The 130,915-nt window shown below is 37.6% G+C and overlaps 1 protein-coding gene and 1 pseudogene across 1 annotated transcript; both read right to left on the reverse strand.

Annotated features, from left to right (window-relative positions):
- Positions 1 to 22,826: 22,826 nt before the first annotated feature.
- Positions 22,827 to 22,965, reverse strand: LOC149070214 (U1 spliceosomal RNA; annotated as a pseudogene).
- A 4,525-nt stretch (positions 22,966 to 27,490) lies between these two features.
- On the reverse strand, positions 27,491 to 106,264 carry LOC149070215 (uncharacterized). The gene is made up of 4 exons (XM_089249989.1): positions 105,309 to 106,264; positions 33,382 to 33,547; positions 29,998 to 31,451; positions 27,491 to 27,744 (listed from the first exon to the last, which is right to left on the reverse strand). Exons 1-3 carry the CDS (start codon positions 106,254 to 106,256, stop codon positions 30,922 to 30,924), a joined length of 1,644 nt encoding a protein of 547 aa, XP_089106115.1. The 5' UTR covers positions 106,257 to 106,264; the 3' UTR covers positions 27,491 to 27,744; positions 29,998 to 30,921.
- Between the last annotated feature and the right edge of the window lie 24,651 nt (positions 106,265 to 130,915).

A 130,915-nucleotide genomic window follows, 5' to 3' on the forward strand; every position in this document is an offset into this window, starting at 1 on the left:
GAGTGTGCCTACTGCTGGACTCGTGTTAAATGACAATTGGTGATGTCCCGTGTTTTACGGATTATTATTTACGATCCTAGTTAACCGAATGGTTATTTTTCGTTTTTAGTTTCCGAATTTTATTTTTCTCAATGAAATATGGTCATCCGATCAAAATCATTTGAATATTTTTATCGCGAAATACATTTTTTTATTGTGATTTGTAGCAGTCTTTTACTACCCCACCCTTCAGCAATTTCAGCAGTAATTAACAAGTTACTTTTTAAGGCAATAAATTGCGATTTTTGGCAAAATTTAGTGATATCCTGTATTTAGTACCGCAATTGCCTGCCTTCTCCTTGTTGATGCGTCGTAAACATAAATGTGAAGGTATAATTTCAATTTTTTAACCCATATGGATATCACTAAGATCATTTACAACGGGTGAATAATTTTATCAAGTATGCCTGCGGACCTCTGCAGGGTTTGTCTGTACAGCATGGGTTTCTGACTGGTGTTCCGCGACAGCTTTTTCGGGGTTTCTCATGATCAAACGCCACGGAACCCTTAAAAATCCCGGAACCCGGAGAACTTTCAGAGAAGAAAACTTTCTTGCTACTGATACTCGCAAAGCTGTTGTTTAGTTTGAATTTTAAACGAAGATAAAGTGCGGGGTTTTTAAAAAAAATCTGGACCACTCTCTTGTTTGATTAAAATAACTTAGGCAGGGATTACACTATAAAAGTTTGATAGAAGTTCATTCATAAAACTTGAGAAATGCAACCAATAAGCGTATTGGTTACATTCGAGCGAAATGTAACCATTACGCTTATAATTGTTGTTTTTTATTTACAGAACATAACTTTATGTTTTTATGATTTTCAATAAGGCTAATTTTAAGGCTTTTTTTTAAAATGATTTTCAGTAATTTTAAGGTATTTTTCACGATTTTCAGAATTTGAGGTATATTTTCATCTTTTAGAGCATTATTTTGCATATTTCAGCAGAACAATGAAGAGCGATTCCCCCCCCCCCCCCCAAGCTCATTCTTCACCAGCTTCATTTCACACATTTTGCAATTTTTCGACGACAATAGCAATAACTTACAATTTTACTTACCGTTGGCATCGTTTTTGGATTCGATTTCCCGTATTTTTCTCGAGGAAATATAGTCAGCCTATTTATAAAGGCATATTTTTAAGTTTTTTTTGGGCATAAATGCATTTTTTATAGCGCGTATTCGTTTTTAGATCATAAAAATCCTAGCCCTATATTAATGAGTTTATTTTTTTAGATTTTTCTGCAATTAATGATTTTCGTGTATAACGATCCAGAAATTTTCTTGAATTGATTGACGCAAAATTTTGAGCTCTTGAAATGAGTTATACTCTGCGATTATGTACTCGACCCTATGGTTTATGGCCAGTTACTTCAGTGGATCCTTTCGGGAATGTCTGAATTAATGATGGAGAGACACAGTTTGGAAAGATGTAGCCGACGATGTGTCTACCTGAGGGATTTTGGAGTTTCCCCTACATTTCTACATAAATGATATCGCTTGTTAAATGGAACCTTTTGGACCATTTCCACCTGTTATCAAATACGTTCAGTCAATGGAAATGAAAAATACCCTAAGAGCAATAGAAGTAGACGAGAGTCCTTAAAAGTTGTCTGAAGGAATGCTTGACCAATGAATGATCCAAAGATTTCATAATAAAAGTACATAACCGAGAGCAAGGTTGTGTGTGTGGCCAAAATCTTTCTGTTGAAGGGCTAAGATAACTGTCAGTGTCGCGCGCCGCATTACGGAAGTCATTCCGGTGTATGAGTCGCACCAGTAAAATGACTGGAAAATCGCACATTTGTATACGCCACAAGTAATACAGGGTGGTTCTAAATTCATGGGACAAACTTTAAGAGGTGATAAAAAACACATAAACAAGCATTTTTGGTCATAGAATGTGTGGTCAAATCGCGATAGCAAAGGCGGTAGGGGGTGCACAACAGAACTTCAAAAGAAAATATAGTATTTGCTGCTATTTGTGCTATCAACCACTCGAGGGTGCAGGAGATTGTAATGTGGTTGGTTTCCTCATGGTGCAACCCGGGAATCACAAAATCTATCACACCTCATTCTACCGCTTGTCACAGCAAGGATCCAGAGAGGGACGATTACTCCTCCCAATAGCTGAATAATATGGGAAAAGAACTGCTGTGTCCCGTATTTTACAGACCAATCAAAAGAGCCTGAGCGCAATAAATCGCCTCCCAACACATGTTTTTCTGGACACACATTCGCCTGGCTTGTCATTGTTTTGCGCAGCGTGAAATTGAGGGTCCACGCACGAATTAAAACCAAACTTTGGTTTAAAAAGAAGTTTGGTTTTTGTTGGTGCACCTTTGGAGTGAATTGGAGTTGGTTGTACCATGAGAAAGCCTGTCACATGACAAACCCCCCTGCATCCTCGAGTGGTTGATAGCACATATAGTCAGAAAATATGATATTTTCTTTTGGTTAAATGCTGTTGTGTACTTCCTAAAAGCACCCTCTACCGCCTTTGCTATTGCGATTCGACCGCACATTCCATGGCCAAAATTGTTTGTTTAGGTGTCTTGTATGACCTCTTAAAGTTTGTCCCATGAATTTAGAATCACCCTGTATAGTGAAACACGGGAAATTTTCAGTATCTAAACTTTTACCCTTCCCTTTCATCTTTACAAGCATATCCATTAAATATCTGGTTGTGTTCCTCAGCCAGATATAATACCTTAAAAATTTGGTTCTTCTGCAAATTATATTCCATCAAATCCATTCACAGTTTGAAATTTTAAAAATTGAACATTTTTTTCCCAATTTTCGCTGCAATTAATTTTCTGGTAAAATAAGCAATTTGCAAAACGAGGTTCCTGGAAAAATAGGAAAAAAAAAATTCCCACATGAGACAAGCTTTGTAAATAATTTATGCGTTTGAACAGGCAATTATGGTGAAAGAGAGAGACGGGCGGATCTAGAGCTCGCTGTTGGGAGAGGTGATTTCCTCCACATTGAAGATAGAGTGACCATACGCCCCGCGTTGTCCCGTCTTTTCCAAGACAGTCACGATTTTGTTTCTGTCACGAAAAATGTCCTGGCTTTTTTTCGTTTTTCAGACGAAGTTTTCTTGAATTTTTTTTAAAATCAAAAACATTGATACAAGTAATTTCCAACGTATTTATTTAATGCAATATTATCATATTCGCTTGGGAGGGCACCTCCATAAAACCGCGCCTGTGGAGCGAGAACAGAGTAAATTATTTCCTTCACCAATGATAATGAATGCAAGTAATTTTCTGCTGGGAACGAACACGTCAAATAATGATCGAAATTTTAATTTAACACCTTGTAAAATTATTAATTTTAATGTTATAATTTGTTTTTACCTATCGGGGGCTCAGCTGTTGGCCACCCCCCCCCCCCCGACTAAACCATACGTTCTCAACCCGTGGCCCGAGGGCGAAATGTTGCCCTCGGAAGGGTTGCCGTATTTCGCATCAAACATAAGACAATTTTACCATTAAAAACAATGCCACTTACCCACCTCCTGCTCAAGGCCTCCTACTCAGTGGTGGGATATACAGTAAGACCCGGATTATATCTATGCCACGATTAACCGACTTCACGGTTATTCAAGGTTCTTTTCACTTGATGAGTATATTAGTGCAAACCGCATCTTTTTATACAAATTGGTTCATTTGTTATTAATTTTGAAAATGTGCCCCGGACTTCTCGTCCACCCCGAATATGCGAAAGTTTGTTACTTCTCTCTCTTGATTTCGATGACTTTTTCTTGTATCGAGAGGTTTAGAAAAATCATGTTATTCTATGCAGTAGTCACGAACACGCCTCGCCAAAGCAACCGGCACGCCCACAACGCAATAAAAACATATTACTTCACTGTTGCAATCGGAAAAGTCACTAGATATTTTTAAATGTACGGTTTGCACTAAACGGATTCGTATTTCATTTGGAAATAAAATAAAATTAGTACAGAGTTTTTCTCACCCATAATATTCCACCTAGGTCATGGATTCTGAAACTTTATAATACGAATACAAGACCACAACAGGCAAAACGCCTAACAAGGTGGCTGAGAAAAAGATGTCCATAACAAATTATGTTGAGGGTGTCATGTACTTCAAAAATACAACAACCCTACTAAAAATGCAATTACAAAAACTAAAAACTGCATATACAAATACAAATAAAACGCCACAACAGGCAAATTGCCCAACGAGGTGGCTGAGTTAAGAACATCATGGATCCCCGAGCCCCTACCTACTACCACTACTACGCCACACATGCATCCCCCCCCGTGGAACCCCCTCCCCCAACGAATCGGTACATGCGGGAATGTGCGTGTACGTGTAGTGCAACCTGACGTAAAGTTTTGTTTTCTGTGTAATGCTTGTTATGTGTCGTGCTGTCATCTGTCCCCAGTTTTACTAACTATGAGTGAAGTGTTATGGTTGAATGATTTACCGTTGTAGGACTGTTGCTCTCTGTGGCGAGACTTTTTAACGGGGAGATCGGCTCGCATTTGCGCCTTGAAGTTGGGAACCACAGAAAACCAACTTCAGCCGACCACCACTGTGGGGTTCGAACCCGGATCCTCGCATCACGAGTCCGGCACTATAACCCCTCGACCACCACAGCGGCCCTGTTATATACGTGATAAAATATTATACAATGCCTATGAAAATATTTATGGTTGTATTATTCCTAGTACGGATAACTTCTCGATTTACCCCAACATGTTTATAGTATTTATATTTATAACGTGTCAATTGTGTTAAAATTCACGATCTCCGTGGGTATGCTATTCCATTTATTAACAACCCTATTAGAGAAAAATTCCCTGCGTCACCGTAACCTAGAATTGTTCCTTACCAATCGATACTGATGTCCCCTTGTCGAAGCAGTCGATTGACGGAGATATTAGTAATTCATGGTCCATCCTATTCATCGCGTTGAAAGTTTTGAAAACTTCGATCAGGCGAAGTTTCTTCTCGGACGTTTAACACCACGGAGGTACCAATCCAGAATACTTGTGGTCCATCTTTTGTCCTGTCTTCTTGCAATATGTCCAGCCCCATTTCCATTTTAAAAATTCAATTCTTTCCATGATATCATAATACACCTAATACAAAAATTATAATTTCAAATACATCGAAAACGAAAGTCAAATTCCATGATTGCTTTTTATCTTTCGCGATGGACTAAAAATTCGTTACGATTTCCGCTCTGACGATCACGATCGCAAGTTGCCGATCGCTTCTCCTCATCTCGCATATTAGGAGAAAAGGAGTGACCGGTATGCTTAGCCGTTCACTCAACCCACTTTGAAAAAAAGCCAAGAAATGTGAATCCAGCCATCTTCTAAGGGCAAGCCCAAAATTTCCACTCACTGTCAAGCTAACGAACTCGCTAGGCTGACACGAACCTAATTTGTAATAGGCCTTTCATGGAAGAAGGAGTCCTTCTCACTCAGGCATCGCATACAAAGAGTTTGCGCCACACCAGCCCTTTTTATAACCCATAACATTCATTGTTAAAGACTAATAAAGAGTGATCATTGTTGCTAATTTAGGAATGTCTATTTCAACAACTACCGGCTTATTGTTGAAATTATATTTCATGCTTATAACACTAAAGTTTTTTCAAATACAATTCGATTCCGTTGCATCGGAATATTTTGTTGTGGGGTAGGATTTCCAGACGTTCCCATCTCTGATATCGTCTTGTGTATCCTCATTCGTTTCTTTTAAAATTTCTCTTTTTTGCCCTTAATTTTTCGACGCATCATATACTTACAGAGGCAGATCTAAAGACTGCAGAGGCAGACTGCAGATATCTTTAGCTGCAAATGGAGGGGAAGCAGATATCTTCAATCTGTGAATGGAGCAGAGGCAAGTATCTTCAGTTGTGAATGATCCGAGGCACATATCTCCATCTGTGAAAGAAGCTGAGTCAGATTATACCTTCAACTGCAAATGGAGCAGAGGCAGATATTTTCAGCTGCGAATGGAAGGGAGGCAGATATCTTCCTTCTGCGGAAGATCCGCAAAAGGCAGATCCAGGGCGATGTGTCAGAAAAAACGAGTTATTGTGCAGGAGCATTGAATATCATCCCGTATTTTACAGGACAGGCAAATGTCTCTTATATTATTCGGCTCTTGGGAGGGTCAATCTCCCCCCCACCCCCGCTCATATATCCGTCTTGGTGGAGGCCCGAGATCATCACTTTGACGGGCGGGTGCGTAGGGTTGCTCCAGTACTCGTTGAAGTATTTAAAAGGAAGATGCATGAGAGACAAAATATATTAGAAGATTAATTTTCCAAATCCTTGTACTTCATGTAGCTTCGATACTGTAATTAATCGACTTGATAATTTAATTATAATAAATGAAAAATTATTTATTTTTTTCAACTGATAATATCCTTATGGATTTAAATAATAATATTTATAATAGTTATAATAAAATGGTAACAATATCTAATCCACGAAAAATGTAGGAAAATGTGGGAAACCCCTTGATATGGGGTATCGCTAACGGTAGCAAAAAAAGCAATTTACAATAAATTTTGCTAAGTTGACTCTGAAGGAGAAGGGGGAAGAAAGGGCAACATTGAGCAAAAATGAATTATGAAACATGAAATGAAACAAAAATGAAATGAAGACATTAATTGTATGACTGGACCATATTTCATCGAGAAGAAAAATATGAAAAATTGGGATCACAAATACAGCAAAATACAGCACACTGCCAATTGTGGTAAAAAAAAAAAAAAGTTGCCATAATTCGTTAAAATCACCGATTGCTGCTGAGAAATTACCAAATATATGACGAATGAAGTGCTACTGGAAATTGCAGTGAGTGGCAACTCCACAACAAAGTTTGAATGGCCAAAAAGAAATACAGGAATGTCAAGTAAAATTCGAGAAATTCTTGTGTTATGCAGTAGAACCTCTCGCTAACGGACACCCATAGGACGAAAAACCTTTTCCACTAACGGGGAGTGTACGCTAATGGGGAGGTATGATATACAGTGGAATCTTGTTTATACGACTTTCACATTTATACGACGTTTGGATTTGGTTGTAATTGGTTCCCATACATTTTAAGCACGTTAAACTGTTTCAGAGAGAGTGACATATATATAACGTTAAAATGTATATGCTATACTGTCTCCGAAAGTGATACACCGGTGGTTATGCATAATCACGAATCGTCTCGATGTGTGTGTGAAGAAAGTTCAATAAAATTTCACTAAATTTATCACTTTCACCGGTGATAATGCATAATTCCCAAATAAGGTTGGAAAGTCTGATAAATATGGAAAAACTTATAGCCTTTCTTCCCTTTAATGAGTTTTACCCGTGCGTGATACGTTCACTGCATGTGTTTTCAATGACAATTAAATTAAAGTAAGGGTAAAGTAAGGATAAAAACATTCATGACAACATTATCAGTCTTGTAATGTTGGCTTTCTCCATGCGTATCAACAAACAAAATCAACATTACCATTACAATTCGCCACCCTGGACCGTAGTTATGATCAGTTAATTAGTAATTAATTAAGGATTTAATTAACACGAACTTGGGGTTAAACATAATCTTAGTTATTAATTATTAATTCTCGGTTTATGGCCAAAAATTAATAAATTAGAGATCGAAAAAAAGAAATGTCTGATTTCACTGTCCGCTAACGGGGAGTGAAATACATTGAAGCCCTATTCCACGGGACTGCGTATCAAAACAGTGCCCGTTAACGGGGAATGTCCATCAGGGAAGGTTCTACTGTATAAGGAATACTGTAATATAGGAGGAGAGATATGTCAAAAGTGCTAAATTTTTTAGAAATAGTGTGGAAATTATTTTGTTACTGGTATTTCCTTACTGTGAGCAACATACTGGAAATTCTATATGCCTAAATAGAAAATATGTAGAAGGAATTTGTGCATATGCAGTGTTTTTTAATGCATATTTTTTCAGTTTTGGTACATATTTCGGAATTCGTAGCTTCTTCAGGCTTTTTAGGGCATATTTTGGGGTTTCAATGCATATTTCGGTATTTTCAAGTATTTGTATATGTATTTGCATATTTTTAGAGCATATTTCAGAGCATATTTTTAGAGCATATTTTTAGAGCATGTTTTTAGAGCATATTTCAGAGCATGTTTTTAGAGCATATTTCAGAGCATGTTTTTAGAGCATATTTCAGAGCATATTTTTAGAGCATATTTTTAGAGCATATTTTTAGAGCATGTTTTAGAGCATATTTCAGAGCATGTTTTTAGAGCATATTTAAGAGCATATTTCGCCATTTTTTTAGTGCATATAATCCGGGTTCTAGTCACAATACTCATATGAGTCAGTGGTCCTTGGAATTGTTTTAGATATTTCCTTGGGCTTAGAAACGCTGCGATAAAGAGGGGGAGGGGGCGGGGCTATCTTAACCCAGGCACAGTACAACAATAGGAGCCAATAGTACAATAGTAAACACTGTTGCGGAGTTGAAAGTATTAGAGAATTCACAGCGTTCCTTGAGTCCGAAAAAGTTTACGAAATTCTGTTCTAGAAAGAAGCTTTTGGAAGTGGTCTGATGCTAAAGTAACTGCATAAATATGTGAAATATTTCAGTGCACGATATAGGAATTTGAACACTTTTTTTTAATATTTTCGAAATTGGATACAATGTATAAGAGTGGATCAAATGAAAACAGAACAGTGTTTATAATTTGGTTTATTTTTGTATTTTTGTGTGGAGGTAGAGCAAAGGCAAGGAAGGCAACCCATACTGGGGATTGGACTTGCCCTTGGTATTCGTTCGAGAGCCCGTGATATGTGCTAGCGGTCGGCCGACATTATCGTCTAAGAGGGGCAATCGGTTGGTTTTTTTTTCATCTGTGTCTGCGGAATGTTTGCAAGTAACGAAGAGCAACGTGGTTTTATTCGTTTTTTAGTGACAGAAGGAGTTGGAGTTCGCAAAGTGCATCGGCAAACGATGGCAGCGTACGGTGAACATGCACTGTCATTGACTCACGTGAAGGACTGGCACAAGCGTTTCTGCTAGGGACGGCAATCTGGGAATGATGATACACGACCTGGTCAAGGTCATCTCATAATTACAGACACTTTGATGAAAGACGTTGACCAGATAATATTATCTGAAAAAGACGACGCACCATACGGGACATTAGCAAGAAGGTAGGAGTGGTTTTGGTTCCATTCGCACCATCATTGCATCCTGGGTAAAAGCACATGTAGGCCAATGGAGCAATGAATTGGCGGATGTTACGTCGAATGAAGCTAGCGAAGGTGGAATCATTAGAGGTGATCTTCTTCCCGCATTACACGCCAAAGCAATCCTTCGGAAAGATCTACTGAATAAAATGGCGGCAGAGGTGGAAGGACAACACAGAGCCCAGTCGATCAACCCATAGCTAGTGCCGTCTGAACGCATGGGCCCACCCGGGCACGGTCCGGGGCCTCAGGAGAAGAGGGGCGTCACAAAAATGAAAATTAGTTAAAATTTTGGAGAATTTGCCTGGTAGGGCCTCAGAAAAATCACGTCGCCCGGGGGACCACGATGCTCTTAAGACGGCCCTGCCCATAGCATGTAATACCTCGGAATCATAAGTGGTCACAATGTTCGTAACGGGCCGTAGTCCGTTTCCGACTAACCTTCTCATGGGCTTAAATCAATTCCCATTGATAACTGTGCATGTTCGACCATATTCACGCCTCTTCACTACGCAACTCTATGCTCCAAAACAACAGCCTTCCCCTTCATAGAGCCAGCTGAACATCTGAGAATACCTTGGCTTGATTGCATCCTGGAACGGAAGGATTGAAAAATTAAAATTTACGGAGCAGCACCCTAAGGATATGAAAGCTACAGCCCCCGGACCCAGAACCAGATCTACTGGAATAAGACGTCAAGTACACCCAGACAGTGACCTCATACATCTGTTTAGAGAGAAGGAGGAGGAAGAAGAGGAGGAGCCACAGTAGTTGAGAATAGATCTGATCCACGCGGGCTTACCGAAAAGTGATTACAGGTAACAGCAATTGTTGAGTCTGACGAATGTCTTTTGGACCGAATCAAACCACGAGGTGGATCAACCCAATTACACATTGAATCAATTACTATCATGCAATGAAAATCTCTGAAGAGAAGCAGATCAAATTTTATCAACAACTATTCTCGATTATGCGATTTATAACCTGTGATTTTCATTTACCTCTATCACCATTTTTTGATCATAAATTTTATTATTGTTTACTAGCAATGCGCATAATGGTACCTGTCCATGTATATGTATGTCTTGTTCAAGCTTAATAAGCTAAGAACTAACCAAGTTTCTTAATAAGAAATTTGGTTAGTTTCCCTGAGACAATGTGCTTATATCACCGAGTGTGACAGAGCCCTGGTGTCTCCCAGTTCTTATTACTGTCACTATATTATTCTAGAAGAAAACTCCACTAGAGGAAAGTGAGTGCAGAGTGGAAACGCTTGTGCAAGTCCTGCACAATTGACAACGCATGTTCTTCGCGCACTGCCTGCCTGCGTTTGCTGATGCACTTTCGCGAACTCCAGCTACTTCTGACGCTAAACAAAAGATCGACACCTTTCATTACCTTCGTTGAACAATAAATACACACCGTTGTGGGCCGCAAAATATCAGCCCAGCTTAACGTACAAGCACATTAACTCACTCTTTTCACAATGCAAATTAACGAGCATAAAAAAAAAGATAAACATTTCGTTTTTTTTCATATATTTATTTTATTCCAACATCGTATTACAGATCAACAACTTATTTATTCATTTTTATTCAATCAATTTCTCTTCGCTTATTTACACGGGTTGTTGTTGTTGTATTTTTTTTCTACAATTTGTTTATTTTTTTTTTGTTTCTGCCGAATATATATAAAAAAGTGATACAAATCATTTCATATATATATAATACATATGTTGTTTTTTTTTTGTTTTTTTTTCTGTACTATAGACCACTCCATAATGGACGTAAAATTCGTTACACTTTCTATCGCTACATTTTTTGGTTGTTCTTTTTTGTTTATTTTTTCGAAAGGAAATTTTGGTAGGCATTAGGTATAGGCATAATAAGGAACCATAATAATAATAATAATCGATAACAACAATAACCATTTTATAATCACGTAGAAAAAGCAAACGAAGCTAAAGCTAAAATTATTTATTGACTCTGAAGTTCATTGTATTATTTTTTTTCCGTCACTGAATTTAATAAGGTATGCTTTCGATATATGTGTATAAATTATTATTTTGTTATCGTTAATTTTTAATTATATTTCAATTATCAGACGATGTGATTCGATAATCGAGTGGTTCTGTGTGGAAATAAAGATCAATAAAACTCTAGAGCTCCACCATTCTTATTCGTGTCATGGCCTTTTTACAAGCATTGCCTTTCCTCGTCTTGAGATTTTTATGTAATACAATATAATAAATTGTGTTATTCGTATTTAGGGTCATTCTTGATGAAATGATTGAGCCCCTGGGAGAAATAATTCATTAAGGTCACTACCACACTGCCCCAATTTAAAATTAACATAGGTCTCGTAACTGATGTCAGAGATAGTTGGGTGAAAATTCTAAGCGAATATAACTACTGAAGAGGTTGTCACGTGATTATGAACCCCCTTCCCCTCCACATTTTAGAAAAAAATTACTGGCTGCGGCTGTGATTTGGAGTAGTATATATAAAAATTACATATAGAACCCTTCCCCTGCCTTTAAGTGTGTATTTAGAATTACGGTATTTGAAAATTGTTGAAAATACAAAATCGTTCCTTTTCGTTTGAAAAGAGAACCTATATATCAAGGGTGTCCGCCATATTTTCTGGGAAGGGAAAAAACTGGGCCTGACATTCGAAATATAAAAAGAAGTCGATGTGGAAACACTTTAATACGCTTTAAAAAGTTAAATTTATTAATTAAGTCAGAGAAAACGAGCTGGGATCTTCAGTTTAGGCGAAAGATTTCATATCTGGCCAAGAAATAGTACTCCAAAAATTAGTGAAGTTCATGATTTCTGAAAGGGGCCATTCAAGTAGCAGATTTTTAACCGTTTTTTATTCCTCTCCCTCATTAACAAAGTTTCGCCAGCTCTGCCCCTTTCCTCCTATAACGCGTCACATGATTACAGACTGAACATACTATATATTTAGTTTGTGTTTTAAGTTCATGAATAACTAGTCTAAGTCAAGTATTAATGAAAAGAGTGGTATAGATTGCCGTTGCTAGTTGGGGAAAAGTACCGAGCATTGGTCTCTCTCGTCTTCTTCATTGCGATTGCTCTAAATTCCAGAGATGTTGGTCACCATTTGAGTAATTCCTTTCTATTTAGCTGTCAATGCAATTTGATGGAATTATTCCTTTATGTACGGGAGTGCAGCAAATCAGCAAATCACTAAAGGACAACGCACACTCTGAGTGGGCACAAAACAGTTTAGCCGATCCCCTCCCCATATAAGTTAGACAGAACGGGTGGACTGCTGTAGAGGTCTGAGGTTTACTAGACTACTAGAGAAGAAGGTCTATAGAGAACTCATCAATATACGGGAAAGTATTCAGGTGCCCACAAACTAGGGAAAGATTTTCTTGTTTTTGTCATTCTCAGTAAAGACGCCATCAAGAATATTTCATATTTTCATAATGGGTGGTTGATGACGTAAGCATCCTTTAAGATCCCCCCCCCACCCACCCCACCGTCATCAAAAGTCTGCTAATCCGAACCCTCCGACTATTGATGCTGACGTAATACTTGAATGACTCCGAAAAGTTTTATTTGGATATAATTAACTTTATACTTCCAAATTTTCACTCACATATTTGCTTTGTTCAACCCTTTATATTGCGATGAAATGCATTTTAATTCATTTCAGGTATGCTCCGTGATTTATTAAAAATGGAAATGGAGTTTGGATCTTTTATGTTTCCCGCTAATATATTGGGAACATTTTAGTTTATGTTAGCGATTTTCAGCAGTTGTACGAAGAATGATTGGCGGTTATCTTGGCGACAATTGGCAATGCAATATTTTGTCCCGTTTTCGTCTCGATGGAAAATGTTCACCATAAAACTTTTTGTAATTAATTTTTTATGTTTTTTATTAAAACAAAAGATAATTAATTATATTGCGTACCTTATTAACTCAGCTTCCTTATATTTCCTCCTTCAAGTAGTATAAGATGCTAATATATGAATCTTTTAGTTTAAATTATCATTTTTGGTTTTTAATATAATCGGGCTTTCTACGAATTCACACTTCCTAAACACAATATACCTGACACTTAGCACATTTATATAACTCTGTTGTTAATTTAATTTCATTTTTTTATGTACATAAACCTCTACATATTTTTAGGTAAATTTATATTGATTTCTTTATTTTTGATTAACCTATGTACATGCACATGTGGTAATGATTCTGATAATGCATAAATGATTTTTTTTTGCCTTCTTTTTTTCTTCTCTCAATGTCATGCAACAATTCTAGAATTTTATTTTAGATTTATGTAATGACACATATATCCAACAATAATTTCATATAACAAATATATATATATATGTTCCATAAAATATTTCATATAACATATTTTTCTGTCGTCTTCATTTACATAACTTTGCAAATAAATAATCAAATATTTCTCTCTCCATATTTTTGAATTATAAAATGAAATTTTTCTTGTCTTTTATTTTAACATGAATTTGTTATTATTATTAGGCTGTACGAGAGGCATGTCGAGTGGAAATTTGAGGCGCAGGCTATCACACGTTTGACCTCATTTTTTCATGGGAACAAGTTCGAGAAAAAGCACGAATTATTCATGATTAACGTCAGGGTAATTAGCCCGAGGATTATGTAATTTATAGCCGATTCTCTACCGTTTTCTCCCTAAATACAATTTTTGTAATACTTTAGCGCCATCTAGCTTCGTCAAGAGAAATCAGCAATCTTATCAAGAGGGGATTCTGTTTGGTGGGGTTTGGGATATCATGCTTTAATACGAACTATGTGATAATATCGATTAATTTGGAAAAAATTAATCAGTATTAGTTATTGTATCCAGTTATTATATTTTAAAATTCAAAACAAAATTGATATTTAATTCCATTCTCCTCAGTTATTGGCAGTGTGTCCAGTTTGACTCAAGAATGAGAGATCTAATTAGAAATTATAACTAAAATAAATCACTTATGATGAACATATATCCTGATAAATTTCTGTACCGATTTCAAGAAAACTTACCATTTCATATTTATTTATCCCCTTAGCACTGATATTTAAATTGCAATTGAGCGTAAATGATAATTACTTCTATCATTATCAGAAATCGGATGTAATTCCTGGATAATCTTTTCCTGTAGATGTTCACTGATCACATTTCCAATAAAAATGGAAAAAAATAATAAAATTGAATTTCAATTAGTAAACGATTTCCTATCTCAATTAAATGTAGTAATAATTCGATTACTCTTGTTTTGATAGTGTTATAGTTTTTAATAGTTCCTAATAATCAACCTGAGTAATAAACCAAACTGTTCCCCTGCAAGGATTGGAAAGTAACCGCAATTTCCACACATTGAAACCATATTCAAAAATCCATTAAGCGCATCAATGACATGAATTCTAAACGCCTTTGACTTATAGCCTACGCTTTCAAATATCCACAGATTCGTCAGATATTACAAGTATAACATTTCTTTGGACAATTGGTAATATTTTTTTTTCAATTTGACTAAGGCAGAAATTGGAGCAGCTGTGGGAACATAATCGAATTCAGGAATCGGTAAAATATCGATAAACATGAAATCCGGAAGACATAACATCCATAAAATGTTCTAGTATAACACCACAATGATTTATAAATAAAAATGCTGTATATTCAATCGAATCTCTTTTCTTCCATGATTGTGAGAAAACTTTCCATAAATTTTGCTATTAGCAAAAGCCCATGTGACAGAATGTTTTTTTTTTATTCTTCATGTTCTGCCACATGTATAGGTGAATGAGAAAATAATAGGCAAGGTATGAGATCTATAAGTACCAATAACAATGTCTCAACATAGAATTTATAAAAATTTGCACATCGAAATGTGAAAAACAGAAATCAACATTCTGCATATATATATTTTAGTTCAACATCGATATTGAGTAAACTGAATAATAAGAAGTCGTTAGACCAGTGGTTCTTAACCGGGGGTCCACGGGGCCCTTGGAGAGTTTCAAAAGATCCATGAGGGGGATCAATAATAAGTAAACAATTTATTGTCCTTACATTACGATGTGTCGAATATTTTTCGGCAAGAAGGGATCTTTGGTTTTCATTTTGCAAGGCAAGAAGGGATCTTTGGTTTTCATTTTGCAAGGCAAAGGGGCAGTCCTTGATTTTCGTCTTAATGACGCAAAGGGTCCATTGAACACAAAAGGTTAAGAACCCTTGTTTTAGACGAAACAATAATAAAGGTCATGTATACATTTATGAATAAAAAACCAGATCAAGAATAAGATTACTTAAATTAAACAAATATTATTATTGTCATTCATCAAGCATTTTGCATTTATGCAAAAAAAAAAGTTACGATAAATGCGATAAATCCCGTTATTATACGTAAATATAATCGATTTGTCACATTTACCGTAACACACACACTCACATATATCTATACACCGGGTGCGTCTAAATTTCGTACAAAAATTAGAATTTTGTCAAAAGTTGACAACTATTATACGATAGTGTGAATCCTACTTATTATCAGTTCGAAGGTTTTATTTTGTATTTATGTACTTTTATTTTGTGTGAGGTTTTGGCACACCCGGTGCATATGCATATAATAACTAAATAAGTACATGCCGGTCATGTATAAGCATTTCTTCTAAATTATAAATTGAAATTAATTGCTTTTTTTTTTATAAAGAACACTGCAAATACATTTCTTAATTACAGTAATATGGGATTTTTAAACAATGAAAAACTTATGATATGTAATACAGAAAGTAATGAATATTTTTGTAATAATTTTACTGATTGTAAAACACAATTTCTTTATTACTATCACTATCGTACAACTGACAGCTAAATAATCAGTAACGATTCTGCAGAATTTGTGAAATTCAATTTAGATTTCAGCCGATAATATCTAAAACCGATGAAGTTTAAAAATTACTTTCTATAAAAAAAAAGAGCAAGTGTTTATATTCTGAGCGATACGGTAATACAATTTCGTTTTCCGAATTTTACAACATAATGCAACCTAATGAAGAACATTCCCAAGTTATTAGTAGTGATTGTGTTATAAGAAAATATTCGTACAAAAAAAGTTATAACGAAACCTAATAAAATTGTCATTGGTGGGATGCATGTATGATTTCGCATTTTTTTCCATTCCAAAATTACAAATAAAAAACGCATTTGTTCCTTATAAAAATTTCTAAAAGACATAATATAAATAAAGAACAAAAATTTTGATGTTATATGTATATATATATAAGTTATATATTGTTTTCAAACCTTCGATATCCCAAATCTTCGTTGTTTCTCAATAGTTTTTTGAATATACTCGTAATTTGTGCTAATAAAACTGAATAAAAAAATGCACTACAACATATTGCGCATAAGTATGGAATAGATAAAATAAAATTCAGTTTCGAAGTTTTTTTTTTTGTACCTTTACATGGTACTCACTTATTTCGCAAATATGAATGAGCAAGCCGTATTTTTTTTACATGTATATTTTAAGTATATATTCATAAAATAAGAAATTTTACAAATGATTACAAATGAATCGTAGAAAAAAGCTGTTTTTATATGCAAATCGTATGCATTTTTTTTTTTTTAACATTTGTGAGAAAAACATGACAAAAATAAAAACGGAAACATATTTTAAGTTTTGAGCATCGCAGATTTAGTTAGCATATTGAATATTACATCGTTCAGCAGAAAGAAAAGAAATCAGGCCATTTGTTTGGTCTTTTATTTAGCTCAGGTAACGAAGCTTCATTACATACTTTACGCTGTTGGGGTCAAGTCTATTATACATATATAGACTAGACCTTTCGCTTTATAATTGCCCTGCCTATGCTTCGTGAAAATTCCGAACGTTACATTACTTTTTAAGATTTAGAGGATGTGAAAAGAACCATTCTAAAATTTAATTTCCATGTTTTTGCACTAATTTTTATTGTATCATAAACTAAAATTTGGTACCCCAAAAATATATTTCTCATACCGACTCTAGAAAAACAATTTTTTTTCTCAGTGCATTCTTTAACAATCGATCTTATAGGATCCTGTATTATACCCGTAGTTTCTACTACCGTCCCGGCACTCCGTGTGTGTGTGTGTAGGAGGATGGGGGGGGGGGCTATATCACCCCCACGTTTAGAAACACTTTAATTGCGTAAGAAAAAGACACATTTAATATATCGCCAGACGAGAACAAATATTTGGCGATAATTGGAACGAAAGAGAACTAAAAAAAATTTCTCTGTATAATTTTCTATCTTTATCATTTCATAAAGAAATGATGTAAACCACTTTGGGCAAGACTTGGCGATAATTGAAGCAAAATTTAACAGCGAAATTGAAGTTGATTTAACAGCGAAAGAAAAAGACACCTAACATCGCCAAACGAAACAAAGATTTGGCGATGATTGGAGCAAAAACGAGAACAATAAAAAAAAAAAAAAATCCCTGAAGAATTTTCTACCGGTATCTTTCCATAAGGAAATGATGGACATCACTTTGGACAAGACCTAACGATAACTCCAACAAAAGAGAAAGTTGAACAGCGGAAAAAAAAAAGACGCTTAATATCTTCAAACGAGAACAAGCATTTGATGATAATTGGAGCAAAAGAGAACTATGAAAAATTCTCTGTAGAATTTCCTTCGTTATTTTTCCATAAGGGATAAAGACAAGAGTTAGTGATAATTGGAGCAAAAGAGAAACTCAACAGCATAAGAAAGAGGCGCCTAATATCACCAAACGAAGACAAACATTTGGCGATAATTGGAGCAAAAAATAAAAATTACATGAAGAATTTTCTATCGTTACCTTTCCATAATGGAATGATGTACATCACTTCGGATCAGACATGGTGATAATTGAAGCATATAAAAAAAAAACAACTCAAAAGCAGAAAAAAAGATACCCAATATCGCCAAATGAGGGGAAAAAAAAAACCTTTGGCGACAATTGGAGCAAAAAAAAGAACCATAAAAAACCCCTGAAGAATTTTCTACTCTCATTTTTTCATATGGACTGTGATGGATATTACTTTGGATAAGTTTTGGTGATAGCAAAGGAGAGATCTTCTGTGCAGTATACTGTACTTACATTTGAAATTTTTAACTGATTATCCATTTTTAAGAAGTAAACTCAGTTATATTAGTTTGAATACAAGCAACATAGAAGAAGCTATTGAAAATTCATGTTTCAAATAAATGGAATGAAGTTTATAAATTTCACCTCAGTATTTAATTGTCCTTTTGTGTATATCATAAATAAACGGGATTTGTATCTCTCTCTCATATTTTGCAATTTTTAACTTTTGGTTATTTTCTACATTTGTCAAGTCAATTGGCAAGAACAATAAATTTCAAGAGTGAAAATTATTTGGTTCATTTTACCCAGAGTCCGGCACATCCAATCTAAGAAGGAGAAAAAAAATCAGTCTTTCTTGAAAAAATAAATTATGGGAAATTTTAGCAAAGTTATTTTTACTTAATGAGAAAATAATTATTATTTACAGTATTTTGAAAGAATAATCGAATTGGGATAAACTTGATGTTCCCTAAAAGATAATTTAATAATTTTTTTTTTGGCGAATTAATAGTACATCTTCACAGAATGTGACTTGCTGCCCTCTATTTCCCACCATTCGTGATTTTTCTGATTTTTAGATTATCAGCAACTTAACCTTTGACAATTTTTTTAGGCAGTGATTGTCAAATTTAGTTTTATTTGATATTTTATACATATATATTTTTTGGCTTTAATTGACAACTTTTCTTGTTTTTGACAATTGTTTTGGCTTTATTTAGCAACTCTAACAATGTTTTTAGCTTCAATGGCCGCATTTTACTTGCTTTTGGTAAATTTTTTGGCTGTAATTGGCAACTTTACTTGCCTGAGGGAATCTTTTTTTTCTCAATAATTGGTGAGATATCACGTACGGATCCAGGTACCCCGTATTTTTATGAAAGAAATATGATAAGCCTAGCTATCGTGTTGCATTTGTGTGTGTATTGATACTTCTCTACCGGAACACATTTCACGAAACAAAGTATCCATTTGCGGGTCGCATTTTGTCCGCGGGCCAGCGGGCCAGAGGTTATGTATCTCTGCTTTGAAATATATAATAAACTATTGTTTTGCGCAAAAAGTTGACGAAACGTGAATAGTTGAGAATGTTCATTTTAAATTAAAATTATGTATTTGAAAATATTTGTTATCAAGTGTCGAAAATTTGCGGTGAGAAATTTCAAAATATTACAGAAAATGCAAAAATCTTCGATGAAGTTTCGCATTTTTGGAGGTTCTTCGTAACCGTGTAAAATAGCATAGATTATGGAACGGAATCAGAGATTTCGTCCGTTATATCCGGAGTGGCCCATTCGGTTCTTGCTATTTCTGTGCTTTGGCGGCATTTGCCTTAGTGAAAGACCTAAATGATGATATAAATAATATAATTATTTATTTGTCTACTGACAGAAGATGTCGCCTCGGCATTCATCTTTCCTTGAGGGAGAAATATCTAACTTCCTTTCTTTTTTTTTTACTTTTAAAACAACATTCTTCCTCGTATTTCAACACCAACAGAGAAATACGTCTCTTCCAAGAGATAGAAACCCTCCATCTCTTTTCTCTATGTAAGAATTTATAAATAAACACTTTAGATAAATATTATGAACGATGAGACTCCATTTTGATGGGTTTTCTAAAATGGTTGTTCGCATCCTAAAATCAAATGAAGTTTCAGAACTGCAGTTGGACCCCCCCCCCCCGCCCGCTTATTTGGATAACGCAGCGGTTCACAATTGGGGGATGCCTGGTCCCCTCGCCCCCCCCCCTTCCGGGGATCCAGGCGCATTCCACAATTATTTAAAAAAAAATTAATGCTAAGTTGAAAAAAAAGAGTAAATTACTTAAAAAAAGAACAGTTTTAATTAAATTAATGCACAAAAGCACCGCTGCAGCGTTGGTTGACTACAGCAGTAATATTGCTATGATTTGACAAACAATTGTACTTGTGGCGAAATCTCCCGATAGGAATATGAAACGGTGTTTTAGTTCTTTTGAAGTCCATTAGATGGTATTACTAGCTCATAACGTTTACTAGTGCTGGTAGAATGTACCCTAATGTTCGAGAACGTTCTCGCTGTTGGATGGTTGCAGTTTCTGCTGCTATAAATGGGGTGGGGAGAGTGGGATCCCGGAGGGTTTACGAGTATAAGTGGGGGGGATCCATGGCAGACTGATGGATCATGACTAAAAGTATTTGGGAACCGCTGGGGGGGGGGGGATGATATCGGATAAACAGATACCCCGCTTATACGGGTAAAATCACCTTCGAAATTTCTTCCATGAAAACAATGTTGAAAATCCCCGCTCTAAAAATTGAATATTACAATTCACGCAAAAACTGTTAATACACATCAACCACTGTATGTATAATATTTTAATTGAATAAAACATTTGAAATTAATAGCAAATAAGTTAATATTTGGAAAAAACCTACACTTCAAAGTGGGTACTGGCTTCGAAGTATCTAATAAGTTATCTTCAGTTCCTATATTTAATTACTTTTTGGTCTCTGTTGAGCCCATAGAGGGCACTAACTCTTTCAGAATGAAAATTAAAAATTTGAGGTATGATCGTTCTAATTCAATAACATTGATTCAAGTACAAAACTTGATTTTCATTTAAAATTTAATACGAAACATTTGAAACTATTACTGCATCAAGTTTAAGATCATTTCATAGGTCATATTAAATAGTTTTAGACACTTTTGACCGAATTTGACTAGTTATAACCACTTTTAACCAGAGTTGAAAACAATTTTGACAATTTTAACTAGTTGAAACCACGCTATTAACCAGTTTCTCCCGGGAAGTGCACAAACAGCCTTAAGGGCTCCACGGAGCACAGTTTGAGAGGATGTGATATGAAGGGTATAATTAAGGATTTTCAATTTTCTTGTGATGCCTGAGCTTCAAAAAATAATTGAACGCGTCTGCCCAATTCAGAGGCATGCGCAGGGGGCGGGGTGATGCTCAGGGGTCTCGTGCCCCCTCCATTTCCAAGCCAATCAAAAATTATAAAACAAAACGTAATATATCGGTAAAAAAAAAAATTAAACATCGAAAGGAAATACCCTTCATATGTTCTATTAATTAATTTAAATGCTTATTGAAGGGTCAAAATTTCTTAAGAAATTTTTGCGCCCCCCCCCCTCCCTCCAAAGGTCGATCCTTCATACTCCCCCAGCCCGAAATACTATCAACGTAGAACTTTAAAAAAATTATCATTAAGTAATTGAAAAAATTTTTTGAAGTCCCTTGCTCTTCACGATTTGGCAATCAATACGCCAGATAATTTTAATAATAGCCAATTTGTATTCATTGTATATACGGTAACATATTTTACAATTTTCCTGAGTGTTTTGTTGCTTTTTATTTTCAAATGCAAAAAATTTCCAATTCAAAATTTTACTGAGCATATTATTCAAACAAATGACCTGAATGAACACTTTATTATTATTTTTTTGAACACGTAATAATGACATGACACTTCATGGTGATGGTTTCATAGGAGGAAAGGGGCAAAGAGAGAATCTCTCGGGGTTAAAAAAACAAAATTAAATTTTGTATTTAACAACATTCATTTTAAGATTGGATCAAATTACCTCGTTCAGCGAATGAAAGCACGTTATATTCAGGGAAGCACCTTGACACTAACGCGAGGATCAAATAAATACATTTTATTTTTCTCGTATCTCTGTATTTTTATATGTATATTAAGAATACATAAGAATATAAGTATTGAAAAAATTGAGATATCAAATAAAAACTTCTCGCCGATACATATATTATCTCCCCTCCAATACAGTCTACAGCAGCGAAAGGACCATTAATTTTGAAGATAAAATTTCATGGTAATAATTGTTAATGTTAAACTTATATGACACACGGACCGTCAAAAATGAACATTTGATTTTTGATAATTCCCGAATCCAAATACTGTTTTTCTTTAACTCTTACAGAGGCATTGACGAGATATCTCGTCTAACATGAAGCCTTGTATTTCTCGGCAATCACGAGATATCTTGCCTTCTGAAAAAATCCCCTCTCATTTCGGCAATGCTGAAGGTTTCCAGGAGCTCTAGCTAGGACTCCTTCACATCCCCCAGGATGGTTTAGAGATCCTTGAGCGAAGTGTGACGCTATTATTATTATAGGTTCGAAACAATGTTTTTGTAACGATGTTTCACCTAAGAACTTGAGTGTTTTCTATCCTCCCCCCCACAAAACAATATCAGATCAACAATGCCAAATCAACTGCCAGTGGGCGGAGGCAGCGATTTTATTCGAAGTTTGGTACCAGAAATAGAGACGGTGTTTTTCCCCTTCCTTTCGGATACTATATGTTTCCTCGGATGTTTCTTTTTCAATGTTATCAGAGTTAGGGAGAAGCACTATCACCTGCACAAAATCGGGAAAAACCTTCTTCAAGAAAAGAAAAAAGTGTGGCGGTAATACCAAAAATTACGTGCTCCAAGCAACCGCAGTTAGCGGATGTGGCAAGCATGCAGCCAACCAAAGTGCAATGGAAGGCCTCAGCCCGGGAGAGCCACCTCGTTGATCGCGGCACCTCCAACCCCAGGTAAGTATTTTACAGACGATTCAGTGATTTCAAATGAGGCAGTTATAATGTATGAAATTTTAAAAACCCCTTAAGGTCTTGACCCTTTAAGCGGCAATGACGAGATATCTCGCCTCTATAAAAGAATCTTATTTTAGCATTGACATGCCTAGATATTTTGTAAAAATGATTTATCAATGGAAAACTTCTCTCTGTCTCTACCCTTTAGTTTGCACCTGCTGAAAATCGGAAGAAAGCGTAATTCATTAAAAAAGAAAGATATGGCATTTTGAAGTGGTGTTTAGGGATTTCCAATCGCAGCTTAAAGGGCTAAGGGAATGTTTCTTAATGAGTTCTGGAGCAGAGGAACCCCCCCCCCCTCCCAGGGGCCAACAACTTAAGAAATACTGACCTAGAGAGATCAAAAACCACCTGCATTATGAGATACTATATCCTGGTAAGGTGCCTCGGCACGATACGAATAGTCCCTGGTGAATAAAGAGGATTTTTCACATACTTTGAAGAAAAATTCATTTGAAGAGTTCTCTCGCAACTTTTCATACTGCATGAACAAGCTCTGATTTTTATATGGGGTTTTAAAATTCATCTCCAGGACCCATTGGTGATCTATACGGGCCCCCTCCTACCCGTGGGTTCTTGGACCACCTTTTCGAAAACATTTAATATTTCAGTGAATTTTTCATATTATGTGACACGTATTAAGAAGACGAGTTGTCTAAAAAGGAGGCACACTATGAATTTCGTTGTATTTAGAGATATACATAGAATGGGCTGTGATTGTGAAACACAGTAGCCTACTGTGTTGCAAAGTTGCATTTTATATACAGTGCACCGCAAAAATTAATACACTTATGAAATTCACTTTTGAATTTAGAAAAAAGAATTCTTTAATATAATAAGGATTAATAGATACTTCTCTCTGTCTCAGGGAATATTTTTCGAACATTTGGATATCAAAAAAAGTAATTCGTAATAAAAATAAGTTTTTGGGGAAAAAAGTTAAATTCGTGTTCGCAAAAGTTTGAACACAATAAAGAATTTCCGTGATCGGTCGTCGAAATATGCGAATTCACCGACCAAATGACGTCACCGGTGTTCGGAATTTATGCAGGTCCACACTATAGCATCAGTTGCAGTAAAACTTCGGAAAGTCGTCTCCCTAATAAGTCGTCACTTTGTTTAAGTCGTCATTTTTCTTCGGTCTCGTCCAGCTTTCATATAATGCAATGTTATTAAATCCTCGTTTGCTCGTCGCTAATTTTATTTAACTCGCCACAATGGAAAAGTTTGAGAGAGGGGAATATATTATAACTATAGTTCTCCCTTTAAAGAAAGAGCATTGGCACATATGTTCAAAAGTGACCATAAAAGCCTAATGTACCAAAATCTTATAGCTCAAGTAACGAAAGTTAAGCTGAGGAAGTTAATTTTCCAACTAAAGCAACGTGAGTTCTTGAAGAGTTAGGGGCTTTTCAAGCTGGAACTGATTTCTGCATGCGGAAGTGGGGTATTTGCCAAGAGACCCTCCTTCCGCCGCCCCAATTTGGGGCTTCGAATTTGAGTAAAATATATTTGTTGACATTAACCAGAGATTTTTTCTCAAAACAAGGAGGCTTTATAATCCTAGATTACTCTGCCCATTGGCCCTTCAAATGAAAACTCGGAATTCATGAAACAATACCGGAATTGGCGAAAAAAACTCCAAATTAATATAAAAAGAAATTCTAGAATTGTTGAAAATTCAGAACTACGGTAAGAAAAAATTAGAAAAAGAAAGAAATATAATAATGATTATAACACTCATTAAAATAAATAAATAATAATGAGTTCCAACAAGATAGTAGGCAGACCGTGCACATGGAAGTTCGTGCGGAAGCTTATATCATTGCTCAAAAATATTGAAGTTTTCGATTGGCCAGCATGTAGCCCTGACCGCAAACCTATTGAGAATCCTTGAAGCATTTTTTAGAGAGGTTTCTAGAAATATAATCGATAGTTTTCACCTGTAAAAGATCTTAGAGCTTTTATTGGATGTAATTGATATAATTTTGATATAATTCCTGCATTAACGAACTTAATAAAGACAAAAGGACAGCCAACCAGATTCTAGATAATTTTTATTTAGCTGAAAATTCGAATTCGTCTGAACTTTTGCATCGATTGTTTACACGCTACAATTGTTCTGGTCATTATCTTGTTGATAAAGTGTGTACAGCCTTCGTTTTATTATTTTACAAATAAATTTTTTACATGTTCGCCCTGGCAAAGTAACTAATAACTAATTTGTGATGTTGCAATTAGTATGTCTTGGATACTGTGAGTTATCAACTAGTGTCTAAACTTTTGCGGTTCACTGTATATGTGTTTAGACAGTTTCGATTTCAGCAGCACTAACAAAAAACCAAACAAGTTAAAAAATTTAGAATTTACTCAATGTTTCACTGAATATTTCCCGATGGTCTTTTAAGAGGGGAAATGTGTCATTTGTTGGGTTTCCAGTGATTCTCGTTGTATTAATAATAATTATTATTATTCTGAAAAATCATGATCGTCAGATAGTTATAGTTAAAATATCCCTATTCGCAAAGCTTTCTTGAAAGGAGCCTTCAACTTGAGGTGCTTATACGTATAACATGTGAAAATGATTCTTTTTTCAAAAAAAAAACCAATTTAATTCAATAAATATCCGATATGGACAAACATTTTTAGGCACAGTACCTTATCGAATTGGGTATGATTGAATTTGCATAATTGTTTATTGAATAACGTTATTCGGCAATCGCGTTATCGTTGCCCGTGAGCGCGCTTTACAGCAAAAGTTGTTCCACAAGAACGATAGAAAGTGTAATTCAGAGTTCTTCATGAGGGTCTGAATGTATGCGATGGTCTGAAATATTTGTGGCTTCCTCTCCGGAGGGATCTGAATGAATGAAAATGGTTTTTCCCACCATCTGAGACAGTACAAACTTACTGTGTAAAGGGCTCTGAATGAATTAAAATCCTCTCCCAAGGTCTGAAATTTTCTAGTTTCCTCTCAAGAAGAGGCTCTGAATGAATGAAAATCGTTCTCTCGTGATTTGAAATCGTTCAAGACTTTTCTCAAAAGAGCTCTCTCTGAATGAAGATGGTCTGAAATATTTTTGGCTCCTTCTCCAGAGAGCTCTGAATGAATAAAAATTTGTTTTTTCCACGGTCTGAAACAGTACTAGCTTACTCTCAAAAGGGCCGTGAATGAATTGAAATCACTCTCCCAAGTTCTAAAATGTTCCAGTTTCCTCTGAAGAAGGGACTCTGAATGAGAATGAAAATCGCTCTCTCATGGTCTGTGAAATAGTTCTAGTTTCCTCCCAAAAGCGCTCTGAATGATTGAAAATTGTTCTCCCGTGATCTGAAATAGTTCAAGTTTCCTCTCCAGGGGACTCTGAATGAATAGAAATCGTTTCCTTTACTTTTTGTAACATTTTTTTTTTCTCCTTCTCCAGAGGGCTCTGAATGAATGCGTATCGTTTTCCCAAGGTCTGGAATAGTTCTCGCATATGTCTCAAAAGGGCTCTGAATGAACGAAAATCGTCTTCCCATGTCCTGAAATAGTTGTAGTTCCTTCTGAAAGGGCTCTGAATGAACAGAAATAGTTTTACGATGGGTCTGGAATATTTTTGACTCCACCTGCAGAGGACTTTAAATGCAAATGGTTTTCCCATGGCGTGAGAGAAACAGTTCTAACCGCCCTTTCTCTCTCCAGAGGGCTCTGAATAAAAAATACTTAAATCGAAACCCCACAAATCCATTTTTTTTTAATTATTTCATATGGTATCAATTTTATTTTTCATTACCATGTTTGATGTAATTTATAAACTTGATTTTTCTTACAAAATTGAACGGGCCAGAATGACTGATCTTCCACTGCGTAGACGAGGAGAAGAAACTCGTGAACATTACGAACAATATTATTATTATTTCTGTATATTCGATAACATTTTCCCTTCAATTATACAATTAATACCATCATTTTGCATTCATATTATTATTGTCTTTTTTTTTTACATTAATTTTCATTTCATCGCTGGAGAGCTTTATTTAAATTATAAAAATATTCAAGAGCGCGGACATACTGTATGCTATAGGTTTATAACACTCACGCATGCACACGCGCATACACACGCTCTCACACGCACACACACACACTTACGCACGAACACATAATTATTTTTTCTCCCCATTATTATTATTATTATTAATTATTATTATTATTTTGTATTCCTACAACGCGACTTTTGGACCGAAGTCACGAAAGAACGTGTTATGTAAAAATATATACTATCCAGATATAGCGTCACAACACTGAGCATTTACAGAGAAAATATGGCATTCTAACGTTGTTTATAGGACAATAATTACTTTCTAACGAAAAAATTTATTGCGGCTGCTAAGAGAGATTTGTTTCCAGCAAATTATTATTTTTTTTTTTCATATTTTATATATATATTATGTATATATAATATATATATACCTATTATATAAATTTTTCTTCTGTTAAAAAAATTTTCCGATCGTTCCTTACTGTCCATCTAGGAATATCATCACGGTCATCGTCATCGTCGGCATTCCTGTAATCGAACCTTTTGTAATTTTCCTCCTGCGACCGATACTTGCACGGGAAAAAGGTTGACAATTGGCGAGAGGAGAAGAGGAAATCATATATAGGAAGAGAGTGCACTGGAGTTAATCCTGGAAGCATTTTTTCTTTTTGAATTTTTAATTTTCTCTGTTTATCATGGTTTACAAGCCTGTGGAAGAGAAAGAGAGAGAAGAAATAAGATACGATAATTTTCCTAAATGGAAGAATAGCAAATATATACACTACAATCTGCCCTCGGTATTCGCGGATTTCATGATCACGGCATTCTTTTTCCAGTATTCTGGAAAACACTTCTGCAGTGATAATTTTCGTATCGGGAAAAAATATAAATTGTGCGAGTTAGATAAACCAGGGCTCCCACTCAAAAAATTAGAAAAAGTTGGACTAGAAAGTAGGACGGGGAGGGACCATAAGACCATATGGACCCCTTAGACACCATAATCATAGCATTAAAAAAAAACACATTGGTGAGTAAGTGTAGGTGGACAACCGCCTCCCTTGTTCGAAGAGCCTGCCTGCATCCGTTCATGGCTCAGCCCATGCTCTGCGGATCAAATGTGGCTCTCGGAGTCGTCTAATGAGTGTTAGAAATCTACATTGTTTTCTTTGGAAGTTCCAAACTCTGAACGGGGTTTACTGAGATCCCATAATGTATATAGATGGTAGAGATGGTGGAGCTCGTCCGGCAAGCGAGAGACCGGGGTTCGTGTCCTCGTGGGGGGCAGTGATGAATTTTCTTCCTTGTAATCTTCATCTCCACAAATAACCAGTCTTTCGATTAATCTTGTATTCCCATAATGTATCTGCTCTTCTGAGGCTCTCAAATATACACGCGCCCTCCAAAAGATTCCCAAATATACATGTGCCTTCCCAAAGATTCTTAAATTTACACTAGCTCTCGTGAGATTACAAAATTTCCCACGGTTTCAGCGAAGTTCAACGCGTGGCACCTCTTTAGATCCAAAATCTACACGTGGTTTCTCTACGACATCGAAAGCTATACCTGCCTTCTCCGAGATTTTGAAATCAACAAGTTGTGCCGCTGGCTCCGAAACCTACACGTTGCCTTCTACGAGATTATGTAATCTGCACACGCTTAGATTCGAAAATTCCCACGTGTCTTCCTGGATGAGATTCTAGAATCTGCACGTGGTTATGCCGCGATTCAAAAAAGCTACACGTGCCTTCGAGATTCTGTAGCCTGCCATGGGATTCAAAAAATCTTTATGTATCTTCCTCGATGAGATTCTAAAATCCGCACGTGGTTTCTTTCAGATTCCAGAAGTTACATGTGCCTTCTACGAAATTTAGAAAGCTACACGTGACTTCTCTAAGACTCTGTAACTTGCCCGCGCTTACCCTGGAATTCGAAAATGTCCACGTGTCTTCATCGATGAGATTCTAAAATATGCACGTGGTTTCTTTGAGATTCCAGAAGCTACACGTGCCTTTTCCGAGATTCCAAACGCGGTCTTCGAGATTCTGTAAACTGCGCACGCCCATCCTGCGATTCAAAAATCTCCACGTGTCTTACTGGATGAAATTATGAAATCCACACGCAGTTTCGCTGCAATTCAAAAGCCACATGTGCCTTTTCTCAAATTCTCTAATTTGTCCACGTTTACTTTGAAAAATTTGAAAATCTCCACGTATTTTCCTTAATGAGATTCTAAAAAATGCATGTGATTTCGTTGAGAATCCAGAAGCGACACGTGCCTTCTCCGAGATTCCAAAAGCTACACAATCTTTTTCTCCGCGATTCTGTAATCTGCCTAAGCCTACCCTGAGACTCAAAAATCTCCACCTGTCTTACTTGATGAGATTCTAAACTCCGCACGTTGTTTCGCTGAGATTCAAAAAGCTACACGTGCTTTTTCCGAGATTCTATAATTTTCCCACGCTTACCACTGATATATTTGAAAAAATCTTCACGTATCTTCCTCAATGAAATTCTAAAATCCGCATGTTGTTTTTCTGTGATTCAAAAAGTTATACGTGTCTTCTCCGAAATTCTGTAATCTTCCCACGCTTACGCTGAGATCGAAAAATCTTCACGTGTCCTTACAGAGATAACCGAAATCTGCATGTGCTGTCGCCGAGATTTCTAATATATACGCGAGGCTTTTCTGAGATCCCAAAATATAGGCGCGTACCCTGTCCGAAATTCTAAAATCTGCCTGCGCCGCTCTGTGAGATTCCAAAATCTGCATCGAATCTCTAGTGAGGTTCCGAAATCTATAGATTAACTTTTCTGGAATTGCAAACTCTGCACTGTGAATCGCTGAAATTCCAGAATCACTATGAGGTCACTCTGAGGTTTCCAAATCAACATGTGCAAAACAGATGCCAATTTTTAAGAGCACAACTGATCAACACAACAAAAGAATCAAAAATCACTCACCTTTCTAACAAGTCTTGATAGGAATTTCATGATTGAGGAATCGATACTGTTGTTTCTCATTTCTTCTCCCCGTGGAAAGAAAATTGGACTTGTTGCATGTGATGACGACTCGGATTGACTAGGATTACGCAGTAGTTTGAGAGAGATCGGGCACATGTCCAAACAAAAAACAGTTCGATAAATTGGAAAATAAATAAATAAAATAGTAATATATGGAAATATTCATATGTATATGCCTGAAGAGATCTCGGAAAATTAAAGGAAAAAAAATAGCATTAACTTAAGGTAGGAATGTAATGATTTTACGTTGTGCATTCACTTGCAGAGCTTCGAACTTGCTGCCTTCACGAGCACTCAACTCACTCTCTTTGGTTGTTGTAACCTTTCTAATTGATGAGGCTTTCATTCCAATAAATTATACACTGGAAATCACTTCATCATCTTCAATCATCGCATTCGCTGCTGCTGTATAGAACAAGCAATGCCAGCCATTCACCATCGCATACACATACAAACTATTGAGGCCTAGTACTGTGTTGCTGGAAATCCACACCTTTTTTTTTTTGCATTGGCCGCGGAGACAAGTCATACTTAATCCATCGTGGACATTTTTTGTGTTAACTCATCCTCCTAGACATCGCTTTCAACAATAATAAACAAAAATAATAAATTAAAATTTAAAAACTAAAACCGAACCCGATCCTTGAGTTCAACGTGTTCTTAGTTAGTTAGTTTTTTGTTTTTCTCTCGTGTTTTATGGCAACAATTGTCATTATTATAATCATCATTATTACTCGCGTATGCACTTACACTTTTTCTGTTTTCATCGTGTTCTCACGTGTGTTTTTACGATGATGCAGGTTACAGGCCCCCCGCAGAAAAAAGCACAATACTGATTCCTAATTCGATGTCTAGAAGTAACTGCTACGTAGGCTCCTTACCGGAACCTATGAAGCTTGAAGTCCTTAAATAATGAAACGTCAACAGTACTAATAGTAACCACATAGACACACAAGTACTACTTGTTCCCGACGAAGGAGACCCGGAATCATCGTAGGTGTTGTTAATTGAATCGTCCACATTTTCCTCATCTAGCAATGCTGCCTTCGTTGTAGTCGTCGTCGTCGTCGTCGTCGCCGCTCCAGAATTTTTTGTTGTTGTTATTCTCGATGCGTCTACTGTCGTAGAAGTAGTTATAGTTGTAGTAGTTATAGTAGTTGTAGTACCTGTCACCGAAGTGTTGCCCCTCACTTCAGTCGGAAATTTAGTGGCCGGAGTGGACGCAGAGGTGGTCGTCCAAGGACGACGAAGTGCACTTCTGGAGAGCTTGCACTCTTCGTCATCTGGGACTATGGTCTCCGTAGAGCTCTCCAGGTGATGAGGGCAGTGGCAGTGACCCGGCTGACCAAACACCGAATGAACGCTTATGCTGTCCAGGTCTGGAATGTCCGGATCTAATTCAAAGAAAACAAAGGTATTTAGCTCATCTTTTGTCAAATAATTCAATTGTTTAAAAGGAAACCAAATTATACATTAAAGATATTCCAATCTAGAATTTCTTTTGTTTGCTTTTTGGTCGGGACATCAGTATACTATATGAAGATGATGTCACTCTCCGCTACCGTTACAAAGGTTCAGACACCTAACTGATGCGAAGATGAATTAAGAACAGAAAAGCTAACAATCCTCCGCGAGGAATCGAACCACATCCCCTCTCAGAGGCAACGAGAATCTTTTCTTACAGCATATATAGGCTGAACTGGGTCATGCATCAACAGTCAGACCTAACTCAGCTGTAAGCTTATATATTCGTCATTCATCTTCGCATTAGCCAATTGTCTAAACCATTATATATCAGTATACTATTGCATCATTTGAATATCTACTCAACCCTTATGTACGATGATTCTCCCGTAAATTCGTTGGGCGCGAAGCATGCTGCATGGCGATCAGCAGTGTGAAACGTGTTTGAGACAGATGACACACACAGTACGACCAGAACACAAAACAAGTACAACTCTAACAACATAGACACATTAGGGCTACGAATTCACCCACACACACAACACGTTCCTGCATGTGCCGATTCTTTAAAAATTCCGATGGGGAATGTACGGTTAAGTAGTGTAAAACGTCCATGCATTAAATAAGCTGTAAGAGACCAGCTTATGGTGTGTCTGAAAAATTTCACACACAATTATCACACACACATTTTTTCTGATTTGTAGACGAGTGGTAGTTTATTGAATATCACTGGGGGGAGGGGGAAGGGTTGATTCCAATCCCGTCCAAACAAGACCAGAGAATGGTAATGCAAGTTTACAATGGCTGAGAGAATTAAAGCCAATAAAGATTCGTCGGAAAATGGCCACCGTGTCTATAGAAATCATGCCAGTCGAAAAAACCGTTACTGATTGGTCGCAAATCTTCAGCAATGGGCTTTTGGGGAACTTGGATTTGGAACATCTCGGCCAACACAGATATTCTGAGATACGGACATTGGTATTTCAATCAAGGCGAACCATCTAAGCAGCATCTGCAAGTCTGCAACTTGGTAAATAAGTTGGATGGTGCATTGGGCACAACATTGCTTCTAGTGATCTGAGATATGCGAGAGTATTACTATACAGTGGACACTCAATGCTGACTAAACACTGGAAAGCGAACGGTTCTCATAAGTATGTGATGTCATTCTCCACTATGGATACAAAGTATAAGTAACAAGTGGATATACAAAAGATTCCTGGAAAGAAATTCTACAACCTATGCTGGGAATCATTTTCCCTTCACAATCCAGGTGAGTGCCCTGGACCACTATGATACATGGCTTCTTATAAATTCCTAAATAGTTAAGAAAATTCATAAAAATTGAAAGAATTGGTACATTTGAACGTGGTTTGTAAAAATGTTATTCTCACAAAGGAACATTTTTTTGGGGGGGAGTATAGGAAAAAAAATTAGTTCACATTTTTGTCGATAGAGGCTGCTGCATGAAAGTAAATAACTGAAGATATTGAAATCAGAGTCCCATAAAACGCAAGATGTACGATTAACAGCCCGTTTCTGAATCTCTGTTACTGGCGCTTACACAAGACTCATTGCGATGTTCATCACTCTGATGGGCTAAGCACTATTGTTTTACCTCAGCCACGAATCACCGGCTGAAGCTTTACGAACGTTTCGGATACGAAAGAAATGGAAGAAAGGTTCGGGTCCAGAATTCCGTTATTTTCTTTCTTGCAGCGCCCTCAATTGATCCCTCGTAAATTCGTTCAACGATTAGAAATCTCGAAAGGGCTTCACTTATACACACATCTCACAAATGTTTTTGAAATAAACTGGTTATATACACGGAAAACAAAGTTATTTAAAAGTAAGACTTGCCTATACACTTGAATACCCGCTCCCCTGCATACTGCTCCTTCACACTGGGGTGGAAGTAAGGACATATTTGCTCCACCAAGCGGCACACTGATCGGCAAGGCTTCAGCAGTTGTCCGTTGAGGTGGAAAGGAAGCACCATGGCGCACACCCACTGCCTGTACACAATCTGAAATATTCGATGCGAAGGAATTAATATTCAATCATTTCCATAAGAATATATGAACTTTTAAGCCATTTACGTGAAATATGTATACACAGTACTTGGGAGTCATTCCACTCCATCGATATTTCTACGCCGATGCCAAACTCGGTTCACTCTGATAATTTTGGAAATATGTGACTTATTTTTGTATAAAATATCGTACTAAGTATGCTGTGCCAAACTTATCTTTAGGTTGTTTAATTGGATCGTTAAAGTGAGAGAGAGAAAGAGATTCTACATTTATTTATTTATACACAATATTGTTGGCTCTGGGGCCTATACAAGAGAATGCGATTGAAAATGAGAAAAATATTGTTTGATATTAGACAAAAACTAGTTATAGTGGGAGATTCGACAATAGAGCTTGGGAGTTTGTTCCATTCACCAATGGTATGAGGAAAGAAGCTGTATTTAAAGCAGTCAGTGGAAGCAAAAATAGGTTTTATTTTGAGGGAATGATAGAGTCTTTTCGATAGATGTAGGATGGTTTGGCTAAGATACCAGAAGTATAGATGTTGAATTGACTATGGAAATTTTTATATAATATGAAGAAATGAGAATTGAAAGAAATGAGCCAATGCCAATTGAAGAAATGAGACGAAGAGTGGAGAGAGGGAGGAGAGATGAAGTTCGTTTTCAAGTTCGGACACGGGAACGAAAGATGACCAGCAGTCGTGAGCAAATCGGGTAGATTTATTTTGGATTGATTCGAGTTTGTCTACGTTACTGGAGGTGTAGGGGTCCCAGATTTCAGCGGCGTAGAAAAGAACGGGGAGAGATATAAGTTTGGTAACAGTAGCCTGATATCCCGAGTGGAGTGTTTAAGGTTGCGGCGGAGGAAGAAAAGTTAGTTAAGTCACTTCTCTGGTAAACGTAGTCAATATGTTTGTTCCAACGTAGGTCGGCTGAGATTATGACACCGAGGTATTTGATTTGAGAAACTTGGGATAACGTTAAATTATTGATGGAGTACGAGTATTCAAGAGGAAGAAATTTACGAGTAACTTTCATGTGAACCGTTTTTGAGGTATTGATTGTCATTTGCCATAAAGAACACCAGTCCGCGATGGAAGCCAGGTTATGTTGGAGAAGTTCTTGATCAGATTGATGGTGAATGATATGGTAAATTACACAGTCGTCAGCAAATAATCTGGTGGTGCAGTTGAGGGATTCTGGAAGGTCATTGATGTAAATTAAGAAAAGTAACGGGGAGAGGACCGATCCTTGAGAGGTCCCAGTCTTTACGGGGGATGGATGGGGAGTTATGATCATTAAAATGGACAAACTGTTTACTATGTTTAGGAAATCCTCCACCCAATTAAGTAATTGTACGTTAAAGCAAAGGCATGAGAGTTTTAGAAGTTTATCATGGGGAACTTTATCAAAGGCTTTAGAGAAATCTAGGAAAACGATATCAGTTTGTAGGTTTTTATCAATGACTGCCGAGAGGTCGTGGATGAAGAGGGCCAATTGAGAGGTAGTAGAGAGAGAGAGAGATTGTCTAAAGCCCCCCGTGTTAGTTGAAGAAAAAAAGTGGATGGAGTCCAAGTGAATGCGGATTTCTTTTGCTACAATATGTTCAAAGATTTTACAGCAGGGGGAGGTGATCGCTATTGGCCTGACGTTAAGGGGATTGGAAAATGGACCCGATTTGTGGATAGGAATAATTTTATTGATTTTCCAGTCGTTCGGGAGTATAGCAGTATTTAGTGAAACATTGAACAGGAATAAAAGATAGTCGGCGACTTCATCAGCACAGAATTTAAGAATAGAATTTTGGATGTCGTCGGGGCCAACAGAATAGGGTTTCAGTTTTTAAAATAATTTTAGGATACCCTGTTTGGAGAAAGTTATTGGGGGTGAGTTGTGGGTAGAATAAAAAAAAAGACTATTGGGGAGGTTTCTATATTGAGAATACCGAGCAGAACGCTAAATTGAATTCGGCAGCCATCTCTGAACGAGAAGATGTATATTTATTTGATTTTCTGAGGGAAGTGGGACCAACAGATTTTGGTCTAAGGTAACTCCAGAATTTTGTTGGATTAGTTTTTAAGTAATGGGGTAGAGAACGAGAGAGGTATCTGGTCTTTTGGGCGGAAATGAGGTTTCTGAGATCTCGGGTGAAGGCTGAAATTACGGATTTGAGTGAATTGGATTTGTTGGTTTTATATTTGAAAGCGATAAGGCGGATTTTCCTCTTTAGATGAATAATGTCTCTGGTGATCCACGGATTAAAAAAATACTTAGAAGAAACTTTTCTACATTGGGTTTGTTGTGTAGACAGGCTGTCCCGAATTGTGGGCACAGTAGATATCTCTGCAACTGATGACTATATTTCGGTTACAAAATGTATTCAAATGACGAGTGGGGTTACGCAAAATGTGTTAAATTTTCGAAGAGGGTCGTATACATTAAAAAATAGGAAAATTAACTTTTCATGTATGCACTTCTAATTAGTGAAACATGAATGTGACTCTGAGAAGTCATTTACAAAAAGCTGCATATTTTTTTAATGAATTAACGGAGATATTTGACTCTGCAGTTTCAGCATTTGTCGCCAATGATTGAGGGTGTGGTTCACATATTGCGGAACGTAAATTAAATTTGATGTTGCGAAAATTCGGCAATTGTTAAAAAATGTAATTGCTATTTAGTTGTGAATTTTATTTGTTTATTATATTACAGTCTCTAAGGCCGGGATTACACTATAAAAGTTTGATAAAAGTTCATTTATAAAACTTGAAAAATGCAACGAATAAACTGATCGGTTGCATTGGCTCGAATGTAACCGATCGGCTTATTGATTGTTTCTTCAAGTTTAATAAAAGCACTTTTGCAAAACTTTTATAGTGTAATCCCGCATTAGAACCTTATTTTTCTTCTTAAAAAGCATTTTCTTCGTACAGTCCCTAAAAATGGCAACTTTTGAGAAAATGAAAACTTGCTAACACAGAGATAAGTTGCCAAAACATAGCGATTTTATACATTTAATAGCTCCCGCGATAAATATTCCATTTGAAAATATGAAAGCTTTTGCAAATGACTTTCCAGAGCGGGGTCTCTGTATATCAGTAATGGGAAGTTTAAGCATACGGGGACTGTATAAAAAAGTTGATTTTTCTATTTTTGTAAGTATACGACAGATCAAAGAAATTTTAAGATTTTAAGTAACTGCACGTCGCTTGAAAACTTTTTGTAATTGAAAGTATATACCTTAAGTCAACGGTTGCAGAAATATCTGCTGTGCAAACAATTCGGGACAACCTATACATTAGAGTTTAATGTATTGAACGCCGATTTAAATATTGATTATTACACGACCAAGTACGGAAGTATAAACTGATGGTTATCTCATTCTCCATTGCTTTTAATCTACGTAATTTGAGTATAAGAGAGGTATAATGCATGACTGAAAAATACAATATTATATGTATAATTAGAATTCTGATTTATTTTCGCTATGCAAATAATCATAATTCGTAACTTTAATATCGATATTTTCTATTCTACAGTGGAAGTTTGATTTATAATTATGTTGATTTTTCATGAGTGAATTTGGTTTTTAATCGTTCATTTCTGACAAAGAAGAGACTTATTTGAGTGAAGGTGGATCATTTTCTAGATCAGAATTCTTCAACCGTCGGTCTGCGGACCGTCCGCCGAATTTTCAAGAAAAAAACTACATGCTTTGGGAGCTGCACTATTCGGGAGCAAAATTAGACGGACACTTTTGAAAGCTATATTTATGAGAGGAAAAAAAATTGTTTAATTATCAATAATAAAAACCAAACGGAAGAATCGAATGAAACTTAATATTCAACGCTTTATATCACAAGAACAACGCCCTGAACCCACGTATATAAAAATTTTTTAAACAAAGAAATAGCGGATGTCCAACTACTAAAATATTGCAATTCGCACACCAAAAATTTACTGCTGATTGAAATTCTGTGGCAAACATAAAAATAAAGTAACCGGTATCAAGGCACATAACATTTACACCAGTGTGGAGCGTCAAAGTAAATAATTTTCGATATCATAACCAATTATACAGTATTCGTTTTCATGTTGCGCACCGGTTGAAAACATGGTCAGTTGTGGGTGAATGATTATAACTAATAGTTTTATTTCCATTTCATGGATGGCAGCATAGGTCCAACGCTTTTTCTTCCGTGTATAACAACAGAACATATTATTGTTACACTGGAACCACAGTTGCAATCTACAAGGAATAAAAAATAGGTGCGACAAAATATCGTATTGTTCCTTAGTTTTAATTATATTCTTATTCGGCGTACCAAAAAACGCAAAATATTTTTTATATCATAATATACACCATGTGATTCATAATATAAACAATAAAATAATAGCTGAAGTTCTGCGGCAAACATAAAAACGATTTAACCGGTATGAATGACGGATGAAATTTCACAACGGTGTGCCACATTTTCGAACAATACGTGGCGGCATCTTACTATATTTAGGTAACTCAATAAGTTTTAATTTCTCCTGCATACCGATATCAAACAAAGCACCGATTTTACTTTTCAGAATTATGACAGATACTTTTGTTTTTATTAGATAGGTGGCAGCACGGGTTCCAGTTCAACTCGACTCCTCGAATGTTTAATATGAAGTATAATGAATCAGAAAAATTTTCTCTCCGCGAAATAGTTCATTTAATTTCACTAGTACGTAAGTAGAAAAGATTGAAGAATACTCTTCTAGATTATGTTATTATACGGAATAACACAAAAGCATATAATCTATTAAATAAATGACATTTTTAACTGATCTTTCTGATTTTTTTTTTTTTTTTTTTTGCTGTTGTCATGTTGCCTTTCTCATAGTGTATCGAATTGTTCCAAATATTTACATGCTTGAGTTCAAATAACCCATGCCCGAATCAATGTTTTATATGCTAGTGTCGGGGCATGGGTTGGAAAAATCACACGTGGAGTCAACATTTTCACATGCCATATCGCGCAATACATTTCACGTGCAGCCGTGATGTTGAGAGAAGCTTGTCAAAAGCTGTTTATTATTCAGACATTACTTGAGAGTGACATAATTCTCGAATAAGTCGCCATCTGGTTGCATTGTCAGCAATTGTGAGCTTCGGCCAGAGTTAGGTCCGACCGTCCATGTACGGTCCCGTTCAAAGCACACGAACTCCAAGGAAAGATTGCGATATTCGCTTCCTCTGTAGTCTAGTGCGTTCGCCCGGAACGTGCAAGGACGTGGGTTCGATTCCCCGCAGGAGAAGCAGACTTTCCTCTCTTTCCAAAATATATCTTCGCATCAGCCAGTTGTTGAAACCTTTGTACGGAGAGTGGCATCATCCTCGGATGCACCAATTCGTTAGAAATTCCGCAAAGGAATGTGGACGAGGTGCATGTGTGGTATTAGTAGTAGCTTCCGTTGGCTATAGCAATTTCCGCTCGAGGTGGGCGGTGTATTAAGAGATGTTTTTCGGCCCGAAATATACTGAGAAATAGAATTTTCTGGACGTTATGCCCAAACGAATCTTTAGAAAGAAAAGAGATTTGTCTGCTCCAAAAATCAAACCCTGGTCCCGTTGCATACCGGGAAAGTAAATCACTTTTCTGCTAAAAATAATTAAATGGTAGGGGAAAAACTTCGAAGAAAAATGCAAAAAAGTAAATGTGTCGTAAATATATATAAGAGAGGAAATAACTAGTGAAGTAACACACATAACAAATAAGTGATGATGGGTCATCAGCGTGATGGCCATCGTGCTGAGAAATGATTTGCTTAACCAAAGAAAAATAGGTGCAATAAAATATATATATTTTTAGGAAGGCAAAAAATAAATACCACATTAATAAGAGGGATAATTTGCGGACCATCTCAAAAACAAAAAACACAAATACATGTAAATCGAAAAAATAATTTACATGAAAACCAGACACACCTCCCCGTTAATATTCCTGAATAACTTCTAACATATTATAGGAGGCACACAGGAAATAATTTACATATAAAGAAAAATAAGTTAATACAGTGGAACTTTGGTTAACGAGCCGTTCGGTTTGCGAGCAATTCGCATAACGAGCAAAAAATTTGAAAAAAAATTGATTCGATCAACGAGCGATGATTCGCATCACGAGCAAAAATTTTGCGCTTTGTTTATTTATTGTCACGTTTTCACTACTAAGCTGATGATTTTTCGCTTTCGTGCACACACGTACTGCGGAATTATAGGTAATATTCTACCCTACAGTGCCCGGTCAGCGTGCCTCACTGGAAAACATTAAGTGTGAGTATTATACGAAACTAGATGTCGCATTGCAATCGCGCGTATGTGCGCTTATTTTTTACATAATTTCTGCTTGGCCAGGAGTTGACCATAGACGAACTAATGGACTTCAATTGCATGCAACAGCAAGAGCTTATATTGAAGATATCTTTTTTTAAGAAAGAAAGAGGGAAGAAATTTCACACATTTTTGAAAAGTGAGAAGTCCCTCACTTTTCAAATGTGTTAGAGAGTGTGTAAAATGTGGGAATCCGTGCAAAATTCTGTGGAAAAGTACCAATAAAATAGAAGCACAGTAAAGCAAGCAATAAATTTGTCCAACGACTATGCAATTTCCCATCTCCGAGAAATTCTAAAAAGGAGGCAAAAAGCAAGTGTCATTGGACACGTTCTTTTTAAAATCCACATAAAAAGAATAAGAATGCAAACAACAGTGAGTCCGTAAATCGTCCAACACGAGATAGTCCTCTTCTCTCTCTTTGTTGAATAAGTCAATTTGTATACATTATCGTATCGCATGTTTGTTTATGGCGTTATCACATTATTATATACTGTGAATATTTCACTTGAAAGCTCTAATCCGTCACTTCTCTTTCTGTGTGTGTGTGTGGGCCCCCCCTTTCTATCTGTGGGTCCCCCTTTCAGAGTATCCCAGGGCCACAAATGGGCCATATGGCATCAGGCTGCGAAAACAACTGTAGTATTATATAACATGCAAAGAAAAATCGTTCCACTGGAACTTTTTTTTGCTGTCACCTATCGAATAAAACTGTTTCAATTTTCCGATTGAAGTTGCTGACCGGCTTTTGAATAGCGAAATAAAGTGATAAAAAAATTGCATCATATTGATTATATTTTAAAAAGTAATAATATATATAGAATTATTAAATTTACACAAAAAGTTTAGTAGTTGATATTCGTGTACAGTAATATAATATTATAAAATTTTATCAAGCGTGACATCAGGGGGACGCGACGGGCCCCCAGCCTGTATGGGGAATATATGGCCCGCTTAAGGGCCAGGCATCCCCTTAAAATTTTTATTCTGGTTCTGGACCGTCTTTCGATCCTAGAAGATGCTAATTGTGAGGATGGGTCGTTCTATAAAATTTATAGAGCACAGAAACCCCGTAGCCGAAGACTTACATCTATACATGTCCCGCATGGACTGGTATATACAGATGAAGATAAGGTAGAAGTATTTGCAGATACCTTTGAACTGCAATTCTCACCAAACACTAATACTTCAAATGTTCAGGTCGAGAGAGTGCTTAGAACTATTAATGAATATTTTGATAATCCTCCACCTGAAACACAAACAGCTCTCACTCCAACAGATATCAATGAATTAAAAACAATAATAAAACATTTGAAAATTCGGAAAGCATCTGGGCATGACCTAATTTCAAATATGGCACTGAAGAATTTGCCCAATAATATTTTAGAATATATTGTCAAAATTTTTAATAGATTGCTGGAACTCAAATATTTCCCATCTAACTGGAAAACAGCAATTGTTAAAATTATACCAAAAGCTGGCCAAGATTTGCACTTTCCAAGCAATTGGAGACCCATCTCATTGCTTAGTAATTTTGGAAAGTTATTCGAGAGAGTTGTGGTAACACGTATCAACACTTACGAAAAGTCTCATCCAACAATTGGGCCCGAACAACATGGATTTAGAGACGATCATTCTACAACCACACAATTATTAAGAGTTATAGAAACACTCCAAGAAGCTAGAATTTATCATCATACAGCTGCAGTTGCACTGTTGGATTTAAGTAAGTCATTTGACAAAGTGTGGCATGAGGGGTTGCTCTATAAAATGATTAGAATGGCCCTACCCTTTAGCATAATTAAAATTGTACGTCATTATCTTGCAGCAAGAACTTTTTATGTAAAAATCAATGACACAATATCTACAACTAGACGAATTAGATCATCTGTAGTGCAAGGCAGTGTTATAGGACCTTGCCTCCACAATTATCACATGAATGATTTTCCAGTGGCAATTAAGGGTATTACTGCGCTGTACGCAGACGATTCAATGATAATTTGTACAGATAGAAAACCACAGAAGGCATTAAGTAATTTACAAGAATTAATTGATCAAGTCGAAACATGGTGCGAAAACAGCAGAGTTAAACTTAATGCAGACAAGACAGTATTTATGTGGATGACAGGAAAACTAGATCTACCCCCAGATGCCGGAATAGTGGTTGGGGGGAAATTCATTGAACCTGTTATAAGTACTAAATACCTGGGAATAATAATTGACAAACGATTGACATTTGTGCCACAACGCAATTATGTAATACGAAGAGCAGACGTAGCAAAACACACTTTAAAACGCATACTTGCAAGCAGATCAACATTGACAATCAAGAACAAATTAAATGTATACAAAATGGCTATCAGATCCATACTTTTATATGCTGCACCAGTGTGGCTGTACTCGAGCAATCAACACATGGTTAAATTAGAACAATATCAAAACAAAACAATAAGAGCTATGCTGGGAGCCAATTGGTTCATCAGGAATAGAAGTATAAGAAACGATATAGGAATGCCCACCATACACGCCTTTGCTCAAAAGCTGGCTAATAATCTCTTCCAAACTCTTGAACAGTCAGAATACCAACATCTTAGGGAAATATCCACTTACCCAAAAGATCAGATATCAGCTTTTTCCAGACCCAAAAACTTTCTGGTTATGAAAAGACCGGAGGTACCGGGATTGTGAAAAATGTATATAAGCAACTATATATAGTGTAAATAATTAGACCAACTGCAAAATATCAAATTTTGTAGATAATATATATTTAATCAAATAATCATAATTAACTGCATTTAATAACATATAATCGCATTTATTAATATGATATACAGTTGACGCTGAACATAAAAATGAGAGTAGGTAATATATGCATTATGATGAATGATTAATGTTAAAAGAATAGCATTAATTATAACTTAATGACGTCCTAACAGGCTGATGAAGTGACATTCTGTCACTGCCTTGTTGAGTGACACTTTCTGCTTTCTATTTCTCCTCCAGCCTACTTAAGCTTTCTTTTCCCCCTAGATTAATAACCCAATATGGGTAATATTAAACTCTAAGTAGTTTAAAAATAAAACATATACAACCATGGCGAAAATCGCACTACTAGTCCAGGATGGCTAAGAAATGACTCAGGGGTATGCACTGATTGCCAATTTCAGTCAGAACCCACAGGCCACTATGTCATATTTAGGATCGTCTTTCGCTATAATGAGTGATTGAGATCAAACAGAACGTCTACCAGATTCAAACTATGTCCTTACAAAGCCAAGGACGGCCCTAATTTGCAAGCTTACTCATGTTATTTTACTTTACAAAAACATCAACCATTAAATTTCTGAAGCAAATTTGATAATTTAATAAATATTATTGTATATAAAATATATTTTATTATACTGTATTATATTATTTTTTCAATATAATTTACCAATCGAAAAACCTCTTACCACTGTCATTTAAAAAATTATATTAGTTTTATTCGGTAGGTGGCAGCAGATATTTCAGATCAATGATTTATGTTAATATGTTGAATTGCAGTGGTTCTTAACATGGTGCCATATGGCCCTCTAGCGTCTCTGGGATATTATGGGGGGGGGGGGAGGCACAGGTGAAAATCAGAAGAAGGGGAACCACGACAAGTTCTCAAGAGGGCCTACAGAGAGAAAGATGTGATAGATTTCAAGTGAATTGTGGTGGGAGAAAATGTTAATACTTTCTGAATCTGCACAGCATCGAACCAGGACCATCTAAATCCACCGGCCCATATAGGCAGGGCCCGGGCCCTCATATCCATAGAAGAGAAGCACATGATGAGATCTGCTACTACAGTTTCTGGATGTAATTAATATTTAAGCTATTACTTCTCTCCAGCCAAGTACGGGTGACCCCAGAACACGTTGTCAGTGCCGTCTTAATACGTGGGCCCAACCTGGAACGGCCCGGGTGCCTCAAGTTTGAAAGGGGTGCTCATGCTAACGATATTTGGTCAAAATTTTCGAGAGCTTCAATATGTGAATATCATGTGACAGGCATTTCTATCATCCAAGTACGGGGCATTAGAAAAATTACTGTATCTAAGGGGGGAAGCCGATGGGGTTCTTAAGATGACCCTGTACTTTTCCTGGGGACCCATGATGTTGAGACGCCCTCCCCGCAAAAGGGAAGTTCACTGATTTCTAGCCCAGGATAGGCGCGGGCCAAGGTCAATATCTCTGAAAATTCATTGGCTCGTCCAATATAAGTATTTTATTGTATTATATATATTATTATTATTATTATTGCATTGTATTATCGATTAAATGCCGTTCTTATTAGTCATTTTTATGTGAATGAATAATTGTGGAACGAACTATATCCGTGTTTCCATTATTTCCTATGGGGGGATTTGATTCGAATAAAGAGCGATTCGTATAACGAGCACGTTCGCGGAATAAATTAAGCTCGTTAACCGAAGTTCCACTGTATTAGAGATAATGGAAGAAATCTAAAATTATGCAGCGCTCCCGGACACATGCGGACGACGTCCGGACCCGCATGAACGTTTCCTAGGTGCGGAGAGAGATATTTCGGCTCGCCTGAAAGAGAGAGGCTCAGTATATTCCAATTGTTAAAACTTCTTCCGGACCCGCGTCCGCATCCGCTCCGTGTGAAAGGCCTCTAAGGGAGGATTGATCTTGGCTTCCCATGCTTTCCTATGAGAAAAATCTTCCTTTATATAAGGAGCATTTAAAAATTTCCTATTCACTTTAATAACTGAATTTTTTTCTCAAATGCTACGGACATTTTCATACAATTTGACACGGAATTATTTATTTTTAGAAAACTCAACTCGACAGACATAGGGAACAAGCTCATATAAATTTCTCGAATCTTATCTCAGTGATATAATTCAGAGAGTGATAATGATTCAGAGAGTTAATGAGAAAATTTTGAGTGATTATCCATTATTAACCGAGAAAAGTATACCTCATGGATCGGGTTTAAGACCATTACTTTTACTTGAATTTATTAATATCTTTTGCAATTCAAATACAGTAAGTCCCCGACTAATCTAGTTTCGGGTTATTCGAGTAATTTTTTATAATTTCGTTTTAAAAATTAGTAAAAAACAACTTGTGTCGCGACAAACTGGTTTACAGAATTATTCAGCGTGTGACGAGAGATCCTATAGGTTGTGAAGATGTTTTTCCAAAAATGTTTCCCAAAATGGATGATGTCTCTCCTTGGGAAGGAGAACGAAATTTCGTTTTAACAAAGTGATTCCTCCGGTCTCTTGGCGTTCGTTATAACGGGATTCGACTGTATAAACATGTAATGTTAGGAGATGTCTTAGCCAGGAGGCTACGAGAATTTAAATTTCTAAACGAAAATGCTTTGATTTCGGAAATTGCAGAAGCAAAAAAGTTCAACTTGTGCGCTCAACCACCATTATTGCAAAACCAGATGCCACGTCGAAAGAGATGGAATTGCAGAAAGCACTTCAATTCGGTCCATAAACCCAAGTTTCAGAGACGTAAATTAAATAGGGAAAAACATGTTTTTCTTGTATAAAACGTGTAAATGTGAAAGGGATTAAAATAGTTGCTTCACAGGAAAGAGAGCAACAGACCTAAAATGATACAAATATTAAATCATTACACTTCACTCATAGTTTGCAAAACAGATGGCTCCTCTAAAATTCAAGTGCAACGCTAGATTTGCACTCAGACTGATAGGTACACACGCACTCTTCCGACACAAACCCACAAGGAAAGGGTCCCAAAGTTCAAAAGTATTTGAAGGGTCTTCAGATAGTTTTGAAAAAAAAAAATTGCCACTGATTCTACTCATTTAAATGTGCACATAAATGTAAAAAAAAAAATCAGGTGGAATTATTATGAATCACTAAAAAAGGGTAAGTATTAATATTCTGAACGCCGATTGAAACCAAGAATGTGAATATAAAACCTTCACCCCCCCCCCCCGCAATCCTAGTGTGTTAGAGTGACGTCATTCAAACCAACGCATGATCAAGTACAGCCCAGACAAAGAAAGAGAGGAGACAAAAAAAAGAGAGATAACTAGTTTCTCTATATATAGAAACAGAGAAGCTGGAGGGGAAAAAAAAGAAAGTTAAAAGAAGTTTTTTTTATATAAAGTATCGTCAAAAAGCGCAAGAAGCGATGAGTAGCCGACTGTTAAATTTTTTTTACAATTTTTTGTGACTTTAATACAAATACAAATACAACGCCACAACAGGCAAATTGCCCAACGAGGTGGCTGACTTAAGAGCATCATAGATCCCCGAGCCATTTTTTGGAGGCCCTACCTACTACTGCTACACACAAAATTAGCGGCGTAATGCAATAACTGCATTACGCCGCTAATTTTTTTTTTTTAATGTATGTTTCTGAGTGAGATGCGTGTACTTAAATTTTTTCTTAATTTTTTTTTTTGAGGACGATTTCCTTGTCAGTCGGTAGTAAATCGCTCGTGGCGATAGATCGGAGTTGGGCTCAGTTTGAAAGAAAGAAAGAAAGCCGAAGACTTCTCGTTATAACCGATTTAGGCCTTGTCCGGAAAATTCACCGACAACAATTCATTGAATGGAAAATTCATCGCTGGGAAAATTCACTGCCAAAAAATTCACCAACATCAGTTCGACATGAGTGAATGAATGAGCGAAACCGGCCTATTTCCCTAGAGATAGCTCTCTCTCTCTCTCGTTCACCCAGTCAATCACTAGGTAGCTGATTCTATCACTCACTCACTAGATCACACCCTCCGTCCCTGACTGACTAGATTGCTTATTATATCACTTGCTCACTAGGTCACTCACAATGTCACTCGATCACTCTCCCGGTAGGCCGGTCATTCACTTGATCTCTAAGTCTTTCATTTACTCCCTAGGTTAATCACTCACTCACTAGGTCACTTACTCTATCTCCAATGTGCTCACTCTGTCACTCGCTCATTCCCTAGTTTTCTCACTCACCAACACTAACCCCTCTGTCGCTCACTCACTTACTACTGTATCATGCCTACCGACTCTCTCACTCTGTCATTCCTCGCTCACTTACTGGCTCACTGACCCGTATGGAACTGTTGTCGGTGAATTTCCCCAGCGGTAAATTTTCCGTCGATGAATTGTTGGTAGGTAAATTTTCCTGGCGTGTATGAACTGTTGCCGGTGAATTTTCCGTAAACCGATTTCGACAGCTATTCATTGCCAGTATGTTCCGTAATTTTTTCGCACAGTCGGTGTTATAACATAGCATAACACTTATTGTACTTGTGTGTGTTTGTTCGAATGTATTCAACACGAGGAACAGCTGCTTTAAGGAGATAGCAACCCCCCCCCCCCCCTCCTTAGAGTGATGTTAGCTTCAAGAAGGTTTGAATGCAGAAAAAAGATTTTTCAAGTTATATGAAAGAAAAGAAATCGGGAAGGGCAAGGTTCCCCTCTCTCTTGCAGAGAGAGAGAGACGCTCGAATATTATACTATACTCCTCACCCAGAAAGAAGTCTTCTATGTTTCTCTCGAACTCTTTCTCTTTCCCCCCCCCCCCATCTCCTCCTCCTCTATAACATCCGGGCGTTTTCTCCTCGATCGGAGGAGCGGAGAAGAGGAAAGCAAGAGAAAAAAAAAGAAAAGATCGAGGCTGAAGAGGAAAGAAAGAGAGAGAGAGAGACAGATGTAGGTCAGCGTGCCTTCTCACAGCCGCGGTTGCCATGGAAACCGATAGAACTATCCAATCAGGGAATGAGGGGGAGGGTTTTTCGGGGAAAAAAGGGGGAGGTGTGAGAGAGAGGAGAAACATTCTTACTCTGCCTGTGTTATTCAGGCACAAAAATCTTGAATTCTCTTTCTCTCTCCATTTTGCTCTTTCCTCTCTCCACAGCATGAAGAGTAAACACAATATGAGTTTTTTTTTTTTTTACACAGTGAGAATAGAGCATAAAGGACCTGGTGTTAATATATAGCGAAACTTCGCTACAACGACACTCGATATAACGATATAAGTCATTTTACATCGATTTGCAGTCAGCCCTCGGTATTCGCGGTCTATTTCCCAGTTTCCTGGAGAACACTGTTGCGGTGATATATATAATTCTCATATCGGAACAAACTACAGGGTGTTGTTTTGAAGTGGCGACAAACTCAGAGTGGGGGGAGGGGGGTGATGTTAGACATCAAGGCAACTACTTCATTCGCATGCTTTTAACATTCGCAAGCTTGCGAATTGATGGAAGAGTGACCTAGAGGTGAGTGATCAAAACAGTGTGAAAGCATGTGAGTGATCAAAACAGTGTGAAAGCATGTGAGTGATCAAAACAGTGTAAAAGCATGTGAGTGATCAAAACAGTGTGAAAGCATGTGAGTGATCAAAACAGCGTGAAAGCACGTGAATGGCAAAAAAGAGTGATTCAAATCGAGTGTAAGCATATGAACGACAGAAAGAGTGACGAAAAGCTTGTGCAAGCGTTTAAATTTCTGAAAGAGTGACCTAGAGCATGTGCAAGCGTGTAAGTGATTAAAACAGTGTACAAAAGTGTCAGTGAGTGAAACGGTGTGCAAGCATTTGGGTGACTAAAACACTAAAAGAGTGTGCAAGCGTGTAAGTGACTAAAACAGTATGCAAGCATTTGGATGACTAAAACAGTATGCAAGCATTTGGATGACTAAAACTCTAAAAGAGTGTGCAAGCGTGTAAGTGACTAAAACAATGTGCAAGTATTTGGGTAACTAAAATAGTGTGCAAGCATGTGAATGACCAAAACAGTGTGCAAGCATGTGAATGACCAAAACAGTGTGCAAGCATGTGAATGACCAAAACAGTGTGCAAGTATGTGAATGGCCAAAACAGTGTGCAAGCATGTGAATGACCAAAACAGTGTGCAAGCATGTGAATGACCAAAACAGTGTGCAAGCATGCGAGTGACCAAAACAGTATTCAAGCATGTGAATGACCAAAAGAGTGACGTAGAGAGTGTGTGAGCATGTGAGTGACCAAAACAGTATGCAAGCATGTATGCGACCAAAAGAAGGATTCAGACCCACAGATATATTTACAGGCGACGGGGGGGGGGGGGCAAGCGGGGCATAGCACAGGGCAGCGAATTCGAGGAGTGAGGGGTCAAGAAATAGACTTGAGTAAGAGAAGGGCGACAAAACCGTACACCCACCTCTGTTCCCGATACGATATTTTTTGAGGAGATTTCGGTACTGCTACAACGATATTTGTTCATATTTCCCTTCAAAATATTTTTAAATTCTTCAACAGTTTTTTGCTCTCTCGAGGGTGTCTAATAACATCGGTATTTTATCCTCCGAAAGTGATAATGAAGTTGCCTTGAAGGTACTTTCTGTAGAGTACACAGAAGTATTGTACAGAAAACTACGCAACATTAATCAACGAATCAATTAGAGTTTTTTGCTGCGAATAAAATACTTACAAATGCATTTTTTGGTGGCACAAACAATAATGATTCAGAAGAGATGCCACCAACAGCATTAATATGGCTGTACCTGATTATAACGCTACTCTCGATATAACGTAATTCCTCTAAAAAACGATATGTTTTCTCTTGGTGAAATTTTCTTCTCTGTATATAAAAGTTGAAGTCTCTCAGGTTATATGCAGTCAAACTCGGTTATAACAGCACCTCGGCTACAACATAAAAATAACTGGCTGTCGGGACTGATTCTCGTGGAAGAAACGCGTTATAGTCAATGAACCTTTCTTATAACGTTGATAAAAAATTGACACGACATCGGATATAACGATGCATTTTTCATCTCTTTTACTTCCGCTACTGCGTCATTTTTTAAAAGAAATTCTGAGAATTAAAGCGAGGAGATTGGATTCAATTGTTTTTAACAAAGTCTATAAATAAATGGTGTTGTGCAGTTTGTTTTCTGGATCACGTTTCTGTATCAGCGGTTAGGTCAAATCACTGAAGGTCGTTGAAAGGTCAAGTTTTTTTAGGACCTTCCAAGGCATAATTTCGTTATCACGATCGCTGTGAGACATTCCTAGTGTGGAACGAGGATTTCTCTTGATCACAATATCCATTTTGATAATATTATTCTGATTGTCCACAACTTTTTGATCCCACGATATCCACCTGCAGTAACTTCTGGTTATATTTTGCGATTTTTAATCACTGAGGGGTTGAGAAACGTGTTCCTCATAGAAAAACCCAAGAGTTTTGGGGCATCCAGTTTCAAAGTATCTAAAAGTAGTGGCTTATAGTGGGTAAACCACTCACAAACACACACACACACACACATGATTACTTGTAAATTTTAGCATTGAAGAGGCATCGGGAGGAAATAGTACGTTGAAAAGCAAAAGAGTGGAAAAAAAGACAGATTGAAACAAAAGTGAGCAGAGTAAAGCAACGAAAAGAAACTTCCATAAGAAAAATTAATGTAAAAGAAGATGAATACTGGGTGAAAAATATATGCAGAAATGAGATTAATGGAAGATATATGGTAGGTAAAATTAGTATCAATAAATTCATTATACATAAGATAAAGGATACAAAAGTGTGCGAAAAATAATCAATGCGTTAGAATGTAACGGAAAAATTTGTATAATAAAGGCTGAGAAAGCTATATAAAAGCAAGCAATAATAGTGTTCGAAAGAAAACTCGTGAATAGTTTGTTAAAGAAGACCTACCAACAAAAAAAAACCTACCTTTGGTAAACCTAGTATGGTTTGAAAAAAAAAAATCTCCCCACACTTAGAGAGCAGGCAAACGTTCATCCACAGGGTGGTCATAAAACTACTTTGCCGATACACGAACCCCTGGCGGCCGCAAACATCTACTAATGCAAATGAAATTCGAGATGTAGGTATTTCTGAGTGTGCGCTCAAGAATGGAAAGGAAAACTAAATCTCTAGCTCTCACAGTTCTTACAGTTACAGCAACAAAATTTTGAAAAATTCAAATGCCAACACTGTATTTTATGCATTACAATATAATTATCGGTGAAGCGAAAAACCCATGAATATCGTAAAAACAATTCCTGTAGCACTATAAACGCCGGTGTGGGACGTAGTCAAAGAAAGAAGATCTTACCGAGATGTTGATGCGCTAACCGCTTGATCGAGATACACTGACCGATGACACTGACCGAGATACCCGACCAAGCTGTTAGCGCACCAGCCTTTTGGTGAAATCTTCTTTCTTTGACTGCGTGCGTCCCGCGCCGACGTTTATGGAGCTACGGGTACCGTTTTTTTACGCCATTGATGGTTTTTCGCTGCATCGATCATTAAATACATGAAATATAGTGTTTGAATTTTTCAAAATTTTGTTTTTGAATAATTTTACGCGAGAGCTAGAATTTTGTTTTTCTTCTCATTCTTGAGCGCGTATTCGAAAACACCAAAAACCTAGAATTCCATCAACATTAGGTGATTTTTGCGGTAGTTCGGAGCTCGACAAAATTATTTTGTGACCACCATGTACAAAGAAGAGTTATGAAAAGAAGACAAAGTAACAACGAGAAAAAAGTTCTCGGAGCAAAAAGCCGTATGAGTTCGTTTTACTCAACGTTTCTCCAACATCCTGATGTCTCTAATCATCAGGAGGCATCATAACTGAAACTGTGAACTGATCAGTTTCATATATCAGAGACCGCGGATATCAGCTTGAGTAGTGCTCTCCAACCATTCACATTCCGGCATGTGCCGATTCGTTTGAAATTCCGAGGAGGAATGTATACGAGGTGCATCGTGCATGTACGGTTAAGTAGTAGTAGTAGTACTCTCCAACCACCGGTGCATAGGAATTCAATGCCGGTCTGAGAAACATTTCTCCAAATTCTCGAAGCAACTACACGATTAGAAACCTGCATTATTGAGGAGAGAGAAAGATGCTTTGAAATTTATATCCAGATGAAACAAAATTTTTGAGCCATGTTAATAACTAAAACCAAACACAGGAATTGAATAGGAATTGTTGCACAGCACTTTTATCTCAGCACTGAAGCCGTAGATATAATTTTTTTCAACGAAAAAAACAGCGGATGTCTCCAACTTCTAAAAAAATGTAACCGTAAATGTAAATTTGTATATCGGGGGCAGCGTAGATGAGCCTATAACAAATCATACCCTTCTCCATTATCGTTCTGCTAATTAATTGCAGTAGTGCATTGAAGCCATGGTTGGTACAAAAAAGATGAAGAGTTGGCACAAAGTAGTTTTATGAACATCCTGTACAAGTATCGTGATGAACGTTTGCCTGCTCTCTATTGTGGGGATATTTTTTTAATCATACTATTGCTCCTGATCTTTTTGTTCGTAGGTCTCATTTTACAAACTATTCACGAGTCTTCTTTTGAACATAATTTTTTGTAGCTTTTATATAGCTTTCTCGGCCTTTATTATACAAATTTTCCCGTTATATTTTTAGCGTATATATACTGCCTATTTTTTCACACTTTTATATCCTTTATCTTATGTACAGGGTGGGCAAAAAGTCCGTAGAAACTTTAAAAATTCATAAAAACCGGAAAAATAACAAAAAACAAACGATTTGCAGGGTTAGCATCGCTAGGTCACGATAATTATTTTAAGACAGGGAAAAACTTTAATAAAAACAGCCGATAGGTGGCGCTAACGTACACAAGTCAAAGAAAAGAAACGCAAACAACGAATATAATGCCCCCAAATCGCTTATTACAGCAGTATGTGTTCCACTACCACAGGAGATAACACATTGCAGGCGAGTCACAAATCCAGCAACGGCAGAGTGCAGCAACTCCACATACACGGTTTACAAGGGTGAACTGATTGCGGATTAGGAGCGCAAGTTCTTATAACCGTCTCATTTGCATATTTCCACCGAAGTCGCTCGTACCGGCGCCACCTATCGGCTGTTTTTGAGGTTTTTCCCTGTCTTAAAAAAATTCCCGTGACCTAGTGATGCTAACCCTGCAAACCGTTTTTTATTTCGGTAATTTTTCCGGTTTTTATTCATTTTTAAAGTTTCTACGGATTTTTTGCCCACCCTGTGTAGTAAATTTATTGATATTAATTTGACCTACCATATCTTCCATTAATGTCATTTCGCCCAGTATTAATTTTCTTTAACATTAACTCTTTTCTAAAGGAATTTTCTTTCCGTTGCTTTTTTTATGGCATTGCGTATCTCATAGCATCAAATGATGGTGAAAGTAAAGAAGAAATCAGGAATGTGTGGCTGTGGAAGTGCATTTTTCAACCCCGGGAGTTGCCAGGCCTACCTTCTCAGGAACTGAATTAAAAACATTGGTAATGAAAATGTAGATATTGATGCCATATGAATAAATGCTGATGTCGCAATGTTGCCTGAAACATTGATGAATGAGTTCTCTATTCACTTTCACAGTCTGATAGTTTTGTTCAGAAGAGAAATGCGCATATAAATAGTGCTTGAAATATATAATCTCTACACTGACACCCCCTTCTGCCACTTATTAAATAAGAACAAAATGATTTGCTATAAATTCTCCAAATAAAACAAACTATTGGTTTTATACCGGTGTGCAGCTCGAAAAAGACATTGTACATATAATACCCTTTACTGTTTATATTTCCATTCTGCATGCTGATGTAAATCTGTAATATCGATTACTGAATTTTTGATTGTTGCCGAGAATATTTTGTGGTGAACATAAAAACATAGTAACGAGTATCATGACAAATGAAATTCACACCAATATGCAGCATGAATATAAAAAATTCATAGCATCATACCATGTGCTATTTATTTTCATGCCGTGTGCACCGGTTTAAGACCAAGAATCAAATTTACTACAGCAATTACTTTGTTTCCACTTCACAGCTGGCAGCAGGAATCCCAGCACAGATATTTTTTGCTATGTGTAAAAAAATGTGTGCATAAAAGCAAAGTAACTGGTATTAAGGCGCATAAAATTTACATCGATGTGTAACATAGTAATGGAAAGTACAGTCAAACCTCGTTAGTGCGTCACCCGGTTAACACGTCACTCCGCTTATCTGGTCACTTTTTGGAAGTCCCAATTGTCCTCAGGCAGGAATTGGCAAGCTATGACTTACTCCGTTTAACGAGTCACTCCACTTACTAAGTCATATTTTTGCTCTCCCAAGAGTGACTCATTAACGAGGTTTGACTGTATATGGTGTCGTACCATGATGCATTTGTTTTCATACCGCCCGCCGGTTTAAAACCAACAACTAATTCTACTTAAAGAATTATGACAAATAGTTCCGTTTTTATTCGATAGGTGGCAGCGACATGCACCTCGTCCATATTCCTCTGTGGAACCTCTAACGAATTGGTACATGTTTGAATGTGGGTGTATGTATAGTGAACCTTCCGTGAAGTTTGTTTCTGTGTAATGCTTATTAAGTGTAGTGCTGCCATCTGCAATCAATTTTCTAAACTATGAGTTTTTCCTCAACTCATTAAGCGTGAAGTGTAATGAATGAATAATTATAACGTTATGTAGGCCTGTTGCTCTCTCTGCGGCGAGATTTTTTAACGGGGAGATCGGCTCGCATTTGCGCCTCGAAGTTGGGAACCGCAGAAAACCAACTTCTGCCGATCACCACTGCATGGACTCATCCGGTCAAGGGCCGGGAGCCTCAAGAGGAGAAAGTTCCTCGCAAAAATGAGATCTGGTTGAAATTTTCGAGAAATTACCACGTAGGGCCTGAGAAAAATCACTTGGCCTGCCCGGGGGCCCACGATGGTCTTGAGACGGCCCTGCCAGTTCAACGATGTTTCTCACATGATAAAAAACAATAAGTTTTCCAGCTTATTGTATTTTGTAAGAGTTAAGAAATCTTCCTCTTAATTTCTTTTTTCGCCGATTAGCTAAATACTTCTCCCGTTTGGGCCGGTCCGCGGAATCGTTCGCTTAATCTCGCCGGTCCGCAAGTCGAAAAAGGTAGAAGAATACTTAGCTAGAGTTAGAGTCACTAAATCTTTCTCTCTCAGCGGAAAAACTAGGTCATATAACTCAATTATGAATGTCACTTATACGGACGTAGTTTAACGATTTCGTAACCAACTCGCGTGGGATCAGCGGTATGCTCTTGATGGTATTGATATCTATCCTCTGAATACGGCACCCACACGCAGAAGCGTATTTATGAGAGGCAAGTTTTAGGGGGGGTGGGAGGAAATATTTGAGGAATGAGTAGTTAAGAAAGAAAAGGAATGAGTAGAATGAGGAAGGGCAGCAAAATTTTTATAGATCTCATGCAGTAAAATCTTAGATCCGCTCTGCCTAGAGACCGAGGGGACTAGGTCAGTGAGTCACCAAAAGAGTGACAAAAAACAGGGTGCAAGCATATGAATGACCAAAACAGTTTGCAAGCATGTGCATGACCCAAACCGTGTGCAAGCATGTGATTGGCCAAAATTGTGCGCAAGCATGTGAATGAACCAAAACCGTGTGCAAGCATGTTAATGGCCAAAGCTGTGTGCAAGCATGTGAATGACCAAAACCGTGTGCAAGCATGTTAATGGCCAAAGCTGTGTGCAAGCATATGAATCACCACAATAATGTGAAAGGGGAAGCATGCGCTTGACCAAAATAGCGTGCATGCTTACAGTGGCCTAAAGATTGTGCTAGTCCAAAGGTCAACGAACGACCGAAAAAGTGACCTAGAATGTTTTAGTGACGGAAAACAAGCATGTGAGTGACCAAAACCGCTTTCAAGCATGTGAGTGACCAAAAGAGTGACTTGAAGAATGAGGGACTCATCAGTGAGGGACCAAAAATATGACTTAGAGACTAGTGTGTAAGCATAGGAATGACCAAAACAGTGAGCTATAAGGTCGCTATGATGGTCGAGTGGTCATTGTGATGAACTCGCATCGCGAGGACCCGGGTTCAAACCCCACCGTCACCATAGTGGTGGTCAGCTGAAGTTGGTTTTCTGTGGTTCCCAACTGCGAATGCGAGTGGATCTTCTCATTAAAAAGTCTCACCGCAGAGTGCAACAGGCCTGCAACAATACAATTATTCGATCATTACACTTCACTCTTAGTTAGAAAAATTGATGGCAGATGGAAGCACTACACACAATAAGCATTACACAGAAACAAACGCCACCTCGTTGGGCAAATTGCCTGTTGTGGCGTGGTATTTGTATTTGAATAATTTAGTAAGGAGAGAATATTTGAAACCGACAAGTGTGTTATCAAACTTCACCTCAGTTTCGCTACACAGACACACACATTCCACCATGTACCAATTCGTTGGAAGTTCCGCTGAGGAATATGGACAAATTGCATGTGTGGTTCAGTAGTAGTGTGAAGGATCAAATCAGTGAACAATTAAAAGAGTGATAAAGAAAGTGTACAAGCCCGTGAGTGACGAAAAGAGTGGCCTAGAGTGTATACAAGCCTTTTTGAGCAACAAAAACAGTGAACGAATGACTAAAAGTGACCTAGAGCGCGTGTTAGCTACCTAAACAGTATGGAAGCATGTGAATAATCAAAAGAGTGACTAAAAGTACGACCAGAGATGAGTGAGTGACGAAAAGAGTAACCCTAGAGAGTGTATGATCGTAAGAGAGATAAAAAAAGTGACTTAAAATCGAGAAACCAAGTCAGTGAATAACCAAAAGGGTGACCAAGAAAGTGTTCGAGCATGGGAATGACCGAAAGAGTGGCTTGGAGACGGGCGTACTAACAGGGGTGTACGTAACTAGGCTAAGCGGGCCTAGGGTGGCAAATTTGGAGAATTAGTGGTCAAGGAAATTAGACTAGAATAGAAGATGGGCCGCAAAATTTGTGTAGCCAGCCCGCAGGCGGCAAAAGTATAAATCAACCCTTGCCCAAACCCGTAAGGGTTCGTGATTCGCCTTGCTATCTCGTCTTTATCGTCAGTCCTTTTTTATCGTCTTAAAAACCCTAGTAAAACAAAAGAATTAGCAAAACGAAGGCGGTAAAATTGTATACCGAGGGAAAAAACGGCACAGTAAAAAAAAAAACACTACGCACACATGCATAAGTATGCAACAAGAGAGAGAAATGGCAGCGTAACAAATGGAGGAAAAAGGCGGAGGGAGGGCGTTGCTCGCTAAAAACGGTATGCAAAGAGAGAGAGAGAGAGAGAGACAATAATGAATAAGAACTCGAAGAGAGAAAGGAAAGAGAACAGCTGTGTGAGTGAGTTTCTATGGACACGAGTTTAGTGAGGCACGAGAGCCAATCAAGTTGGAGATTTTTGAGAAGGCGAAGAGGAAAATATAGTACAGTAGTTTGAGCATCCGTATGATGCTTTTAAGGAATTTCATCGATCGACTTGATGTGTCGTCCTTCTTTTTTCTTGCGCTCACACACACACACACGCACGCTTTCTTTCATTTTTTACCTTTTTTTTTTTTCCTTTCTTATCCTGTCAAGAAGGTGAACTGCGAATTCGTGAGGTGTCAGAAGCGATTAGCGGATACAATATATACGCTTTTTACGCTTTTTTCCCGCTTCTCCTCAAAAAAGCACGCGAGTCTCATTCTCTTTACCTGTTGGGCGGTCAATAACTGTTCGATACACACCCTCAGCTAGGACGGTGTTTCTCGACCTTTTTCTGCCCATGGCCCCTTTTCGGGCAAATGCCCAAAATGGGCGAAAAACTGTCTGGCAACAATGTGCTTTGGGATCTCAACAATCAGTTTCGGAACGTTTACTTTGGTTACCGTGGTTCCCAACAATGCGTTTCAAACGTGTATATGCCTTTACAATGGTTTGTCACATCTTTAATGCTGCCATTAGAACAGTTTATTCCTTTATAATGGTTTGTGATTTTTCCAATCCTCCCAGTAATTGAAGACAACCCGGGAAGCACCGGATATTTTTGCTAGCCTATATACAGGGAGTCCTGCAAATGCTAATGCGGCCTTTATCTCATCAACCGCCCATCGTAGAGGTACAGTTTCAATTTAAAAATGCTTAAAAGGCGTTTGACATTCGCCGCACAAGCTGAACATATGACGTCACTAACAACAGAGAACAACAAATACGACGACAAAATTGGGAATAGAAATGTTTAACGCCAGCTGATGAACTCAATGCTTGCCTCAAATCATCAACATTCTCGCACGAAGTTGAAAAATTATCATTATCCACTAGCATGCGAGTTCAACTAAAAAATGACTCAGCACTGCGATCATTTTCACGTCAGTTGATCAAACTTGGCAATGGAAGAATTCCCGTAGAGACCCAAGCACTGGACTTATTACGTTCTCAAATGGATTTTGCCAGTTGTTAAACTCAGTTCAAGAACTTGCAGACAAAGTCTTCCCAAACATTGAACAAAATCACCGAAACCATAAGTGGCATTGTGAGAGAGCGATTCTGGCATCGAAAAATGACAGTGTGAACAAGATCAACGAAAAAATCCTAAAAATTATTCCGGGAGACTCCACATCTTACAAATCGGTTGACACTGTCACAGACATTTAGTTCTGTATCCTGCAGAATTTCTGAACTCCTTTGGATATTCCGGGTGTGCCACCACACAATTTGACCCTCAAAGTCGGAGCACCTATAATGCTTTTAAGAAATTTGGAGACACCGAGACTCTGCAATGGCACCAGACTCTGCGTGAAGAAATTGCACAATTACATCATCGAAGCACCGATTCTAACTGGATGTGCCAAAGGAAAAGACGTCTTTATTCCACGTATGGGGTCATTCAAGTATTACGTTAGTATCGGGGGAGGGGGTTTGGATTTGCTGCTTTTGATGTCGTGGGGGGGGGGGGGGGTTTGAAGGTTGCTCACGTCATCAACCACCCCTTTTTGAAGATATGAAATATTCTAAGCTGATGACGAAATTTTGCTGACAGGGGAAAGGGGGGGGGTCAGTGTTTTGCTGACTTTTGCTGACAAGGGGAGGGAGGGGGGGGTCAAAAATGGCTGAAAATCTGCTTACGTAATACTTGAATGGCCCCTATCCCAATTATCACTGAAGAAATGCCATTCACTTTAAAGCGATTACAGTTCCCGATTGGTTTAGCTTTTACCATGACAATCAACAAAGCGCAAGGCCAGTCGTTAGCAGTGGCAGGTATCAACCTACTTGAGCCCTGTATTTCTCACGGACAGCTTTACGTCGCGTGTTGGTAATCCCAAACATTTTTCAGTTTATGTCTAGTAGCCCTGGCAAGTTATATACTTCTGTGTAGTTTCTGTAATTCTATATTACTGCATTAATACATTTAAAGCCGTACCAACTGCAGCAGACGCTCGTTATAACGACCATGCGTTACTACGACCCTTTTTTCACAATGCAAAAAAATAGACCTCGTGAGCTTGCATGGTGTGGGATTGTCGTACGTAGTGTACAATCAATTACTTTCTGCAGCTTTTTAAGATTTCTTTTTGTGTGGGGGGGGGAGGGGTAGGAGATTGTTCATTTCCCCAGACCCTTCTCCCCGCGGAGAGCAGGTAGAACCTACAACACGATACTGCACTTATTTAACAATAACTTATAACGGTTTCACAACTACTTACATAAGGGGTCATTCAAGTATTACGTCAGCAACGATGGGGGGGGGGAGGGTCCGATTTTTTGACTTTTGATGACAGCGGGGGTGGGAGAGAGTTTGTATGATGCTTACGTCATCAACCACCCTTTATAAAAGTATGAAATATTCTTACTGGCATCTTACTCGGTGCTCCAAAAACGAGAAAAACCTTTCGCCAGATCACTTAAATGGCCCGTCGCACATTTCTAGACCACTTAAGCTGCCTGTGGGACATTTACATATTACAAATGTGACTGGTGGTACATTTCCAGATCACTTAAGGGAACCGCAAGACATTTATAGAACACTTAATCGATCTGAGGCACATTTACAGATCGCTCAAGTGACCTATGATGGTGCTCCACACCACTAAATTAAGTGGCCTGTGACACGTTTTCAGACCACTGAAGTGGCTGCACTCTCCTAAAGGTTGAGAATCCTTGAATTACATAATCGAACCTCGTTAAGGGGTCATTCAAGTATTACGTCAGCATCGACGGGGGGGGGGGGGTTGGATTCGCTGCTTTTGATGGCAAGGGGGGGGGGGTCAAAAATGGCTGAAAAACTGCTTACGTAATACTTGAATGGCCCCTAAGAACTCGCTTGATACGAATTTTTGTTTGTACGAATTGAATAGTTTCCATGTTTGACATTATCTAATCCCTGTTTTATCGGTTTCTACGGAACAAATGCTGATATTGCCTATAGGTGATGTAGCCTGGACTGTTCTCGGTTGGTATGGTATACATGCCCCTCTCAAGGGTGGGGTTGACAGGGCTCCATCCCGGGAGCCCGAGCATGGGCGGAGATACGGGGAGGGGGCGTGGTCGGGGCATTGCCCCCCCCCCCGCAGCATCAAAGGCGAAGTCGACTGATCCAATGCATATATGTATAGATGAATCGACATCATCATCATCTTGCCCCCCCCCCCAGCAATAATGACCGTGCCCCCCCCCCCCAGACTTCCAAGTCTATCTCCGCCTATGAGTCCAAGACTATTCTTATCATTCTTTTCTTTTTTCACACACTATAAAAAGACCCGTGAAGGGAATATGACGGGGCAAACCAAAGATCCCAGCCTGGGGGGACTCTGCTGTTCAATGCGGGGGTGGGGGCGTTGATACGAAATATTTTCGCTGTTCATTCGACTTCGTCTTAACGAGGTTCAACTTTACTAGCCGGAATAATTTTTAGCGAAAAAAAAAACCACCACGACGGACTTGAAAAGTTATTTGGCGCTGAAAATCGAGTGAAGCCGCCTCGAAAGCCGCCATTGTATTCTCCCTACTTAGAATTAAAAAAAAAAAATGAAATAATAATAATTGCTGACGTAATCTTTATTCAAGTACTTCTGCAAAAATATGCTATCTAAGCGAATGGAATATGCTTCCGACATCATACTCGTATAACTAGTGTACGATTCTGAAGAGTTCTCTCGGAAAATCTCGTCGTATCAACGAGAGTTTCTTCAAAGAATCAGGAGGACAAAAAAGGAAAAAACCGGAGAAAAAAATCCTTAGATAAATCGCGACCAAAGAAATGCTAACGATTTTAAAAGAATTATGTCATGTACCTCCTCAAACAATCAGCTTCGAGGAGTTCCCCCAAGGCTCCATATTGAGTCCGTTGCTTTTTTTAATTACCTCCAGAATCCATTGAAAAATGTAATTATTCTTAAAAAATGTCTAAAAATCAGAAAAGATATTTTATGTTAAAAAAATTCAGATTTATTTCAGAAATTTAATAAATTTCCTAAAAAAACTAGAAACTAGTTTTTGGACAGATTCTGGAAGGGTAAGAAAAGTTTTCCCATGGGGATGAAATGATCTGTATATCAGCGTTTCTGAACGTGAAAACCAACTTCAACCGCCCACCAACTAACTGTCCTATCAACGAGGTTCGAACCTGAATCCTCATAAATCAATAGTGTCCGCAATTCGACGAATTTTATGCCAGACTCCATCCTGGTGGGTATATTAAATTGAGTCCTAATAGGTAGGTACCGCTGTGTCGGACTTGCATCGCGAGGACCCAGGATCGAAGACCCATCAACCGGTTTATAAAATTAAAGTCCTTTCAGCATCATTATCGAACTGAACTAAATTGTTATTAAGTCACCCCGCTTATTTAGTCATTTTTATTCGGCTCTCTTGAGGTAACGTTATCCCACTCTCTGACCATCCAATCTCTGATTATCCAATTCTCTGACTGAAATACGACCAGACCTCTTTGTACCTCGGAACCGAATTGAAATGACTTCATAAGTGGGAGTGACGTTAGAAGTGATAGACGTTAGACCGTAACAATAACATTTATATTGGTTAAACCCTTTAACTGTGAAAACAGTCTGGAAAAAAGCTTCTTCTATAGACCGAAATTCAGACCATCAGAAATAGATTAAACAGGCCCCTAAGGCCATCATCTAAAAGCGACGGGAGCAGTACAACCCTTTAAGCGTCGTTCACGAAATATCTCGTCTCCTTGAAAGCCTCTTATTTTAGCAGTGACAAACCCAAATACTTTGCTAAGAGGAATTTTTCAATAAAATACCTTTCCCTACACGGCTCAGTTTACACCTGCTGAAAGTCGGGAGAAAGCCTACTAAAAGCCCTAACGTATTTATGATGTCAGAAACATGCGTATTTCATTCTGAAGTAACGCTGCCATCTGTCTCCAATTTTTGAATAAAAAGTTTAGAAAACTGGCAAATGTGTGTGTGATGATAAATTTAGGAAAGACAATTCAACGGAGAGTCTCCGTACGGAGTATCGGCGTCCTCTAGCAATCCAGACGAGTACGCTAGACCAGCTCCCGACCCCCACACCCCCCCCCCCCCCCCGCCGCTACAGAAGACATTAACACCTTTTCTTTCTTAGAGCATATATGGTATGACAGTAAAGTACACCGACAGCCTGACCTAACTGCTAGTAGCTCATATAGCCTACATACTAACATTTGCCACCAGATGGTGACATATATGTGTGATGTCCCTCTCCGCTATTCATACAAAGGTTTAGACAATATGGTCTTCAACCTTTTTCTAGTTGCGAGCACTGCCTGCACCCATCATCAAAAGAAGAGAACCCTTTACGGCAAGTTTGACATACAAATGCATGAAATCAGGATGATTTCAATCGTTGTGAATTTAATTTGTACAAGGTCTTTAATTGGAACGTTGACCAAGTTCTCGCGAGCACAAAATCGAACATGAGCATCGAGCACTCTTGGTGTTCAGGGAGAGCACCGTGGTCCTCGCGAGCAACAGGTTGAAGATACCTGAACTATAGTTACATTCGGTGCACCGTAAAATATTTTTTTTTAATTTAACAATACAGAATATAACAATAATTGGTTGAATTCTGCGGCAAACGTAAAGCATATAACTATGGCTTATATACTGTATATAAGCGTAAAACGTATCGTCATTATTATTGAGCATGTGCACTAGGATTGCCTACATACGTGCACCATAGCTTAATTGTTTTTCGCACGAAAAATTATGTCTGGATACTTTTTTCAACAAACCTAGTGGTCCATCTAATTGTTTTCATACGTTTAATTGGTCCTTGGGTTCAGAGGGGGACTGAGAAACGCTGATCCACAAGTCCTTGAAAAATGTTTGTATTTCTCTCCAAATAAATGTCACACACATATACATCTTACGGTACCGCACAAGACATAAGATGGAGGAATGAAACGTTCGTTCCATTAATGTAGCGAAACGAAAATTCTTGAGATCAGTTCCGTGACCGTTGAAGGTTGGCTGATGCCTTTGGAGATTAATAGATCCACTCAGACGGAAAATAAATGGCACCCCAATAGGATCTCTTTATCTCCTCGGCTAACGCTATCTTGACCAACAACATCTATAGCTAATAACCTCCGCGCGAAGCTCGTGACGTCACTAAAGTAGGCTATAGAAATTGAGTACACTGCAAAAAAAAGGGTAAAGATGGCGCATGTGTCGGTCTGCTATATCCAATGGTTATAGGTGAGATGACCTTCTTCAGTGACGTCGTCACGACCTTCGCTGGTGTTGATCTTGACTGATGTCTAACAGGAATGAAGAATACCCCTGATTCTTCTTTTTTGTAATTGATTTTCTTGTTCTTTTCATTGGAAAATACATAAAGAACGAAAATATATAAATTATTCTGTTCCTGATACCAATCTGAAACGTTATCAAGTGCTTTTTTATTTTGTCTTCTTAATTTTGGTGGGATTATGTTCCAGGTACTACATACGGGGATACTACAAAAGGACTTTTGTGAACAAATTTGGACAATGTGCAGTTGAACTAGTAGAGGTAAATCTCAGAAAGTGGTACGATTGTTAACATATAAGAAATGAAACGTAAAAAGGTGAAAGGAACAGTTTTTCCATTCCATTTTCCATTCATTCTCCCTCTTCCTCTTACACACACACAGACACACACACAGTCACCCTTTCCCAATGTATTATGTAATACAGTCGGCCCTCGGTATTCGCGGATCTCATATTCGTGGTTTTCGTATTCGTCGTCTCCTTTCCCAGTTTTCTGGAAAACACCGTTGCAGTGCTAATCGTCGTATCGGAACAAAAAATAAGTTGTACGTGTTAATACACGTCCTAAAAATAACCCTCTTAAGGGGTTCGGGAAATATTTCAAAAAGACTGTTATTTAAATGTTTCTGAAAGTGAAAAACTTGAAAGCAAAATTCGAAATATTGACAATGATTAGCTCCGTTGATGTGGTTCTCCGTGATTACGGCATCAATGAATCTACAGCTAAATATATCAAGGGAAAAAAACAGAGCTTAAAATTCGATGTCTTAAATTCGGTTATTGCAGCGACACCTGCTACTACTGCATGTATAGCCCTGGAGATCCACATGTCTCTCACGTAGAAGGTTCTTTGGGTGCGAAAAAAAAAAGTTATGCAATTTATATAATGCAAACTTACATACTATAATTGCTATTATTGAATTTGCAAATCCACTTGCATTGATGGGAAAGAAGTCACATTTCCCCCGTATTTTTTACGAACAAGATAATAGCCTTGAACTTTAAACAGCACTCTTCCTGGATTGGTTTGAATCTTGTTCCGTTCTGAAAATCAGAAGGCACCTTCACAGTTTAGACTGATATTCAAAGTTTCTTGGGTACCACTACACAGTACATGTACTTCATAAACATTCCTCTGAGGAAATTCTAACAAACCAGTGCACGTCGGAAAGTACTGTGCTTGTGTGTGCCATATGTGGTCCCTATCAAACTTATGATGTCAGAGTTCCTACAAAAGGCGATATCCAAACACCATTTGCTCACCAACTTTTCTACGTTTCTTTCGACGTAACGAAAATTGGTTGCAGAAACCTTGTCACATACTCTAAAGGGTTTACTGAAATAAAGAAGAAACACCTAACAGACATTATAATGTTCGTTCAGAAAACATTGCTGAAAATCACTGGACAGGCCTTTCTACTTCTGCCACACAAAACAGATATAAAAGACATGCTTACAAGACAAAAGTTTACGGTTTCGGTTATTCGCGGATTTTCCGAATTCGCGATGACCCCCTCCCCCCCTCACTCTCCCCAACGGAACGTAACCCTCGCGAATACCGAGGGTCGGCTGTACTATTTTTTTGCCGGCTTAGCTCACATGAGAGAGCCAAACGCTCCAGTCAACTAGTGTGAGACCAGTTCTGCGACAGTAAAAAAAAAATTTCCAACTGGATTATTCGTCAAAAACAACTAGAAACCGGACCCAAAACTACCAGAATTAATTTCATCTATTTTTATCGTGGAAATCTATATGGTAAATAATAAAAATAATTATTAGGAAAAAAATGGTAAAATCGCATAAAGGAAAATGTTTTGCAGGTTGTATTCAATATATAGATTTTGATGCATAAAATACGCGTCTAGATACGCATTGGTGAACACTGGCACGACAAGTAGTTCGTGGTAACGGGTGTCCAACAAAGTGTCGGAATATTGTAACGTAAGTCATGTAAATAGTCCTTATCTATCATTATGTCATTTTTTGCCTCTAAATAGCCATAACGCATCTCTGTAAATCTCGCCAAATTGGTACGTTCGGCTACAGCGCCGATAAGTTGGCGACGTCATGACGCCAAGGGAAAAGGGTGGGATGCCATGAGAATATGGTAGAACTCTCTCGAGAACCTTTCTTCCTCTATATATACATGAGTGCCACCACAGCGGAGTTTTGTTGAGTTTTTACAATGCGAGATCTCTTGTACGTGAGGGAAGCCGCTCTCTGTTTAGCGTGTTTCGTCAAATCGCTGCTTGTGAATACGTGTAAATAGCTGCTCAGTAAAATAAATCTGTGTTGCCCTGGAAATTGATTCGTGCCATCAGGTATATTCGTAATATACCTCAGGCCACCACATTGGCCCGCCCGCTTGCTAAGTGCGACAGAACGGCTTACGTGCCACGGTACCGCCAAAAATATTCTATTCTGGTCCGGTCAGCAACTGATTCGCTCTTTACCATCTCGAGTGCTTGTAAGAGACATTGTCCGGAACAATGCGTAACTTTTTTTTGGCCGGTCAGTGTATTTTTTCCTTAGTTTTTTTTCACAGAAAATTCCATTTAAACTAATTGATTCCATCACTTCTAATCCGATATCTGTAATTATTAGGACTACGAAAATCTAAACATTGCGCTCTGTCATAACATGAGAACACATCGAATGAGAACTCCAATCTATTTCGAAAATTACGATTATAACTTTTTTTTCATCAGACTAATGTATAAATAGGAATACATCAAAAATTTAAAAAAAAATACACTGTTATATTAATATGGCACAATATGTCGATGTGTAATACTTCGAACTCGTAGGTTAAAACATGTCTTTCCATTATGGATGTGCTAATGTTTCACGGGATACATAAAAGGTGAAGCGCGTCTTGCGAAATGTCAGCCTTCATTAGCGCCGTAGGGGCAAGGCTTTGCTGACGAAATGATATTTCTCTCCAAATATAAAAGTAACAGAAAGATGCGTTGAGACGAATGATGATGGCCTTGCAATAAATCAGTAGTCTCCAAATCACGCGCCTCCCACGTAGGACATTTTATTTTTGTTGGTACCGTATGGAGAATATGTATATGCTATGGTGAAATACGTCATACCAAAGCTCGTGTAAGGGTACTAAATGATCGGTGTAGTCTGCCATTTGAAGACTATCGAGCCGATACCCCTCTCGAACCCCCCAATCTCGTTCACTATTTTGATAATCTCATAGAAATACTAGACTAACTCGTTGCAGCACGAATTTTTCATTCTTTGAAAAAAAAAATTGTCATCAAATGAATCGATTACACTGTTCAAAACGATTTTTTCTTGTTGGTTAGCATAGCACATTCCCCCAATTTTTTATGACTAAAATAGACTGAATACACAGCAATTTTTTTGCTTTAAACTGTGTTTTTGTGGTGAGGGGGAATCGATATTTGTTCATTTACCATTGGCTCATTGGGCGATCGGAATATTGAAAATGACAAAAAAAAACCTTTTTGCACTGATAATAATCTTAGAAGCTGTAAATAACATTTTTAGAATATAAGTCACGTATTTAAGAAAATAACATTTTAAATTAGAAAAAATAATGGGACTTTCCATCTTTGTTTTCGCACATGTATACTTCATATTCATCTATTTTGCCCCCAAAAATAATTGCCAACATATTTTCGATGTGTTCACCCTTATATACATGCTCCAAGTCGAGAATTCTTTGGTGAAGGTGCTCTTTTGGGTATGAACCATGCTTTCTTTGAATTTTTCGTAATAAGTATGGAAGAGATGCGATGTGTCATATGTACTGAAGAACAGCAAAGAATATGGAATACAAAGAACTTCCCAAAAGAGTCAAAGACTGATAAAGAAGATAAATATATGCAGTTCCGCATGGTAACCGCTAGACCAAATACTATCTTAAACTTGGGGGAAAACATGAAAATGAAATTTCCAATGTCTCCAAATGACACATCGCCCATTCTCCAGCTCATCTGAAAAAATTCAAAGAAAGCATAAGTGCTTACCCAAAACAGCACCTTCAAGATTCTCGACTTGGAGCATGTATATAAGGGTAATATCGAAAATACAATTGACAATTATTTTCGGGAGCTAGAAAACGTGAAGACGAAGTGTATATGGAAGTAAAAATGTGTAGAAAAAGATCCACTAATTTTTTAGTTTAAAATTTTATTTTAAATTAAAACTCAAATTTTATTTTTTGTCAAACGTCTACGTAAGTGACTTGACATTCCAAAAGTTATTTATAGTTTTTAAAATTATTATCAGTGCGAAAAGTTCTTTTTTTTCTGTCATTTTCGATATTCCAGTGACTCAATTAGCCAATGGTAAATGACCAATTCACATAAATATATTTCGAAAAGGTGTCTTCGCGTTCTCCTAAAGTCATTCTTCCGCTTTTCCGAGGCTTAGTTCGTCCTGGACTGGAATTTGGTTTAAGGTTTTGGAGACCATACCTACAGAGGGACATTGACTTGTTTGAAGGGGTGCAGGGAAGAGCTACGCGTGTCCTTATTGGCACACGGGGGAAGAGAGACTTCATTTTTGTAGATGTTTACATTGGATGAACGCAGGTGTCGGGGAGACATGATCGAAGTGTTCAAAATTTACAGCGGGATGGATAGGATGGACCATGAATTATTGGTACACCGTCAATTGACTGCTTTTACAAGGGGACACCTGTATCGATTGGTACCTGCTTACAATCCGAGGTTATGGTGTCGCAGGGAATTTTTCTCTAATAGGGTTGTTAATAAATGGAATAGCTTACCCCCGGGGGTAGTAAACCACAAAAGCAAAGTTTTAGGAAAATAATCATCATTTTCAGGCTCATCCAGGTTAAGCAAACACAGAGAAATCGAAAATTCTACTTCTTTTTTTTTCTACATAATGTTATTTCCCGAATTTTATCGTGCAAATTCTAATCAATAAAATTATCATTAAAAAATCATTATTAAATCAATTATTATTAAAAAATCATTTTCATCCTGCCCGGTATGCTGCTAGCTAATGCGGGAGAATAAAGTATGCATCACATAACACTACCATAACGCGTTAGGAGAGATTACAAAGATTTTACGAATGGAGTGACAGATCAATTTATTTTAACGATTTCAACTTGGTCTTCAACTTCGATTACAGGATGATTCAATCAGTCTGCTTGACTTTGAAGCCACAGTCAACAGTCTTATAAGTTCCACGGTGAATCTACTTATACGTCATTGCGATTTCTGCGTCATGCCATGAAGCACGAAAGTTCTGGAATGATGAGGGGGTATATTGAGGGGTATACCATCGTATATTGAGCATTTTTTTTAATATTTGCTTTCCACGGGGCGTCAGAAGTGTTTGGAACTTATGGGTGCTCCTCTTGATCTTTACATAGGAAATTGAGATTTCTGAATCAATTTAGTTGTATGCTCAGACCCGTACTATTATTACCGAGGGTGCTCGAGCACCCGACAGCACAATCGGCTCCGACGCCACTGGCTTCCCACACTTTTATATTGCAATTGCATTTGTATTAACGAAGTTCAAGGCTTTCAAAAGCTACACCTAATAAAAATGAAAGCAAAAAAAAAATAAATAAAAAATAAATAAATAATCGAAAGTTATCAGAAGTTCAAAAGATTAAAACTGAAATTATCTGTCTCAAAATGGCTTTCAATTAATCCAACAAAAGTTTACGTACGTAGTTCAACTGAAATAGGTTACCCGAGATGAATTAATTATATAATCCGAGAAAAATATTCTCACAGTGGAAGTTACCTCATAAGCAAATGCAAAATTTCTTATTTTAAATGGTTGCACGAAGCAAGCCAATAAGTTTACAAATACTAATGGCAAATAATCGAAAAGATAATTTTGAAAATATTTAAGTAAAATAGGCAGTACAGCGATTGTGCAAACTACTGTGATTAACAAGGTGGCAAAGCGGGAGCACTCGGTTCTGCAGGGGAATGACGTCGCGCATGACATCAGCTGTGGTACTGATTCCAGCGCCTCATGAGACAGTCCTCGTTATACGGCCCTGCTCCCTACAGTCCGGGCACGTCACCCTGCGACTTTCAAAAGTCATCTGAAAGCACGGTTTAAAGGTTGGGGGGGAGACAAGCCACTGTGAAGAAATGTGCACTCTAACAGTTGAGGTAGGTCTTTGAAAAAGAACATACACCAGCTCGAGAAACGGTGAAATAACTGTCTGGAACTGACATCAAAGAACAATCCTATTGTTTCGCAAGCCAGAGAGAACAACAACAACATCTTAATTGAATCAATAACTTTGCCTGAGACTAACGGAAAAAGAAAGAAAAGACATTGCTGAAAGGAAAAGATGGAATAAATGGGAAGATTGCTGAGTGAAGTTAACAGTGAAATAACAGTGAAGTTAAAAAACACCAAAGTATATGATCACCTTGCAAAAGCAACTACTTCTATAGCAGAAAGCCTCCGCGCGAAGCTCGTGACGTCACTGAAGTCGTCTACCATTTCATCTATAGTCATTGGATATACTACAAAAAAAGGGCAAAGATTTCGCATACGTCGGTTTGCCATAATCCAATGGCTACAGGTGAAATGGACGACTTCAGTGAAGTCAAAGCTTCGCGCGGAAGTTTTCTGCTATAGAAGGTGTTGGCAAAAGGTACCTTAATGTTATTTTCAAGGCGAAAAGGAGGAAGGCTTTTTGCCCAACGAAAGAAGGTGGTCCGAAGGATTGAGTGTCTGTGGGATCAGGGTTGTTTGTTTCAGCTCAATATTCAATTCTCATATTTGACATCAGATCGTTGCCATATGTCATTAGTAGCATGATATGATTAACTTGAATATCATATGATTAACCATCGAATATCGTTTAGGTGTTTTTCAGAAAAATTGAAATTGTGGTAGGGTAATGGACAAACGACTTTTGCCCCCCCCCCCCAGATACTTTCACATTGTGACCACGTTGTTCATTGAATACAGAACTGTTCGCAGGGTTTAAGCCTAAAAAATGTGGCTGTGGTTTTGTATTTACTATATGACCCAGTATCACGTTGTCTTTTCTTTTTTTCTTCGACAACATCTTGTCTTAGCGGATTTCGAGGTCTCGGGTTCGAACCCCACCGGCGCCACAGTGGTGGTCGGCTGAAGTTGGTTTTCTGCGGTTCCCAACTTCGAGGCGCGAGTGTGAGCTGATCTCCCCGTTGAAAAGTCTCGCCACAGAGAGTAACAGGGCTGCCACGGTGCAAATATTCAATCATTGCACTTCACTCACAGATGGAAGCACTGAAAATTCAAAACATGACACTAGATACGCACTCAGCCTGTTAGGTATCTATACACACCCTTACTTCCGGCACAACTAAATCGGTTGTAAATTGCCCCCATGGCGAGAGACCGGAGTTGTGCTCGGTTTGACCCTTATGGGGTCATTTAAGTATTACGTCAGCATCGAGGGGGGAAGGGGGTTTCGGATGTGCTGACTTTTGATGACAAGGGGGGGGGGTGGGTTTGAAGGTTGCTTACGTCATCAACCACCTCTTTTTGAAGATATGAAATATTCTAAGCTGCTGACGAAATTTGGCTGACAGGTGGGGGATCAGTGTTTTGCTGACTTTTGCTGACAAGGGGGGGGGGGTCAAAAATGGCTGAAAATCTGCTTAGGTAATACTTGAATTGCCCCTATATCCAAAGCAGCGGTTCTCAACCTTTACTCAAGAACCTGTAAAATATCTGAAACAATTCAAAGGACCAACGATTCACAGCTTGAGTATTGTGGCCATATGTTCCGCATTTTATAGAACATTCTTACACTTTCACGTATTTTTCTTTCCGTGAACGAAGTTTATTTGAGTATGTAATTTTCACAGATATCGTGAATGTGGAGATAATTTTCAAAACTTATAATTTATAATATGATAGTAAATGGCTATGAAAATACTCATATCCCATACTTGTGATGTTCATCATTTTTTTTCCGTGAACTACATTTCATTTCACTGTGGTTTCCAGTACCGATTTTGCACATTCATTTGCAGCTTTTTAGTAATTTCAGCAACAACTAGTGATTTTGCGGACGTATGGCAGCGCAAATATGATTGGGATCACGATTTCCCGTATTTTTCTCGATGAGATATGGTTACTCTAAGTATGAAGGTCTGATTTTTTATTGTAACCCTAAGGATATTACCAATATACCCCACGAATATTTACGGAAAAAAACGGAAAGAATATTTCTACAATAAAATGAACCTTACGTGCATGTATTCCACTGTTTTGCAGTATAGTATAGCACTGCATTACTTCATTCAAATCTTTTTTTTTTATTTTGATGTCACTTTTATGTCACTGGATAGGAGCCATTCAAGTATTACGTAAGCAGTTTTTCGGCCATTTTTCACCCCGCCTCTTGTCAGAAAAAGTCAGCAAAACACTGACCCCCCCCCCCCCCCGTCAGCAAAATTTCGTCAGCAGCTTAGAATATTTCATATCTTCAAAAAGGGGTGGTTGCTGACGTAAGCAACCTTCAAACCCCCATGCCCCCTTGTCATCAAAAGTCAGCTACTCCGAAACCCCACCCCCCTCGATGCTGACGTAATACTTGAATGACCCCATAATAAACCAATGAAAATAATGTATATCTTTTTACAAATACCTCATCAGTAGAAAAAACAACAAGGGGGTACAGAGCTGTAAGAGAAGAAAGTGAAATTCGTGAAAGGTAAATTCCCAATATACGGTACAATTTTCTTATCGCCAAACTCGCTTTGGAACACTTTGTACAACATACTTAGTACGTCATAAAAGTGTGTGTGTGTGTGTGTGTGTGTGAGAGAGAGAGAGATCCCAGAGAAATATAAAATTTGCCTTACAACTGCAGTGCTCACAGCGAACAATTTCAATACTTCCGCCAAACATACCATACCTTGGACTTCATCAGTGGTATTCTGCTACCCATAATCAAGGTAGCCAGCCGATGTAGCTTCGGGAATGATGAAATTCTCCTATTCCCAGGAGAATTAAGATGTAGAATACTTATGGAACAGAAATGTGTGTCTAGAACGAGCTAAAACACCTGGGTGTCTCCGAACATTGGCTGGCTTGGACCAGGAATCTATGTGACGCAAACATGGCATCGATTTGTCGTTGTACGGCTTATTACACGACTACAGTTCGTGACATCCAACGAACGCGGACGGACCGCCACCAACGGAACTTTGGTTATCGAGTTCAGACGTGGCAAGGACACTACAATATCAATTTAGACTTCGATTCTTAGACAACGATTCATCATAATTATTTCATTGATTCATACTCCTGTAATCGGACTTGTTATTCTATTATACAAATTTTTATAGATATATATATACATATACTCATTTAATAAAATTCCCGATGCACTCATCTTTCGGGAACGCTTCGGTATCTCCTTGAGATGGGAAGCGGGGTGCGTCCGGTCCTTCAAAAAAAAGTGGTATTCTGTTACGTTCTTCGATGAAAAAAAATTAATCTTGATGATCCCCAGATCATTCATATTGGCATGTTTTGAGGTCTGCAACGAAGCAGTTAATGAGCTTCGAAATGGTTGGTAGTTCAGCGATCGTTTGGGGAGCGTTTTCTGCTCCAAAGAAAGACTGATTTAGTTTTCTGCCCTCAGTGATGAAGTCAAAAGGCTATGTAGAACTTTTGCAGGAACAATTTGACATATACTGTTCCGGATAATGCCTCTATTACAAGCCCTTGAAATGAGCAAAGGAGGAAACAAAATGCAGGATGTCACAGATTAATAAATTAATAAATTTCATTTTTACATACGATAATGACTATTTGCACTAATTACAGGCGGAAATAATACAATAAGTGACAAATTAGGCCTATTTCAGGGCCGTCATTTCAACTTTTTTCGGGGGGGGGGGGCAAAGAACGTGTACTCAATGTATGCATATATATATATATATATATATACCATTTTTAGTGTATTTTCAAAAGCCGGGCCTTGACGGGCCTCCCAAATGACGGGCCTTGCCTATTTACATAATTTTCGTAACATTATGAAGCCATTCTTTGTGGCGAAGATTACATATTCCAACAAGATGATGCATAGATTCTTGTGTCAGGTAACGCAAAACAGTGGTTCAAGCAAGAAAACGTCAATGTCCTTTCAAGGCCGGTTTCTTTTCCCTGACCTCAACCCCATAGAAAACTTGTGGGACATTCTTTGCAGATCAGTATGCAGGTGAGAGGCTATTTTCTTCCATCGAACATCTACTACTAAACCAGACATGTGCACCTCGTTCATATTCCTCTGCAGAATCGGTACATGTTGGAATGTGTGTATGTACGTATAATGAACCTTCCGTGAATTTTGTTTCTGTGTAATGCTTGTTATGTGTATAGTGCTGCCATCCGCAATAATTTTTTTAAACTATGAGTTTTTTTCTCAACTCATAGTGAGTGAAATGTAATGAATGAATAACTGCAATGTTGTAGGCCTGTTGCTCTCTACGGCAAGCCTTCGAACATCTTTCTTTCAAACCGAGCACAACTCAGGTCTATCACCATCTATGGATGATTTACTACCTAGTGATTTGTGCCGGAAGTGTAACTGTGTTTATACCTAACAGTCTAAGTGCGTATGTAGTGTTTTGTTTGATTTTTCAGTGCCGCCATCTATGTTTCAGATGTGAAGTGAGTGATGTGTTATGATTGAATTATATTTCTACTGTTTGTAGGTCTGTTGCTGTCTGTGGCGAGACTTTTTTAAGGGAAGATCGGCTCGCATTCGCACCTTGAAGTTGGGAACCACAGAAAACTTCAGCCGACCACCACTGTGGCGACGGTGGGGTTCGAATCCGGGACCTCGCGACGCGAGTCCGTCACCATGACCACTCGACCACCACAGCGGCGCCTTCGAACATCTAAAAGCCGCCTTACCACGGGCTTGGAATGATGTCCCTTATGATACTCTGATTTGGTTGAATCCATGATAAATCATATTTTGGCTTTAATTAGCAAACAGAGGTAGTTGTAAAAAAATTAAAATTTTGATTTTTGGTAAATTCATATGTAATTTGTTTGAGTTTTATTTTACTTTTACCCTCACAAATCAGTAGGTGTCTTATAATTTTGCCTATAGTGTATTTTTTGTTTTTCCTCAAAAAATGTGAAAATGGTTTTTTTTTAATTCCCAATATTCGGTATAAAGTTATTTTCCACCGTCATAAAACAGCTTGGAATTTTTGATATTTTTTGCTTCGCTCCTTCTTGTGCTTTCATTAAAATTCAAGACTGTCTTATAATAACGTCTCGCACTATAAAACAATTGAATAGCATTTTTCATACAAGTAGAATTAAATTATCAAATCTAAAGAGCGGACCATCTACGCCAGGGCCAGATCAACCCATACGAAAGCTCTAATCACTCAAGTGTTTATGGTGCCCTCCCCGTCCCCTTTACGTACTTTTAACCTCAACGAGGCCTCGTGATGATTGGATCTGTTTACAATTTTCAAGAATAAGTATGTAAATTGATAAGCAGGTATTTTCAAGTGAGGGAGAGTATTCAGAAAAATCATTTCACTCGAGAGACCTATGATGCCACGGATTGGGAGCCTCAAGTGCAGGGGAAGCCTCATGACAATCTGATATGGTTAAAATTTTAGAGATAGTATGTATGTGAATTGGTAGGGCAGGTATTTATAGCTAGGTAAGGGGCCTCAGAAAACTTTGTTTTTCCCGGGGAAGGGGGGTGGGACGGGATTTCTGTTGAAGACGGCTCTGGGCTTACTTTATGGAAATTCAGTGAAATCTTAGCACAGAAACTGACAATTAACGCGAGTTATTGTTGGCAATTAACTGGATTTCTCTGCTTTTGTATAACACTCGGGGCCGCAACTAGAAACGAAAATTTACTTCGTTACTTGTGGGATCTGAAACCGTCAAACCGAAAGATACGCAGGCCACATCGCCGGCAATATCGGTTCATTGTCCACACGGACTGGATACCTCTGGCAATTTATTCATAAAAAAGCATACATTACAAAATATACATTACAATCATAACAACTATAAAATCATAATCTAAGTGTAAAATCATACCACCCGTAATAGAAATGCACTATATTTGATCATTTTATGTGGTGCCCTGAGCACGTGCTTATTTTGCTTAACGGTTAATCCGGCCCTGATCTATGCCATCTTATGACAACTTCCCATCGGAGGACGACTCGATGCGCGTGATACCCAAACACTAAGGAATATAATTTAACACCACTTACGAACCAAGAACCCAATTGAAACAACGAAAATATTTCATCGGAATAAACACTGAAATTATCGACAAACAAAAGGGGGTTTTGTTTCTTCCTACCGTAATTTTCAAAGATCAAAAGAACATGGCTGTGTGAGATCAACATTCGAAAAGTGGATCGCGCTAAGCAAGTCGGCTGATTCATATGCTAATTATGTCGAGGGGGAAAAAATGAAAAGACAAATGATCAGTATTAGCTGAAACGTAAAACACGTGATATGTGTGTGTGTGTGTGTACAGTCATGTAAAAATAAATGAAAATGATTACGGGGAGAGTTTTCTTTTTGTTTGCGTCAGATGTCTCTCGTTTTGCTTTGGAACTTATGAGCCCGTGTATGATATGATACCATAATGATTTTTCTTTACCAATAAAAAAGGGGAGAGCGAAAATCTTGTATCTTACAAAATAGAAAAAATTATTGTTTGTTTCCCATTTTTTGGGTTCTTTTTTGTATTTTTCAGAGAGAGAATTTTTTCTTTAGAAAAACACGAAAAAAGTCCATGAAACTCAGCTTGAATGTTCCTCACCTCGCCATTCTTCTAGAATTATCAGTCGTCTGATTATTGTTTGGTACAAGTTCTGTCGATAGAGGGCACTTCAAGAAAGCAAATCTCTGGAAATATGTAAATAAGAATTCTATATAAAATGCAAGGTGTACGATTAACGGCTCAGTCCTGAATTTTACTGCTACTGGCTCTTACATTTCCATTGCGACGTTGACATTGGACAATAAAGTATAATTAGTGAAGTCGTTTCACTTCGGCCACGAGTCTACGAACGTTTCAGACACAGAAGAGATTGGAGAAGGGTTCAGTTTCAGAATTATGTGATTTGCTTTCATTTAGCACCCTATATCGACAAAAATGTGACTTAATTGAGTGATCTGGAACAGTGCCGTAGGTCACTTAAGTGATCTTTAAATGTGCTGTGGGTCACTTAGTAATATGTAAATATGTCGCGTGCAGCTTAAGTGCTATGGAACTGAGTTGCAGGATCCCTCAAGTGATACGTGAATATGATGCGGTTCAGTTAAGTGACGTGTAAATGTGCCATTGTTTACTTCACTGATATGATCTATAAATATACCGTGGAGAGCTATGGAGCTGTGTCGAGAATCACTGAAGTGATCCGGAACAGCACCATAGGTAATTTAAGAGATCTTTAAATGTGCCTTAGGTCACCTAAATAATCTGGAAGTATACCACTTTTTTCAAAATTATGTTTGAGTTCACGGGCCACATCAGATGAATCCGAGGGCCACATTTGGTCCGTGGGCCATGGATTGAGCACGCATGACGTACGTAATATTCAAGGTATTATTACAACAAAGGTTTTTTATAACCAAGTTTGACTGCACATTGAATCTTCTTCTTTTTCAACGATATACTACCCACTACGTCTTCGTAAAGTCTCAAAATTTGATACAAAACCTGACCTATTTCCTATCAATTTTCAAACTGTCATCCCAATTTACGACGCATTCACGTCATTAACCAACATTATTATTTGGCAATAGTTTCTTAAATTTACAATGTAGCAGTTTTATCAGCCCTTTCATCAGGAGGAAACAAACAGATTGTACAGGTTAGACCGCATATGCCCTCCCTCTCGGTCTTTAAAATGCCATTGAACCGTAAAGTGTTTTCTAGATGGAGCTATTCCCGCTTATGTTTTTTCTCTTCTTCTTCTTCTTCTTTAATACCACTTGGTCTCTGGACTTTTCTCGTCGTCTACCCACGGAACAACTTGTGTTTTATTTTATGGCTGTTGCAAGAACCTTTTTAAGAGCATTTACGTTGCCCCGTACACTAAAAAGATACGCCCGCCCGTAACAACTGCAACGGGAAAAGAAGCAGCAACGCGTCGTTTAGATAAGAGATCTTTGGTTCATGCCATGCCACATACCTGAAATAGAAGAAGCAATTTTTTTGTTTTTGTTTTATTTCATCCCCTCCCCGTTCTTCCTTTATACATACATATAGTATATATATATATATATACACACTGCAGTGATCTGTGAAAGCTGTTTCTGCGTTTATCTGATTTCTGTGAAATACACAGAAACGGATGTTTCAAGCCAGAATCGGAATGACCCGGGAAGGTTGGTTGGTTGTTCCGTTCCTCAAAAATACCTTGAGAACTTTTTTTCCCATGCTCTTTCTAATAACACTCGGAAATATTTTTTTTTTTGCTTCGTGGTTCCACAAGGAATGGCGCAGTGTCACGATGCTCGTCTGCCAGGGCTGGACAAATCACCAAAAATTTACATTCCTGGCCCGGCATGTAAATTAAACATAATAGAAGCCCGAATCCATGTTTTACGGGCCCGAAAAATATTATTACTAGACTCACTTGCTTATAAAATTTTTAAAACACATTGATTTATTTGCGTGAAAAATATCTCAATAGTGATACAATTTTTTTTATAATCGAAAGTAATCGATATTTTGAAAGAAAATACGAAAATAAGAAAGTACATAAGAAATAAGAAAAAGTTAAAGAGAGAGAGAGAATAAAAATAAGAGAATACGGTCGCCAATTAAAAATCTAAATTTAGTGAAACCGCAAATTACGATTTTCCGCGCTGTTGGCATCAGAAAATAAGTCACTAAGGCCGGTATTACACTATGACAAAAATGCTTTTATAAATCTTGAAAAATACGACCGATAAATGTAATCAATAGGTTTATTGGGTGTTTTTTTCTTCTCAAGTTTTGTAAAAAATCTTTTATTAAACTTTAATACTGTAATCCAAGCCTAAGATACAATTCACCTGGCTTATAGAATCATACCCGAGTACGGCAGCGTTTCCCAAACTATTTGAAGCGCGACCCACATTTGACCAAAAAATGTATCGGCAACCCTCCGGCTGACCATACGTCGCGGTTTTCAGGGATATTCTGTTTTTTTGCCAGTAAATGTTCTTAAAAACAGTTTTTGGAACGCTTGTTCCCGTTTCAATTAGGCAGCGCGTATTGACCTTTATCGATGCTTAACACTTTTTTTAAAATGCATTTATATAAATATTTATTTCCTTTTTTGGTGTACTTGATGCTCCTCATGTAAGATGGAAGTGCAGCGAGGGTGCATGCTCCTTGATTTTCGTATGCCGGATGATTAATTAAGAACGACTCATTCGATTTCAAAAAGATTCTACACTTGGAATCACCCCGTATAAGTATTAACTTGATATAATGTGCAAGTAGAATTTGGAAAAATTACATTATATGATGCAAGGTAATTAGCTGAGCCGAATAAAGGCATTTATTGTTTTGGCATATTTTTGAAGTAAAAATGAATTTCTTATGTGAACGTTTTTATTTTGGGGAATCTCTCGCTATATACCCCCTCCCCTCTAGTTCATTAACGTGACCCACACTTTGGGAGCGGACGGGCTGTACGGGAGCGGACTTGCGCATGCACAGGCCTATTATAGGGTGGCCAGATTATGCGTCTGAGAAACTGGATCAAATCCTGATTTAAAAAAACCGGAACATTACGCAAATTCACTGATAAAAACCGGGACATATTGAAAATTTTTTTCAGAGGGCATTGTGTGTAATGCCGAGTTGCAAGACAATAGCAAAAATTGCCTATTGGCTATAAAGCCTGGGCCCGTACAATTCAGTTCATTGTTCTTTTCAATCTTTTTCTCATTGCGAACCGCGGAAATAAAGTGAAAATTTTCGCGAACCGGCATAAATAAGGGGGGAAAATTAGGTAAAAAATTTCTATATCTTCTGAATTTGCAGCATGAAAATATATGTCTTTTAATTTTCATGTTCCGCTCTAGTATATTTCATGAAAGTTCAAGCATTTACCATCTTTATTTCAAAATAAGGAAACACAGGTGGCAGCACTAGGAAGTACATAAAACAAGCAAAAGTCGTACAACGTGCATATATGTATTAGGGCCATGTATATACATACACTCACGCAGCACGTTCCGACACGCACCGATTCGTTAGAAATTCCAGAGAGGCATGTGTACGAGGTGTATGTTCGGTTTAGTAGCAGTATAAATTCCGTGTGCCAACGAGGCGCGAATGCAAGCCGATATACCCTTTAAAAAGTATCGTCACAGAGAACAACAGACCTACAAACAGTACAAATGTAATTCAATCATAACACATCACTCACATCGCTTCTGAAATATATATGGTAGCACAGCACTGAAAAATCGCGAAAGCGAGCCTATCCTTCCCCCCTTAAAAAGTCTCACCGCAGATAGCAACAGGCCTACAATGGTAAAATCATCAAACATTACACTCCATTCATAGCTCCAAAAATGTGTGGTAGATGGCAGCACTATAACAGGAATTACACAGAAACAAGCTTCACATTAGGTTCACAACATGGACACATATACCAATTCGTTAGAAGTTCCGTAGAGGAATATGGACGAAATACATGTGTTGTTTAGTAGTAGCAATGAAAAATCAAAAACAACACTACATACTCACTCAGGCTGTTAGGTACTAACACACACACTTGCACTTCCGGAGCAACTCACTAGGTAGTAAATTGCCCATAGATGGCGATAGACCTGAGTTGTGCACGGTTTGAAAGAAAGAAAAGTCACTATATTTTTAAGTTTACAGCAGAATCAATTCCTGCAGCAAACATAGCAACCGATATTTTGGCGCATAAAATGCACACTGGTGTACAGAAAAAAATATATGTGTAGTTTCATACACATAATTATCATTCTCATGTTACAGATCCGTTTAACAATCGTTTTATTTTAAGAATTATGACAGATAGTTTTGTTTTTATCCAATAGATAGCAGCAAGAATCTTAGTGTTCAAGCAATATTTATGTGAATTTCTCTAGCATAGGATGAATCCCAGTACTATTTTCACCGAAAGAGTTGAATTTACTAAAACAGGTAAAATTAACCGAGAGACTTTAGAGAAAGACTCGTAAAAAATCTTGGCCTGGGATCATAGCCAAAGATTCCAGCCTATGAGTGCAGTTGCAGTATATGAGAGCCCATGACCACACCGGGCTGCTAAATATTAAGACAGTAAAAATGGATCAAAATACATTGATTACGCATTTGCATCATGGCAGCCAAAGTAAACGTTTCTGTGAAATCGTACGCATGCATGTACACTGCTCAAAACAATTAGGGGAGCAAGCAAAAAAGTGAAGAAAACGGTGCGAGACAGCCACGTATTGGCATACAATGGATAGTACACGCGTATCAATGCGCAATACAGAAAAAAGACGTAAAAGAATTTGGAATGAAGCTTTAATTCTTTGAAAATATGGAAAAAACATGAAAAGGTGATTTAGGGCAACAATTTGGTTACATGTAAACGATAAAAAAAAAAGTACTGTTTAGACCTGATGCATGAGTTTTAATAGGGCGTGTGGTCTCCTCGAACAGCTAAGACTGCTGCACACCTGTTTGCCATGGATGCGATGAGGTTATCGATCAGACTTTGGGGAATACTGTTCCACTCCTCAAAAAGTGCAATCTGCAAGTCTCGGACAGTAACAGGCGGCCTTGGTCGCGCAGCAATGCGTCCTCCGAGCATGTTTGGAGCACGCTGGACATTCCGTACGCTCTATTGTTTCAGCTTCAAGCATGTTCTCCACCAGACGAGCTCTATACGGTCGGGCATTATCATCCTGGAAAACAAAGGAATCTCCAATGGCTCCAGCGTAAGGGATGGCATGAGGTCGCAGTATCTCGTCTGCATACCTTCGGGCCGTCAAAGTGCCATTCCGAATGATATGCAGGCCCGTACGTCCGCCTATGCTGATTCCACACCATACCATCCAACCAGCTCGTCTGTATTGTGACCTTTCACGAACGAATGCGGGGTTATTTCGAGTGCCCCTGTCCCTCCATACCAGAACACGTCGGGTGTCACACTCCAGACTGAATCGGGACTCGTCTGTAAACAGCACTTGGCTCCAATCATGTTGCTCCCAATCTCGATGTTCAGTAGCCCATCTTCTTCGGGCCGCACGGTGGCGTGGGGTCAACGGAATGTAGACCATTGGCCTACGTGCATAGAGCCCTCCCTCATGAAGCCGATTACGTACTGTTTGGCTGGACACCCTTCGTCCTGTTGCCAAGAGCAACCGTCTTTGCAGCTGCGTAGCATTCCCTGTTCTGTTTCGACGGGCTGTTAACTGTATATACCGGTCATCAGTTGCTGTAGTGGCGCGTGGCCGACCTTGCCCTGGTCGACGTCTAACATTTCCTGTTTCTTGGAATCGATTCCACAGCCTTGCAACAACTCTTCTGGCGACTCCAACAGCGTCCGCGACACTACGATGTGTTTGCCCGGATTCCAGTCTGCCTATAACACGCCATGCCATGGATTCCGGTAAATCACGTTGTTGAGACATCCTCAAGTCACCTTGTCTCAAAAAAAAATACTGCGCAATCGAATTTCACAGTTACGGCAGTAAAACAGGCGTTTCTGCAACATCCCGATTTCTGCCCTTATCTCCTTTTTCTGGTTTTTGACGTCATGAACTTTGATTTGCATATGAAGTTTTCTTCTTCCGTTTCCTGCTAGGCTTTAAATTATGGATGATTCATTTTATGTTACTTATCTGTATACATCTTTGCGTAATTTCGTTAAAACCATGTGCTCCCCTAATTGTTTTGAGCAGTGTATATAGGAACACTTGCATCATCGTCGTTGATGAAAATTTTCAAATTTTTTGTGTATGTACACAACGTGTCCGGTTGAAATTTTTATGTCCCTAGCCTAGCATGTCGGGCAATAGATTTGTCCAGCCCGATCGTCTGTCACCATGAAGGCCGCCGTCAGATCCGTAGGTTCGAACCCGATTAAAGGCATAGTTACGTTCTTTCCCTACCGCGTAGATGGCACTCTATCCAAAACATGGTGCCTTTTGAATATGCCTTCGCAAACGCCCCCCATACTCGGGACGAGTGCGGAAGTACAGTGGAATTTCGACCAGACGGTCTAGTCTCTTGGCCGCATGACGTAGCCAAATCATCGGAGCTGTCGCCAAGCTTCATCAAAATTGTTGCCAGTTTGGCGATATTTACAGAGAAATGCGTTAATTTTCCATTTTTACATACGCTAATGACTATTTACAGACGAAAAATGGCATAATAAATGATAAATAAGAACAATTTGCATAATTTTCGTAACAATATTATTATTCTCAGGCTTCCTTTTTTTATAATATTTTTTTAAAACATACAGTACAGTACATAACTAACGTTTACATTATGTTCATTATGTTACATTTATGTATAAACTACTAACATGTACCAAGAGGTCACAACATATGACGATGAGTAAAGTCGAGTCGATAGATATGTAAAAGATATGTAAAGATATGTAAAGTCGAGTCGTTTTTAGTATTAAAATTATGTTTCTGATGGGGAGGGGGGGGGGATTAGGAAGTGAACATTTACAGAACTCCGGCTTTTCCATTATCCGCCCGTTCTTCCATCACATTAGGCCAGATAGAGTGGATTCTACTATATAAGGAGGTTATAAAGTCAGAGTCGAGGTTATAAAGTCAGAGTCGTTAACTAACGTCACATTTTTAAAAATTCTGACTAAAATTCAATGTAGAAGTCCAGAAATTCAATCTGGAAGTGCTAAACTGTGGAAAGGACGAACGAAAATAAATCTCAGCTTCTCTCTCAATAGTTCGCCTCTAGATTGTCAAATCACAAAATTTTTAACATAAGAATCTATGACAACAATTCCAGTAAAACATTCTTTTTCTCAAATCAGGGATTAATCGACTCCAACACTTCTCTGACTTTAATAACCCCCATGATATTATCATGACTTCCACTATATAGAAAGACGACTTCCAACCCAACTCGATAGAAAATTTTTATATAGTGATATAACCGGAGTTGGTGTGCGGTAAAATAGTAGTGGTTCCCAAAGTTGCAAGTATCAATTTGCTCGTCTACCAGCGTGGAAACTTCCTTCAGATCCACGGGTTCGATCAGAGCCATTTGTAAACAAAGTTCTTTTCCTATCGAACCCGGGGGCGAACGACAGATGGTGCCCTATATTGTGCCACCGCAGGAAGTCCCCTGTCCACAAAAGTGCGCTCAAGTGTTTGGCCATGTGGACGAGTTTAATTAACATGCGAGAACACGCGTTATATCTGGTCTGTTAAAGAGGTCACGGGCTACATCAGAAGACTCCGAAGACCACGAACCATGGGTTGAGCATGTATGTTTTATACTCTGTACATCAAGCATCGAAGAGTTAGTATTTCTTGATCTTCCTTCAAATCGAGGCAATCTCTCAACCTTCTTGCGGAATATCTGATAGTGTGTAAGAGAATTTTTCACCAAAATTCGAAATATTCATTTCATTTAGGCCAAATAAATTTCATTACAGGCAGGGGCGCGTCAAGCCTACCTGCTTCCCGGATTCAAAGCCTCATGTCCAGCCCTAAAGATGACCCTGGCTGGGGCTGACAGGGCTTTTACCCAGGTAGCACTGATATAAACCTGACTTTTTTTAGTACAAAGCTACACATCATTTTCGACCATGAAATAAGTTTGTGAATATACGTCCCGCTTTTGCAGAAACTGTCCCACATTTTCATTCAGCATCATTATAATATTCTAAAATTTACGTCAAATTAATTGATCCCCCATTATCTCACTGATAAGTCATCATTACTTACACCTGTAAAAAGAAAGTATAACGAAGAGAAATATTCAAGAATTTCGTTTCAAATGCTCCACACAGAGCCAAACGAGTAAAAAGCCGAAATTTTTTCCTTTGTTTTTATTCTACCGTTCCAGAAAAATTAGTGTGGGAGCACCAAATTACACACTTGCCTCTCAATATTCTTGTGTGGTATTATGGTTTGTCTGCTCCCTAAAGTTTCCTCAACATCTTCATCTTCAAATTTTGGCTCGAAAGCATGATGCCATTATGAATTTGTACTATTGGAAATTTTTAAAAACATAGGTGTTCAACATCTAAGCTGCCACCCGGGTACACCGCACCCCTTGCACCCTCGTTTAAGCCGCCGCTGATTACAGGAAAACTGCAGTGCATAACTATTGATTTGGTGTATAGATATTTGTATACAGATTTTCTAAGATGCTTTCATACATGGAATGTATATGGATGTTATATGCCCACGAATGGGAGAGGCTGCGAGTTTACAAACAGTATGGCATGGATATTTCGCATGTAAATAACTCGCTAAAAGCGTCGGAACAAAACAACGGTTGATGTCTCGGCTTTTATATTTCGCTTTCTGCCCTTGGAGATAAAATTAACCCTTTTGAAAATGGTGGCAGATGGTCCAAGTGAGTGAGTGAGCGAGGGGTGCTCGTGGTTAAAAGAGTCGACGTTTATCAGTGTTTTCACTTCCTCAGTGAAGTGGACGGAATCGCATCGTGTTTTCGCCTCCTATCGAAACCACTTGAGAGACAGAATTGGTGAAGGGGAAGTAAACTCCATTTATCACGAAAGTACTTTCTTGCGTACATTCCGCGCGCGTTCACTCTCTCTCTATCTCTCTCTCTCTATTTTGGCACCCCATTCCGCCAATTGTGTGCGTCCAAACTAACGCTAATGGCAGTCAAAACTTCAAACTGCACGAACACAAACACACATACACACAATAAAATACGCTCCTTCTTTCTACCGGGAAACGGGGTTTTACAAAGTGGCGTGGGTAGCCATTTTTCGAGAGCCCTCGCAATTTATATAGCATACAAATCTTGGTTGTATCTATCTCTTTCGTGATGGGTACATGAACGGTTCATTATGATCACGGACGACGGAGCCGATGTGCCCCCCCCCCATCCTCCAACGCCTTCTGTTCTGAAATAGAAGAGATGTGGCATTAGCTCGTTTCGATTTTTCTGTTACCTATTCAATATCCATTTAGTCTGTGCCATCTAGAGCAATGTTCTTCAACCTTTTAATACTTGGGGACCGGTGAAATTAACCCTCTAAGATGTTTTTAAAATTTTCCTGATCCGCATTATAACTGCAGCAGTGGATATCACTAAACCCCTTCTAGAAATTAACACCTTTTTCAAGAAGATTTTTTTCCTATTGCGAGCTAATAAATGCTTTCTCCCATGGGGGGGGCACGGTCATTATTTCTGGGGGGGGCACGATAATGATGATGTCAATTCATATATGCATATGTACATTAGATCAGTCAACTTCACCTTTGACGCTAATGCTCCCCCCCGTATCTTCGCCCATGCTTTCTCCTCAACACAAAATAATTATAATGACAACAAGGAGGGGGGACTATTGTTTTTGATTATTTGCGCTACACGCAATAATACCATACTTCCTCGAAAAGGAAAAACAAAGACATCGTTTCTCTTCCCCTTCTGCTATCAGACTTTGAACAAAAGCCAACTCCGCCCACTAGCAGTTGATTGGCGGAACGAGGGGAAAGGAAAACATGTTATCAGGGGAAGAAAACTTATCTGGGTTCGTCAGTGCAGAAATGAGAATGTTTTAAGAACCCGAGATGTCTCGTAATTGCCGCTATATGGATTAAATGAAGAATTTCGCGGACGGGCATTAATGGGAAAAATAATTTGTGAGCCTACGGATGAAAAATACAGCAATAACAGGAAAAATACCCACACTTCTTGAGTTGTTATACTTCATATTTACATTCTATTGTTATACATTTAGGAAATTGAATTGAAATGAGCGCGTGCTGCCACCTATCAAATGAAAGCAAAACTATCTGTAAACATTCTGGAAGTAACGGTGGTTCTTGGTTCAAAACTGGTTTGCGGTACCAAAAGGGACAAAGTGCGGTGGCATATATTTTCTATTTTTATGCTGCTACCGGTGTAAATTTTAAACGCCATGATATCAGTTGATATGTTTTTATATTTGCAGAAGAATTTTATTCAGTTATATATTATTAAATTAAAAAATTCTTGAAAGTTTTGGATGGGCCTCTTATAAATATACAACGCAGTTGCAACTAAAGAAGAATAGGAGGAGATAGACAGTTTTTTTTCTCAGAGCAATATATCAAGGTAACACATATTTTCTGGACATTATGACAAGGTGAATTATGAAAGAAAATTCATCTGGTCTCCTCCGAGACTCGAACCCAGGCCCTCTTGGACAAGCGTGCTTCTCTCTACACCACCGAAGAAACGCCACTGCCTTCCTTATTTAACGCTCTTGAGGCGCTGAGCCAGATGACTTTTCTTTCCGAGTTCACCTCGGCATAATATACAGAAAATATCTGTATCCGTAACGAAGAATATTTTGCGATCTGTATTTCTTTTTCTTGTAGATGGCAGCAGTGGTTCCAGCTATTATAGATAACGAGAAGAAGCATCGGACCTTTGCTGCCGCCTATGAAAAAAAAACTATCTCTATAATTCTGGAAGCAAAATTGTTTGTACGTTTAAAACCGGTGTGCGGCATTAAAATAAAAATTACATTTTATGATACCATATATTGTGCATTTTAAACCAGTGTAACTTTTTACCAGTTGAATATGATACATATACAGCGCATGAAAGTCCATATTTCATATACATTTTTATACTTTACTGTTATACCAGCGAGAAAGAGGGTTGGGCTGTAACCCCCTCCCGCTGCCATTTATCCAATAAAAACAAAACTACTTGCTGTTATTCTACACGTAAAATAGATTATTGATTTTAAACCGGTGTGCAAAATAAAAATGAATGTATGGTTATGACATCGAAAATTGTTTATTTTGATACTAGCCAACCAAAGGACGGCTTAGTCCATATTCCAAGGAATTTCCAACTGAAGGAATCCTAACTGGAATGCTAAATTCTAACTGATGAGAAATTTATTTCGATAGTGCACTCCAGAGTAAATATTATGCGCCACCATAATGCCGGTTATTATGTTTTTATGTTTTCTGCAAAATTCCGCCAAATACTTTTGATGGGCCGAATCAAAATTTTTAGTAGTTGGAAATTCTCTGCACCTTCAAATTTCTTACCACAACCTATTTTCTGAATTTCCACCCCTATATTTCTGTCCTATCTCGCTCCTTCACATCAACCTTCATTCCGTTCCCCTTTTTCAGATTTCTTTACGTTTTTATTTTTACCTCTTCCTTTCAATAAATAAGCATATAAATATATTTCACAATTCTAACCCCCCTTTTGTATAATTTCCGCCCTCTACTCCTATCTGAATTGTTGCCCCCCCCCCCATTCTATTTCTAGCCTCTTTCTTGCCCGTTTGTTTAATTTTTGACCTCTTCTCCTGTCTGAATTTTCGCTTTTTTTTTCTTTCTTTTTGTTTCATTTCTATCTCCTTTCTTGCCCCCTTTTTCATTTCTGACCTCTTTTCCTATCTCAATTTTTTTCCTCTTTCTTCGTCCTACTTAAATCACAAGCTCCTTTGTTGCCTTTTTTTTTTCGTTTTCTGACTTCTCCTATCTGAATTTCGGTCCCCTTTCTTACACCTTCTTTGATTTCTAGTCCATTTCTTGCCTTTTTTCTATTTACAACCCCTTCTCCTATCTCAATTTTTTCCCCTCTTTCTTTGTCCTACTTAAATCACTAGCTCCTTTGTTGCCTTTTTTTTTGTTTTCTGACTTCTCCTATCTGAATTTCGGTCCCCTTTCTTACACCTTCTTTGATTTCTAGTCCATTTCTTGCCTTTTTTCTATTTACAACCCCTTCTCCTATCTCAATTTTTTCCCCTCTTTCTTCGTCCTACTTAAATCACAAGCTCCTTTGTTGCCTTTTTTTTTTGTTTTCTGACTTCTCCTATCTGAATTTCGGTCCCCTTTCTTACACCTTCTTTGATTTCTAGTCCATTTCTTGCCTTTTTTCTATTTACAACCCCTTCTCCTATCTCAATTTTTTCCCCTCTTTCTTTGTCCTACTTAAATCACTAGCTCCTTTGTTGCCTTTTTTTTTGTTTTCTGACTTCTCCTATCTGAATTTCGGTCCCCTTTCTTACACCTTCTTTGATTTCTAGTCCATTTCTTGCCTTTTTTCTATTTACAACCCCTTCTCCTATCTCAATTTTTTCCCTCTTTCTTTGTCCTACTTAAATCACTAGCTCCTTTGTTGCCTTTTTTTTTGTTTTCTGACTTCTCCTATCTGAATTTCGGTCCCCTTTCTTACACCTTCTTTGATTTCTAGTCCATTTCTTGCCTTTTTTCTATTTACAACCCCTTCTCCTATCTCAATTTTTTCCCTCTTTCTTTGTCCTACTTAAATCACTAGCTCCTTTGTTGCCTTTTTTTTTTGTTTTCTGACTTCTCCTATCTGAATTTCGGTCCCCTTTCTTACACCTTCTTTGATTTCTAGTCCATTTCTTGCCTTTTTTCTATTTACAACCCCTTCTCCTATCTCAATTTTTTCCCCTCTTTCTTTGTCCTACTTAAATCACTAGCTCCTTTGTTGCCTTTTTTTTTGTTTTCTGACTTCTCCTATCTGAATTTCGGTCCCCTTTCTTACACCTTCTTTGATTTCTAGTCCATTTCTTGCCTTTTTTCTATTTACAACCCCTTCTCCTATCTCAATTTTTTCCCCTCTTTCTTTGTCCTACTTAAATCACTAGCTCCTTTGTTGCCTTTTTTTTTGTTTTCTGACTTCTCCTATCTGAATTTCGGTCCCCTTTCTTACACCTTCTTTGATTTCTAGTCCATTTCTTGCCTTTTTTCTATTTACAACCCCTTCTCCTATCTCAATTTTTTCCCCTCTTTCTTTGTCCTACTTAAATCACTAGCTCCTTTGTTGCCTTTTTTTTTGTTTTCTGACTTCTCCTATCTGAATTTCGGTCCCCTTTCTTACACCTTCTTTGATTTCTAGTCCATTTCTTGCCTTTTTTCTATTTACAACCCCTTCTCCTATCTCAATTTTTTCCCCTCTTTCTTCGTCCTACTTAAATCACAAGCTCCTTTGTTGCCTTTTTTTTTTGTTTTCTGACTTCTCCTATCTGAATTTCGGTCCCCTTTCTTACACCTTCTTTGATTTCTAGTCCATTTCTTGCCTTTTTTCTATTTACAACCCCTTCTCCTATCTCAATTTTTTCCCCTCTTTCTTTGTCCTACTTAAATCACTAGCTCCTTTGTTGCCTTTTTTTTTGTTTTCTGACTTCTCCTATCTGAATTTCGGTCCCCTTTCTTACACCTTCTTTGATTTCTAGTCCATTTCTTGCTTTTTTTCTATTTACAACCCCTTCTCCTATCTCAATTTTTTCCCTCTTTCTTTGTCCTACTTAAATCACTAGCTCCTTTGTTGCCTTTTTTTTTGTTTTCTGACTTCTCCTATCTGAATTTCGGTCCCCTTTCTTACACCTTCTTTGATTTCTAGTCCATTTCTTGCCTTTTTTCTATTTACAACCCCTTCTCCTATCTCAATTTTTTCCCTCTTTCTTTGTCCTACTTAAATCACTAGCTCCTTTGTTGCCTTTTTTTTTTGTTTTCTGACTTCTCCTATCTGAATTTCGGTCCCCTTTCTTACACCTTCTTTGATTTCTAGTCCATTTCTTGCCTTTTTTCTATTTACAACCCCTTCTCCTATCTCAATTTTTTCCCTCTTTCTTTGTCCTACTTAAATCACTAGCTCCTTTGTTGCCTTTTTTTTTTGTTTTCTGACTTCTCCTATCTGAATTTCGGTCCCCTTTCTTACACCTTCTTTGATTTCTAGTCCATTTCTTGCTTTTTTTTTTAATCTACAACCCCTTCTCCTATCTGAATTTTTGCCGCTCTTGTTTCCCTCTTCTTATATTTCTAGCTCCTTTCTTGCCCTGTTTTTAAATTTCTGACCTTTCTCTATCTGAATTTTGCTCCCCCCCCCCCTTTCTACCTCTATTTCCTATTTCCACTTCTTTCTTGTCATTTTAAATCTCTCCCTCTTTCCATCTACCGGCTTTCCCAGATCACGATGGGACATTGTGCACTAGCATGTCACGCTGATGTATAAATACAGCAATACACGTTTTTCAACAAACTAACACAAAAGATACACTTCTTGTTCCCACTAATTATGTGGGTTTTCTGTATTATGTGTGTATCTATTTTTTTACACGTGGCGTTACCATTACACCTTCCATTTACGTCAAACAGAAGCAATGATCATTCGGCACGCGAAGTCGCAATAGTGCTTATGTGCGTTGTCGTGTCATGCAGTTGTCATCAAAGGAAGCTGTCGTGACCGGCCTTAATATAGTGTGAAAAAAAAATAAATAAAAATCTAAACTAAAAATAAATTGTATGCAATGATTTTTTTCACCACGCATGGGAAATTTCACCTCAACTGATTCAGTATCTATCTTCATGCTGGCTGTTAATAATTAACAAACGTAAATTATACGATCGACAACAACGGAATTGAACCGGGCACGAAAATATAAAGTTCTGTATGATTGCAGCCTGCTGAACACGATTTACGGAAAATTCGTCGCCAACACAATCAACCGATGACAATTCACAGACGGAAAAGTCACCACTGAGAAAATTCACCAAAAACAGTTCGTCACCAGTGAATGAGTGACCGAATGATTGAGCACGTGAGTAAATGTAGGAGGGAGTGGCCGAGTGACTGAGCACGTGAGTGAGGGATCGACCGATTTAGCTCGTGAGTGAATGTGTGAGGGAGTGGCCGAGTGATTGAGTACGTGAGTGAATGCGTGAGTGAGTGGCCGAGTGATTGAGTACGTGAGTGAGGAACCGACTGATGGAGCACGTGAGTGAATGTGTGAGAGACCGAGTGATTGAGCTCATGAGTGAATCTGTGAGTGAGGGACCGAGTGATTGAGCATGTGAGTGAATGTGTGAGTGAGGGACCGAGTGATTGAGCATGTGAGTGAATGTATGCGTGAGGGGACCGAGTGATTGAGCACGTGAGTGAATGTGTAAGCGAGTGGCCGAATGATTGAGCTCTTGAGTGTATGTGTGAGTGAGTGGCAGAGTGATTGAGCACGTGAGTGAATGTGTGAGGGAATGGTCGAGTGATTGAACACGTGAGTGAATGTGTGAGCTAGGGACTGAGTCAATGTGTGCGTGTGGGACCGATTGATTGAGTACGTCAGTGAATGTGTGAGTGAGTGGCAGAGTGATTTAGCACATAAGAAAACGCATGAAAGATTCATTTGCTCACCTACTAGCTCACTTTCTCACCTGTTTACTCACCTGCTCTCACTTTTTTTCTCACCTTTTCAATCACCTTTTCAATTACCTGCTCATCTTTTCACTCTCTCACTTGCTGATTCACTTACTTACTCTCTCGCTTATTCATCCACTCACTTACTCACTCACTAAATCCCTCACTCACTCACCTACTCGCTCGTTCATTCAATGACTCGCACTCCTTTACCCACTCACTCATTTACGAGTGCTCACTCACTTTCTCATTTGTTCACTCACCTGCGCATCCGTCAACTCTCTCACTTGCTCATTGGCCTACTCACTTGTTCGCTTACACTCTTCTTCACTCACCCGCTCATTTGCTCACTTGCTCACTCACTCGATCATTCATCCACTCTCACTTGCTCCAATCCCCCGCTCACTCACCAACTTATTCGTTCGTTCGCTCACTCGTTTGTTCACCTTCTCACTCACACTCATTTACTTACTCGATTACTTACCTGCTCACTCACTTACTTCCCAGACTCATTTCATTAATCACTCACTTCCTCACTTATTCACTTGCTCATCCACTCACTCTGTCACTTTGTCAATGAATTGTTTGACAATGAATTTTCTTGGCAGTGAATTGCCTAGTCGGTGAATGTTCCCAGCGGTCAATTTTCCTTAAGCCGGGTTTTCTCTTGGAGCAGATTTTCTCAGCCGAGTGCAGTGTTATAACACTGATTGGTTGAAGTTTTTAAACCCGAATTCTCACGTTTCTTAAAATCCGAATCTCAGGAGATGAATAATATACGGCAATGGCGAGACATCAGGGAAAAGATCGTTTGGAAAATCATTCACGTAGAAATCAGTGCTTTTCGTATCTCTGAATATATCTTATATATATATTCCGAACCTGGGACCGTGACAGCAACTTTCAGGTTGGTAGACGAGCATCTTACCACCACGCCATTCGGGTGCAAAACTCATCTCTGCCCTTACCGGGAGTCGAACCCGGGCCACTCGTTTGCCGGACGAGTCAAGAAATATGCTGCCGCTTTTGTATTACAAACATCATATTTTGCAGTTAAATTACTTAATATTCTGCACTCTGCTTATTTCAACTTGACACATGTGAGGAAGAAACACAAAAATGTCCGCAGTCTAAACTGTGTATTATTTAAAACTGTATAATAATTTAAAACTGCTAATGCGGGGAATGCGATATATCAATCATTCAAACTTATTCAGGAAATGTTGTTCAAGTTTTCACATTCTAAAGATACAAATGTCTTGTGGGAAGAGTAAGGAACTGCACACCATATAAAGCCCAGCTTCAAAAGTTCTGATGTGATACGAATACAAACACAAAGGCCACAACAGGCAAATTTTCCAACGAGGGGGCTGAAAAAAAAAAAGATGCCCATAAAATTATGGATGTCAAATGAAACCAAAATACTGCTACCCAATATAAAAGCATAAATGAGATTACGATTGTCTTAAGCTACGTATGGATACCTACTCGATTTATCCCAATATGTTTTCAACGTACTTTTCAAACGTGTCAACTGTGTTAAAATTCGCGACCCTTGGATTTCCACGATTCCCCCCCCCCATTCCATTTACTAAAAATTATCAGAGGAAAACTCCCTGCGAGACACACCACAACCTGGAATTGTTCCTTACTAAACGATACTAGCGTTCTCTCGTCGAAGCAGTTGATTGGATAGACAGCGAAAAGATAGAACGTTATTCCTACGTACATTTTTAATGTGTATATAGGACGATTTACAGGCTGTTGTTTGCAAACTTGTTCTTTTTTTACGTGAATTTCAAAAAGAACTTTTTCCGATGGCACTTGCTTTTTCCTCCTTTTTTGGGATTTCTGGGAAATAGTGAATTCCAGTGTTCGTTTGGCAGATTCATTGCTCGCACACTGCTACAGCTATACTTGGATGGTTCTTTTCTACAGAATTTTGCACATATACCCACATTCTACACATCTCTCTAATCTTATTTTCTGAGAGAGAGAGAGAGAGAGACTTCCCCTTACTTCTCTCTTCCTCAGACCGTCCATAAACTCTTGCTGGTGCGTGCAAAAGAAAGATCTATAAATTCATCTACAGTCAACTTTTAGACATTTTACACCACTAGTTTATGAATTCCATCCTCATGCACCTCAAGTCCGTGGTTTTCCCTAAGCATCTTCTACAAGTAGTGGCTCCTGTTCATGAGCTAGCCCCTCGAAGTCACGTTCAATATTGCAATCAGCCCCCACAGTTTTCTCCATAATTTAAAAAAGAATTTAATGAAAACTTCAAAAGCGCACATACGGACGTGTGTTAATTTCCCGAGTGAGGCACGCTTACCGGAGACTGAAGGGGATGATATTGCTAAATTCCATAGTATGTGTGTGGGCGAAAGCAAAAGTAAAGGTCACCAGTTCAGTTGTGATAACGTCAAAATAAGTAAACAAAGCGCAAATTTTTTGCTCGTAATGCGAATCATCGCTGGTTAACCGAGTAAAATTTTGTTTCAAATTTTTGGTCGTTATGCGAATTGCTCGTTAACCGAAATTCCACTGTATTCTGTAGGGGAAGAGAATCAACATCCAAAAATGCATGTATTATCACAGAATATTCAGGAATGATGAAAATATACACTCAAAAAAAAAAATTTAGCCACAATTAATTGTAAATTAACACGGAAATTGATTAAAATTTTGATTCGGTGAAAATTTAGAGGTGAAGAAATTTTTAAACTGATGAAAGGAATAATTTTAAACTAATGAAAATTGGCAACTAGTGATCGGAAAACTAATGAAAATCTAGAATGAGTTAAAAATTAGAAAGAATTGAAAGCTATAATTGCAGCATTAATGAAAATTTCAAATTAATGAAAGAAAAATAATTACGAAATTGATGAAGATTCGGAATTAATGAGAGAAATAATTTCAGAATTATAAAGAAAGAAATAACCTTAGAATTTATGAAAATTCTAGAATCAAATCAGTTGAAGTTCAAACACCTTCAAGGAAACAGTTATTTTCCGGATATTATACTAAGGTGAAATCGAAAAGAAAAGTCATCACGTCTCCGCCGGAACTCGAACCCAGGCCCTCTTGCACACCGGGCAAGCATGCTACCATCTACACCACGGGAAGCATGGCCCTGCCTTCCTTATTTCACGCACTGTGGCGTGAGGCGCTGAAGTAGAGGCAGTAGTAGCCTCAACTTCAGGAAATGGCCCCCGGGTGGGACGGTTTAGAGAGAGATAGATGGCTTTTTCTCAGCTCGAGATATCAAGGAAACAGGTATTTTCCGGATATTATGCTGAGGTGAACTCGGAAAGAATCAATCTCAATCAATCAATCTCTCTAAACCGTCCCACCCGGGGGACATTTCCTGAAGTTGAGGCTGCTAATGCCTCTACTTCAGCGCCTCACGCCACAGTGCGTGAAATAAGGAAGGCAGGGCCATGTCTCCAGTGATGTAGATGGTAGCATGCTTTCTCCGTATTCAAGAAGGCCTAAGTTCGAGTCGAGGCAGAGACATGATTACTTTTTTTTTCCCGAGTTCACCTCAGCATAATATCCGGAAAATAATAGTTTCTTTGATATCTCGAGCTGAGAAAAAGCCATCTATCTCTCTTCAAACACCTTGTTCGCTACAAATATATGTGCATATCTATTACGGAAATTGTAGGCACCCCCAAAACATCGGGGCCCAGTGCGACCGCACCTGTCCCACACTCCTAAGAGCGGCTCTGTGCAAACCCATTTAATCATGGTACGATGTTTAATTACTTTTCTTTTACTTGGTTTCAGATCTATTTTTTTCTAATTTTATATACACGAATCGTGTTAATGCAACTGAAATAAATATGTTTACAACCAAACTCGTTAAAAGGGGGATTTTGATTTCCAATAAAAGAAGACGAGCGGGGATCGAAGCGCGACTCACTTTAAAAATTTGTTTTCCCAGAAACACATAAATTTGCTTCATGAAAGATGCGTCTCGACGTATTGATCAACTCCAGTAATTTTTCTTCTAAACCCATTGCTCTAGCTGTTCACCAAAGTGAACTTAAAGGATGGACTAATTGATATCGATTCCGCAATGTGTTTCCTCTGGAAATCCACTGTTTCATATTGTTTTCGCAACCCTAAAGAACAAAGATACATACTACTAACTACTATCTCACTGAAGAAACGTCTACGGAATCTCTTTGGGCGATTCCAACAAATCATTGTTGGTGCAACATGGTTATTCGAATGACATGCAACAAAATTATTCAGACATCCCTACGAATCAGACGTTTTCCTACTTATCTGTGTGTGCTACCCGACATTCTGCGAATGAAAAGTAAATTCTAGTAAATTCTTAGTGCTCTCCACCCCCCCCCCCCATACTCTGAGTAAGACCAAACACGGCCCAGGCTCTGTCCCATATAAGCACATTACCGCGAAGCGTTGGGCCAAACATTTTATATACTGAGTGGTCACTTTATTATGACCACCTGACAGTTTTTAGCTATGGCGTCACACTACTCTGCAATTTCAAGAATGAAACATAATATACTTTAATTCACACTTTTCAGAGCAGATTCAGTCATGAACTTGCTGAATTGGGTAGAATCGTGGTTGAGAAATGTGTCACAACAGATAATAGCGAACGGAGAGTTTTCTGATAGGACAAGTGTAAAAGTGGAATCCCTCAAGGAAATGTCCTTGACCTTCCCGTACCTTTTTCTTTTTTCATTGTTAGCAAATTCGCAGATTACGTGAAGCTAATCGAGGTAGTCGGGAATCAGAGCCATATGGAGATGCCCCAGACGAACCTTGAAAATGTTTCCAGCCTGGGCTAATGAACGGAGCATGACCTTCAGTGTTGACAAGTGCATGGTCACTCATTTTGGTTCCAACAACACACTTTCCACTCACGAATTGAATAGCATTACTATCCCGGATGCAACTAGGGTCACCGATTTGGGAATTCTCATTGACAAGCGGCTTATGTCTTTTTGAACATTGCTCAGTGGTGATCAAAAATCGAATAGAATTCTCGGTTTCATTCTTGAAAAGGTTCTCTTCGCGTTCTCCTAAAGCCATTCTTCCGCTTTTCCGAGGCTTCGTTCGTCCTGGACTGGAGTATTCTGTAAGGTTTTGGAGACCATACCTACAGAGAGGGACACTGACTTGGTTTAGAAGTGAAGATAAGAGCTACGTTTGCCTGTTAGATCGGTATTGGGATCCACGATATGGAACATTCTGTTTTTATTCTTTCTTATTAAGAGCATCTTTTTCTCAGCACCTCGTTGGGCATTTTGCCTGTTGTGGCGTTGTATTTGTATTTCAGCAAATGAAATTCTAAGCAACATCTAAAGATACTTATGATACTGCAAGCGTTTGCTGATGACTTTTTAATCATAATATCAGGAGAAACACCATACAAATTCATCAAGAAATCAAAGAACTTCTTTAAAGAGCTTGCAAGATGGGCGAACAGATTTGGCTCGAAATTTAATCTTCAAAAATGTCTATTTACGATAATAAAAAAAGGGGTAAGTTTCAACAATCCTCTCTATAAAAATGAATAAGAAATCACTAAAATATACAACGATATTCAAATACTTAGGTGTAATTATCAATAAAAACTTCTCACGGACTGACCATCTACAATAAATTAAAAACAAAACGGCCAAAAAGACGCAAAAAAAGTATTCAAAGGTCAAGAGACACTGGGGGTGTCAAAACTGGAGTGGTGAAGAAAATTTATTTGAAATGTCAGAAGAAAATGGTACTAGGGTACGAAATCTGGTACACACAAATACACGAGCGCAGGATGATAAATTAATTTCTATCCAGAGGAAAGCTTTACTTGTAAACTAAAAGTGTTATATTACTGTTTCTAATGAAGTGTTGAATGTACTCTCACCGGGATACCACCGTTACAGATTATGCTTCATAACCTGCTGAAACGTTACAAATTGTCTCAACAAATCTGTTGGAGAATAAATATGCATTAATCAAAATATTATTAAAAGAGAACACATAGAAGAGGATAAGTCAGCTCTAATACCACCGTTTGAGAACAAAAAGATCGACTGGAATGAAGATTAAAAGGATACTATGGGAAACTCAATCTACATACAGGTAGATACATACATACTTGTAGATGGATACTATAATACCATAATCTACATACTTGTAGATGGATACTATAATACCATAATCTACATACTTGTAGATGGATACTATAATACCATAATCTACATACTTGTAGATGGATACTATAATACCATAATCTACATACTTGTAGATGGATCCAGGATTGAAAGAGCAGGGTAGATTGTGCTTATGAACATTATAAAAACATCCTGATTCAAAAGGAGCAACTAACAAGGCTTAGTGATCATAGTACTGTATTTAGAGCCGAAATTACAGCGATATCACAGGAAGTGCAATATGCACATAAAGGTCCACCTTCAAAATCTGAAAATTTTTAGCGATTCGAAATCGGCACTACAAGCCTTAGCAAATCATAACAACGACAATGAAATTCAACGTGCAATACTAAATCTGACTGTAACAAATAATATCAAATTTCATTGGATCAAAGCGGATAATAATAATAAAAGAAATGAATATGTAGATATTAAAGCAAAAGAGGTAACAACAAAGGAACAAATTGACATTGAAACAAAAATCACTAAAATACAATGTAAAAATGCCATAGAAAATATATATATACACAGGATGAATGGCAGAGGCTGTGGAACTCAACAAAAAAAGGGAGAGATTTACATAATCAATAATGCCAAAGGTAAAAACAACCAACATCTACGGAGACTTCTACATCAACCAATTGTTAACTCAACATGGGGCACTGGGAGTCTATCTCAGGCAAGGTTCCACAGACGAGACTCATTATGTATCTTCTGCAAGAAAGAAATTAGCAACGCTCAACATGTGAAGCATGGGAAAGAATGTAAGAATATAATAGACAGAAAAGAATGCACGTGAAATCTATGCAAAGTACAAAAATTGTGCATAAAATTCGAATCAAGAATTAAGCAAGATTTAATTTGTTCAATGGAAAATAAAAATTTACCAATAGATGTGAACAAAAATGAAAATCCATTTGAGTTTTAAATCAAATTGCATTATGTAAGCAAACTGTATAAGCATTTTTCTCAAGCATTGTAAGTATTTCTGATTTTTTTTAAAACGGTATTAGTTATGTTTATAGCAGAAATATGACCTATAAAGTGTACTATTTAAATTTCCTTCATTGTACATTGAAATTTATACAAAAAGGAAAAATATGAAAGCACATATTAGCAACAATTATTTTAGTACAACAGTGCATGCTCCAAGGTACAAGATCCCTTGTTATACATTGGAACGTTTTTTTGTTTTTTTCCAAACTTCCATATTTCATGATTACAGTAAGAAAAAAAATTATTTCAAAATTTATATGATGTTTCATACAGTACACAGTTACTAAAAAAATGAATTTGGTAAAAATTGACTGGGAAATAAAAATTTTGAAATATAATTTTTCAAATGCCAAGATATAAGTCACCCACTTTGATTTTATTAAAGAATATATTTTTGTGCCGCACTGTATAAATACTGTATGCATTTGTTGATAGGAAATTTCAGTTAATTTTCTTAATCGATAAGAAATCCCATTTTAAAAATATTAATGGAAGATTTTTCTTCAAATTCTGGGCAAATTAGGATTAGATATTTGTACTATCAATAGTAATTTTTGGATTTTCAGGATTCTGCCATTTGTACAGGAAAAAGATCCATTGATTGGATGAGGTTGTTACTGATACAAAGATATTAAAATAATTCAAAGAAAGCAACTGGCATTTTAACAAGCATTGTTAGTAGTAAAAATGTAATTTATATTGAAATTTCTATTGATTACTTCATTATTTCCCCTCTTTTTATTTAAATCACTTTATTACAATCAGTTAATCTACTGTATTATATTGATTATTCCCATCCCTATACTTCACTTTGGAGACATTGATTAAAAGCAAAGAGAGTTATTGTGTCTTAGAAACTATAATTATGATAATTGAATTAAATATAGCTTTTTTAAGAAAAAAGTGAACGTTAATTATGCATATAATTATCATAATATTTATCCGCATTTCTATTCATTTTACCTCGTACATGCTACATATTAAAAATATCCACTTCAGTTGAAATGCTTGTAAAAAACATTGAGTTAGATTAATTATTCTGATAATAACAATTCGGGGTGTATAATTTCTTAATGTTACAACACTAAAATTTCTAAATCCAAAAGAACATTTTCAACATGGGAAAGAAATATTCATAAAGAAACATTAAGAAATCAAAAATTATGAAACATCATGTGAATAATAATGGTAATTCAGGGACCAAAAGGAATCCTCACGAGTTAGTTATGCAATGATATTTATTAGTGTAATGTTAATTAAAAACAATAATCAAATATATTGTGATTTTTGAAATGAATATTCGAATTTTTCCAGTTATTTGAGAGTTTATAGACACATGCAACACTTTCTGAGCATTGAAAACATTTCATACTATGTTCATAATCATCCTTTTATTGTGTCATTCAAAAATGATCACAAGAGTTATGGGAACTAATATAATTGATGATTTATTAGAATACATGAGATTATTAGAATACCATACTCCTCACACTGGCCATGATAATACATTTATCATGGCCAGTATGGGGAGTGTAGATAATTTTAACAGAATATCATGTTGATTGTTAGAAGTATAAATGTAATTCATAGAATTTTATAGATTATGTTTCGATTATTATTATTATTTGTTACATAGATTATGTTATACTTAATTGTTTTCCTTTTTTTCAAATATTTTATATATATATATTTTATATATATATATTTTATATATATATATTTTATATATATATATTTTATATATATATATATATGAATTATATAATTTATCATGGACAATGTGGGAAGTGTAGATAATTTCACTCAATTAATTATACTTCGAACATATTGACGATGACATCGCGTTATTAATCTAAAATTAATTAGTATCAGCAATTTCACAATTTGTTACTGTCTCAATACGGAAATTTCTCAGTCCAAAAGAAAATTTGGAATCAATAAGAATACAATTAACAAGTATATTTTCAATGTGGGGGAAAAAATTCCTCAAAAAGTTACATATATAAGAAATCAAAGATTATGAAACATCGTGTCAATAATGATGATGAAATGAGACGAAATTGAAGATATTGATACTGGGACCGAAAGGAATCTTCAAGAGTTCGTTTTGTAATGATATTTATTAGTGTAATGTTAATTAAAAGCAATAATCAAGTACATTGCGATTATGAAAATGAATATTCAAAATTTCCCATGTTATTTGGGAGTTTATAGGCATGTAATTCTTTCTGTACATTAACTGGAAAACTTCATATTGTGGTCTTTTATAATTGTTCTTTTATTGCGGCATTCGAAAATGATCACAAGAGTCGTAGGTACTTCTATAATCAATGATTATTAGAATGTGTGTAAATTAATTTATCATAGACTTTTTATTAGACTTTAGACATTATTGAATTAGAATATACATGAATGAATTTATCATGGATAGAGTGTGAAATGTAGATAATTTTAATAAATTATCATGTGGATTGTGAGAAATAAAAATGTAATTTATAGAAATTTATAGAATATATTTCGATTATTATTATTTATTACATGGATTATGCTACATACTTCATTCTTTTCTTTTTTTTCAATTACTTTGTAACACTAAATACAATAATATTCGAATATTTGACGCAATCGACAGCCATTTACTGCATTGAGTATCTCCATTCCTTAAATTTCACTTCGGAGATATTGAATAAACGCAAAAAACGTTATTATGGCTTGGAAAAAACATTAAAAGAAAACAATAACAACTATGGACTAAATTAAATAGTTTTTTTTCCCAAAACATTTCAATTTCGGTTAGGTATGTGATAATATTTGTCTATATTTCTATACATTTTACTTCACACACGTGATACAAATACGATTCGATATATGAAAAAATTTCAGGTGAAATTCATTGAAAAGTAAATAAGATTGATTGATATAAATTAATGAGCATTAGAAATTTGTTATTATTTTAATGTGGAACATCCTCAATCCAAAAGAAAATTTGGAATCAATAAGAATCTTTCCAATATACGGAGAAAAATATCTTCAAAAAGCAATATCAAGAAATCAAAGATTATAAAACATCATGTAAATAATGATGATAATGGAACAAAATTCCTGGACCAAAAGAAATCCTCAGTAGTTATTTCATAATGATATTTATTATTGGAATTTTAATTTAAAACAATATTCAAATATTATGATAATGAAAATAAATATTAAAATTTTTCACTGTTATTTGAAAATTCATAGATATGTAACCCTTTCTGTAATACATGTTGGCGAATTTCATATAGTGGTCTGTTATAATCATCATTTTATTACGTCATTCAAAAAGTTCCACAAGAGATGTTCTGTGCTAATATAATCAATGATTTATGAGAATATACATGAATGAATTTATCATGGATATGGTGGGAAGTGTAGATAATTTTAATAAATTATCAAGTGAACTGCTAGAAGTAAAAATTTAATTTATAGAAATTTATAGAATATGTTTCGATCATTATTATTATTTATTACGTTGATTATGTTACATGCTTCATTGTTTTCTTTTTTTATTACTTTGTAACACTAAATACAATAATACTCGAATATTTAACACAATCGAGAGCCATTTACTGCATTAACAACCTTCATCCTTATATTTCATTTTGGAGATATTGAATAAAAGTAAAACAAGGTTATATATTATGTCTCGGAAGTAGACATTAAAATAAATCGGTAACAACTTTGAATTAAATATTTTTTTTTATAATTGAAACTTGGATTAGGTATATGGTAATATTTGTCTGAATTTCTATACATTTTAATTCACACACATTCTACAAATACGATTCAATATATGAAAAATACCAAGTGAAATTCTTTGAAAAGTAAGTAATTAAGATTGATAAAAATTTCACAATTTGTTATTATTCCACTACAGAAATTTCTGAATTCAAAAAACAAAATATGGAATCAATAAGAACATTTTCAATATGGGGGAAAACATCTTCAAAAAGTTGCATGTAAGAAATCTCGAAGATTGTGAAACGTCATGTGAATAATGATGATGAAGTTTGGAACCAAATTTGGGAACCAAAAAGAATCCTCAAGAATTAATTTGCACTGATATTTGTTGGTGGAATGTTATATATAAATGATCGCCAAAAATTGTGATTATGAATATCAATATTTAATTTTTTTCACTGTGTTTCGGGCATGTCACCCTTTCCTTACATCGACAACATATACTATTGGAGAGTTTCTTCTGTTGCACCATTTAAAAATGATCACAAGAGTTGTGGGTACTAATATAATGATGGTTATGAGAATATATACAGGGCGTTCATAATTAAATTTTTTTTATTATTTCAAAACGGAAATTTCTCAATTCAAAAGATAATTCGGAATCAATAACAATATTTTCAACAGGGGGGTAAACATTTTCATGAAGGTGCATAAGAAAAATAAGAAATCAAAAATATGGAGAAACACATTATATGAATAATGATGAAGTTTAGGACCAAATTTTGGAACCAAAAAGAAACCTCAGAAGTTGATTTGCAGTGATATTGGTTGATGAAATGCTATGTATAAAATATAATCGAGCGAATGTAACCAATGCGTTTATTGGTTACATTTTTCAAGTTTTATGAAAGAACTTTTACAGCACAATCCCGGCTTTAGAAAATAAAAGAAAGATGAAAAAATCAGTTTCCACTCTGATAAATAAATTTTATGTTGTTTGTTGTATATGAAATGATTTTAAATTTGTAAATTTCTTTACATTGGTGAATACACTGCTAGTTTGTATACTTTGAACGTTGCACTCTTCATAAGGCCGAAATTACACTATAAAAGTTAGATAAAAAACCTTTTACAAAATTTCAAAAAAACAACCAATAAGCCTATTTTTACATTTGCTCGAATGTAATCGATACGCCCAATGGTTGCATGCATTTCTTCAAGTTTTATAAAAGAACTTTCATCAAACTTTTATAGAGTAATGCCACCCTAAATCTAAGTTAAATTATCTTCTGATAAACATATGCTGTTTAAATTTCAAAAATATAAACTTTCAGTTTTTGGAGCCTGATGAGGCAAAGCAGAATGTGGTCTAATGGGACATTTTGCAGTGATTATAAAGGGTTTTGCTGTTCTATTTTTATTTGTTGTAACATTTTTCAAATTTTCGACAGGTTAGGCTATATAATGGAAAAAGATACGCCTTCTGGGATGTGTTTAATTAGGAACGGTTTTTGGGAATGTGTTACTTAGGAACGGGTGTAAGAAAATAATGTAGTTAACTCAAAATAGTTTCGCTGGTAATCAAACTATAATTTTTGAGACAACCATAATTTTTTTATGGGCAGTATATTGATATTTCATCATAATTAATGGTATCTTTATTGCTCTTGTTGGGTTATTGTATTTTTAATATAGTTTCAACATCCATATTTTTTCTGGGTATCTTTTCTCAGCCACCTCATTGGGCATTTTGTTTGTTGTGGCCTTTGTATTAGTATTTGTATAAGGAAACCAAAATTTTAAATACAGCCCAAATAAGCATAGTTATGGACATGTCGAAAGAAATTTTGCTTGGAAACAAAAATTTGCATTCAGTATTCTTGTGTAGCCTAAGACGAGAATATATCGTGCTGTATATCCAGTTATTAGTTGCTTGGCCTTAAGCTTGGTGACTAATGGATCAAAAGAGTTGATGTATAAAATTAATCATCACTGCAGAAGGAACAAAAATTACTTGTTTTGAAAATTTTTATCGTGAAACATATTGTGTGTATATTCGTCAATAAAACCAAAAGAAAATTGAAATTTGCTAATTTCAGTTTTAGAAAGAATCAAAAACTAATATTTCCCCATATTAGCTCCCATTTTCCCCTACATGAATTTATCAAGGATAAGTGCGTGAAGTGTAGATAATTTTAATGAATTATCCAGACTTTGGACATTTTCACCCAAACATCATGTGTGTGGACAAACTGTGAATATCTTATACATACGTCGAATTCATACAAATGCAAATACAACACCACAACAGGCAAAATGCCCAATGAGGTGGTTGAAGAACAAGGTGTGAACAATACGTGAAAAAAAAATACATTGAGCTATATATTGGAAGAGATGTTGTATTGTGAAGTTTCACATGATTGGCCATTGATTCATTTATAATGTGTTGCATTGGAATAACACCAATAACTAATTTGATGTATTAAACAAATTAGTAATTATTGCTCAATATTGAAATTAGAGAGGAAGAGGATTTTCCACTTACCTTACATTGCTTGCAAGACCAACTGACGGAGTAACTCGTATCGCAGTCATAGAGTTGCACTAGGTTCTCGAACTGACACGCCAGCAACTTAGCTGCCTCGTCCAGTTCTCGGACCTGCGCCAGAAAGGACGACCCGCAGACGTCCCCCTCGGGCAGCAGGTGTCCGAGATTGTACTGCGCACAGAACCTTAAATGCACCTGGTTCCTCGTGGAGGGCCTACAGGCCTCCTCAACGCTGAGCTCGTCCAAGTAAAGGCACTGATTTAAGTGATTCCGGACTCCGGAATACGGTAGTTGATGAGGACAGGCTTTTAAATGCCTTGATGTTGTTGTTGTTGCTGTTGCGGTGGTTGCTGTTGCATTTTTTGTTGTTGTTGTTGCGTTCATCATCAGTGTGTTACGCGCGGACGACGACGACGACGACGACGATGATGATGTTGCGGGCACCTTCTCCTTGTAGCTGCTGCCTCTTCTGATTGTTACGTTGTTTCCGACATCCACGGATTTGACTTGGAAAGTCGTGGCGTTGTTGGAAACTGCGGCTTCTTCCTGTTGTTGTTGCTGCTGCTGACAGTCTTTCGCAGAAACACTCACCTGCTTCACGCTGCTCACTAAATCCGTCAAGTTGACAGGCAGCCGCCTCCTGGGAATGGACAATTTTGGCAGCAGCATGTCGCGGAGATCACGATTGTTGTTGTGGTGATAATAATAATTATTATTATGATTATTGTTGTTGTTGCTGTTATTGTTACTCGCGTTTGGACCACCTTCCGTATTATCCCGTTTTAGATCCGTCATGGACACGCCGTGGTGGTGATGAGAGAGCACGAGGGCGCCACAGAAATACATGAATATCAGCGTTGTCACGCATTTTTGCCATCTTTGCAGAACTTTCCGGTACAAATCCTCTGTTGACGTGCGTCTCCCATGCTTAGACCCAAATGTCATAGTTCATTTGAGTAGGAACTGTGACAAGCGAGCGATCGTCCACAGACTTGCGCTTCGTTTCCTTCTCTTACGTTTAGGAGGTGTCAGCACCAACAACGAGAAGAACAAATTACGAGGGTACACGAGGAGCGAAAATTCACAGTATAAAGGCGGTGGAACATTGTTAACATTATTATTATTATTATTGTGATAATCGGTGGCATATTCACGGGAAGCAATGGTTCTGATGGCGGCGCACGTGGTTTTCGAGGTGGTTGTCCTAGTACGATATTTGGATTTTATTCCGTTCCACATTATAGGCGGGAGAGAAATTAAAAAATAAAACAATTATAAATTATTTAAATACCTTTTCTTCCACACACGCACATATATATATATATATTATATTCTCTATCGTATAACTCAACAGTGGATTGTAATATGGCCGGCCTCCGCCTCTAGCCCGAGGGCCACCGAGGCGGGGACCAAAATGCACTTGTAACCCGGCACTATGACACGTTCACCGCCTATACTCGAGCACGAGAATTGATGATCTTCACTGGATGGTGGTAGTGGACTGGACAGTCCGACCTCCTCCGTATCTTGGAGCTGTTGCTGAACACTCTGCTGTAGATGTTGCTGCTGGGTATGTAGTAGTTTCACTTCCAGGGATGACGAACAACTAGTAGTAGTAGTAGTAGTAGTAGTAACGAGCACTAAACGACACTGCACAAACAACCAGATGATTGCTGCGGCACTAACTTCCACAGTCACACTGAATCGACGACGTTGATAGTAATAACGGTGGTGGTGGTGGTGGTAGTTGTGACACTTCGGTGATGATGTTGATGGAAACGATGATCCAGAATAAGAAGAAGAAGTCGAAATGATCGAGGACCCTTTGTCACGTCTGCCCGTGGAAGTGAAGCAGGCGTGAAGGGCACTCATTCTGGGTCTTGAACACACAAGCACACAAATTTGGTGGGTTCTTAAACGGAACAGAAAAAACAGATCGAAAAAAACGGGAATGGTATCAGGAAAAACAAAGCTCACTGTAATCGAATAATTAGTGAAGTGAAGGGGAAAAAAAACAGAACCGGAACCTTTAACTAATAATCAAAAACTAGTGAGAAATTTACTGGTGAATGGCGTTGACGACGAACGACGTGCGTCTTTCTCTCTGTGGTCAACCTTCCGAATTCCTCTCGTCGACGGTAGGAGTAGCGGTCGCCATCTTGGGAAGAGGAAGAGCAAACTGGAAAATGAGGGGGGGACGGAAGGGGGGGGATGCGATGGGGGCGTAGCGGGGGGGAAGGCAATCGAGGATGGAGGGAGGAAGGGCCTGTGTGCGGTGCTCTCTCTCTCTCTCTCTCTCTCTCTGGTAGATGGAGAGTGTAGTCGGGAGAGAGTCTCTCTCTCTCTCTCTCTGTGTGTTTTCCTCGTAAGGTTCGTCCACGTTCGATGTTGTTGGTGGTCGAGTTCCTTATTCCCCGACTGCTGCCCGCAAAGCACAGAGCGCATGCTCCTGCCGAGGCAACCAACACTGCTGCTGCTGCTTGGAATCACGTTCTTCCGTCGTTGCACTCTTACTCCAACATAACGGAGGCATTTCAATAATCCTTGGGAACAAAAAAAAAACCAAAAAAAACTACCGCGGTCAAAAGCTCAAATTCCAATGGAGGATGAAGAGGAGAACGGCAACCGCACACGAGAAACACGCGCGGAGAATGTAATATTTTCGTTTGGTTCGGTCTTTTTTTTTGCTCGACGCGTGTGGTATATATCTGTTATGATGATGTATGTATAATCCTTGCGCGGAATGTTTGAAACGTTCCACTCGCGATGGGAGACCGGTTTGTTTAATGGACAATCGTCCGCGGACTCCCCGCCACCTTGAGAGAGAGCCTTTTTTTTTTTTACACACTATCTCCTCTCTACCCTCTTGGTGTTCTTACTCTATCTCTCTGTGTGTGTGTGTGTGTGTGTGTGTTACCATTATAGCGCATGCGTTCCATCATCTGCTCCGGAGAGTGAGAGAGAGAGAGAGAGAGAGATGGAGCGCGCGGAGCATGGACTCTCTCGACCCTCTCTCTTTCTCTTACCATTCTTCCTCATACCACTAACGCCACCACACAGCAGCAGCAGCGCAGTGCAGGATGATGCGGGATCCAGCTGCTTTGGGAAAAATTTTGGGCAAAAAAAATGATGATGATGATGATGATGATAATAGTAAAAATTTTGGCCGGAGAGGTGATAGGACCGAACCTTGTCGAAGACCAAGTCCAGTCTGGAATAATACTATAAAACGAATTTTTAAAATTTATTAATTTTTAAAAATTTTTGTACCGACAGAAATTTATTAGAATTTTATTTCGTTGATTCTTAGATATATTATTAATTTTGTATTGTTCGCACGCTAGCGTCCACTACGGTTCTGCGCTATTGTTGCTTAATCCGTCTATTTGTGTGTTGTTTCGTCCATTCATTGCCGTTCCACGACCCATGGCGCTGCTTACTCTATCTATCTCTCTCTCTCTCTCTCTCTCTCTCTCTGGAGGTGTAAAATGGTGTGTGTGTGTGTGTGTTTGTGGAGGATTGGCGAACGTCAGGTGTGAGTTTGAGGAGCGGCTAGAGGCGCACACACACATACACACATGACTCTTTTCTCCACCTCTGGATACGTCATGACCTTTTGACCCCTACCCGGTGGCGTCTTAACGGTTAGGCAAAAGTGACCCGGGGCTACGTCCCGAATCATTGGAGATTTCAGTTCGTTCTGATTTGTTCGCATTTATGATTTGTTTTTCCTTCAGTACTTTATATAGGTTATTCGATTCCATGTTTTATTGCGAAAAAGTATTTTTTTTATGGAAGTTGGAAGTTGCAAAATAGCCCTTGAGATTTTTGGTTCTATGTCAAAGAAGGCTCTGAATAATTTGAAGATTCTGATTAGTTCGGCCTTTTTTTTTTAATTTGGTGTGTTTTTTTCAGCACTTTATTTTGTTACCTGAAATTCGATTCATCTACCAAGGAAAGATGTGGAAGTGAGAATTTAAAATGGGAGCACCGTAAGGTTTTTTTAGGCTGCGAGTGAAACGGGCCCTTAGATATTGAATGCTTTGGTTCATTCTGTTTTGATTTATTTTTATATTCTATTTATTTTTTATACTATAAAACTTGATCTTGCAATTCAGGATTCCATTTAGTGTCTCAAAAAAGCAAATTTTATAGAAGCGAGAACTTCGGAAAAGGTTCCATAGATGTTTAAGACCACATTCACGCAAGTCCGACAATCTTAAAGATTGTGATCAATTCTGGTATTTGTTATCTGTATTAAATTTTTTATGTTTTGTTTTCTTCCATCATCGCTTCATTTTTCGTGATTTTGGCAATTAGATTCACCGTCTTACCGCGGAAATGTAAAATAACACAACATTGTAAAATGGGTCTCAATGAAATGGGCCTCAAGGAAACCTCCAATCATTGATTTAATTTGTTCATTCTTTTTTTTTTTAATTAGCATCTTGTCTCCTTTTTCTTCAACACTTTATTTTATTTTGTGATGATTAGTAATTTGATTAATTCCGATTTTTTTTTTTTTTTTTTTTACTAATTTCAGTTTTTTCCCGTTTTTAACATTATTTTATCTTGCTATTCACATTTCTATTGTGTGTCTTTACACAGAAATTTTTTTTTTACATTTTTCTTAAAATGTAAGAAATTGAAAAGGTTTGGGGCCCTAGTTTAAAAAAGGTTCTCAGGGATTGAAGATTTTAATTAATTATTTTCAATTATTAGTATTTATTTATTTCTTTAACGCTACATCTTGTTTAGTTATTGGTAATTTACAGAGGTAAGGAGTTGAAAAAAACGTCCCCCGAGATATTAGAGCAGTCATCTTCAACCCGTTGCTCGCGAGCACCACGGTGCTCCCGGAATCATCAAGAGTGCTCAATGCTCATGTAAGATTTTGTGCTCACGAGCACTTAATCAATTAAACACCCTGCGAAAACTTCATCCAAGGATTTTACAATTATACAGATTTGATGTATACTTATATCAAAGTTTGCCGCAAGGGTGCTCTTCGTTTGCTGACTGACGGCACAAGTAGTGCTCGCGACCAAAGAAAAAGGTTGAAGGTTCCCCGTATTAGAGGCACAAACCTAATGGAGGGCATCTTGTAGGTCATTGAAACTTTATTTGTTCTGAATTTTCCTAACAGAAGCACAAACACGCGCGCGCGCGCGACTCTTTCTCCACCTCTGAATACGCCATGACTTTTTGATCTCCTACCTGATGGTGTCTTGACGGTTCGGCGAAAGTGGCCCGAGGTCAAGTCCTGAATTACTGAAGATTTCAGTTTGTCCTGATTTGTTTTCATTTATGATTTGTTTTTTTCTCCATTACTTCATATTTGTTATTCTATTCAATGTTTTATGGAAGTGAGAAGTTGGGCAAAACAGCCCTAAAGATGTCTGGCTCCAAGTCAAAGCGGGCTCTGAATCATTGAAGATTTCTACCCACTCCTTTCCATTTGTCAGCATTTTGTTTTTGTTCTTAAAGCTCCATTTTTACTTGTTTTTGGCAATTAGATTCAGCGTCTTACCACGGAAATGCATAATAAATAAGTTGTAAAATGGGGTCTCAAAGATATTTGGGCCTCAAGGAAAATAGAAACCCTTAATCGTTGATTAATTTGTTCATTCTATGTTTTTATTAACAAATTAATATGTTTTTCTTCTTCACCACTTCATTTATGTTTTCTGATAGGAAATTTGATTAATTCTAATTTTTTTAACACTTCATTTTTTTTTTTTTTTTGCTATACACATTTCATTTTCAATGTCTTAAGACAGAAAAACATTTTTAAAAAACACAAGAAATTGAGTAGATTTGGGGCCCTAACTTGAAAAAAGGCTCTCAGGCTTTGAAGATTTTAATTATTTTCCATTATTATATTTTTTTTTTCTTTCTTCAATACTATATCTTATTTTGTTATTGGTAATTTACAGAGGAAAGGAGTGGAAGAAAGCCCCTAAGATATTAGAGACATAATTATAATCGGGAGCCCTCTCTCGTCGGTCATTAAAACAATTTATTCCGATTCCCTAAAAATAAACACTTCATTTTATTTTGTGTTTTACTGAGAAAATACTTTCTGTTTTTACAGAATTAAGACGTTGAAAAGGGGGGGGGGGCCATAAATGTTTCAACCACGAATCAAACAGGAACCTCTAATCGTTAAATATTTTAATTCATTCTTGTTTTCTTAGTCAACTTTTCATGCTTCTTCTATACTCTATTCTATTTTGTAACATTTGTAATATAAAAGTAAAAACTTCAAAACTTCCATGGATGTTTGGGCGCCAAGTCAAACAGGGGCTCCTAATCATTGAAGATTTTAACGAATTATATAAATTATATATATTTTTTTTTAGTTCAAATTTTGCTCTAACTTAAAAATTTCATTTCATCTTGTTATCGGCAATTCAATCCAACGTTTTACCTCAAAACGGCATTTTTTTACTGAATTTCCGGCCCCCTTCGTTATGCTGGCCCTACCCATCTCTCTCTCCCACACAATAATTCCTTTATTTACCTTCACTCTCTCTACATCAATACAAATTTCATCGTCTTTATCATTTTTTTGAATTTATTAATATTCATTTGAAAAAAAAATACAATTTTTTTTTATTGTGTAATCAATCAGTCCTCAAAATACAAATATTTTCAGAAATACTGAGTTTTCAAAATAATTGAAACTAAAAAAAACCATAAACATAACTTATGCAAAATAAGTTCTTCAGTTGAATGGTTAATTTTTAAATATTTATATAGTATATACACATATGAAAAAACGTACATTATGAAAAATTCATTTTTGTCGAAACTTACCAATACCAGCTCCATAAGCAGCTGTAATATGCAGTGTAGTGAAAATCATTGTTAAACTGAAAACAAATTAATTATGTGAATTGGAAATTGAAAATTTCAAAACTTCAGAATGAAAAAAAATCGAAGAATTCAAAAAATGAAACAAGTCGAGCCAATGTCTGGGGGAATACCCTGATATTGGCATAACACAGAACGTTTCTGAGAGCATCCCTTGGCCTCCAAAGCCAAACGTCGGGGATCGAGCTTCTATTAGGCTTTGTAGGTCCAGGGATGCTCTCTGAAACGTTCTGTGTTAAGCCAATGTCGGGGTGTTCCCCCCTGATGAGAGCCCTAGACATTCTCTCAACTCTTCTCATTTTTGAATTCTTAAATTTTTTCATTCTAGAGTTTTGAAATTTTCAATTTCCAATTCACATAATTAATTTGTTTTCAGTTTAACAATATTCATATATGTATATATAATCAATTTTAATTAATTTTATTCGGTAAGTAATCAGAAAAACTTCAGATTACTTACAGATTAATTACTTCTTAAAGTCAGGCATACCTTATATGCATTTATCACGGGACCCCGTTTATAAAGAAAACTATCGCTCATTGATAACTGATTTTTGATTACAGGAGCAGAGTAGCCACAACTCTAGCCCTAATACGCACATTTGAAGGAGCTTCCATATCTTAGAGAAGGTTCCCTCTAGGCCAGGATTGTTAGTTATCCCACATCATTTCTTTTCTAAAGTTACAGTGTAACAAATTAAAAACAAAGTTGACCATCTCCGGGCCCTTCAAGCTGTAGTCCTGTCAGCTTCTCTTTTGTGCGTAGGCCGCAAGTACACACATTTGCATTGACACTTCTAGACCAATGTTTTTTTTCTTTAAATATGCACTTATACGATTAAGCACAGAGATCATCATCATTCGCTGGTGTTCTGGAGGGAAGAGCTCAGGCGATATCTCCCATTACTCTGACATCAATCATGATTTGTAGTTTATGAAAATGTGAAGAATTATCCTGCTACAGAGATTTCTCTCATGCGCATCTAGAACAGTATAAACTTGAACAGTGGTTCTTAACCAAGGGTCCACAGATCCCTTGGGAGTCCTCGATGAGATTTCAAAGAGTCCATGAACTTCAATGAAAAACGAATTGACTCGTTTCTTTTGCATAGTTATACATGGTGTACTGTATGCCACCTTTATCTCCTCATTCGTTTGTCGTAAAGGAATTGTTCGAATTTAGAAAATGCTTAAAATGTGTTGAAAAATCACACAGAGAATCAGAGAATAAAAAATCTAAACTTTTAAATGGTCCACCTGTTCTCTAACTTCCAATTAGAAAGTTGTTGTCCGGTTTCTGCTGAGGCCAAAAAAAAATATATTCCCATGTTTCTAAGAGAAATATTAGCAAAGATATCCGAATTCAAAAATTTGAGTAAAGAATAGCAAAAATTAACAGACAAGGCTTCTTTCCCTCATTTTTACGCTGTTCTTTCCCAACTTTTCTCCGACTTCAAAGCCGCAGTCCGGTTATATGCGCATCATGCTGGACTCTCATCGTGAGTATCCAGGTTCCAGTCTCAGAGACAGCACAGTGGTGGTGGTCGACTTAAGTTAATATTCTGTGGTTTTCTAAATTCGAGGCGTGAACTCGAACCGCTCTCCCTCTTGAAAAAGTCTCTCCGCTGAGATTTTCAACATGATGCGTAGATAACATGAAGATCGAAGCATTTACCGCCTTTACTTCCAAATATGGAAGACAGATGGCAGTACCACCAGAACACGAAGCAAACATAGCTCTGACAACATAAATACATTGGGGGCCACCCTACAAACGCACACTCAGAACACAAATTCCAGCGCACTGGAATTCTACCGATTCTTCAGAAATTTCGTGAAGCAGTGGTTCCCAAACTGTGAGTCGCGACCGCCCTCCTACTTCCTGGAGAGCCACATAAATGAGCTAGAAGGATCACGAAATACTTTCCAAAATCTAGACATCTTAAAATAAATTTATTGTATTCTTCGGCAATTTCAAACCTAAAACACACCTTAACTCTTTGCTGAGCTACTTTTTATATCCGTTCTACGCAGTCACCAGTCAAATGTAAAACACACTAGTAATAGTCTAGCTACCATCTACACCATAGTTTCCCAACCTTTTTTGTCCCCCATCGCCCCCTTCTCCAGAAATTTTTTTCTCCCATCGCTCCCTAACGCAATCTAACCCATAGGATCATATGGTATCCCGTAGCTTCTACCGCCGCCCCCAGAACTTTCCATCGCCCCCAAGGAGGAGTTAACGCCCACGTTGGGAATCACTGATCTACACCACTGCAGACTGCCTTCCTGATTTCACGCACCTGTGGCGTGAGGCGCTGAAGTAGAGACATTAGTAGCCTTTCTCTTGATTTCTGATTGCAATTTCTTGACTTCCTCAATTTCTTTTTTGTGATGACTTCTCTCTTTTAGTTTTTCTGTCAGTGTTTTCTTTGGGGGTGCTTGGCGTTTTGTATTCAACAGCCAATTTGTGGCAGCGAGGTGAAGTCCGTGCCAATAAAAAGAAGAAATATGCAAGCCACGGACCCCTTTACAAAATAATATTCTGTAAGTAGCAATGTAAAAACAATGTTCATTGTTATCTTATCTGAATAAAGAAGTATCCCTGAAGTCTTTCCAAAGACCCATGGTTAACAGCCGTTGCCTTTTTTGAAGTAAATGACTTTTTGGCTCTCTCAACGTGAACAAGGCCACTTTTTGAGTAAAAAGAATTACAAGAAATGGAGGAAAGAGACAGAACAAAGGAAGTGGTCGGCAAAACCCCCAGTTTGCAAAATTTAAGGATGTAAAGCAGAAACGTTATAACAAAAAAAAAACTTTGTCCTGACATTATGAATTTTCACTGGGGGGGGGGGGGGGGGTATCCCTCCTGACAAAAGTTCTAGTTACGGCCCCGACAGTGGGGACATCAGTATTTCGGATAGGCTTTGGTAAGGCATGGCCTAAAAAAGGTTGGTAACCACAGCTCTACATGATTGGCGTGTTGCATTGTTGTGGGATGAGAAGGATGCTTCTGAAGTTTCTATAAATGTCAAAAAAAAAAAAAATTTGTTCCGTCATGTTAGTAATGAAAACCAAACAGAGAAATCGAACGAATGCAGCGCTTCATATCACAGAAACGACGGAAATAAAAAAACATTTTCACGAAGAAGCAGTGGATCTTACACTACTACTAAAAAATTGTAATTCGGCACAACAAGAACGAATTGCTGAATTCTGCGAAAGAGATAGAAAATATATTGACCGATATTATATGAAGCATAAAATTTGCACCGATGTGCAGAATAAATATGAACAGCTTTCCGTATTACAACCATATATTCATTTCCAACTAAAATACAAAGCTAGTTGTATTTTAAGAATTATAACAAACAGTTTCTCGTTTCTACTGGGTAGATGGCAGCAGTTTCAGCTTAACGATGCTTCTCTCGCTCACATTCTACGACAAACACAAAAACAGTAACTGGTAAAAAGTTACACTGTTGTTATTAAAATAAAGAATTTTTTATATCATCCGTATGTTGTTCATTTTAACGTTGCACCGGTTTCAAACGATAAACCAATTTTACTTTCAGAATTGTAAATATAGTTTTGTATTTATTTGATAGGTGGCAGCATTAGTCCAACTCTTTTCCCCACCGCTTATAATAAAAGAGGATATTATTTTTTACAGTGGAAGCACTGCTGCCATCTACAAGAAATGAAAATATATGTAACAAAATATTCTATGTCGTTAGTTTTAACTAACAGGTTGTTAACAAAACAGATAGTTTTGTTTTTATTTGCAAGGTGGCAACACGAGTCTCAGCTGAACTTTGTTTCGTAAATGTATGGGAAAAAAGTCAGGTTTTTCCCCTAATCATTATTTTTTTTCTTGCACTTGAAAATCGGTTCTCCTGTCGGTCCGCGAAATTGTTCACTTAATTTCATCGGTCCGCAAGTATAAAAAAGTTAAGGAACACTGGTGCAATGTACAGGGTGTCCCATAAATCCATAAATATATTAAAAGTTCATAAAAATTTAAGGAATTGGTATACTCTTGTATGTGATTTTTTCGAAAAATTTATTCTCACGAAAGGTGATTATTTTGGTTAAAAAAATGTAGTTCAGATTTTTGTCTAATAGAAGGCACTGCGTGAAAGGAAAATCACTGGAACTATGCCAATCAATCCCATAAAATGAAGGGTATACGATTAACAGCTCATTCCTGAGTTTTCCTGTTACTGTCGCTTACATACGGAAAACATTGTGATGTTGGCATTGGTAGATAGATCACTATCGGTGAAGTTGTTTTATCTCCGCCACGAATCACTGGCTGAAACTTTACGAATGTTTTGGACACGGAAGAGTTTGAAGAATGGTTCAGGTCCTTCCGGACTGGTTTCTCTAGCCCTATATCGGCAAAAATGTGAACTAAATTGTTTTTTTTTTAAATCCCCCTTTGTGGAAATAATGTTTTCGCAACCCAAACATTCAATATACCAATTTCTTCAATTTTTATCAATTTTTAAACTATTTTCTAATTTATGGAACACCCTGTACATAAATAAATGTTTTCCATACCAAATGAGAATTTAAGACCGATCTCCGCAAATTTTGGTTATTTACCGAAGAAGACACGACTTGAAGTTGCACCCTACCGGCTTGTTTTAAAGTTCACCAGGGCTAGGAAAGTGCACAAAATTCGCAAAAAAGCTGTTGGGCAACAATGGTTCTTGGGCCACAACAATGACTTTTGAAATGTTTGATTTACCGTGGATCTCAATCAATGTGTTTCAGACATGTTTATCCGTCTACAATGTTTTGCCAGTCCTCTCATTCTCTCCAGGAGAAAACTTGGGCATCATCGGGTATTTTTGCTGGTTGGAAATAAAAATGAATTTTTTTTGGATGCTTATAATAAGCGACAAACTCATTTCACGAAAGCGTCTCGTAAGTTCTTTACAAGAAGTATTAACTTGACGGAATAAATCGAGGTTTCCCGAAAAATTCCAGAAATTGTTTCCATGTGTCATGAAATATCAACATGATCTTGGGATCTAGCCAGAGATAATAATTTCATCAAAGCACATAATAACCTTAATCCTAGACCATGAAAAACTGGGGGGAAAAAGAGCCACTTGTATACAGTATAAGGAGTTGAAACCATTCCAAAATAATACGAGATAAACCACACAAAGAGAGAAAACGCACAATACTAGCTCTATCTCTCTCTCTCTTTTCTCAATAATCTTATTTCTAAAAACCCACACATTTGAGATGCCACTATATACAGACACGAATGTTTCTCCTGAAATGAATGTTCTTATTTAGAAGTTTTGGAAATTTTCCAGTTTATGAGAATATGGGGGAAAAAAGGAAAATAAACCACGATTCTCCGAATGCCAAGAATTACTGGATAATTTTAATGCCTGATGCGCATAATAACTCTAATATAATTCTGGAAATATTTTCGACTGTTTGAAATTCTCAAGAGGTTTTTCTAAAGATGTTCGCTAAGAAGAATGGGAACCAAGGGTTCTTCTTTAGATTTTTATAGTTTTAGAAATTAGATGGTTTTTGTCAAAGACGTCTCAATGGTTTCCAGGATCCGAAATATCTCTTTCGCCCCTCAAGACCCAGTTTTCAAAATTGCGAAAGGGGGGGGGGGAAACAACATCTAAAATTGTGTGTGTATAGTTTCATGAAAATTCAGAGTGATGTATGAAATAATTTCAGATTTATCGAAAATTTTCAATTAATGAGAGAAATAATTTCAGAACTATTGGAAATTCAGAATTTATGAGAATTCTGAGAACTATTAAAAAAAAAGAATGACTTCAGAATTAAGAAAATTTCTCAGAATTTAGAAAACTTCCCTGAATTAAGGAAACTTGAGAAATAATTTCAGAAGTTATGATACTAATAATTACAAAAATTATGAGAGAAATAGTCTCAAAACTTACGAGCGAAATAAGCTCAGAATTAACGAGAGAATTATTGAAAACTATCAGAACTTCAGAATCATTGAAGAATTGGAATTAATGGGAGAAATAACTTAAAAATTATTAAAAATCAAGAAATAAATGTGAGAAAGGATTTCATAATTATTGAGGGAAATAAGTTCAAAATTATTAAGGGAAATAAGTACAAAATTATTAAGGGAAATAGTTTCACAGAATTGTGAGAGAATTGATTTCAGAGTTATTGAGGGGAAATAATTTCAGAATTATTGAAAATTAAGCTTTAAATGTGAGAAGTAATTTCAGAATTATTAAAAATTCAGAACTAACGAGAGAAATAAATTTGGGAATTAATGAGAGAAATGAGTTCCGAATTATTCAAAATTCAGAATTAATGACGAAAGAGTACCTAAAAATTTAATTGTTTTTAAATTGAATAAGTGTTTATTGCCTTCTTTCTGATTTGGACCCATTGAAATGCTACTGAGTTTTGATTTCGGACTCGAAACGTTGTTACGGTAGAATGGGCTTCACAGTAGGAATACAATTCATGCCAAGTAAACAAATTTACAAACACCGCTTGAAAGCGGGATATTAAATGGAAAAAAAATACAGAGGCGCTAAGGCAGTGGTTGTTAACCTTTTTCAGTCGCGGCCCAAAATGAACAACAAAATCAGCTTCGCCACCCATGGGACTGTTTTTTGAAGTTAGTGAAACCAGTGACGCAATAACTGCATTTTTAACTAGACCATGAGTAGATTTGTACGACTCATCTAGGATGCCGCTGCGAATCAAGTTTGGGTCGTGGCCCGTAGCTCAAGAATCCCTATCTGTAAGTGGATTTATATGATCTATTTCAGAAACCCCTACGAATCACGTTTGGGTCATGACCAACAGTTCGAGAATCCTTAGCTGTTAGTGAATTTGTATGACCAATCGCGGAAGCAGGGCCGCCATCAGATGTTTGGTCAACCGAGAAAGTGCGCATTTTAGCACCCCCTTGTAATATTGAAAGAGAAGTTAAAGGACGATTTCGCCACCTAGGGCAAGTGCCTGAGGCATCAGACCCACCTCCTTATTTCCGGCCCTGCTTGGAAGGTCCTTGAAATCAAGTTCGAGTCGTGACCCATTGCCCAAGAATCCGCGTCTGTAAGTAGATTTCTACGATCCATTTCATTCGTTCACTCACTCACTCCCTCGATCATTCATTCACTTGTGCACTCACTCATGTCGAACTGTTGTCAGTGAATTCCCCCAGAGATGAATTTTCCTTTCTGAGAATTTTTGGTCGATGAATTTTCCTAGTAGTGAATTTTCCTATCGGTGAATTGCATGGCGGTGAGTTGTTGTTGGTGAATTTTATAAATAAAACACACAATTTTTATGCTATATGATTAAATTTGATTAATACTTTATGGTTCTAGGAAGTAAGTGAGCGACCTGGTGAGGAAGGGGTGACCTGTGGAGTAAATGAGAGACCGAGTTATTAAGTGCCCTACTGAGGCGAGTAATCGAGTAACATCGTAAGTGGCATTGCGAGTAAGTGACCTGTGAAATGAGTGACCTGGTTAATGAGTGATATAATGAGTGACCTAGTGAACAAGTGAGCGGGTCTTCATTACTGCATATTGATTCTAGCTAGTGTGGATGTGGAGCCCGATATGATAGGATGGTAACATTTCAAGATTCACAGCTGACAAGCAGCATTCTTCGCAGGCCCGTCATTTAGGGGGGGCGGGGGAGGGGCTCCCTGGCTTTCGAAAATACACTAAAAATGGTATATACTGTATATATACATATATTGAGTACATGTGCTTTGCCTCCCCCCTGAAAAAAAGTTTGCCCCCCCCCCCCCCGGAAAAAGTTGAAATGATTGCCCTGAGATTCTTCGTCTCTTTATAAAAATTTAAGAAGCAAAGCTAGAGGATTGTGGACATTCCTCGCAAATATGACAGTTCTAGATTCATTGGGATCGATTTTGATGTAAATAAATTATTATATTTTGATCTTTTGGTTAACACACATCGACAGTATTGTCGATTTGTTTCAGCAAAAAGCAAGATGTTACCGACCCGATTCTACAAGAAAACGCTCGAGAGAAACTGCAGAAGGCACTTTCGTGACTTTAAACGCATCTTATATTGTCAGAATTTTGTTCGTTTGCAAACAAAGAAGCATTTCAGTTATTGTTAATACTGTATTTTACACAGTATTCAACAAGAACCCCGTCTGATGCGGTCACCCCTCTTTTACGGCCAATTTTTTTTAATCCCGCGAGTGTCCGCAAAAGAGAGGTTATACTGTTCTCATTCTCCTTTTTTTTTTTGCTAAAATTAATGCTCTACCGGGAAATATAAAACTAAAATTTTTTAGGGCTTTTTTTTTACTTCATAGGACATATTTTCAGTTTTTTATGGCATAAATGCATTTTTTATAGAGCATTTTCTACCAGTTTTTAGGTCGTAAAAATCCGAACCCTGGTGATCACTCCATTTAATAATGCCATAAATATTCACCGAGTCTTGCAATGTATTAATTATTGTCATTCACATTCTTTTGAGAGAGTTCTTAATCTCCGATTCTACTGGATATCCTCTAATATTACAGCAACAACACCACGTGTCAACAAAAACAATCCCGATTTCTTGGAACCAAATTTTCTCGGTTTTATCTCGATTTATACAAAGAATTCTATTCCGATAATTACTGTAGAATTATTCATCGCGTTCCTTTTTTTTTCGTGCATTGTCCTCTTTCCGTAGCACACTAATTATTAACCTCTTGATCTTGTACATTGCGGATACAACTGTCGTTAATTGAATATCTAGTCATTTTGGAGATGGATTTTTTTTCTCCCGAATAATTGTAACATTTATTGCTTATATTAATATTTTGCGCTAACGAAGTATTCATCTTGCGATAATCATTATTTATTATCGGATGTATTCATCTAGTATTTGTTTCGTATACGGTTTCAAATAGAAACGTGCTTTATTTTATTTTTTGTTTAAAGGTCCGTTCTTTACGCGTGTAATTTTTTTTGGTGCTTCAAATTAATGATTGACGCTTTGGAGCTTTGAAAAGCCTTATAATTCCTGATACTTTCGTTACTGTCTAACAGAACGGCTATAACAATGCAATGCAGTCAGTTCTAGTGCCAAAATTCGGAATTGTATTCCAATTTGGGTTATCAGATTTGAAAACTGAGAAAGGGGAACGTCTGCTTGCGTACCCGTGACAACGTAACTTTTCCCAATTTTAACAATAGATGGCTCCACTATACTGTTAAAAGAAAAACCGGCCACCACGATGTTTCCAAACTAAAACAAAACCTATATAAAAAATAACAAATAACGATCTGTCTTTTCCTTCGCTTATGATGAATTTTTCCCCACAGTCTTGTCAGTTCTGTTGCTCTGAGGCCTTTGCTTGGAGTATGGCGAGGTTTTCTTTAGCCAAGAACCTCGTCTTTAGTTACATTCATTGGTATTTCTTGAAGCTTTTATAGCCTTTTTACCCTCAGAAGGTTTTTTCTTTCGAGAGTGTCCCCCCCCCCCCCCAGAGGTGATTTCGCCATAGGAATCGGCATTGAACATTGTTTCCATCCTATTTTCTTTACTTATGAATGGAAGAGATATAACACCTCCCTCCCTTTCTCCTTCAGTACATGGCATTCATTAGCTATTGGGTGAGCACACGTTGGCATTTTTGAAATGGATGTTGCAGCTTGTTCTTCCAGAGCCGCTTTTCAAACTCTCTCTTTCATATTGTCTTGCAACAAGCTGGGTGGGACATGGTTGAAATAGGATCTGGTTAAAAATATTCTGTGAAATTTTGTCGTTATAAGCGATGTGTCGTTACAACCGAGGTTGATGTTTCCAAGACCTTTCAAGTATAAAAAATATATGAACGGATGCAATCAAATACTACCTAAACAGTTGAAATTTCATTACTATTGAAGTGACCATAATTTTCCGAGAAATTTGTATCATAAACACGGGAAATTGCCAATTTCAGTGAAATCACTCATTATTGCTTATAAACAGCTTTGGTACTGATGAAGTGCTGTATCACATTTGCGGTGAATGAAAATGTAGTCACGAATAAAAAAAAATTTTACATGATACATTTATTTGAAAATGAAAATTGTATTCTTGCGTAGTCAATATTACTGTGCATTATAATACAATTTCTAAATTTCCATCTTTCACTTCCCATTCGACATCTTCCAGTTTCACTTCCCATAGAAGAATCTCACTAGCAGATGCTTGAATTTTCGTGTTTATGTAAGGCACTCATTTGCTCCTTGAATTTGAAAAAAACCACAGAAAACCAACTTCAGCAGACCATCACTGTGCCGTCCGTGGAGATCGAACCTAGATCCTCACACAAAGTGAGCAAATCAAGATGCCCACACGATTGCAGGGTCAAGAAGAGCTAATACGTTAATGTCTTAAAAAAATGTGCTCAGGGAATCCCCCGAAGGCTTTCTGTTAAAAAAATTCTACCACTGGAAGGGGGGGGGAATTAAATATAATTTTGTCAGTCATTTGTGTGAGAATACTAAGCTGGGGAGCTGAGGACAGTACTTGGCCAGACTCAGCGGCGATCCAAGTATTCTTAATGCTGTCAGATGGAATTGCACCAGCACATCTCATACCCTAACCGAGTATTCACCTTAAAAAGAGTCTCTATTGATATTGATGAAAAGTCCAGCCTATGTGAATAGGAACCTCAATACTGGAATGGCCAAAGCATGATTAGGGAATAGAGCTTTTATAACCTGTTAAGTGTTTGTTGTCTCTCAGCAACGCATGTAATTCTGAACGCACTTAAAAATGATTCTTTGTTTTTTACTTTCTCAGTTATTAGAGCGAGAAAAAAAGGTGTTTCCTCACTGTTGTTTACTGTTGAAAAACTATACTGAGTGACCGAACACTGTCAGCATGATAACCACCCGACCCCATTCCTACTACTACTACTGCGCAACCGTACATGCACATCGTAAACATTCCTCTGGGGAAATTCTAAAGAATTGGCGCATGCTGATACGTGTTGTATGTGTATGCGTGCGTGGGTGAATGTGTTGCCATTAAGTCGGAGTTATGCTTACTACTGAAATCCTACAACATGATTCAGTGGTGTTACTTTAAAATGGTACTGTTTGATTCGCTACTAGCCAGTTATTGAACAAGTTCCAGGAGCAACGACAAATGCTATCCTTCAACGGTCTATTTTTTTGCATTTGGCAAAATCACTATTCCCCCTCAGAACTTTAAATTTTTTTGCCAAATCGAAAAACACATTTTTGACAAGAGTTTTCGAAAACCCCTAAAGCAGCTGATCATGGCTGAATGGCACTTGGAACATCGTATCAGTGCCTGATTGTCGCATGGGCAAACGGGGCTCTTGCCAGAACCCACGATTTTTAGAGCTATAGAAACTGGCATTTTATTTTGACATTTCAATTTATTTTCATTTTTTATCGTCTTGGGGGAAAGCATTGCCCCTCCATGTCCCCCCCCCCCCATACATCTCTGCCTCAAAAAATAGTAGGGTTTCTGATGGTAAAATGGCCAATTTTTGTTGTATTTTTTTCCCCTTGAGATGGGAAGCGGGGTGTGTCCGGTCCTTCAATGTGTTTTTTTTTTTTTTTTTTGAAAGGAATTTGAAATTTGGAGCACTCATGTTGTATAGGTATTTTTTTGGACACACGACCTACATTTTTTTTTTTTTGCTTGAGTGATGCATCGTTTTCACCCCATTGTGCCGATAGAGTGTCATTCGGAAAATCACGCTATTATGTTCTTACGATACATTTGTATTTCTTCTCTGGTTCAATTCTTCCACAACTTCAGTTCGTTAACCATGACATGTGCAGTTTTTATTGTTTTTTCAACTGCATTCATTGTAATTTAAATGTGCATAAATTTCTGTCTGCCATGTTGGTATCTTAGTTAAGTTTTCTTAGTTGAACAACTTTTTTAAATAAATGAGATCTCGTATAAATGTCTGTTCATTTGTTGAACATTGTACGCTGAGGACACTTTGCTGGTCATATTTTCTTCACCTGTTGGTAAATATGGCAAGCAGGTAGACTTTTAAAAAAATCTATTTTTTCATAATTTCTATTGAGATTATTGTGTACCGTGGATCATTTTTTTTCTTCTTCTTTTAACAACTTTTCAGCGTATTTTTTTATCTGTTATTCAGAATTTATAATACAGGCCTCAATTAACAGAAATCACTGGAGCTTAGTATGGACATATTGCACTCACTTACCTTTGGGCTCCCCGACCGTAAAGTCATGTTTGCTCGACGCTCGAACTTACACAATACGATAAATACCAAGACTGACAATATTTACATAAAAATGTGGGAAATCTGGGTCCATACGTGACATCGCCAATTATCGCCAAAGAGAAATTGTCAAATGCGATAGAGTTCTCAATTACAGCCAAAAAGCAATCAAAGGCAAGTAGATTTGTCAATTACAGCTAAAACTGCAAAACGATTGCCAACGACGGGAAATATAAGGTTACTGAAAGTCACGATGTGGGTAAAACTGTAATTCACCATAAAAAACTAAATATGTTTCACAAATATGTGAGATGAAATATATTTATATGACTGTAGTTAGTTGTGATAAGGTCATAATTTTTTATCATAAAACGTAATTTATACAGTCATAAAAATCCTCTTTATTCTCGACTAGATATAATATCCGGCGCTGCCCGGGTTTTCTTGAATGATGCTTTTTGGATCACGTGATATCTCCCTCTTTCTTTGAGGGACATGCAAACCGTGTCTAAATTAACCAATATGGCGACTTCCTGCGCGACTTCATGAAATAAACAAATCTAGATTTAAAGAAACGTAGAAATGAATATATATATTTTTCCCCCTTTTTTAAGGCTCGCTCAGTATTTCGACCCCCCCCCCCCGAACTTCAAGTTATCCATCTGCCAGTTTCAGCTTCCAAAAATGCTTAATTAAAGCTGTGGAATTTTTCCGATGTACTTTTTACGGGCCCATAATTAATTTTAAAACAACCTAAACTATATGTGAATTTATGCAGTTCAATATTAAAAGACAATACGGAGACATTAATTTTCATGCATGAGAAGATATAAATAAAAAGTTGAAATCAATGTTATTACATGGATATCCAACTCAAAAGTAGATCCTGCTAATTACTTCATATTTAATCTCTTGGGCTTCGTATATCTCTCAAAGCGAACTCAATGTTTCAAAAATCGAGAATTCAATGCAATTTTTAAAATCATTGATGTGGCAGGAAACTCCCAGTAAATTTCCGCATTTATGCAGTAAAGTCTGCAATTTTAACACTGATATCTATGGGGATCATCCTTTGCCTGACCTTCAAAGGGATGCTGATTATGGTTCTGACGACTATTTAAAAAAGTGGCAAACCGTTATAAAGGCATAAACTGTTATACATATACACTGGTAGCGTAAAAGACGCGGCAAACCATTGTAAAGGCGTCTGAAACGTCTTTCACGTCTGAAACGCATTGCTAAGGAACCATGATAACCAAAGTAAACGTTCGGAAAGTGATTGTTGAGGCCGAGAAACCATTGTTGCCCGACAGTTTTTTGCCCATTTGGGGCACTTGCCCTGCTCTGACGAAATTTTAAAGTAGCCTATCGTTCAAGTTGGGTCCCATTTGGTATATATGCAAAATGTGACGACGATCGATCCAAAATTGTAGATTTGTATAGAGAACATACATACACACACACAGACACACAGACAGAAAATCAATTTTATATACATAGATTTTTAAAATTCGAGTTAGAGCCTCGTTGAAACTAAGAGAGAAAACGGGACATTTTATAAAAAAGTGGAGACGGCCAAAATAATGGGAATATCTCGTAAAAAATACAGGCCATATCAATATTTTCACCCTATATATCCACGTTTCCTGCCCGCCAGTAGCATAAATAGCGCATATCTGGCCCACGGACATGAAATAATACTCACCTCTGCCCTAAAGAATAATTGAAATCATTTTTTTTCACGAAATAATTAAAGCTACAATGAATATTTTGTATGTGTTGGGGGGGATTTTTTCCCAATGTGTTCCAGTTGTGCGTTTTTGTCATTTATACGACGTTTTTACTCAATTTCCTGAAAGTCTTACAAACGGGGTTCCACTGCAATTTCAAGGAAACTTCCTAGGCTTTTCCCAATCCTTTCACCACTTCCTTAGAGCCCATGGGAAATTGTAATTTGGGCCTCGATGTCTGGAAGGTTGAAGATACCTGGACCTAGATCGACTGGAACAGGCAGGTGCATCGGTTGTAAGCACTGTCTTATGCCACAGAAATGATGTTGCTAATTCCTCTACTGAATTTCTAACGAATCGGCACGTGCAGGAATGTGTGTTCTGAGTGTATGTGTGGCCCTAACCCTAACGTATTTATGTGGTCGAGTTGCGCTTGTTTCGCGTTAATGCTGGCTTCCATTTTCTAAAGTGAAGATGGAAATGCTTGAATTTTCATGTCATGTCAATACTGTATTGCGGGTCTGCCTGCTATCTGAGGGGAGACTTTTTTCAAATATGGGAGACCGAACCGCATTTTGCACCTTGAAACTAGAAAACCACTACTAAAAAACACTGCTTCATAGCAGGGCGTACACAGGATCGACCTTTTTATGTGTGTGTGTGGGGGGGGAGCACAAATAATTTCTATACAAGGATGACGTCACTCTCCGCTACCATACGAAGGTTTTTAACAACTGGCTGTTGCGAAGGTATATTTTGGAAGGAGAGAAAATTCAACTGCCCCTGCGGGGAATCGAACCCACATCCTTTCACTTTCCGGGTGAACGCCCTAGACCACTAGACTACAGTGAGCTTGGCCTGAGTCTGGTCCGGCCGTCCATGTACGGTCCCTTTCAGTGAACACTAGCTCCAAGGAAAGATTGAGAGATTCGGTGCCTCTGTAATCTAGCGGTCTAGGGCGTTCACCCGGAAAGTTAAAGGACGTGGGTTCGATTCCCTGCAGGGGCAGTTGACTTTTCTCTCTTTCCAAAATATATCTTCGCTGCAGCCAGTTGTTAAAAACCTTCGTACAAATAATTTCTTTCGGATAAATTTTGAGTTACCAATCTTCAAAAAGTATTCGAGTTAACAGAAATTGATAAAAACAGCACATGAAAGTATTTTCTTTCGAAATTCTATTTTTCCTAACGAAAATATATTTTTTTTTTATTTTGGTGTTGGATTGGAGGAGGGGCAACACAAGCCCCCCCCCCCCATGCTCCCTCCCTGCGTACGCTTAACTTTTTCATTCTTCGAAATTTTTTCTTCTCGAAGCCAAATCATGAGTATGTGTTATCAAACAGATATTACAAATAACTGTGCTCGATTTTTAGGTTCCAATGCATACGTTTTATTCTCTTCTTGGAACGATTGCTCCAGAGCAGTTTTGTTTGACCATTTCCAGTGGCAACACAACACAGAATGCAAGGCAACCAAAAAAAGATTGTTTAATTTTTATAATTAGAGGGGAAAAAATATAAAGAGGAGGGGGGTGTTATTTGCTGTGTGTAAACGAAAGGAAGTCTTTTTGGTTTCTTTGTATTTCTTCGTAAAAAAGACCGTTTACTTTCTCGTCACTCACGACAAAAAAACGACGTTACTATCTTCATTAAAAGAACGGGGACAGTTATGGAACATGTTGCCGCTCTTGTTCTTATCCTCATTAAAATAATTATAACAATGTAAGGTTACAATTTTCTTCATTGATTATTCTTTAGTTAATCTATGAAATGATTTCGTTTACATATTTACACTTTATTTACAACGGATAATATTTACACAATATAAACGGGAATGCTAGTAGAGAGAAATGTGGCTCGTGCACGGTGAGACACAGACACGCGAGTCGGTGAGTAGGACATCATCAACCATCAACAAACCGAGCCAGACGCCTTTCACTCCCGATTTCTGTTGTGATGCCACCAGCAGACAAATAGATTAATAATTATACAAGCTGGGAAGATACGCTAGCGCCATCGTGTGGGCAACACTACAATTCCATGCCCCCCCCCAAAAAATGAGGGGCTGACAGGGCTCCAGTCATTGGCCCGGGACAGTTTTCTTTTTACTATAAATTCATATTAGAGGGGCCCGTGAGAAGTCTGGTTCAAGAGGGCCTGCCAAAGATTCCAGCCGAGGATCCTTGCTGCAGTATTTGAAGATCGTAGTGTAGTTTTTAATCTGGTAGAACATACGTAAGTAAAACAAGTTCCCGAGAACATTGCCTTTTCCTTTGATTTATGTTTCCAATTATGAGTGAAGTGTCATGTTAGAGTATTCGTACAGTTGTAAGCGGGGACTCAACTGGGGGTAAAGCGGAGGGAATGTGGCCCGATTGCTGGACCAGGAAGGGCACCAAGTTTGTTTGTTTTTATTCATTCAAAATTACGAGGAAGGGGTGCCAAAACGGGTACCTACTTGCACGGGTGACAGTGTCAATTTTGTTTTTAGTTGCGGCTATGGTTGTAGGATATGTTGCTGGACTTTTCAATGGGTAGATCGACTCGCGTTTGCGTCTGAAGCTGGAAAATGACAGAAACCAAACTTCAGCAAACCACCACTGATCCACCGGTGGGATTTGAACCCGGGTCCTCGTGATGCGAATCCCTCACGATGTCCACATAACCACACAGCGGATACCATCGGTGCTGAATCGATGCCCCGAAGTCCTGGAAAAAATTCCGTAACTTACTCTGAACACTTAACTTCAGGCAGTTCCAGAATTGAAGAAATTGGCGTAGGCAACTACCAAACTTGAGAAAAAAACAATTTTAGAGGAAAAATTCCAAATTTCTTTTTTTTTAATTCGAAACGTAATGAAAGAAACCTTGTTATAAAGCTTTGGAATTGACGGGGAGCGATGGCAAAACCAAGTCTGTGCCTCTCCTGACAAAAATCTCTGTATTTAGGAATGATTGGAAACGATAAATGCGAAGATTTCGAGTGTCCGAATGGATAACATCTTTCACAAGTGCTTGGCGTGCCATTGAAGTTGCATGTTAATACAATGTTTGTTCCATATACTGTATTTTTAGCTAAAAATTGGGGATGTATGAATTTTTATGTCACGTGAATATCGTGTATCCTGCCTACTCTCTGAGGAGCGGCATTTTGAATAGGAAACTGAATCGCATTCGTGCCTTGAAATTGACAAATATACTACAGCTAACCACCACATCGAATGAAAATAACATGTAAATGGTCTCAGCCTCCTCACCCACAAAATACACGAAATCAGAGTTCGCAAAATATATTTTAACTCTCCCCCCCCCCCCCCCTGAACACTTTGGAATGAACCCCTGACGGTAACCAAAATAAACGTTCCGAAAGTGATTGTTGAGACCCAAAACCATTGTTGCCCGACAGTTTTTTGCCCATTTCGGGCATTTGCCCAGCTCTGACGAACTTTTAAAGTAGCCTACGGTTCAATCCCGGACCTGTTTGGTATATATGCAAAATCTGGCGAAAATCGGTCTAAAACTGTAGATTTGTATAAACAGCATACATACATACATACATACTTTCACATTTATATATAAGACTAGCTGATACTCGGCGACGTTGCCCGCCCCGTAAAAAGTTTATATACGTATAGCTTACTAATTATTTCTTGATCAAAAAAAATTCTGAATCAAGTAGGAAAAAATTACTTTTATTTTTAAATATTTTAATTAAAGACTTCAGGCAATCGCTTGTGGATACACAATATCTGTGGTTTTTTCATCTGGTGTGTAGATGTACAAATTTTTGGGATTACCAACACGCGAACAGGTGACGAAAAGCTGTCCGTGAGAAATACAGGGCTCAAGTATGTTGATACCTTCCACTGCTAACAACTGGCTTTGCGCTTTGTTGATTGTCATGGCAAAAGCTAAACGAATCGGGAACTGTAATCGCTTGAAAGTGAATGGCATTTCTTCAGTGATAATTGGGATACGTGGAATGAAGACGTCTTCCCCTTTGGCACATCCAAGTTAGAATCGTTGCTTCAAGGATGTAATTGTGCAATTTCTTCACGCAGAGTCTGGTGCCATTGCAGAGTCTCGGTGTCTCCAAATTTCTTAAAAGTATTATAGGTGCTCCGACTTTGAGGGTCAAGTTGTGTGGTGGCACACCCGGAATATACAAAGAGTTCAGAAATTCTGCAAGATATAGAACTGTCTGCGCTGAGTCTGTGACAGTGTCAACCGATTTGTAAGATGTCGAGTCTCCTGGAATAATTTTTAAGATTTTTTCGTTGATCTTGTTCACACTGTCATTTTCCGGTGCCAGAATCACTCTCTCACAGTCACTCATGGTTTCAGTGCTTTTGTTGAATGTTTGGGAAGGCTTTGTCTGCAAGTTCTTGAACCGAATTTAATAACTGGCAAAATCCATTTGGGAACGTAATCAGTCCAGTGCTTGGGTCTCTACGGGAATTCTTCAATTGCCAAGTTTGATCAACTGATGTAAAAATGATAGCAGTGCTGGGTAATTTTTCAGTTGAACTCGCATGTTGGTGGATGATAATAATTTTTTAACTTCGGGCCGGTGTGTTGATGATTTGAGGCAAGCATTGAGTTCATCAGCTGGCGTTGAACATTTTTATTCTCGGTTTTGTCGTCGTAGTTGTTGTTCTCTGTTGTTAGTGACGTCATACGTCCAGCTTGTGCAGCGAATATTATTCAAACGCCTTTTAAGCATTTTTTAAATTGAAACTATATCTCTACGATGGCG

Source organism: Pholcus phalangioides, unplaced genomic scaffold (assembly GCF_987345545.1).
Source record: "Pholcus phalangioides strain wild (caught in Gottingen) unplaced genomic scaffold, Ppha-v1.0 ptg000022l_1, whole genome shotgun sequence".
In the NCBI taxonomy this organism is placed as follows: domain Eukaryota; kingdom Metazoa; phylum Arthropoda; class Arachnida; order Araneae; family Pholcidae; genus Pholcus; species Pholcus phalangioides.

Coding starts and splice junctions, on each gene's coding strand:
- LOC149070215 (XM_089249989.1), bottom strand. CDS start 106,256: ATGACATTTGGGTCTAAGCATGGGAGACGCACGTCAACAGAGGATTTG. Junction 33,548..105,308: donor GGTCTTGCAAGCAATGTAAG/GTAAGTGGAAAA, acceptor CGAATATTTCAG/ATTGTGTACAGGCAGTGGGT. Junction 31,452..33,381: donor GCGGGTATTCAAGTGTATAG/GCAAGTCTTACT, acceptor TCTTTGAATTAG/ATCCGGACATTCCAGACCTG.